At 52.5% G+C, this 121,896-nt stretch overlaps 1 protein-coding gene and 2 long non-coding RNA genes across 4 annotated transcripts; 2 read left to right on the forward strand and 1 right to left on the reverse strand.

Moving 5' to 3' along the window:
• Window positions 1-3,345: 3,345 nt before the first annotated feature.
• On the reverse strand, window positions 3,346-6,683 carry LOC132437104 (uncharacterized). Its single transcript, XR_009521963.1, has 5 exons — window positions 6,507-6,683; window positions 5,166-5,263; window positions 4,413-4,527; window positions 3,572-3,623; window positions 3,346-3,474 (listed from the first exon to the last, which is right to left on the reverse strand). It is a non-coding gene; the product is annotated as an uncharacterized lncRNA (long non-coding RNA).
• Window positions 6,684-28,013: 21,330 nt separating this feature from the next.
• Window positions 28,014-31,749, forward strand: LOC132437138 (uncharacterized). The gene is made up of 4 exons (XR_009521970.1): window positions 28,014-28,402; window positions 29,609-29,802; window positions 30,958-31,024; window positions 31,223-31,749. It is a non-coding gene; the product is annotated as an uncharacterized lncRNA (long non-coding RNA).
• Window positions 31,750-66,563: 34,814 nt separating this feature from the next.
• On the forward strand, window positions 66,564-107,051 carry H6PD (hexose-6-phosphate dehydrogenase/glucose 1-dehydrogenase). 2 transcript variants are annotated; one of them, XM_060013658.1, is made up of 5 exons: window positions 66,564-66,884; window positions 83,319-83,955; window positions 85,117-85,234; window positions 96,818-97,087; window positions 99,485-107,051. In XM_060013658.1, the coding sequence occupies exons 1-5, from the start codon at window positions 66,880-66,882 to the stop codon at window positions 100,846-100,848; spliced, it is 2,394 nt and encodes a 797-aa protein (XP_059869641.1). In that variant the 5' UTR covers window positions 66,564-66,879; the 3' UTR covers window positions 100,849-107,051. The 2 variants fall into 2 exon arrangements, with proteins under 2 accessions (XP_059869641.1, XP_059869637.1); XM_060013654.1 differs by lacking the exon at window positions 66,564-66,884 and adding an exon at window positions 76,682-78,694.
• Window positions 107,052-121,896: the final 14,845 nt, after the last annotated feature.

Raw genomic sequence — 121,896 nt, forward strand, 5'->3', positions numbered from 1 at the left:
CCTGACCCGGCTATTACTGCCGCCTCTCGCCACCAGGAGGCGCTGCTTCCCCCGTGTCAGATGAAGCCCGGGGCAGATACAGGGTTTCCTCCTTCGATCTTTGTCCTTACCGGGGCTGGTAACGGAACCTCCTGCAAGTTTTTTTCCTATTCTCATTCTCTCCTCCCCCAGGTCCCTCTCTTTCCCTCCCCCATCCACTCTCTCTTTAAAAACAAACAAACAAACAACAAAAAACTTTGTTATGGAAAATATCAAAATGTTCAAAAGTATACGAACCCCCAGGGAGCTATGAGCCAACTTCAACAGTCTTGTTTCACTTACATCCTACCTGGGGAACTTTCTAAGTGTGCAGATGCTCAGGCCCCACCCAAGATGGGGGAAACAGAGTCTCAGGGCTTACAAAGCTCCCAGGCCGTTTGGGAACCACTGTTACAAACCTGGCCCCGCCTCTGGGATGCTCTCCTACCTCCAGCCCAGTGTGGGTCTCACAACCTCCTCAGCCTCCGACCCCTCCCCCCCAACCCTAGGTCTTTTCCCATCTCTGACCCAAATCATCTAGCTCACATCATTCCTCTTCCTCAAGCCCTGCAGGACTCGGGCACAGCTGGCCCCTGTCCTCTGTGTCTATCTGGAAGCGAGGATTCAGTAACCAAGCCTCACGCCCTTGAGCAATCTCCCAGAGCCCCATTCTTCTGGCTCCCAGGTCTTTCGATGCCTCTTCCTGTGGGTAGAGAACAGACCCCAGGGTCGATCATTTCTCGGCTGGAAAGACATTAAGCTATTAAAACGATTTTGAAGTGTCCAGAAAAATCCCAGTGACAGGCTGAACAGTGTCACCCCCTCCTCCCCCCACAAATCCATACTTGAAGTCCTAACCCCCAGGACCTCAGAATGTGACTGAATTTGGAGATAGGGTCTTTAAAGAGGTAATTAGGTTAAAATGAGGTCATTAGGGTGGGTTCTAATCCAATATGACTGGTGTCCTTATAAAAAGGGGAAACGTGGACACAGACAGGCATAGAAGGCAGAGCATGTGAGGACACAGGGAAAGGACGGCCATCCACGAGCCAAGGAGAGAGGCCTCAGGAGGAATCAGCTCTGCTGACATCCTGATCTCAGACTTCCAGCCTCCAGAACTGTGAGAAAACAAATTTTCTGCAGTACTTTGTTAGGGCAGCCCTAGCAGACTTATACAATCCCCAAATGGATACAATTCACAAAACCAGCAAAACCCCTCTCTGACTTCTGATGAACCAGTTTCTGGCCAGCCCCAAGCACTGGATGCAGGTTCTCTATTTGTAGGTGTCCCCTGGGGGGCCCTGGGTTCAGCGGGAGGGAGGATTCTGGTCCCACCCAGCCCCACTTGCCCCGACCCTCTGGGTGGGTCGGTCCCCATCTTTTGCTGCAGCACCTGCTCTGTGCCAGGCCCTCTGGGGAAATGGGCACCAAGTCCTGATTCCGCACTGGGTTAGGAGTTCGAAGTGGGATGACCAGATCCTCATGACCTGCAGCCTGAAGGCCTGTGGAAGCTGTTAGGCAGAAGCGGCTCCCCAATTCATAGGCCTGGCGCAAAATGAAAATGCGGGCCCTTGTTCAAAAGTCGTTACTAATTTCAATTTGGCGACAGCCCAGAGGCAGGCTCTGCTGAGCGCAGGGTCCTGTGTGGCTGTGCAGGTTGTACTCCCACGAAACTGGCTCTGCTGTTAGGGAACAGCTAAGGGAAGAGCGAGGCCAGTGCCCAGGGCACAGTGATGTCACCGGGAGCCACTGACTTATCACAAGGGCTGCAAACCAGCTCCCTGCCCCTTGGATCTGAGGCTTGTGGAAGCTTCCAGACAATAACCTGAGGGAGACGGCTTCTACGCTGCTTCTGCATTAATAGTTACTAGTTTCATCTCTTCTCTCCTATCTGGGTTCCATCGTTTAGGAGTGACTTCAAATAGAAAGAGACAGTCTTCAAAGTTTGTCATTTAGAGATAGGATAATCTGTGATTGCCATGGCCTGATGCTTTGTTGTAGAATGGCGCCTCGAGGATCCTGGGGATGGGGAGAGGTGGGACCAGCCTGAACAATCACTACGGAAATACTTCCGGGGCACAGAGCACCTCTTGGCTAGAGTACAAGGGCCTTCGTGTTTGGTAGTTTACTTTAACGTTTCCAGTCCCACTGAAGAAGGATGGAGGCATTTGTCCAAAGTGGTCTCAGGTCATGTCCAGTGAGAGGCGCACAGGATGAAGAGTGAGGGTCCCCCGTTTCCTTCCTCCGGGTAGGCATATTGGTTAGAGTTTGTGAGTTTCAAACAATGACTGGGACTCTGGTGCACTCATATCTATTGGAAAATAAGGCAGCTCCTAGGATGGCAGGAATACTAAGGCCCAGGATGGGGCCAGGGAGCTTGGGGGACCCAGGGGGCCAGAGGGATGCCCCTTTGAAGGTGTGCAGTGGGACCAGTGAACTGCAAGCATGCCTCATCTGCACCCCAAGCTCACAAAGACTCACACTGGCCAGGGGAGCCCCCGGACTGCATCTAGTGGGATGAGCGGTTTTCCCAAGGACCGGGCAGTTGCTGCTAGAAGAGGATGCTGGGCAGCAAAAACCCCCAATGCCCACTAGTCCTTGGGCATCCCTGGTAGTACCCTGCCAAGTGGAGGGCATGGACTAGGCACTGAATTAATACTTTCATTTTGACTGGATTCCCCATCATACCCACCAATTTTAACCGTGGATCCTTCGGAGAGCCCCAGAAAAGAGTGACAAAGGTCATTTCGGTTTTTTCCCCCCTTAAATGTATAACAGCTACAGTTTATAGATTATTTTGTGCGTGTGCGAGCACAAGCTTGGAAAGCAGAAAAGAATTTGGTTTTAAATCTTCCAGGAAATCTCAATCTAAATTACATCAGTTCTCGTCCGTGCCTCAGTTTCTGATCCAGAAAGTGGGACTGTATTACAATGAACTCTCCCTAATGTGTGACTCAGACACGGGAGAATTCAGGGTTCCTACTGGGTTTTAAGAGCTCTGTAGGGTCCCTCTGGCCATACAGACAAATTAGGGAACAAAATGATCCTGCAGTTCGTTTGTTGAAAGGGCCCTTAATTATCAACTCATCTCAGAGGCACCATCTGATGCCTCGTCTAAAGAAAGTGTATTTTTAAAGGCACTAGTTGCGTAGATGTGTTTAAATATAAATGTAATACATATGTGTATATATATATACACATTTTTGTTTTTAATCAACTTTTTATTTTGGAATAATTTTAGATTTACAGAAAAGTTACAAAGGATAGCACAGAGAATTCCCTCATATCCTTTATCCAGTTTCTTTTAAATGTTAACGTTTTACACAACCATGGTACAGCTGTTAAAACTAAGAAATTAACATTGGCAAATGTTAAAGATCTTTCTTGGGTTTTCTAGTTTTTCTACTCATGTCCTTCTTCTGTTCCAGGATCCAATCCAGGGTACCACACAGCATTCTGTCAAATATATATGTTGTAACTTTTTATTTTGACATAATCATGGATGTACAGAAAATTGAAAAAAAAAAAAAGGGTACAGAGAGATCCTGTGTACCTTTCAGCCAGTTTCTCCCAGAAGTAACACCTTGTGTAACTATAGGACGATACTGAAACCAGGAAATTGATATTAGTATGATCCACAGAGCTTATTAAATATATATGCATATATATTTTTAATCAAATATATATTTTTAACCCTCACTTTGCCTCACAGTCAAGAAGATCAAATACTTTCCCCCAAAACATAAAATTTGCATCTAACTCCACCTGCCTCCAAACGCCAAGTCCAACTATGAAATTCTTGATCCCTCTCTCCGACCCACCAACTACAAACTAGAATCTGCCCATTCGTTCTCAAAAGCAGAAGTGCACTCTGCCCCGGGTCTGGATATCCTCAACTTACTGGACTTTGAACTCCCCAAATTCGGGGCCAGGGTGCATGCGTGCACACGAATGTGTGTGTGTGTGCGTGTGTGTGTGTGTGTGAGAGAGAGAGAGAGAGAGAAAGAAAGAGACAGAGACAGAGAGAGAGACAGAGAGAAGTAGCTCTCTTTGTCCCAATATATTCTAAACTCACAACATCATCCCTCCTGTCTCTGCAGGAGTGGAGATAAAGAGCTAGATGTATATCCCACTACATTTCTTCTATTACTATCAAATAGAAAGACGACGGAAATATTCTATCCATCTGCTCTAAAGACTGCATAAGTGAATTCAGTTGCCACAAAGACATCAGTTTTATCCAAGACCCGCAGGGAAGCAGAGACTGTCTGCTGTTTCTGTTTCCTGACTGATTATCCAGGAATGTCTACAGGTGACCTCTGCCTGTCAGAGAAGGATGATTTTTCTTGTTTCTAGCTAGGTAGGAAAAGAGGTTACTTTGCAAATAATTTTACCTGAACTCAAATTCATAGCCTAGTTAGATCATAATCCAAGGGTGTGGTCCCTTTGTCTTAGAAGTTCAAGGGTTGGTGGTTGGAAAAGGCAGGCATTCTTTACTTCAGCCTAAAACTGGGGAAAAATGTAAAGATTTCAGCTCATAAGCGATCCCAAATGCTGCCTCGGTCAAAACTCCCGTGAGGGATCGGGGCCCGCTCTGTCACTGCAGCCGGCATCCCAGGCATTCGGTGGCCCCGCTGCAGCCCACGCACTGCTGGGTGGGGGTGGGGGTGGGGCGTGGCGCAGCAGAGGGGGAGCTGTGGCCACATGGGCGTGGGCGTGGCCGGCGCAATAGGCATGACAAAGGGACCATCTCTGAAGCCAGCCCCTGGAGCAGAGGAGGAACAGAACAGTCCCCACAGGAATCCGCTTTGGCTGCTTGCTTTGCTCTCCAGCAGTAAGAGAAAGAGGACTGGCTTAGGCTGGAGGAGGGGCCTATCCGCCAGAGTGTGTCAGGACCAAGGGTCAATTCCAAATCCCAGAAAACCTCTCTAAGAGCCCTCTGGTTCTTATAAAGTGGTCAGAATGGAAATAGGCTCCTCTCTCCTCCAGCGTTTGGAAGCACTGAGAAAGGCAAGACAGAGCTAAGGGATGGGGTCCAGGTGGGTGGGCACGAGCAGGGGAGGTGCCCTGGGAGGGTAGCAGCAGGGGACATGCAGAGGCTGGGGGGGGTCACAGCAAGCGCTGTCCTTGGTCTGCATGAAAGTTACCCATCGCTTCCTGGACCTTGGAGGCTTTGTCTTAGTCATTGGGGTCAGAGGCGTCAGCCACTGGCACGTGGTTTCGCCTCAGGGACATGGGTGAATTCCTATAAGCACCAGATTGGAGAACAATGGAGAAAATCAGTGGGACAGAGAACCGGGGAACTCACAGCTCAGTGTCAATGAGCACGGACACCAAGGGCAGAAAGGCAAGGACCCAAGGCTGGTTTAGCAGACTCTGGGGGAGTGCAGGGCCCCTTGATGAGTTATCCCGGGCTCGTGGTCCAAGACCTGGAAGAGCCACCACTGTGTCTTGGTTCTCCATCTTCTGGTGGCTTGGGTCGAGTTCCTGTGGCCACACAGCTCACTGGACCCAAAGCTGGCATCGGTAGGTGGAGCTGGTGGGACCCAGAGAACTGAACTGTTGTCTCAGCTGAGCTCCCTTAGAGGAACCTTTCTCATTAGCCACCAGAGCAGAAAACACCACCAGCTTCTCATCCTTATCAACTTCCTGGGCCCGGTTTCAGCTGAAAAGAAAAACTCTCCCCAAGGCAGACACATCTCCTAATACCCACACAGGAACATTCTCCAAAGCGTATGACTGCATTTGAAATTTGCCTCATGCGGAGAGAGAGTGGAGGGTATTCACGTTCAAATCATTCGGCAAAGCGGGTCCGCAGGACAGTGACATCACCCTAGGCCCATCTCTAAGGACACGAGCCCGCGGTTAAGAGTAGAGTCTGGGGACTTCCCCGACAGTCCAGTGGTTAAGATTCCGCCTTCCAATGCAGGGGGTGCAGGTTCGATCCCTGGTCAGGGAACTAAGGTCCCACATGCCACAGAGTGCAGCCAAAAATTAAAAAAAAAAAGAGTACAGAGTCTGGAGCCAGACTTGGGCTCTTGGGCCCTCTTTCTATCAACTGCATCCTTTGTTACTTTAAAAAAAAAAAATCTATTATTATTATTTGGCCACACTGTGCGCCTTGTGGGATCTTAGTTCCCCAACCAGGGATCGAACCTGTGCTCCCTGTAGTGGAAGCGCGGAGTCCTAACCACTGGACCACCAGGGAATTCCCATCCTTTGTTACTTCTGCTCTTTGTACTTCTGTTTCTTCTCTGCAAGACAGGGATAACAACAGACTCTTACTCCTGAGATAATACACTTAGGATGCCTAGGACAGGGCTTCACACACAGAAAGTGCTCATAAACACTGGTGATCGTCATTCCTACGTGCAAGCTTCTCCCAGCCAGAAACCACCCATGGCCCAGGCTGTGCGCCTTTTTCCTTCAACACCCGTGAGCAGGCCGGCTCCGGGGGCCGGAGAGCTTGCTTCCCCGGCAGCCCTTACCAGCCGACACGGCGGGGCAGAACCTCCGACGTCCTGTCCCGGCGTCTCACGTGGCTCGAGTGTCTTGCCTGTTTCTTCCCTCTTGGGCACAACAACGTGCAGCACTTCTAGGGCAGTATACTTGCTGATTGCTTCCTTCATTATTACTCACAACAACCAGCTAAGACACTGCCAAAGAAACACTCACAGCTGGCCCCGCTGATGACGGCGTGCAGGCCTGTCCTGCCTCTCCCTAAGACCTGCGGATAAAGAAATGTGGGGAGGAAAGAGAGACTGGAGGAGAAAGCCGAGACCGGCAACACATTCCAGCAGGGCAGGCCCTCGGCCCACTGACCAGGAGAAAAAAACAAGTCAGCACTTCACTGGAAGAGAAGAAGTTTGAAAATGACGGTAGTTTAAAATCCGCATGTCTGGGCTTCCCTGGTGGCGCAGTGGTTGAGAACCCGCCCGCCAATGCAGGGGACACGGGTTCGTGCCCCGGTCCGGGAAGATCCCACATGCCGCGGAGCAACCAAGCTCATGCACCACAACTACTGAGCCTGCGCTCTAGAGCCCGCGAGCCACAAGTACTGAAGCCCGCGCATCTAGAGCCCGTGCTCCGCAACAAGAGAAGCCACCACAATGAGAAGCCCGCGCACCGCAACAAAGAGTAGCCCCCGCTCGCTGCAACTAGAGAAAGCCCGTGTGCAGCAACAGAGACCCAATGCAGCCAAAATAAACAAATTAATTAATTAAAAATAAAATAAAATAAAATAAAATCCACATGCCTACATGAAAAGGAACAGAATAAAGCGGCACTGGCTGCTCCCCGATCCCTGGCACTGGGTAGACTGGATCCGTCAGAGTTCTGGAAGAGGAGGCATGGATTAAGAGATTTATGTCAAGAAATGGGCGCATGTGATGGCAGGGGCTGGTAGGCCAGGCTGAAATCCACAGGCTGGAGACTCCTGGGCCGGAGCCGGCGCTGCTGTCCACACACGGAATTTCTTCTTTCTCGGGAGCCCCAGCTGTGCTCTTAAGGCTTTCATCTGATTGGATGAGGCCCACCCAGTTCTCTGGGATGACCTTCACTCAGAGTCAACTGATGGTGGATGGCAGCCTTCACAGCAGCACCTAGATTAGCGTTTGGTTGGGTTCCCGGGTCCTACAGCCTGGCCACCTGGATGCCTCGAACTGACCATCACAGAGAGGCAGCCTAAAGATCTCATGACTCACAGCTTTGGATGCAGACCACCCATGGGACAGTTCCTCTCCTGTGTAGGTGGGGGGACATGTAGGGGGTGTTCTCAGTGTGACCCCTACCCCAGCACAGGAGGTCCCAGAAACCTGCGTTCCAGGCAAGGGCATGCAGGTGAAGGCAGCTCCTGAGCCAGCGCCATCTCTCTGCCTGAGAGGAGAAAGCCCCTGGGAGGGCCTCCCACACACGCCGCAGGGGGAGGGTGCAGGCTTGTCCTTTCTTGGCTATGAAATGTCCAGTGGGGGCTGATGGGAGCGCCCTCTTACCTCAGTCCTCTGCCCCCAGACAGGTGAACGCATAATGCTATGTCCAAAAAGCAACCCAGGGAGGACCTTCCTGGCAGTCCAGTGGTTAAGACTCTGAGCTTCCATTGCGGGGGGGGTGCGGGTTCAAGCCCTGGCTGGGGAGCTAAGATCCCACGTGGCGCGCAGCGCAGCTTTTTAAAAATAAATTCATTTATTTATTTATTTTTGGCTGTGTTGGGTCTTCACTGCTGTGCGTGGGTTTTCTCTAGTTGCAGCGAGCGGGGGCTACTCTTCCTTGCAGTGCGTGGGCTTCTCATTGCGGTGTCTTCTCTTGTTGCAGAGCATGGGCTCTAGGCGCACAGGCTTCAGTAGTTGTGGCTCACGGGCTTAGTTGCTCCGCGGCATTTTGGGGCAGGGAAGCCCCCCAATTTTTTTTTTAATTAAAAAAATAAATAAAAAGCCAGGCGAGACCTTAATTGTTATCTTTCAGTGTGGAAAAAATGTCCCAATATGTCCAATTCTACCCCAAAGGTAAGTTCAGGCAGAGGACATTTATCGGGTTAAAGCACCGGTTCTCAGCTTTCCTATGCATGAGAGTCGCCTGGGGGCTTCCCTGCTGGCGCGGTGGTGAAGAATCTGGCTGCCAATGCAGGGGACACTGGTTCGAGCCCTGGTCCGGGAAGATCCCACATGCCGCGGAGCAGCTAATAAGCCCGTGCGCCACAACTACTGAGCCTGCGCTCTAGAGCCCGCGAGCCACAAGTAACGAAGCCCGCGCGCCTGGAGCCCGTGCTCCGCAGCAAGAGAAGCCACCGCAATAAGAAGCCCGCGCACCGCAACGAAGAGTAGCCCCACGCTCGCCACAACTAAAGAGAAGCCCGCGCATAGCAACGAAGACCCAACGCAGCCATAAATAAATAAATGAATAAATTAAAAAAAAGAAAAAAAAGAGTCGCCTGGGAGCTTGGGAAAGGGGCAGATTCCCAGCCCCACAGCGGAGCTTCCGATCCAGCAGGTCTGGGAAGGGGCCAAAGGCACTTTCTGCAGTGACCGTGTCCTCCGGTAAATACAGGGACAAGAGGAGTCCAAGTAAAGGTTCCCCCCACCCTGGACTCCCAGCCTAGGCCGGCCCAGGTGGAGGACCCTGGAAACTGGAAACAGAGGCAGGCTTCCCAAGGTAAAGACAGCTACGGGGAAGCAAAGGGGCTGTGGCACGCCTGGCTGGTGTGAGCTCTCCGGCTGCAGACCTGCACGTGGCACTGCTGCTCAGGTGGAAGGGCCAGTGAGTTTCCCTGGGGCGGGGCACATCCTGAACCCAGCAGCGAGCGGTCTGGAGCCGGCGTCACAGAGTGTGGCAAGATGGAGACAAGGGACCTGCCACGTCCTGGTCCAGCCCACCCTCAGGCTCAGAAACAGTCTTGAAAGGAAAGACGGCTCAGGGACTTCCCTGGCGGTCCAGCAGTTAGGACTCGGTGCTTTCACTGCCCGGACCCGGGTTCAATCCCTGGTCGGGGAACAAAGATCCTGCAGGCTTTGTGGAGTGGACAAAGAGCAAACAAAAAAACAGAACAGAACAAAATAACAACAACAAAAAACACCATGGCTCAGAAAAGCATGATGGGGAGCTGGAGGCCTCCAAGCCAAACCAGACGGACCTCCTACAGCTAAGCAGACCCTGCCCCCGATTTCCATGCAGAACCCCACTTTCTGAATCTAGGCAGTTACCTGGATGAAGGGGTCTGCCTAGGGAGGCTGCCTCCCCCCACCCCCCAGCCCAGGCACCAAGGGCTGATCAGCCAGGGCCCTCAGCTGGAAAGGACAATCTTTCAGCCAGAGAGAGGAGGCCGGGACCTCAGGAACAGTCTTCAGTCAGAGAGAGGAGGCTAGCGTGAATAATCAGTCAATGTCCCCAATTTCCTGTGTTCCGTGAAATACAAAACACACCAAGTCAGCAGTCTTTCACCAAATCAGACTTTCCTGGAAAGTCACAACCCAAGTGAACATACTTTTTCAATGTACTTTCCTTTCTACTGAAAGGCCTTTGGTCCAGTTACCAGGCGAGCTTCTGCTGCATTAACACAAGATGTTTAAAAGGCCCGGAGTTCAGTTCAGAGCTGTGATGTTAAACAGACTTCACTTCTCTTCTTACAGGGGCCCTTTGGAGCCCCAAGCCTAACACATCTTGCTGCAAAGCCACTGCTGCTGGGCCAGGGAACCAGGGGGCAGACAAGAAAACCAGAAGTCATCTTCACCAGGGGCGTTTTAAGTTCCTAGCACTTAAGTTCTAAGCATTAAAGAAAAAGTGGATTCTGGTAACAAGGCTCTTGGATGTTACGATGCCTGGGAAAGCAGGACCCCCTCTCCGTCCACGGAGATGTGGAAATTCACTCAGGAAGCCTTCCTAATTCCACAGCGCGTCTTTTGGAAAGCACGAATGTCCCCTTCATGCACCCACCCGTCACATACGGGCTTGTGAGCCTGTGATGTACCGGGTGCTGAGGACTCCATGAGGAGGATGTCCTGGGCCTTGGGGGATCCATGGAGAGAGAGAGACAGGCAGGAAATCACGACACGCAAGATCACAACCGTGAGCAGTTCTGAACCACAAGAACAAGTGCTTTGGAAGTGCCCGTCCCGGTGGAAGAAGCACGGTACTCAGAAAGACTCACAGTTTTGCATCGCACACACCTCCGCAAAGGCTTTGAAAGGAATCCGTGATGTTTAATACCAGCCCTAATGTCCTCTTGCGTTTCACAGTGATGTCAAAAGCTGGAAGAAATTTTTCTGTCCTTGCATTGATTTCATCCAGAAAACCTGACCCCGTGGCAGGAAGGTGATGGCAGGTCAGAGATCCTTCCAGATCTTCAGGTGATTTCAGTCCAGGTCAAAGTGGGGGCAGAGACAAACCTGCCTTAAGAGTGGGGTCTCAGGGTTGGGGCAAAAAAAAAAAAAAAAGACCTCAAAAATTACTGTCAGGTCCGTGTCCATCGGAACCAGCTTTCCCAGCGTTGCAGCCACCACCTCCATTTTCCCTGAGGTTTGGGAGCTACCTGTGCCTGCCCTGGAGAAAAAACTCCAGCGAGTTCCTGGGAGGTGATGCTGGTGCAGGCCCATCCCTGGCGGACCCCACAGTGTTGTGGGAAAATGGCAGATGGCTCTGGGGAGCTGCCAGCCAGAACCCTGTTGCTGCTGCCCTTTGCAGAGCTGGAGACGTGTTCACCTAACACCTCTGAATATTTAGAACTCCTACTGTTTCCTATTCCGGTTCTTAGGGACGGAGCCTCGAGCAGCAGTTTCATCGAGAAGGAGAACTCAAACTCTTAAAAACCACCGGCCCAGATGCTTAAGGAAGAGGGCCTCCTGGGAGGTGAAAGGCTAAGAGTGGACCCCACAATGATCTGAAACTGCCCTTGCATTAAGGATCGAATATAAAAAAATACACATATTTTAGGAGCAAGAGTCGTGGTGCTGCCCCCAAGTCAGTTACAAATCTGAATAAATGTAAATTTCCAGATAGCAGGTAGCGCCCCAAATCCACACCCTCTCTTCTGCTCACAGACCCTGATTTGGTTCAGGTAACCCACCCTCCTCTCCCTGATGGGCCTCACAAATTCCATCACAATAACCCCCTCCCTTGCCACTAATTGGCTGGGGCTGGACACGAGGCATAATTCTGGCCAATGAGATGTGTGGGCAAGTCAGCGGGGGAGGGCCTTGGGAAGGGCTTCCTCACTTATAATGAGAGACCCCAGGAAGAGCCAGGCAGGAGGGGAGCTGGTGGGAGACAAGTCAGTATGTGGAGGACGGCAGAGCAGAAACAGGGACAGAACCTAATTCCCCGACCTTGCTAAGCCCTGGATATAACCCATCACAAAGCTGCCCGACCTCTGCACTTATGATTTATAAAAATTTTAATGTTCTGATTGTCATTTTGAGTAGAGTTTTCTCCTACTTGCAGAGGAAAGAATCCTAATCAATATATCGCATGATCTAAGCAATTCAGGCACCACAAATTACCTTGGAATAAAAATTAAAAAAAAAGCAAACCGCTTAACAAAAAAGTCTCTGTCACAAAAGTTTCAACAGCAGAAACAGCTTTCCTGTCCTCTCCCTGTAAAGTGCAAGGGCAATTTGAGACCATCACAGCATCTGCTCTGAGCAGCCGGGTGATGTTCCGGGATGCTGGCAGATAGGGGAGGGGAAGAGAGGAAGAGAGGAAGCGGTACTTACGATTTAATGACGCCAAACAGGACAAAACCAGTCCCTGTTTGGGGTGGGTAGTCCTGGGTTTGTTCTTCAGGCCTGTGCTCTTTCCCTTCCTGCCCTCAGGCCAGAAATCCCCCCAAAGACTAAGGGAACAGCTCCCTGGCTAAATAAAATCTGGGTGAGAGTGCTGGAGACCGGCTTTCACAAGTCTAGTCTTCTGAACAGGAGAGGTGATTTGAAACTTCAAACAATTTCAAAATAAAACCCAGCCCAAGGGCTGTAATATAAATTTTGAGTTTTGGGAGAAGCCCAGCACTCCCCGTGCTTCTCTGAGTAGGGATTGAGGGCAAGGCAGCCCCCAGCCCGAATCCTCCTTATGGAAAAGGAAAACAGCCCACCTAACCACGACAAAGTCTTCCACGGGCTCTCCATTTGCAGTTACAAAAAAATCTCATCGTTTCTGGACCCTGCCTTCCTGATTTGCCATTCAGCATCCAGGCTCCATAAGAAATTTGCTTTTCAGAACCAAGGACCGGACAATTAGACCTGTTTTTCTAACGTCAAGGTCAAGTTTCCCACACACAGACAGAGCAAATCCTTTCCAAACATGCTCACGGTTTCCCCCGAAAATCCCAAAGGCCTTTTTCTCAAGTCATAAGTGTTGCCTGAAGTTGACAGCAAACTGAACCAGCAGAAAAGATAAGACGGTGGGTTACCTGGTTTGTGGGCTGGGGGAGGACCCGGGATGAGACCCTCAGCTGTGGCCCTACAGCCGCAGGGCTGGCTCCACCTGTCCGACCTGCCAGGCTCTCCGCCACACCTCCAGGCCTGGGCTCACTGCCAGTGCCCGGGCCCACCATAGGTGTGCGTTCACCTTCGGAGAACTGCCGGCACACGGGTCTCCCCCACTCTGCTCCCACCCTGTGACCTGCCCCCCCAGCCAATCAGGCACTGGAACATCTCTCCTGAGTCATCTGGATTCTAAATCTAAAGGGAAGAGGAAGGAGGGAGGGGAAGAGGGAAAACCCAGGCCCACGTCCGCCCAGCGCCTCAGTGATGGTCAAAGGTGAAAGCAGGTGGGACCAGTGAGCCTGGGCAGGGCCTTCACGGTGACGGTCAAGGTCAAATTCCAGGGCTGCTCTTTCCCTCTGGGTGGCTATTTTGGGAAAGCAGCTTTGCGCCAGCAGTCGACAGACTGGCTACTGCGGACGCTGGAATCCGGAAGACTCAGAGCTCTGCCAGCACCGGCACAGGTGAAGGCAGGGAGAACAGCCCCACAGAACAAAAGGCAAGTTCCGGGCGCCCCGGAAACTCCACTCTGAGCACCCACAGGCCCACCCATGCCTCATGGCTCCAACCCTTTAGTGAAGATCTCTGGGCACCTGGAGCAGGAACTGTCTGGTTTGTGAGAGGAGGTCCTGACTTGCTGTGTTAACCTGGGGCTGATGGGCATGGCCGGCGGGGCTGGTGGCATCTGGTCCAGCAGCATCGCTGGTTATCACCGTCCTGCCAATCCAGGATGAAGTGCACTTGGCGGCCAGATCTAGCTTCTGTTTGTTCCCTTCTGTTCCCTTGCACTGTTCTCTGGCCCGTCCAGCGTAAGTTGACAGCGAGCACGGAACTCTCGGCACTGGCCGAGTGTGAGGCCACAGGCGGTGCCGGGCGGGAGGGGGGCCGGGGGTGGGGTGTGGGCAGTGGGGATCGCGTGCTTCTGAGGCAGCCAATTAAGTCGAGCCTCTGGGCACACTGAGATCTTCCGATAACTAGAGTTTTCGAGTGCAAGGCAGGTTCTAAGATCTAAAGCCCCCACTAGGAAACCGGAACCCATTTCCCTAAGGAGTCGGTGAGGGACAGAGCTTAACTCCTTGACCTTGCTGAGCCCTGGATATAACCCACCACAAAGCTGTCCGACCTCTGCACTTACGCTTTATAAAAATTTATAAAACTTGAGGCAGGAAAAGGAGCCCAAGAGAGGACCAGTGGCGGAATTCAGACAGAACCCAGCCTCCTTCTTCCGGGTTACAGCCTCGATCACCAAACGTGGGTAGGAGAAGGCGTGGCCTCCGACCCCAGGGTTACGTCTACGCTGTGCTTTGTGAAGCCCCGTCTCAAAGCCAGCGGCTTTCTCTGGGGCCCCAAGAGAGGCCACAAACAGGCCAGGCGCCGCTCAAGGGTCCTGACGCACGGCAGCGAGGCGTGACTCTGGGTGGGTCCCCCGGGGACCTGACTGCCTCCCCATCCTCCCTCTCCAACAGCCAGTCCTCTGCCTTCTTCTCCCGCCAGTCCTGGGTCAGAGGTCTCAAGAAAATCCCCCAAGCACTGGCCAGCTTCAGACCGCCCTGACCCTTACATCATCTGCTAGTTACTGGGCTAAGACCTAAACGAATGGGAGAGGAATGCTTGGCGATTTCAGAAAACTGAACTGCAAGGGTGCTCACAATAAAATTGTCAGCAGGAGCCCTGCTTGCCCTTGAACGCTCTGCCTCCAATCTGGTAGACAGGAATCTTTCACATTTACGTACAAAGTCCCATGATAAGTCACTTGGGATCCCCCAAAGTAGGAAGGCTGCTTGTGGTTAGAGCTGGATGAGTCAACGAAACAAACAAATGAGCTCGATGAGGTCAGCTTCTTGGAAAAGGAACAAAGAAAACTGCACCCAAGCGAGAAGCAGCTTACGATGCCAAGGCAGTGGTCACTGAAAGCCCATTCTGAATCTTCGAGGCCGGTGGCTCTCAATGGGGGCGATTTTGCCCCCCGGGGGGAGATCTGGCAATGTCTGGAGACCTTATCCGTGGTCACGAGTGGAGGCGGGGATGCTCCTGGCAACCCGTGGGTACAGGCGTGCTGATAACATCTCACCGTGCACAGCACCGACCCACAGCAGAGAATGACCCGCCCCAAATGGCAAGAGTACTGCGATCGGGAAACGCCTCTAATACCACGAAAAAGATTTTCCTCTCTTCTTTAAAAGTCCTGGACAAATGGTCACCTTTAATCACCGGCCATATCCCTCAGACCAGAGGGCCACCTGCTACCTGCCGAGCCAGGCGATCACAGGTCAGTATCTTTGCAGGGGCCTCTAGGAACAGACCCCAGCTTGGGCGAGCTGCCAGCTGCCCCCAGCCAAGGGTCCCGATCCTCAGAACTGACACCCCCCGCCCCCCGCCACTGTTCAGCTGCGGAGACCTCCCAGTAAAGCCATGGAGAGTCCTCACCACCACAGCAGACGACCTCACCTGTGGCAGGTGCTTCCCGGGCGTCAACGACCTTTCACTTACTTTGTCTCGCCCCAATAAATAAGAGCCTTGCCCATTAAAGCCGTCTTTCTGCGTTCCTGACCTGCCAGGCCAGTGGGACACGCCGGAGCCACACGTCCAAGTGCACAGGGGGATGGGGCAGGGAGAGCCTGTGCCCACCTTCTCATCACATGAAGGCAGGGCACTGAGGGAAGCTGGGAGCTGACCAAGACCCCCGAGCTGAGTCCAGCCAGACTCCATCCCCTGCCTCCCCTGAGCGTGGGGGGCATCCGAGGAACAGGATTCGCAGAGTCACTCCTGCCGGGTGAGCCATCAGGGACCGGAGCTGGGCCGATGGCACAGCATCTGGGGGTCACCTGGCTCTTAACTGCAGACTCTGCAACCGAGGGTCTGGATGTGAGTCCCGCAGGGACGGGGGCTCTGGAAGGACACAGAGCCCATCACGCTCCCGGAGGGTTTTCTGCCATTAGGCTCAGCCAACAGTCAACAGAAACCACCGCAAGAGCTGGGCGGATGGGAAGGCCCCACGCCCAGGCCGACAGTGGCCGCCTCTGCGGAGCTGGGACTAAGGGGAGAGGCAGGTCGGAAGGGGCCCCACCCATTAACTTCATCTACCTCTGAACTGTGTGACTTTTTATGAGCACTGCTACTCATTTTATAACTTGAAAAGAACATTAACACAGCTGAAGAATGAGGGCAGAATATCTCGCGTCCACGCCTCCTTTCCTGGGAGCACGCTTTACCTGCCCGGGAGTCTCTGCACCGCTACCTTGATCGGGCTGCTGACCCCGGGCACCAGACCCCAGAAAGCTGCCCCAAGGACACTCTGCAAAGGCCAGAGAGAAAGGGATGAGACAACCTAACCCGGCGTTCCCGCTAACCTCAGGAAGAAGAGTCCAGGCCGGGAGGGAGGCTGCCGGCCCGACATCCCTGCATCTCCTGCCAACACTCCCTGAGCAGCTGGCTGTCACCATGATGGTGGAGGAAGGTCATGTACGGCTAAAACGTGTCTCCCCCTCACGCCTCCACCGCACCTTTAGGCTCAGCGCCTTCTCGCCAGCCGGTCTGCTCACGACTGGAACAAGGCCCAGCCTCCTTGAACTGCCACGCTGACCTTCGTGTACCTCGCTTCGGACCCGCGGAACCCGAGATCTGGTTTTCCACGTACAATCAGCTTCTGGCCTGGGACCCAGCATTGTCACCATGGCTCAACCACTCACTTCTCTCCACCCCTGGAGTTCTGGGCTCCCCTCTGCTGACTCTGTTACCCACAGCCTGGTTGAATAACTCACACACAGGTGTCCCCAAGACCATTTGCCTTCCCAGGTTCCCCTGTCCCGCATGGGGGGGACCCAGACACCCAGAGACAGGGCTGGAGCTGGGGGGACAGGGGTGACCCAGTAGGACAACTCACATGCTCTCACATTCTTCTGGGCGTCTACTTCACCACTAACATCAAAGGAAGATTAGAAATGCAATGTTTGGCCATAACAACACCACATTTTAACAGTATAGTACACATTGCAAAATGTAAAGAAAAAGGGATACGTTGATAAAAGAATATCCAAAATAAATGGTCTAAAGTTTGTGTGTGTGTGTGTGTGTGTGTGTGTGTGTGTGTGTGTCTTTAGCTTAAGGACATACAGGTACAGAGAAGAAAACACAGGCAGAACAGTCTTTGACCATAAATCAAAGCAATATTTTTTTGATCTGTCTCCTAAGACAAAGGAAACAAAAGCAGAAATAAACAAATGGGACCTAATTAAACTTGAAAACTTTTGCACAGCAAACCATTGACAAAATGAAAAGACAACCTACTGAATGAGAGAAAATATTTGCAACTGACATGACCAATAAAGGATTAATATCCAAACTATATAAACAGCTCATACAACTCAATATCAAAAAAACAACAACAACCCCCCCGAAAACCAAAAAGCCCGATTAAAAAATGGGCAGAAGACATGAATAGACATTTTTCCAAAGAAGACATACAGATGGCCAACAGGCACATGAAAAGACGCTCAACATCACTAATCATCAGGGAAATGCAAATCAAAATCACAATGAGATGTCATCTCACACCTGTCAGAATGGCTATTATCAAAAAGACCACAAATAAATGTTGGCAAGGATGTGGAGAAAAAGGAACTCTTGCACACTACACTGTTGGTGGGAATGTAAACTGGTGCAGCCACTATGGAACACAGTATGGAGTTTCCTCAAAAAAATAAAATAAAAATAGAACTACCATAGATCAAGCAATTCCACTCCTGGGTATATATCCCCCCTCCCCCCAAAAAACCCCCGAAAACTCTAATTCGAAAAGATACGTGCACCTCAGTGCTCACAGCAGCACTGTTTACGATTGCCAAGATATGGAAGCAACCTAAGTGTCCATCAACAAGTGAATGGATAAAGAAAACATGGTGTATATATATACACAATGAAATACTACTCAGCCATAAAAAAAAATGAAATTTTTGCCATTTGCGACAACATGGATGGACCTGCAAGGTATTATGCTAAGTGAAATAAGTCAGACTGAGAAAGACAAATACCATAAGTTATCACTTATATGTGGAATCTAAAAAATAAAACAAATGAATATAACAAAAAAGAAGCAGACTCACAGATTTAGAGGACAAACTAGCGGTTACCAGTGGGGAGAGAGAAGGGGGAAGGGGCAAGATAGGGGGAGGGGAATAAAGGTACAAGGTACTATGTAAAAAAAAAAAAAGCTACAAAGATATATTGTACAGCACAGGGAATATAGCCAATATTTTAAAGTAACTTTAGGTGGAGTATAAGGTGTAAACATTTTGAATCACCACATTGTCCACCAGAAACTAATATTATAAATCAACTATACCTCAATAAAACAATAATTTAAAAAAAGTAAAAAAAAAAGAATATGCAGGTACAAAGGCAAACAAAACCAGTATTCCCAGTGGGCTAGACGGAAAATGCTGCCCCTTGGATGCTACGGAGATGCTGCCCCTCTGGTTCCCGCGAGAAGGGAGCAGCTCCCTAAAGCCCCAGTCTGGGAACTGGACTCTGGAAGTTAACTGGGGTCTGGAATGCAGGGGTGGGAGAATGGAAGAGACACAGAAGCCAAGCAGACATGAACTCACTGCACGGAGCAGTACATTAACGGGGGAACCTACCCACGGCCCCACAGAGGGAGGCTCGAACATCTAGTCTAGTTTATGAGGCAGGGCAGGGCAGGAGGACCCGACGTCCCCATGTGATCAGACAGCTCAAGGCTGGCCTGCCAGGAATTATAAAGGAGGGATATCTGTGGACCCCAAGTGCCGTCCGCTCTGCTCCTGTCCCTACATACTGATGGCTCACTTTCCACCTACGCCCACAAGTATTCAGCGTCCTCAAACCCTGCCTGACCGCTGATCCACTGAGCAAAACCTGTCCTCAGAAGAACCGGACACCACAACCTGCAAACTGGCTGGCTTAGCAACAGCCTCGCCGGTTCAAGGGATTTTGCACCTGACTGTAGAGCGAATTTGCCTTCTGGCTTAAGCCAGAAGAATGAAGCTCTAATCTGTAAACTTGAGCCACAAGCCAGCTCACTGAAGGGGACTGGGCGGGGGTGGCAGCGGAAGGGAGATTTCCCCGAGATCGCAGCCCAGAACCTTCGGCTCACTCGGATGCCGGCTCTGCTGCCTCTGCACCTTGCGGGGCCGGCCTCTCTGTTTTGAGCGCCCACTTTCCAGCTTCAACCAACAACCCTTACTCGTCCCTCAAGTCTCGGTCAGCCCTCCTCTCCTGGGGGAGGCACGGTACATGCCCTGGCCGTGGGCTCCCACGCCCACCCCGAGCATCACCCATCAGTGCCCCGAGCTGCTGTCAGAGTCCGGAAGCCCTGGTTCACATCCTCTGCTCGCTAATGATGAGGCTGAGCTGCAGGCGTATCGTCTGTACGAGAGGACGCACAACACTGGTTGAGACAGCAGATGGGAACGTATTTCAGAAACCGTAAATGTAAGGAATTATGTCTACATGTTAGACCCTCTTGAGCACACGTGATTCCTAAGGTAACAGTGATTTGGACTCTTCAGAAGTTTGTTCGTTGGGTACCTGGAACCAGGAATGCCGCAGCCCAAAGGGACAACGGTGTCAGTGTGCAGGTGCGCTGACCCAGCTGGGGGGAGTCCACTTGACTGAGCGCCTGTGCTCGGAGCCGACCTCAGGCATCTGGAAACGCCTCTGCGACACTGAGAGAGGACATTTCTGTTGTTTTAAGCCACCCAGTCTGTGGTCATTTGTTACGGTCGCCACAAGACCCTCAAATACCCCTGGGGTCGTCAGGGAACTCACTGCAACAGGAAGAGGGAGGGGACAGGGGCTTGTGGGGGAGGAGTGAGAAGAGACCTCTGAGCAGCCTGAAACTCCTGCCCTTCCTCAGAATGTACTGTTACCCCCAATACTGTGCTCTGTTAATATCCTCACTTTCTGTTATCAGTACTCTCCTTGGATAAACCTAGTCACCCCAACTTTACAGTTAGATGAAAGTCAAAATCAAGTAAACGACGTGACTAATATTAAAAGCAACGCATCAAAGCTTTGTTTGCAAATGACACCCACTCCCTTATTCTGATGTTGGGGTGGGGCACGAGTGCCCTTGAGACCCACTGAGTAACTCGTACCTTACACACAGTGCTAACCTGCTGCAGGGATGGGGGTTTCTAGTCCCGCAGCAATTTAGAAGCAGCCACTCAGAAGGGAGGAACAGGTTTGCTGCAATCGGATTCACTGACAAGACCGAGGAGAGACAGGTGAGGGTTGCAGAGCCAGAGAAGAAATGCGAATGCTATAGAGCACACTTACTAACGCGTACAACAGCCCAGTGCCCTGAGGCCGTCGTCCCACACTGCACAGCACAGCCATGCACCTTCAGTGATGGTCTGGCTCAGCAGGAGAAGGTAAAACAGTGTTTATTCTGCTTTAAGAAGCATACTGTTCCCTTTGTCCGCCTGACCCCCGCCCACGGTCCTAGGCAGAGGGTGTCCCACCCTCTCCTCTTGTGAACTCTGCCCTGGATGCAGCGAGGGGACTGGCGCAGAGCTGGGACCACAGCCCAGAAGGGGCTCACCAAGCGTGCCAGCCGCGGGAACACATAAATGAATGGATAAAGGAACAATAAGAGATGGGTGAATTTAAAGTTTTGATTAAATGTCTGAATTCCTCACTGGGCTTGGCCTCTCTCTCTGCTGACTCTGCCTCAAGCTCCCGTGGCTCTGTTTCTCTTTCATAAAATTCCTGGGACCATTTAACCATGGAAACAGCCGTGACGATATTAACGAGGGCAGTCCTCAAAATCCAGGGGGATCAGGAAAAATTGTAAGAAATGCCGCCAGTGTCTCAACTTTTTAAAAAATTGTAAATTGCTGGCAGGACAAGAAACTACGAGGAACAAAAGGTCCACAATAGAGTTAGAAATGGTGGTGGACAGACCCTTCAGGCCCCGTGACTGTGGCCACCTAGTGCTCAGGCCCTTGTGCCATCCCCTCCCCTTGGGTGTGGATGGGACCCGGGACTTACTTCTGAACAAGAGAAGAGGGCTAAGGTGGCAGGATCGCGGATCTCAAAGTGCCTTCACACCATTCGGGTTCTAGGTGGCCCTGCAGTCTCCCGCACATCGTGCGTGAAGCAGCAGAATGACCACGACTGCAGACTCTGAGCCATGTTACCTGCATTCAAGCCCGGCCTCAGCCATAACCACACTTGTGCCCAGCAATGTAAACCCCCTACACCTCAGTTTCCCCATATGTAAAATGGGTACAATAGTAGCTTCCTCACAGCCTCGTTACGAGGATTAAATAAGGGAATATTTGAAAAGTGCTTAGCACAGCGTGCGGCACACAGTAAGCACTCAATAAGTGTTTGCTATTTATGCATTACTTATTCACCTTCTGTTGTCCTGACTGGACGGTAAAGTCCGTCTGGGCAGCGATGGTCTGTCCTGCCCACGGTTGCACAGAGCCTTGGACACGGGGTGGATCACAGAATACTTGTGAATGATGCGATCCTCTGTGAGGCAGGCAGGACGGGAATTTTTTATTCCGAGAAGATGGATTGAGAGATGTTAAATTCTTACCCAACAGCACAGAGGAAATGAGGGGTAAAACAAGGACCATCGCACTACCAAACAGTGTTCTTTCTATTTCTCCACTGCCTTTAACACGACTTCTAACAAAGTTAATCTGACACGTATTTAAGGATAACTGTTAGCCTTCAGTACGGTAATTAGACTTAAATGGAAACAATTCACATAACTGAACATAATTAGCACTATGTGTACACACTCAAGCTTGCATTTCTGGAAGCGTTCTAGAGAAGGTGTGATTCTCTGGTGAAGAGGAGGGAATGAGAGGCTGGGAAGGGTTTGCTTTTAAAAAAAAAATTCAGGGCTTCCCTGGTGGCACAGTGGTTAAGAATCGCCTGCTAACGCAGGGGACACGGGTTTGGGCCCTGGTCCGGGGAGATCCCACATGCCGCGGAGCAACTAAGCTCGTGCACCACAACTACTGAGCCTGTGCTCTGGAGCCCGTGAGCCACAACTGCTGAGCCCACGTGCCACAACTACTGAAGCCCGTGCGCCTAGAGCCCGTGCTCCGCAACAAGAGACCACACACCGCAACGAAGAGTAGCCCTCACTCACCGCAACTAGAGAAAGCCCGCGTGCAGCAACGAAGACCCAACACAGCCAAAAATAAATAAGAAAATAAAATAAATAAATTTATTTAAAAAAATTCGGTGTAGAATGATGTGGCTTAGGAGTGGCTCGCAGGGAAGGGAAGTTTTGAAGTACGTTGGGGTTAAACGGCTTTTGAGGGGATGGGACAGTCCTCAGTGGGTGCTGAGGTGGAAAGCTCTCGGGCCCCACGGTGCAGGCTTGGTCTGAAATATTACTCTGGGCCCGTCCTCCCTTCTCTCCTGCTAAAAGGCCACCACAGCTGCCTGCTCACCCCCGCAGGGTCTCTCTACATCCCAGCCAACATCCCTCCCCTGGCTCTGCCCCATCAGGGAGGTGGGCTTTCAGGGCAGGGAGATGGCTGGGTGGTACCCAGGGTAAGTAAATTCAACACAGGCCCCCAAGTAGCTGTTTCTCAGCAGATTATCCAGAACTGTTTCTCTGTAGCTCCAGGTTGGAGGCAAGGGATTTGAATTTGCTTTGGGTTTTGGGTAGATAATTCTGAGAACCACCACCTACCTTGCGGTGATCCTGGAGGAGGAACTGTATCCATCAGTGGCCGATGACATGGTCCAGGAATTTAAACTTGCTTTACCCCATCACTGGTGGTGAGTTTCATAATCAAAGGGGGTTATAACGGCAGTAGTCACCCACTTTCAAGTCTAGCTTAATTAATTTTGTTGTGAGATGATGTGACAGCTTCAGAATAAGTTTAACGCCAAGTTTAGTAATCAATTCAGCTCAAGTCACCTAACACCCCTCCCCCAGTATGGACACCCCTCCCCCACTACTGTCAGGCCGGCTCTTTCTCCTCTGGATGGAACGTCCCTTTCCTCCACCCACTTTCTTCATAGGGAGCCGTGATGCACCCAGCCCGCGGCTGATCTGCCAGGAGGAGGATGGGCCCACTCAGAGGAGGCGATGAGAATCAGGCAGGAGCTGCCCAGCCCGATGCTAAGTGAGGTGGGGAGGCTGGGAGCAGTGAGTCAGCACCCTTCTCAGGAAGGGACAAGACAAGCGTCAGATGACAGTGCAGTAAGAGGTCACTGTCAGATGACAGTGCAGTAAGAGGTCACTTGGTACCATGGAGGTCAGGGTGGGGCCTCAGGACTAGACTGGTCAACCACGGGCGCCATGCATGAGAGCTGCCCGGGGTTGGTTACCACCTGCCCACAGCCAGGGATATGGGAGCAGAGTATATTCTTTTTGCACCCACCCAAGGCATTTTGCTCCACTTCAACATCTGCAACACTAGTTAACAACAAAAATGAAAGCATCAATCTTTTTTTTTTGCGGTTCGTGGGCTCTCACTGCTGCGGCCTCTCCCGTTGTGGAGCACAGGCTCCGGACGCGCAGGCTCAGCGGCCATGGCTCACGGGCCCAGCGGCTCCGCGGCACGTGGGATCCTCCCAGACCGGGGCATGAACCCGTATCCCCTGCATCGGCAGGCGGACTCTCAACCACTGCACCACCAGGGAAGCCCGAAAGCATCAATCTTTAGGAAGGGGAAGAAAGGGATATTTGCAATGCAAAAATCCAACACACACAAAAAATTCCCAAACCTCACTACATTATATCAGTGTAAAGGAAGGTTCTTCTGATTTAGTGAAAGTATTAAATATCTGTGAAAGCAAAGCTCGCTATCACTGATGATACCTAATGGCCACCACAACGCCCTGCTGCATGGCTGATGTACATTATCTCATTTATTTTACACGGTGACGCTACGAAGTAGGCCCTAACATAAGCCCAATTTTACAGATGAGAAACTAAAATCCAGGAAGGTTAAGTCCTATTTCCAGATTCAAGCAGCCAGTGACAGAGATGGGCCTGGAAGACAAGCCCTTGACTTGAAGCCATGTGCTTCATGGACGTTGGGGAACTGAGATGCCTTTGAATGGAGAGAAAAGACCCATACCTGCTAATGGACCCCAGCATCCGGCAGCATCTGCATGGCATCTACAGCCAGACCCAGAATGGGAGGGGACGCCCAAGGTTGGCCACCAAATGCTTTCATTCCTAAGGACTCTTTCATTGAAATTGGGATTTAAAGTAGCCCCTGCCAGCCCCCCCCCCAGCTGACTAACACACACACAACAGCCCTTGTTGTCAGACAGATTAAAACAAAATGATGCCGATTCTTTGGGTGCTGGAGCCAGGACTCTCTTTCTCAAGATGGGGTACAAACATGAGACACAGGCAATCCCTTCAGCAATGGCCACCGGGGCAAACTCAGCAGGAACTGCTGGATGGCGAGTTTTGGGGGGAGCCTGCATCCACATCACTCCCTAGGGAGGTGAGTTCCAAGGTCTTCCTCACTTTTCAGCAATCAAAAATGAAGATCAAAATAGATAACCAACAAGGACCTACTGCATAACACAGGGAACTATACTTAATATTCTATAATAGGGCTTCCCTGATGGCGCAGTGGTTGAGAGTCCGCCTGCCGATGCAGGGGACGCGGGTTCGTGCCCCGGTCCGGGAAGATCCCACATGCCGCGGAGCGGCTGGGCCCGTGAGCCATGGCCGCTGGGCCTGCGCGTCCGGAGCCTGTGCTCCGCAACGGGAGAGGCCACAGCAGTGAGAGGCCCGCGTACTGCAAAAAAATAAAAATAAATAAAAAAATTCTATAATAAACTATAAGGGAAAAGAATCTGAAAAAATACATATATATGTATGTATAACTGAATCACTTTGCTGTACACCTGCAACTAACACAACATTGTAAATCACCTGTACTTCAGTGAAAACAAAACCAAAAAAATATTGCTAAGACCGATATCAAAATAAAACAAAACAAAACAAAACGAAGATCATACCCCCCACGCTCTCCCTGGCAAACAGAGACCTGAAGATGTCAGGTGCTCTGCCTAGGCCGGGCGGCAGAAGCGGGCCTGTTCACCCAATATTTGACAGGGTGTAGGCCTGGGAATGAAGACGGGGCCTGGGGATGGGCTGTCTGTCCTCCAGCCACCCCTGTGGGGGAGGGAACCTCAGCCATTCCACTCTACCAACTCCCCCTTTGTAAGAACCCTCCACCCAGTCTAACTCCACTACCTGTATCAGACTCCTAAATACGCCTCAGGCATCCCTAATTTTGCTAATGCCATTCCCTTCAATTTACCTTTCCCTTTTCTCCAACTGTCTCAGAATCCTGGCTGCTCTCCCAGGCTCAGATCAAATCCTTTCTACTTCCACAAACTACCATGACCTCTCCCCAGCCCTGTTGAGTCCCTGAAATCCCAGCCCATTTACTAACCCATTACATTCCCCACTGGGCCTATAGATACTCAGTACTGCACAGCAGTCCTCTGACATTTCACGTGTCCACCCATCCACCCGACAAATATTTATTAAGCACGTACCATATGCACTGTTCTGTCACTTCCCTTGTCCATTCTCTCCTCATTTCCCAAGGTGGCTCCTTCCCACCTTCTGTTCTGCCGCAAACCTCCCCCCCGCCCTCCCTCGGCAATCTCACCCGGTCTCACGGCGTCGGTACCATCTTAGTCACTGAGACCCCCTGCGCTGACCTCTCTCCAACACTCCGATGGCTAACAGGTGACCTACTGTAGCCAGATCAGAACTCCAGATCCCCCATAAACCCTGCAGCCTGCGCCTCCCAGTTTTCCCCACCTCGATAAATGATTCACCCATCTGTGCGAGCCACAGACTTCAGAGTCATCGTCGTCTCCTCTTTTTCTTTCTGCCCATCCCCCCATGTCCATCCAGCAGCAGACTCCTTCGGCTCTGCCTTCAAAACCTACTGCCTCTATCCTCTCCAGGATACAGCCCTAGCCCAGCCACTGTGGTTTCTAGCCAGACCAAGGAACAGCCTCCAGCAGGTCTCCCAGCTGCCACTCTTGTGTATTTTCTTTACACAGCAGCCAGTGATTGTTTTAAAACATAAGATCATGATGTTTGCAGCTCAAAACCCTCCAAAGGCTGCTGAACGTCACCCTTTGGATTTCATTCTAAGTCCTCAAGGCATACAAAGCCCCTGCCTGACTTAACCTGTTACCACGCACCTCCAGCCTCACTGGCTTCCTTGCAAATTTCTCAAATGCACCTTTGCACCTGCTGACCCTGAAAAGCCCTCCCCTCACCTCAGTGACTTAACAGCTCCCCCCGCACTCTTCATCCTCCAATCCCTTCACAGCATTTATCACGACCTAACATTATTTGAAATATTTATTTTGTTCATGTATCACCTCTTTTCTCCATCAGAAGATCAGCTGCTCCACAAAAGCAAGGATTTGCCTGCCTAGTTCACTGCTGTATTCTCAATGCTAAGTGATGCAGGCACACAGCAAGGACTCAGTAAGTATTTGCTGAGTGAATGCATGAACGGGTGCTGCCTAGTCATTTTCTCGTTGCATACGTCTGACCTCCTCTAACCCGAGGCTGAGCAGCCTCTAACCAGAGGCAGCATCTTGTACATCTTTTCATCTTCCTGTACCTCCTAGCCCAGTGGCCAGTTACAAGGGCAAGTTCAGGGCTGGGAAGACAATCAGGTTGCATGATCAGTGGAAGGTGCTGCCTGACGTGCTGTGACAAAAAGGACCCGGAGGCCGGTCTAGGTTTAGCATCATTGATTTGTGTGCCAGGGGTCCGGGGTGGCGTGTAAAAGTGTGGTCCTTGGGACTGCCCAGCCTGTTAACCAGGGGATTCTTGAGGCGGGGGAGAAAGCTGGATTGGCAGGCAGAGCAGGACGGTCCTGGCCAGTCCTAGGGTTTGGGAAGCTCAGGAAACAGGCCACTAACCCACAGGGCAGCTGATGCCAGTGGGCCCCAGGGTACCAGCTGATGCTGCCCCATCAGCCCTCTGCTCCTGGAAAGACCCTCAAGGGAAATGTCAGGGAGTACAGGAGCCCCGCCTCCTGCTCAGCCCACCCACCCCAGCCATGGCTACACAGAGGCTCAGGGGAGCGGCCATTTGTCCCAAAGCTCTCTTGGGCCTGGGGGCAGAGGCAGAAATGGGCCCACATAACTTACAGGGCACCACTTTGCCTTCCCGACAAGATTCCTGGCTACAGAGCTCCACAGGCACTTATCCAGGACGCCCAGCCACTTCCTGCTGCAGGAGACCAGCACGGATGTAACAGGAGGGCACGGGCCCTGGGTCTTTCTGCCCAGCCATGCTTTCCCTTTGCTCCCTGTGCCCCACCAGGCACAGAAACGGTGAAGGCACTGGAGCAGGTGCCCATCGGCGCTACCAGCCTCATTCACTTAAGCTGGGAGAAGGGGCGTCCATGCACTGCCGCCTGCTGCTCCCTGCCGGGAGGGTGGATTACCAGAAGCGCCCTCCCTCGAAGTCTTCGTCCTGACCTGCCGCTCCCAGGTTGGACGCTGTTCCCACCACTGGAGGGGGGGTAGAAGGCCGGCGTGGGCAGGAGAGGGAATGGGGGGAGGGTGGAAGACGGTCGGCGGGACTGCAAGTCTGAAACCCCTTTCTCCTGTTCCTCTCTTTGAAACGCGAGTTGGCGGACTCGACTTCTTATATAACACTACTTTCGCGACCAAAGCACTCTTCACATCTGAGACTTTTCACGACCACCTTGGGGGCAGTTTCAATGCCCCCACTTGCAGGAGGTCAAGGCATTTGCTCCGATAGCACTTGGCTGAGCAGCGGCAGGAAGACCAGAGTTCCCATTTCCACCCCCAGACCAGGGAGCCCTCCTGCACCCACGACGGAGAGTGAGGAAGAAAGAAATAACCAGCCATGCAAAACCCGAAAAAGGAATCCTTTCTCTCCAAAGATTATGAAATCGAAGAGCATTTTGTTGTTTCTTGGACATTCTTCTTTCGACTCGGAGGCCACACAATTCAACAGGCTTCCCATTATTATTATTGTTAAAGTACTTAGTTTAGCTCCTGCCTCCTTTACCAACTTTCACACTGACAGAGAACTCAAGCGTTTACCTGGGCTCAGCCTTGGACGGGGCGAGCAGGTCGCGCGGGCTTCCAGCCTTCTCCTCCCCGGGGCTTGGCTCCAAGGCTCCCGCAAAATCTCGAAATCGCCCCGGATCTGCGCGGCCACTGAGGGAAGCAGCCCGGCTCTGAACAAGCCCAGGCAAGTCCAGGCAGAGTCCGCTTCTTGGTCCTCCCTCCTGCGCGCACCACACGGCCCCGGGGCGAGAGACGCGTCTCTCCTGCCCCAGGAGGGGCAGGTGGAGTCGACTCGCTCCAGACAGGCCGGGCGCCTGCAGCTCCTCCAACTGAAAAGGAAAAGGGCCCAGGTAGGGCAAGGAGGGGCGGTTGGGGGCGGCGCCAGCCCAGCGGAGCAGGGCGGGAGCGCCGCAGGCGCCCGGGTCACGTCGGGGCAGGGTGGGGGGTGTACGCTTTGACAGAGGCCCGGGGCGCGGCGGCGGGGAGCGCTGCTGGGGGACCGGGCGCGCTCGGCCGTGGAGCGGGTCCCCCCGGGCACCGGGTCCCGGGCCCTCCACCGCAGCCGCCCGGCTGGGCTGGTGCTGCCCTGGTGACAGCGCGGACAGCGCAGCGCCCCTCGCCTCCGCCCGCCGCGGGATTCAGGGGCGGGATCCCGGGGCGCGCTCCCGGAGCCGACGACCGGACTCCACGGCCATCGCGACCCATCCGGGAGCTCCTCGCCCCTCCGCGGCGGGACCGAAGCCCGGGCGGGCCGAAGTGGGCCTGTAAGAAAGCAAACAGAAACCACGCGGCCGCCCGCCGCGATGCCCAGCCCGCGGGCCTCTCCCCGGGAAGAGGGAAAGAGAAACCCGCGTCCCGGGCGCGGGCGAGGGAGGTGCCCTGGGTCTGGATTTGCCGTGTCCGCGACATTGCCAGCCTGGAGAGCTAGGAAGCCCTACGCAGCCCCGATTCCAGGAGACGGGAAAGGACTTATAGGGCCAGAAACTGGCACCCCGCTGGGGCCACCGCCCGCCGGCCCGGCGCCCCACCCCCACTCACCTCGCCTCCAAGTTCCGGCGCTGCGGGCCGCTGGGTGTCTGGGCTCGCGCGTCCCGGGGCGCAGAGGCCGGCGGCGGGCATCGCCCAGGCGCGGCGCTCGAGAGTCGGGTGCTACGGGCGGGGACCGCGTGAGGCAGGGCTCGGCTGAGCCGAGGGGCCGGGCGCAGCCCCCAGCATCGGCCTTAAAGGTTCCCGGAGGCACCAACGCAGACTCTGGGAGGCGCCGCACAGCCCACGAAGTGCGCGCCTCCCTTTTCTCCCGTTTCCACGCTGCCCTGCGCGTGGCGCGGGACGCCCCCGGGGTAGATGGGGGCGCACGTGCAGCAGTGGCCCTGAAGACCCCTCTCTGCTGTGCGGAGGGGGCTCCCCAGCCCCTCTCCCTTCCCCAACCACCGTAGATCACACCCAGTCCGACCAGGTTTGGACCTGGGAGACGAACTGCCCCGCGGCCCGCGCGCCCAGGTATGAAGGAAAGAGGAGTTCCCGGGGCCTCCCCATGCGAGCGTTTCTGCCCTCAGGGTTGTTTCAGGACTGAAATCGCTTCCTCCGAAGCAAACCCTCCTCGCAGCCTCAGCGCTTGCGACCCGGCAGGCACCTGTCTCCTCCACAGACGCAAAGCTGACGGCGAAGGTCTTCTCGGCCCCGTGAGACTCATGAGGCTCGCACTGGGAGAAAATGGTCCTTGAGGGGGAAGCAGCCGCTGTCCAGACGGGTAATCCCATTTGGGCACACGGGGGGGGGGGGACAGGAGGAGGCCAGGTGTGAGCTGTCCCCATTGGACAGACGACCGTCCCGAGGCTCACAGGGATGAGTCTGCGTGGAGTTCATGTTCCCAGACTTCCCGGGGTTTCTAGAATAGTCCTAGAGAAGGAAAGAGCCAGTCAGCAGGTGAGAACGCCCAGGTGCATTGGATAGCTGCAGGTCAGGTCTACCTTTCCCCACACCAGCAGTCCAGGGGAGAGGACAATTCCCCGCCCACCCTCGCCCCAGGGTGGCCATCGCCGCGGAGTAGATGGGGTGGGGAAGGCTTTGAGGATCCTGAGCACAAGCTGATGGAAGGGAAAAGGGGGTTCTAATCCTGATTCAGTGTGTGACCTCTGGCAATAATAATAATAATAATAGGGACTTCCCTGTTGGTCCAGTGGGTAAGTCTCCGTGCTCCCAATGCAGGGGGGCCCAGGTTCGATCCCTGGTCAGGGAACTAGATCCCATGGGCATGCCGCAACTAAGACCTGGCACAGCCTAAAGAAATAAACAAATAAATATTTTAAAAAAAATAGTAAAGCTAAGTCACATTGAGTGTTCAGTGTGCCAGGCATCACCCTAAACCCACCCCAGATCATCTCTTTCAATCCTCAAAACAGTCCTATGAGATAGGTACTAGTACTGCCCCATTTTCAGGTGAGAAAATCGAGGACCAGAAGGTAAAACTCGGCCACCATCGCAAGGAGGAGAGTGCGGGGGTGGAACCGGGACCCACATCCATGCCTTTCTGACCCCCAAGCCTCACTCCTTAAGCACCTGCCATCCGGCCTCAATTTGGCGAGTTGCTTAGCCTCTCCAAGCCTTGGTGTCCTCATGTGTACGGACAGCGTGAGGCCCATGGTATGGATTCAATATATATTGGTGGAATGAATGAATGACCCCCCCCCCCCCAGCCCTCAGAGTAACTGTAAGGACTGCAGTAGTGGAGTTCCTGCACGTAGCAGGCACTCCCATGCATTCGTCAGCTCATCAAAGGAACCTCTATGGAGCCACAGGCCCAAGGAAGCAATAGTTTCCTGCTCCAGGTGTATAGACACTTGGGAGCATTTCCAGCTGAGACCTCCGCCCTCATTGGTTCTTTCTTCTCATTTTCTTTTCAAAGCCGCCAAAATGCCTTGCCCTGGGCCACTAACAGATGAATAAGTACACTTGGGAGACACCAGACCCTGGTAACTAGAGGACTGAAATAACCAGATTTGTATCCACTTTTCCATCCAGAGAAGCCAAACCGTATCTAGGCCTCATTTTTTTTGTCTTGAATCATTTTTGTGGAAGTGAGGACCGGCTGACAAAGGCCTCTCCATGTGCCAAAGTCTGTCTCACTACTTCCTACCCCAGGATGTTGAGCCCATTTGTATTTCCCCTAGAATCCATCCAGCACCCGGATGTACACACGCCCCTGACTAACAAGCAAAGGGGCTACGGAGAAAGGGGGCTACAGAAGGAACAAGGACAAGCTTCCATTTATGCCCCCCGCCCCAGACACAGCTTCGAAACAGTGCACCCGGGAGGCATTCATGTCTTAAATCTAACCACCGAGGCCCCAGGTGTGCTGTTCCCCAGTCGGCCTAATGATGATTGATCTTGTCCAAAAATGTGAATTAAAAAATAGGATAACGATGTCCTGGGATTAGATCATACTGACGGTTGCACAATTTTGTGAATCTAGTCATCCCTCCGTATCCAAGGGGGATTGGTTCCAGGACCCGCCTCAGATCCCAAAATTTGAGAATGCTCACCTTCCTTATATAAAATGAGGTAGTATTTGGATATAACCTAGGTACATCTTCCCGTATACATTATATCATCTCTAGATTACTTATAATACCTAGTACAATATAAACACAATGTAAATAATTGTAAATTTAATGTAAATGATGTGTAAATAGTTGCACCAGCAAATTAAAGTTTTACTTTTTTGGAACATCCTGGAAATGTTTCTTTTAATTTTTTTCAATCCACCGTTGGTTGAATTCACAGATACAGAACCTACGGATACAGAGGGCTGACTGTATACTAAAACGCACCAAACTGTATACTTTTAAATGGTGAAATTTATGGTATGTAAGTTATATCTCAGTAGGAAAAAAAGAAAAAAAAGGAGTCACTATTCTTCCTTACCGCCTGGAAATACATGGCATGAACCCAGCATGAAAGCCCCGGCACTCTTGATAAACAGTAACTCCCCTGACACAGAAGATCTAATCCCAGTGTGGGTAACACGAGGGGGTCAGTCATCCTATGGCTGCAGCCATTCTGCTGGGGCCCTGGTTGTGGCCATCTCAGGAACAAGCGGCCACAGGTCCAAGGCAGCCTGCCTTTTATGCCCTCGAATACAGAACTACGGGGAGACAGGGTCCTCCTAGACTGGACCCTGCAGAAGAAAGGGGGTTTGGGGGAGGACTTTCTTCTTTGCAACCCTGCATCTGTGAATGAAAAATGTTGCCTGCCATACAAGTAAGCAAAGGGTGTTGCGGCCACCAAGCCACCATATTACAGGTGTCCTGATGGTGAGCCCTGAGGGAACTCGGGATGGAAGCAGGGTGCCCCCCCCAGCTTCTAGCAGTCAACTACTGCAGTCACCCTGCAACCGTGCACCCTGAAGAACCTCAGGATGAGAAAGCACAGGACACCGGCCCCAGAGAGCTGAGGTGCATATCAAAGGAAAGATTTCAGTGAGCCCAGACTCTTGCCTCTTCCCATACATAGAGAAGTGCTAAAGTCCTGAACTTGAGATGTCTGGTTTTCTTTAACAGTCATCTTTTGATGTTCTGACTACCTGGTCTTTGTTGCAAAAACTCCTAGATCTCTTGGCTTCCCTCTTGCCTCTTTGGAGCAGCCCCTCAGAGCTGAGAGGCTGTGTCCTGGGCTTAAGTCCTCAGAATGTCTGCCGAATAAACTATAACTCTCATCTTTTAGGTTGTGCATGTTTTTTTCAGTCAGCACATCAGAGAGTCATTTGGTGGGGTGATGGTGGACAGGCCAGGGTGGGTACCTGTGTGTATCATGCGGGGGTGTTCCAGGGAGCCTACCTAGCACTTGCGAAGCCCTTGTGTCAGCAAGCACTCTTCAAAGCCCCACCTCTGAATAAGGAAGGGCAACTTGACTTGTTGGGTTGGTGAAGAAATCGCCACCGGATTAAAAAGAGCAAATAAATGTAAGAAGTCAAAATGCTGTACAAAGGGGAGAGTTACTTTTAAGCGTTTACTCATTGCTATGCTGACTGGGCATTTAAACTAAACATAGCTTTACGTTTCTTTTATTTTCCAGCTCCTAAAGTTGCCCTGTGGCTTATGCATCAAATTCACCTTTTTCCTAATTGAGGACAGAGAGAGGTCAACTTATTCTTAGGAGACATCCATCTTTGGAGCAATTGATTGATCGATAGATATTTGATACATACATTATTTAGCTACCATCGATCAAGTCCTTATTATATACGTTACGCACTGTTATGTGTGTTACAGACTTGATCTCATTTGATCCCCCAGCAGGTCTATGAAATCCCTACTATTATGCCCATTTAGCAGGTGATAAACTGAGCCTCAGAGAAGCCTCGGTCCCACGGCCTTATCTAAGATCATACAGCCTCTGAGCAACAGAGCTGGGGTTTGGACCTCTGCTGAATCCCAAAGGCAGTTAACCTCCAAACACAAGGGCACGATTTGACAAAGGCGGCAGGCACGAGGGCACCCCAGCCATTTTTGTTGCGATGAGTGAAAACTCCCCTACCTTGAGTCCAGAGAAGGGAGACTTTGCCCAGGTCTGTTTGCTGCCTGCAGCTTTCATTAAATACACATACCTGCTACCTCCCATGTCTCCCAGTTCAAAGAGGAAAATAGGGCCAGTTTCCTTTCAATGTCTAAACTGACAAGGGCCCCAAGCTCCCCTCCAGAGACCTGTGAGAAGCACAAGGACCCATCCCCCCAAAGAACCCTGGAGCCGCAGCTCACGCCAAGGCTGCCAGTCTCGACGGTTCTTCACTTTTTTTTGGGTCACGTAATCCTGTGAGAATCTGATGAAAGCTATTAACCTTTTCCAAGAAAAAACCCAACAACTCCCATCACACAAAATTTTACTTACAATTTCAGAGGACGCCTTGCCTGCATCCTCCCTATCTCCTCCTCGCATCAAATTTAAAAGGTTAAAAACGGCGTGATGCTGTCCGATAGAACTGTCTGTGATGGTGGAAAAGTGCTACGTCTTTGCGGTCCTATTCGGTAGCCACTAGCCACGTGTGACTGTTGTAATTAAGTAAAATGTAACATTCAGTTCCTCAGTGCATTAGAACACGTGGCTAGTGGCTACCGCATGGAACAACGCAGCTCTAAGTGTATCCGGAGTTAAGCCAGAGCATCAGAGAATTGCCAACCTGGGCCACATCACACGCTGGCTTGTGTTTTAGGGTCTTATGGGAAAGAGACCTAAGACAGGGTTCCCTACCCACTGTGCTTTACTCTAAGACACTGTTCATTACATGAAGCATAATGGGTATTGATAGGGGTCTCCATGACCATCCACTTTGGGGGGCTGGGATACCCAGATGCACCCTGGTAAGGAGACTTTTCTTTGATCACCAAATTGTCCTCTAACTTAGTTCAAGGCAGAAGGCTTTTCAGTATCAAGCCAACCGATGTGCTCTGACGATACTGCAGCCATCTGGATATGAACACGAGGGTGTTTGACAGGTAGTAGCGTGATCGAGTTTGGGCACAATATTTGGAAAGGTCTGATGGGTCACTTGTGCCGGCAGCTCCCAATCGGACCAGAACTAGATCTGGATGGCTCCGTAGACTAATGGCCCGGAGGCTGTCTCTCTGCAGCCACTGGAGACAAGAGGACAGGCCCCTTGGCCCTGCAGCTGCACCTGCTGAGACCTATGGCAGAAGGGAGGGGACTTGTCTGAGCCCATGAGGCTTTCAGGACCTGAAGGCTGCCGGGTCAGTGCCCGCCCGCTCTACTGCCATGGGCCCGGGTCTGGCAGATGCTCCTTCTTGCCCACTGGGTCTAGGAAGGCAACACTGAAGCTGGCTTTTGTTCTGCTCATCCCTCATCAAGGTCACCAATGACCTCCACGTTGCTAAACCCAATGATCAATTCCAAGCCCCCACTTTACATGACGCATCAGCATCGTTTAACAGAGCTGGTCCCTCCCTGATCGTTGAAACTCTTTTTCCTCTCTATTTGGATTTTGGGGTGCCACCGTCTCTTGGTTCTCACCTACTTTACCCACCACTCCTTCCTTCTCAGTCTCCTCTGCTGGTTCCTCCCCTACTGCCACCCTTTTTGTGTTCAAGGACCTCAGGGCTCGGGTCACCTACCCTCCCTCCCTGGGTGATCCCGTCCAGCCTCAAAGCTTATCAATCACATCTATACACTGACAACTCCCCAATTAACATCCGTAGCCACGACCTCCAGCCTCCAATGGCCAAATGCTAATCCAAAGCCTTGCGGGCGTGTAATAAGAATCCAAAAACACGGCACATTCCAAACTACAGTTCTGATTCCACCCTGACTCCCCAGACTCCCCCTCTGAAGCCTCCCCCATCTCCACACATGGCAACTCCTTCCTCCCAGAACTCTGCAGCTCATCCCTGACCTCTGTCTCTCTTCTCCTGCATCCAGTCCCTCAGCAGAGCCTGCTGGCTCCACCTTCAAAATACAGCAGAAATCCAGACCATTCTCTGCTTTTTCTCGTGACTTTCATTGTTTCCACTCTAAACCACCATCACTTTCTTGCCTGGACGACTGTCATAGCTTCCTAACTGGCTTCACTCGGCCCTTGCTCCCCAAGTCTGTCGTTGACCCAGCAACCAGGACGGATCTGTTTAGAATGAAATCCGATCGCGTCCCTCTGCTGCTCCAAACCCTCCAATGGTACCTCACCTTGCTCAGAGTCAAAGCCAGAAAAGCTCAACTGAATCAGCCCCCAACCGACTCTTGACCTCACTTCTTTTTACTGTCTCTCTTGCTGACTCTGTTCCACACTAGCCTCCTTGCTGGTCCTGGAACACACCAAGAAGTCCTCTTCCCCTCCCTGAGGCCAAAGGAACCAGACAGGGACACTGGAGGCCCAAATCCACCATCCTTGGTCACCACCATCATCGTTATCAATGGGCAGTGAGGACCGGAGGCTGAAACCATTAAGCCGGTTTCCATCCTGGCCTCCGGGAGGACATCGGAGGAAATAGCACCAGGGAGGCCCTTAGGCCCATGGTTACAATAGTCATTTCTTACAGTCAAAGGGCCATGGAGGGAAAAAGTGATAGTCCTCTTCTAATTCAGAAAATATTAACATAAGCGCTTTCTTTTTTTTACTTTTTTTATTTTTAACTTTTTTTTCCCTTTGGCCGCACCACGCAGCTTGAGGGATCTTAGTTCCCCAACCAGGGATCGAACCTGGGCCCCCTGCAGTGGAGGCACGGAGTCCTAACCACTGGCTGCCAGGGAATTCCCCAAAGCACTTTATTTCTGACATAGATAACTACGTTATTCTATTGATTAACTAGAAAGGAAAAAGAAAAAAAAGAAAAAGAAAGGAAAAGTCAACCGACGCCAGTAGGAAATGTGGATTGTTTTACAGAAGAGAGGGTTATCCTTGGGGGTTGAGTTGAACAGAATTCCACACTTGGGCTTTGAGGTTGTTGAGTGGCGCATACTCTAGAAATGCCGAGGACAGGTGGGGCCCCTGTGAAATGGGACAGATTCTAAAAAGACGCAGTAATTGGTGGAAGGGGCTGCTCACCTAAAGTAAGTCTACCCTAAAGGATAGCTGAGATCAACGAGAAAGCCAGAAAGGCTCCCAGATCCTAGACTACGTAAGCATCTCGAACACGAGGACCACAGGAATGATTCTCACCCATGATGCACCGGACCGTTGTCCTGAGTGGGACCCCTTCTCTGAGCGGCCGCAGCAACATCCTCAATCCCTTGGATGGATGCTGCCAAGTTACGTATTTACCGCCGTCGCTCCTTTCACTGTAGTTTGCTGCAGGTTAGCATCGCCCTGTCTTTCTATAAATAGGAAGAATGCTTAGCACAGCCCTCAGAAAACCATGTGTTGCAAGCATCTGGAAGAGACGAGCGGCACTCACGGGGCTTCTCTGCTGGAGCTGTGTCTCTCCCACTTGCCTGGTAGGAACGCCCCAGGAGAGCAGCCACTTTTGACCTCCGGGGACCTAGAGAAGCCAAGAAGCAAAGCAGTTGTGAAAAACAACCCAGTTCCAGCACCAGGTACGCAAGGAGGCGGCCTGCAGGTGCTGGCAGGTCTGTTCAAGTCTCCCTCACCAACCTTCTCTCCAGAGGGGGATTTTGCCAGGAGGAACCTCTGAAAATTTCTAGGTTGGAAGAGAGAGACGGGTCAGACGCCACAGAAACGTGGCGCTCAGGCAGCCAGGCTGAGCAGAGGCGCTGAGTGGAGGCTCCTTGGTGACCCGGGGTCCCTTTGAGCCTCCGGGGTAGCCTGGGAGGCCAGTGGGGTGAAGGCAGTAGGGGAACATCAAAGACAAGCTGGGCGCATTTCACATTTTTATCGTGAGCCAGCCCTATCTCACTCCTTCTGTTTTGAAGAGAAACCTAATTTGTACTTTTCTTTAAAAACCATTTATGTCCGGTCTAGCCCTTGTTGTCAAATAAGCACGTTTATTACACAGACGGAAGCCTGGTATCTCTGAGACCTTGAATGGACTATTTACAATATTGGGGCTGCAGGGCAAGGTGACCTTCAGACCACAAAGGGGCAGTGCCTTGCACGTGGCAGGGCCTTTCAGAGGACATGAGACATCCAGGCCATTGCCGTGTCTTAGGGGACCTGGGAGGTTACAGACTGAAGAAATGTCAAAACAGGATTAGAAAAATGCATTTTAAACATTTAAAATTTAATGCTTTAGAAGTAAGACAGAGAAAGGCAAACATCATATGATAGCCCTCGTATGTGGAATCTAATAAAAAATGATATAAATGAACTTATTTACAAAACAGAAACAGACTCACAGATTTCAAAAACAAACTTGTGGTTACCTAAGGAGAAACATGGGTGGGAGGGATAAATTGGGAGCTTGGGATTGACAATATACACGCTACTATATATAAAATAGATAACCAACAAGGACCCACTGTATAGCACAGGGAACTCTACTCAATATTCTATAATAAGCTAGGTGGGAAACGAATCTGAAAAAGAATGAATCTATGTACATGTATAGCTGAATCACTATGCTGTATACCTGAAACTAACACAACATTGTAAATCAACTGTACTCCAATAAAAATTTAAAAAAATAAAATAAAATTGAATGCTTTTAACACACGACTCAAATATGAGAGAATTGAGCTGTTTGCTAGAAATGATCTAAAAAATCTAAAAACCTTTTTGAACATGAAGCCCAGGCCAGAGGCCTCACTCCCAGCAGATAGATCCTGAAACAAGTTGCCCCCAGAAATCAAGTGACAGGTATTGACAGGTCACTGCAGTAGGAATGTGAGCCCCAGCATGGGACAGGTCAACTTCTAGCTGCGTTCCTAAATTCAAGAATGGCCAGCTCTCCCTGGGAATTCTGTGAAATTTCCTTGGACAACAGAGGCGCAAACGACCCATCAAGCCCATTCTGAGAACAGCGAACAAGGAAAGCGACAGCGCACCCCTTTGTATTGTGTTCCACAACCTTTCTACGAGGCCAAAATGAAGTGTGGGCAGACCTAGGAGATGACACAGATCCTGAATGGCAGGGAAATTTCTAGGTGAACTTTCTGTTTCATGCGTCAAAACACAATGCAGAAAAACTCTTCTGCCTGAATGCATGGGACCGAGTAAAACGCACACCCCCAATTCCGCAAACGCCCAGCCCCACAGTGAGAGGCTCGTTTCCTTCCTGCGTCCTCGGGCGCCCTCTGCTGGAGGGATCCTGAGTTACAGCACTAATAACCAGACTGGCAACCGCCAGACTCCAGGGGCCCCGATTTCCCGGAATTGCAAAGAGGAACAACTATAAACGAAGCCCCATGTTTTCTCCCCTGGACACTTTGCCCAGTGAGCCAGAGGTGCTGCAAACCTGCTCAAAGGTAGGGTTCAGTTCCCGGAGCAGCACTTCCTGACGTCCAGTAAGTTTTGCCCATGGCCTTTAGGACCTCAGGTCTGTGTCACCTCCAGGTCCCCCATCTCCTTACCTTGTCCTGTTTCACTGGAGTCGGGGCACTCGAGGGGTCCAGCGCTGACGACTTCATCCTCGTCTCACATGCTGGCCGAGACACAGCCCAGGGACGCGCAGGCCTGCCCTGAGCTTTCTGTCTCCTTGGGCAAGTCGGTTAATCTCTAGGCCTCCCGGTCCTTGCCTCTGAGCTCGGGGCTGGCATCAGATGATTTCAAAGTACCTTTCATTTGTGGGGCTAAAATTTGCACTCATAAGAGGAAAGACAGGTTCTGAACCTTAATCAGATCTGCAGAGGATGGGCACAGCAGAGAAACCGCTGACTCTGCATTGGGTGAAAAGCAAAAACGGTCAGTGGGGGAGTGCCATGGGTCAGGACCTGGCCCTGGGGCCCTAGGGTCCCAGCAGCACCTTGGAGCCTTTTCCCGCCACCCCAGCCTGCCTCCTGGCCCTCCCTGCCTGCGGGATTTGGGGTACTACTCCTTAACCAGGTGGGGGCACCTCCAATGTCCCATTTCCTGCTGAAATCCAGGCCCGCCATTTGCTCTCATGGCCCTTACCTTTGCCTTATACCTTAGTCCTTGCAGGAGCCCCAGGGACTTGGCTGGCCAGTTGGCTCTGCCTGGAGGGCGCAGGCAGTCCCCCGAGAGCTGCCTGTCCCCATGTCCTTGGCAGGAAGACTGGCAGCCTCAGCACTGCGCCTGTCCCAGGCTGAGCAGGGAGGCTCCTCGTGTCAGATCTGTGCAGGCCCCCAAACTGATGACATCAGCAGGGAGCAGGGTCTGCAGGCCCCATGACCCCTGACCCCTGCCATCTCCCCCTCCTCCTCCCCCTCTGCCATCTCCCTCCCCCTCCCAGCACAATGCAGGCTCCAAGGGCAGCCTCCAAGGTGGAGACTCAAGCCAGCGATGGGAGGAAGCAGCCACCAGCACCCAGGCTCTCCCCGCAGAAGTCCAGGGTCCCGGACAGTGAGAGGCACTGGTCTCCGAACTGTCTCACAGCTGCAAACAGCCCCGGAAGAGCAGGCTCGTGTGTGCAGTGTGACATCACTTCCCATCTTGCCAGGAGACAGGGCTTTTGCCAGGAACAGGCCCCAGGGGATGAGTCGGGCAGCATTTTCATGCCACTGGCATAAATGAAGACCTGCACCAGAGGCTGCTGTTCTGGGCAGAAGGTGCTGTCTGGGCTCCCTGGGGCTGCCTTCTCTATCCCCAGCCCCTGCCTCCTGCCACCTCAGCCCCTCACATCACCCAGGAGGGTCAGCAGCTACCAGACCCCACCCACATCTGCTGGCCCTGCTTCCCTCTGTAGGGGAAGCTGGACTTCTTCCACATCCAACTTTAACCTTCTGCAACTAACTCGACACTGGGAAAAACCCTTTCTGCCAGCGCCTTTGTGCCTCAGTCTGTCTCTGGAGGCTTTCCCAGACATCCTGAGTGATGCATTCAAGAATACGTCCCGAGAAGGTCCCTCTGCCCTCACCCAAGAGGATGCCTGGGCTGGGAATCCCTTCTTACCTCCCCCCCACCCCAATTGGGAAGACAGTCTCACTTTCCAGACCGGTGTTCACGATTCAGAGCTGGAGGTCCAAAGCCAGGGCCCAGTCACAGCATCCCTGGGCTCATCCCAAAGGCTTCATTAACCTCCCATCCCTTCCGAGGTGCCACACATCTTGTTCTTCTAGGGAGGTTTCGGCAAATCACGCCTCACTCTTGCTGGGTGCTCCATACAGAAGCGCCTGTGAAAATGGCCCATCCAAGGATGCGCGAAGCCGGTCTGTACAAGAGCCTCCGTTTGTCATCCTTCCCAACCGGGGAGGCTGCCTCCGGCCCCAGCCCTCAACTCCGATGAAGTAGAGTCGTGCAGAAAATGTTGTATAAATAAAGCCCGAGACTCACTCACTGCACCAATCAGGGACCGAGTCCTGTCTCGGCGCTGGCTGCGCGCAGCCGCCGGGAGGTGGCCGTCGGGACGCGAGCGTGGCAGTGGCGCGCCGCCCGCCAGCCCGGAGCAGTGGTGCAGGGCCTCTGCACCGCCCGCTGCTGCAGCCCCGCGGCAGCCAGCACTGCTGACTTGGCCCGGGCGGCGGGGAGGGCGGGGGAGGGCCTGCAGCAGCTTGGGTTCCAACCGCCCCTGCGCAAGGAGACCCGGAGAACCAGCAGCACGGGCTCCGCGGGCCAAGGCCGGGGCAGGTGACGGGCTGGGAGAGGAGAGCGCGCGGGAAGCACTGAGTCAGCACTGGTGCATTGCGAGCCGCCGCCGGGGAGCCTGGGACCGAGACGCACACCCGCTCCTGCCCCTCCAGGCACACCTCCCACCGAACTTAGGGACCAGCTCTAGTCTCACTGTTTCCCTGCCACAATCGCAGGGCTAGGATGCGCCTGCTCTAAGTGATCTGGGGGATGGAAAGAGAGAATTCTTTTTAAAGATCAACCCAGGCCCATGGCAGCCCCTAGGTCTGACCCGTGGGCCGGGTGGGGGAGAGTTTCTTCCTGCTCCCACCCTCCGGCAGCCCCTGGACTAGTGGGTCGGGCCTGGCGGAAATGGGGAAAGGGTAGTGGTCGTCATCAATTGCACTGGATTTTCTGCCTGAGGAAAACCTTGGGAAATGCTGGTCCCTTGCTGTCCAGCATGGGGCCAGCTCTCGCCATACCAGCTCCTCAGCAGCTGGCTTCCCCATTCTACTCCCTGAGAGATGAGGGCGTCCAGGGGCCTGCAGGGGCTAAGACCCACCTGTCCATCCCTGAGGCTCTTGCGCCCCTTTGCGCCACTTCTTCCCCGACCGCCTTGATGGGGTCCCTTTGGCCCCGACGGCACCTCAGAGGGAAGGAGAGCTCTCACAATGAGAAGCTTGTAGAAACCCCTTTTTTCATCTCATATTGGTAGTGCATGTCATTCATCTCACAAGCTCCAGTGATGTCTGAGGGCTGGGCTCTGGGGTCACCTGCTCCCCTTGGGGCACATTTGTGAAGTTCCTGTCTCACCTGACCTCCCCTTAGGGGACCAGAGACTAGTGGATGTGGGTGGGATGCTGGGGCCAACAGTGGCATTTGCTTTGCAGCCACGGACAAGAGTCCTTTCTCTTGGCTAATTCCAGATATAAAGGAAATAATTCCAGATGTAAAGGAGGCTCGTTTGTCATCCAGGCAGGGGAGGGAGGCACTGAATGGGAGAGGAGTTTGCCTGGGCATGCCAGCTCTAGCCTCTCGCTCCCCGGGGCAGAGAGCCTGCTGACACCTCCATCCCACTGATAAGGGAAAATTCGTCAAGGTTTGTCCAAACAGCACATCCTAGCAGCTTTCTGGGGGGAGGGGCAAGTTCTGCCTGTTGCACCAATGAGGCTCCATCATCAGCACCACACGATACTGACCACCAAAGACCCTAGTGTGCGGGACCCCAGTGATTCATCTGGGTACACCAGGCTCAAAGTGTTCCACATCCAAGGAGGTCAGTCTGGAAGAATTAAGTTGCTCTATGTCTCAGGAGGCTGTGCAAGCCCATGCCACAGATCTGTGAGCCGAGGTCAAAGATGGTGTTAAAGACACAGGGAATATATAGAAGCGGGTGGAGTGAGTCAGAGAGACAGGGATTTTGAAAGCAGAGAAGTATCAAGGTACTCCTAATTTGGGGGAGGTTTGTTTTCACCTGCAGAGGGCTTTTCCAATCTAGGCAATTATGTGGTCTAAGACCCTATAAAATATCTGTCTATGAGCCCGAATTTTCCCAAATGCCTGCAGAGGTTTCAATGGGACCACCTCCCATGCCCCAAGGAGCTTCAGCTGTTGCAGCCCCTGCCAGAGGGCAGGCAGGGTTTTCTAAAGATGAGCCTCCAAGTCTGGCTCCAGTCTACAGCAAGACCCAGAACACAGTGCAGAACCCACAGAGGTCATGGCACGCTGCCAGCCTTGGCCCAGTTGCTGTTTCAGGGACTCGCCTGGATAACTTATATCTGAGAGGTTTGCTGCACATCCTTAGAGCAGATTTAGTGAGAGACCTAAAGTTTTTTTTTTTTTGGTAAAAAGATACCGTTTTGCTTTGGGGAGAACTGCACAGGAGCTCAGCCCATCCAGTGCCCGGGACCACCTGGGCACATGCCACATGGCCCTGCGTGGTATCACCCCCAATGCAGACCTGGATCCAGGCACTGCACGTCCCGGAATGCCACGCCAGTGGTGCCAGCCTTGGCGCTCCTCCAGCCGGCACCTACTGAGGCAGCAACTGCCTCTGGGGCGGCCCTTTGGCCAGATGGGGAGGAGTCTGGTGCCGGAGACCAGAGTTCAGACACCCTGGGCTCCTTGTGCATTTCCCCCGGAAAGAGCCACTGCCCCAAGTGTGCTTTCTGCTGCTTCTGTGCGAACCCCATCCCCATCTAGATGGGCGTCTTCTGGAGCCCCCCCCCACAATGGCCTGGCACCCCGTGCATCATAATTCAACACCCACTACTAACACATCAGTGAATTCATCCGTTCTTAAATGCTACAGCCTCTGCCCCTGCGGTCGGAAATCATTGTTTCAAATTTCCCTCCAAAGCACATCTCAATAAACCCACAAGAAGAAAACCTCCACCACCACCCCGCCCCGTGAATAAGGCAGTGAAGGCTGCCTCTGTGTTCCCAGGGTTCAAGCCAGGCTAGAAAGATCAGAACAGAGATCAGACCAGAAATCTCCAGCCCGATTCCACACGGCTTAAAGAGCCAGTTAACCAGTCACAAACGAACGCACGCACGCACGCGCCGAGGCAAGGACTACGCTTAAACTCATCAGTGAGTCTGTGGGGTCTCCCCGTGCCCAAGCATGTGAACCAACCCGAAGTCAGGTCCTGAACGCACTTTGGATTTCGCCCAGGGCTCGGCGCTCCCCAGTCTGAGTTACCCAACGGGCTGACCCGAGAGTGGGTATCCCTTTCTCTCTCCTCCTCCCCCCGCTACTGAGGTTCTGCAGTCACTTGAAGGAGAAAGATTTCGCAGTACGGCATTCTTAAAGCTGCAGTGTCCAAATTCTCCTTCAAACCCCAAGTGTCACAGACATCAGCGCACTTACCGGGGTCCTTTGCAGAGGGTGGGTGGGCAAGGAGGTTGGGCATGGGAGGCTTGCTTGGAGAAGCCAGGCGGGTGGGAATCAGAGACTCAGGCTCTAGCGAGGGTAAAGAGGAGAGGCAGACTGCACCGTGATAGCCTCTGCAGTTAAACCAGGTTGCTGGGACTGCAGCACGACTGCAATGGAGTAGTTTTTTTTAAATCACAAAACCACCACCAGAATTGCCTCCACAAATTTATATTCATCGTAGCTGAATTAAAACACAAGGTGCAAACATAAAACCAACATGAGAAAGAAACCGAATTAAAAAATAATAATTCGAACAGCATTTAAAAATTATTTGGAAAATTTTACTCCTGTGAGCAACTGACTCAGCTTTCCTTGCACGGAAAGCCATGCGGGGAGGGACCTGGATGAACTTCATGGAGCCCGGAGTTGCTGTAAAGTGCAGGGAGAGGGCTTCAGCTTCTTAGAAAAGAAAGCTTTTTTAAAAACCCAAAGAAAAGGGAATCGTTCTGCCGGCTACCTAAGGAGCGGGTAAAATGAGCTGATGATCCAGCATCAAGAAACCCACACACCCCTCCCGGAAAGTTACCTCTCTCCTCTGCTCAGCGGCTGCCGGCTGCCGTCCTGCCCCGATGCCGGCAAGTTGCAGACTTCTGCTGGGAAGGCAGGACCCAAAATAAGAAGTGTCAGCTGGGTCCTTGCACCGAAATGATGCCAGGAGTCAACGCTGCAGGCGCGGGGATGGTCTCTCCCCTTCTCCCTCCCCCATCCTGGTTTAATTTAAACCCCTGACACTGCAAGATGCCCGCTCCTACAGAGGCGCATCTCCAAAAACCCTCCTTACCACCAGGTCCAAGGCTTTGCTCCACCTCCCACATTTGTTCACCTGAAGGTGCTTTTCCGGCAAAAGAAAAAAAACAACGAAAAGAAGACAGGGACTGCAGAATCCTTAATTCCTTCCTTCCTGGGACCACATTTTAGAGAAGGTGTGACTTGTTCAGAAGTTTGAGAACTGCAGCCTGATGCCCAGGAAGGAGCAGAAGCAACGAGTGACAAGTCTGCTTTGCTTCAGACAAAAGTCTATACCATCACTTTACCAAAAAAAGGACAGAGGTAGACACAGGGTAAGAAGAATAGGAAAATTCCTCTCTGTCTGCTGGCAAATTTTCAACAGTTTGGGAAAATCTCTATTTTTGCTTTCCCTTCAAGAAAATCCCGTTTTAAAAATTGGCAGGCACATGAAATGTACAAGATGGCCACAAAGTGTAAATTTTTGTTCTGATGTGTCTGTGATTCTTAAAGTTTCTGCTCCTACCTCTGTGAAAGTTAATATCTTTTAAGATTGAGATAGGGATTTAATTGGGAAAATTCTAGGAAAGAGCAGTACTTTAAATGCAGATACGGTTGAAATAGCACATCCTAATATAATCTACGAGAGATAAAGCAGACTAGATAAATTGAGATGGAGAGCAGGGTGAGGGGAGAAGAAGGGATTCCCAGATTTTGAACTTAATGCAGACTGAGAGTCTGAGAAAAGTCAATGAAGGAGAAAGGCAGGGAGAAAAACTAAGACTCCTAAACCAATTGCTCAGAAGGACCAACTGCATCAAGTTCATGTACATTTCATTACTGAAGTAAAACCTGCTGTGTGACTGGTTTCTAAACAGACCCAGGGGGAAGGCTGTGCTGCCGGCATCCTGCCTGGGGCACACAGGGCCACCCTGCTGCAGTGCGCCAGCGCTGAAGTGGGCACCGCATCCGCCGGCCACTCACCCACTTTCCTGGCTCTCAGGCTTTGGCAGACAGGTAAGGCTGTGCGGCATGGGCTATGCTGGCAGGCAGACCCAAGGACCAGCCACGGTCAGGCTGTTGGCACCCTCCGTGCTGCACCCCTTGTTGTGGCAGGGGTGGCCGCAGACTCACGGAGGGTCCCCGTGGAAGGGACCCCAGAGAGCACACAGCCCCATCCCCCCATTTCACAGACAGGTAGTCCTGACACCCAAGAAACGGCAGGGCCTCACGCAAGGTCACCTGGCCAGTGAGAGGCAGAACCTGGATTCGAATTTGGATCTCCAGATCCTTGGTCCTGTGAACTCCGCCCTGTATTTGCCATCCCCCTGCCCCTTAGGTGAGCCCACTTCCTCTCCCCTTCTTCATATGACCTTGAGGATCGCCTCTCTGTTCTGTGAGTCAATTTCCCCTCCCTAGATGGTATGCAGACTTAGGCCAAGGAGTTTCAGCTCTTTGAAAATGGGAAAAATACCAAGTCATTTTCTCGCCTTCAGAGGCAAGACCATACTTAAGGCTTAGGAACCAAAGCAAGTGTTTTTCAGTCTCCTCCGATTTTGAGGCCTACAGGGTCATCTGCACTGGGGCTCCTGGAGCAAATTGCCTCAAACGTGGTGGCTTAAAACAACAGAAGTTTATTGTCTCACCGTCTGGAGGCCAAAAGTCTGATATTAAGATGTCAGCAGGCTGGTTCCTTCTGGAGAATTCGGTCCATGCCTTTCTCCCGGCTTCTGCCGATTGATGGGAATTCTGGGCATTCCTTGCCTTGTAGATGCATTGCTCCAATCTCTGCCTCTCACTGGCCAGGTGACCTTGCGTGAGGCATGGTCTTCATGTGCGTGGCCTTCTCCTCTGTGTGATGTCTTCCCTTCTCATTTGTCTCTTCTCGTATAAGGACACTTGTCATTGGGTTTAGGGCCCATCCTAATCCAGCATGATCTTGTCTTGAGTCCCTTAATTATATCTTCAGAGACCCTTTTTCCACATAAGGTCATCACAGGTTCCACATCTGTTTTCTGTGGTGGGGGGCGTCCTTCAACCCACTGCGTTGTGCATTGAAAGTTTTCACATGAGCGGCACCGGCAATGGAATATCACGGTCTGATCCCATCCCAGTCTCTGGAGCTGCCGTAACACAGAGCCCTTTAATGCCATTTGCAGCAACATAGTTGGACCTAGAGATTATCATACTAAGTGAAGTAAGTCAGACAGAGAAAGACAACTATCATGTGATATCCCTTATATGCGGAATCTTAAAAAAATGATACAAGTGAACTTATTTACAAAACAGAAGCAGACTCACAGACTTTGAAAACAAACTTATGGTTACCAAAAGGGAAAGGTGCAGGGAGGGGGGGAATAAATTAGGAGTTTGGGATTAACATATACATACTACTATATATAAAATAGATAACCAACAAGGACCTACTGTATAGCACAGGGAACTCTACTCAATATTCTGTAATAACCTATATGGGAAAAGAATCTGAAAAAGAATGGATATATGTATATGTATAACTGAATCACTTTGCTGTACACCTGAAACTAACACAACATTGAAAATCGACTATACTCCGATATAAAATAAAAATTAAATTAAAAAAAAAGAGAAGTTTGGAAGTCCAGTGGTTAGGACTCTGCACTTTCACTGCCAAGGGCCCAGATTCGATCCCTGGTTGGGGAACTAAGATCCCACAAGCCTTGCGGTGAAGCCAAAAAAAAAAAAAAAAAAAAGGAGTTAAGAGCTACGTGTGCGTAATGCTTGGCCTCTAAGTGCTCTATTTGTGTCGACTTAGTTAATTCTGTCAACAACCCTCTGTGGTAAGTACTGTCATCATCAACCCCATTTTACAGTCAAGGAAACTGAGGCACAAAGAGGTTTAGGCCACACAGCTACTGAGGAGCAGGATGGAGGCCATCTGGCTCCAGAACCCGTGCCCTTAACCACACTTCTGCTCAGTCGTGCTGGGGTTGCAGATCCTTCTCTCTCTCTCAACTTGACACCATTGATTTTCTATCCAACCCACATCTCTGCTTTGTTTCGTTTACGGGTATTTACTGGGCATGTTTGAATGTGTGCTCTGTGCTGATCTAAATTCTGGGCATTGTCCTTTGCCGTCCCTACCAGGGATGCCTCTTCAGCCTTTAGACACACAGGAGGGACTCAGGAAAGTAAACCACGCAGATAAGCCCACGAGGTTACCTTAAGAACGGAGGGGACATGTCACTGCACATCTTTGTCCCTCATGATCAACAAGACACCCGTCAGGTCAGTAATTAACATGAAACAAAAACAAGCATCCGGGCTTCCCTGGTGGCGCAGTGGTTGAGAGTCCGCCTGCCGATGCAGGGGACACGGGTTCGTGCCCCGGTCCAGGAAGATCCCACATGCTGCGGAGCGGCTGGGCCCGTGAGCCATGGCCGCTGAGCCTGCGCGTCCGGAGCCTGTGCTCCGCAACGGGAGAGGCCACAGCAGTGAGAGGCCCGCGTACCAAAAAAAACAAAAACAAAAACAAGCAACCATTTTCAAAACAACAAGAAAGAAGAAGCCTGGGAACAACGGTGGTCTTTGGGAGATGCCGACATCGTGGTTCTTGCATCGGATCCTCTTTCCCAGGCTGGTTTAGCAAACCTGGTGAGTCTTTCACTTTCTTCAAGAACAAGTTCTAGGGGACTTCCCTGGTGACTCAATGGTTAAGAATCCACCTGCCAAGGCAGGGGACACGTGTTCGAGCCCTGGTCCGGGAAAATCCCACATGCGGCAGAGCAACTAAGCCCATGCGCCACAACTACTGAGCCCCCATGCCACAACTACTGAGCACGTGTGCCACAACTACTGAGCCCGCATGCCGCAACTACTGAAGCCCATGCGCCACAACTACTGAGCCCCCGTGCCACAACTACTGAGCACGTGTGCCACAACTACTGAGCCCGCATGCCGCAACTACTGAAGCCCATGCGCCTAGAGCCCGTGCTCCGCAACAAGAGAAGCCACGGCAATGAGAAGCCCGCACCACAACCAAGCGTAGCCCCCGCTCTCTGCAACTAGAGAAAGCCGCACGCAGCAACGAAGACCCAATGCAGCCAAATAAATAAATTTTAAAAAAGAAAGAACAAGTTCTAATCCGTGTTAGATTTCTTCTTAGGCCTTGAGAAATAACTTGAGCACTTCGCACACAAACTGCTGGGTGGAAGGCAGATACAGCCCCAGTTTTTTTCATTGGCTGCCGTATGCAGGGTTAATATGCAACAATACCACTGTCTCTTATATTATATGTTCAGTAGCAGTAGTAGAAAACTAGGTTCAACCTAGGGAAAGTGTCCTATCTGGAAGTTGTTCTAAAATATTACTCTAGATCAGGGTCTTTCCCTTTTAAGGACAAGGCAGAACCCTTGAAGGCCCAGGAGAAGTGCTGCCTGGAGATAAGCTCGAGATGGCCATCTGACTCAGGAGATTCCCTGCCTCTTACATCATAGAAAGTCCCTCGACCTTTACATAGCAAAGCATCTGGGTTGGGCCTGGAGAACATCAGTTGAATGCATCACAGTGGCTTTTCTTTACGGATGAGTAAAGCTTTCTGTGATGACTTCCATGTGCTTGGCCTCTTCTCTATCAACACAAAATCACCATCACTAGGGAGGGGTCCAAGAGGGTGGCTTTCATCGTCTTCAACAGAAGATAAAGGCTTTGCCCGCCTTGAATCTCCTACGTTGTTTGACAGCTGCGCTGAGCAGAGTGCTTTCTGCTCCGAGAAATGCCATGTGAGGGCACAAGGATGGCAGAGTCAAATGCATTTTATCATTAGTGAGAACTCTTCCACCCCAAACAATCACACTGCTTCTTCCTCCTACTTCTTCATGGTCAGCTGGGGGACAGCAATCTCCTACCCTCCTGATCTGTCTCGTAGTCTGTTTAAACACAAAAACCATAAATGCTCAAATATTAGATCTGCCAGCTTACATATGCACTTTGTGAGTTTTCTCAGTTGTTCATTTAAAAAGTGTTAATTGAGGGACTGCCCTGGAGGTCCAGTGGTTAAGACTCCGAGCTTCCACTGCAGGGGGCACGGGTTCGATCCCTGGTCGGGGAACTAGGATCCCGCATGCTGTGTGGCACGGCCAAAAAAAAAAAAAAAAAAAAAAAGTGTTGATTGAGCGCCTTCTATGTGCAGAGCAGTGGAGAGCCACACATTCCGTCCACACTGGGCTAGAGGTGAGCTTGCGCTCCATAGATTGTTAATGTATCTTTGCTGAGACATTGGAGGTTCACAGCTTAAGCTGAGATTCTTCCCCAGGATGTCTGTGTTAACTGCCAAGGGATGATGGGGGCATCTTCAGGCCCTGGCTGCCTGATGAAAAATATTTTCAGTGCAAGGAAGCCTTCTTGGGGTCCTCGGCCATAAGCATTTTTCACTGTGCCCATGGAACCTGCATCTCTTGGCCTGTGCCCAAATGTCCCCTTATCAGAGTCACTCTCTTCTTCAAAACAGCACACCAGGACCACCTCCTCACTCTACTCCTTGCCTTCTGAGCGGGTATATCAGCACCTGACATTGTACACTTATTTGTTTATTCGTTAGCATTTGTGTCCCTACACCGGGGTGCCGCCTGCCCCAAAGCAGAGAGGTTGGCCGTTGCACTCACTGCTGTGTTCGCAGCACTAGGACAGTGCCTAGGAGGCAGTAGAAGCGCCACACGTTTTTGTCAATGAATGACTGACTGAATGAATGAATGAACAAACATATTCCCTTTCACGTTTTTGTCAATGAATGACTGAATGAATGAATGAACAAACGTATTCCCTTTCTTTTTGATCTGTGCCAGTGGAATTCTTCATTTCCAGGCAAACCTATGATCTCCGCCACTTGGGGACTTCTAATTTTCCCCCATAAGTGAAAGCTGGCTTCCCACAAGCCCACATGACAACTCTGCAGATCACATCCCACGGAAAGTCACTGCTGTCCTTCCCCGACACGTGGGCCGGGGGGAAGGGCGGGCCGAGCAGGCCGTCCCTCTCCCATAGTGCACCCCTTTGGAGTTGCCCTTCATCTCTGAATAAAATGCAAACACCGTACCAAGGCCCAGGAGGCTGTGAGGCCCAGCCTTGACCCCTGCCTCCAGCCTCCCACCTCCTCTTGGCCGACCTCTCCCTCCTGCTCAGATTCAGCAGTTCCAGCAGCCCCTGGCCTCCTGCCGGTCTTCCTGAACAGCCCCTTCTCACCTTCAGGTGTCAGCCCGGCACCCTTCCTGGAAGAGCCTCTTTTGATGGGCTCCCTGGAGTGGCTCTTGGCTCCCTGCTCCTTCCCAATCAGTCCCCGCAGCCCGGCGTCTGTCACTGTCTGTGATTCTCTGGTTCACCTGTTCTCTCAGGAGAAGGACAGTGTTCATCCCTGGATACCCTGTGCAGGAGGAATACCTGGTATCAACGCCAGCCCCACCCCCCTCCAACATCAGCGAGAATGTCTGTTGGATCAAGGGCCGCATGACTGCTCCCGGGCAGCCTATGTCCGTGTCGCCACAGCCCTCTCTTTCGACACCTGTATTGACCTGTCGGGGCCACCGTAACAAAGCAGCACAGACTGGGCAGCTTACACGACAGAAATGTGTTCTCTCAGTGCTGGAGGCTGGAAGTCCAAGACCCGAGGTTTCAGCAGGGTTGGCTTCTCCGGAGGCCTCTCTCCTCGGTTTGCAGACGGCCGTCTTCTCACCGTGTCCTCACATGTTCTTCCCTCTGTGTGTGTCTGCGTCCTAATCTCTTCTTCGTATAAGGATGCCGGTCAGACTGGATCATGGCCCCCTAAGGACCTCATGTTAAGGTAATCACCTCTTTAGAGACCTCATCTCCAAATACAGTCACACTCTGAGGTACCGGGGGTGGGGTTTCAGCATACGAATCTGGCGGGGGGCACCTCATAACACACCTGCTATCCACTCACCCCCGCCATCACTGGCTGCCTTGCGTGAGCTCTCCCACTCTTCTCTGACTTTGGCCTTCGGCCCCCATTCTCCTTCCCACTCCTACTTATCTGAGTGTCCCCATTGCTCACGTTCTGCTTATAGAAGCTTTCTGCTCAGATCCTTGTTTCTCGGGCTTGGCCATCCGGTTGCTCAGCCCACTGCACAGCAATTACCCCGTCTGCTGAGCACTCACTAAGGGCTGGTGCTGCCCCCGCACTTCCCACATTTATACCTCACATAACCCAGGAGGGGGCTCTGACTGTCCCCATATTATGTAGGCAGGAACCAAGCTTGGACAGGTCGAATGACCTGCCCCAGGTCATAGAGTTGAAAGTGGGGGGACCTGGAGTGGAACCCAGACTTTCAGCTTCAGGGAATGTGCTCCAAACACCATGTTTGCCCACAGATTCCCAGGGCACATCATCGGTGGGGTGAGGGGCTAGGAAGGCAGGCTCACTTAGAGAGCAACAGACAGGGCAGTCGATAGATTGGCAACCAATGAAGAGATGGCAACATTAGAAAGAGCAGAATAGGAATAAAAAGCATGGCAACCTGGTCCATTTCCATAAGGGCTAAGAGTCCTCCAATCCTCTAAAGGTCCCCAAGGCATCACCATACACTGATCATAGAGAAGAGCAGGAAAAGAGCCTGTGCCGTGAGGACTGGCAGAGTCAGCAAAGACAAATACAGGACTCTCAGTTAAATTTGAATTTCAGATGAACAACAAATTATTTTTTAGTCTAAGTATGGCCCATATATTATTTGGGACATGCTTTTACTCCAAAACTATTTGTTGCTTATCTGAAATTCAAGTTGACTGGACATCCTGTATTTTATCTAGCAACCCTAGGTTCACTACATGTTTGATTTTAAAAAGGAAGAGAATGTGCAATGTATTCTAGAGAGAGTTCCTTCCAAAATGGGTAAAATAAAATGATGAGTGCTTAAGTGATCCTTTGTAACAGATGTAACAGATAAGAACTGTGTAAATGGGGGCTTCCCTGGTAGTCCAGTGGTTAAGAATCTCCCTGCCAATGCAGGGGACACAGGTTCAATCCCTGGTCTGGGAAGATCCTACATGCCTTACGGAGCAAGTAAGTCTGTGCGCCACAACTGTTGAGCCTGCGCTCTAGAGCCCACGAGTCTCAACTACTGAGCCCATGCACTGCAACTACTAAAGCCCGTGTGCTGCAACTACTGAAGCCCATGCACCTAGAGCCTGTGCCCCGCAACAAGAGAAGCCACCTCAATGAGAAGCCCACGCCCCGCAACGAAGAGTAGCCCCTGCTACTCTTCTCTTCAACGAGAAGCCCACGCCCCGCAACGAAGAGTAGCCCCTGCTACTCTTCTCTTCAACGAGAAGCCCATGCCCCGCAATGAAGAGTAGCCCCTGCTGCAACTAGAGAAAGCCCGCATGCAGCTACAAAGATCCAGCATGGCCAAAAAAAGAGAAGAACTGTGTAAATGACAGAAGCCATAAGTAGAGACTTAAACAAAATAGAGGTTTATTTCTCTTTCATATAAAAAAATTCCAGAGGTCAAAGGTCCACAGTGTCATCAGGGACCTGGGCTCCTCCTACCTTTTTCTTCTCTCATTCTTAGCCTGTGACTTCCAGACTCACTGTCACCTCATGAGCCAAGAGAGTTGCTGGAGCCCCAGCAATCACATCAGCATTCCAGGCAAGAAGCAAGGAGCAGGTGGAGGAAGAATATGAAAAAAGCACATGCCAGCTGTCTATCCCCCTTTTCATAAATTCTGTAATACTTGATAACTTCTGCTTACAACTCGCTGGCCAGAACTTTATCACGTGGCCCTATTTAGCGGCAAGAGAAGCTTGGAAATGTAGTGTTATAACTGTGTACATTGCCACACTGTAAAAAATCAAGGATTTGTTAGTAGAAGAAGGGGAGAATGGATATTAGGTAGGCAAGTAGACAATAAAACACTATGTCTTCTTTCCTTGCATATTAGAACACCTGGCCTTTCCGCAGGACGACTTTAAGGGCCCACTTTTGAAAAATATAGGCAATTTTAACACACCTGCTGTTTTGTTTTATAGACTTCACTTGTTACGACCCTAAGTCACCAAGGGTTACAGTTTAATATGACAGAAGAGTAATAAAATAAAGCAGCAGATTGATCTTTTTATATCTAAAATCTAATTTAAAAGAATTTTTTAAGAAGAGTAAACTCCTTGAAGAATAAATTTCAGGTCTCTGTGGCTCTCCCCTTAGATCGTAATTCAATTCAGGCTTTGCCCAGATCCTGCTATGTGCCCGACATGGTGTAGAAGCAGGGGATAAAAGGAGGGCTGCGTGGCGCCCACCCACGGGGTGCTTGCTCTCTGGGAGGTGATACATGGGTGTGAAATGGCCTGAGATAGTGCCTGCGTTCCTTCCTGATTAGGTTAGGTGAGGAAAGAGACTGGTTACGTTGGGTGGGGAAATCACTCATATTCCTGACAGAACTCATCCAGTGGAGGAGAATTCCGGTCCTATGATGCTCCACGCGGGCTGTAAAGACCTTCATTAGCAGCTGCAGCTCTTCTCAGTGACAGGTTTTGGGGCAATTTTCTGGGTCTCCTGAAATCACTCAGTGATTTGCATGGGTCTCTTGAATTCTGCTGAGAATATTTCACCTTTTAGATTTCGTACGAAGCAAAACTCTTAAAAGGTGGGAAAAAAAAAAAAGAAAGAAAGAAATCCTTGCTTTGCCCTCAATCTGGATCATTAAAAGCGTGTGTAATGAGATGTTCTAAAGGGACTCACCGGCTCCGTTTCAGTCATGGGTCCAGTCTTGGGAGGCCACCATTCCCAGCTCCACGGGGACAAACATGCGAAGGAGGGGTCAAGTGACTGCTTTGCATCCGTCAGCTCAATGACTACTCTGAGAGAGAAAAAGATGCATCACATTTGAGACGAGGGAAGAATGCTTTTCAGGGGTCATTGTCCCGCGAGTATCGCCCCCACGTGGAGGATCGGGGACTTGCTTCCCCTTACCACCAGCGGGCTGAAGGGATCTTTACGTAAAGAGCTCAAGAGGGCAACACAGGTGCCCCAGGGCCCCGTGCAACTCCCGCCTGAGAAATCGAAAGGTGGAGAAGGGACGCCTGGCTAAAGCACCCCCTGGCAGTGACATTCTTTCCCTGAGAGCCGGTTCAAGGTGGGAGCTTCTGGGGACCAGGTGTGCGCCTGGGAGAGTCTTTGATCTTCCCAATAGATCGCCTGGAGGGGAAAAGAGACCTCAGAGGAAGAGGTCTGATCTCCAGGGACTGGGGATAGAATTACAAATAACAAAAAGCCAGCCAGAGAAGGCATTTTCACAGGAGTCAAAAGAACAGCAGGTGTCAGCTCTTCCCTATTGAAATTTCCAAAGACCCTTCAAAGTGCCTGGTGTGATAAGCTTTGAATATCTGCTGAGCCCAGGTAAACCTCATCTGTCGCTTTCTCGTGTCTTCTTCCTGCAGTTCGAGAGCAGGCAGAGGCCACGGCTAGCAACCGGAGAGCAGCCCAGGTAGAAAAACTGTACCCTAGCCCCTCCCCTCCAGGAGCTGGGGGCAGGGAAAAGCTGTAACTCTGGGGTTCTGACTATTATATGGGACTAGACATTTTAAATCCTGGCTGGAGAGAGAGGCTGAGAAAGTCACGTCTCATCCAAGATTTCAGTTTCAGATTTCATCCAGAGGTGGAGTAAGCGTCCCAGCAGGTTTGAACCGGCGGTGGGGCGAGATGAAGTTTCGTCTTTTGCACCCAATGAGTCCCACTTGTTCAAGGCACCAGCTACATGTGAAAACTTTAAAAACATCTCAGGGTTAATCTCCCAGTTGCAGCAAAGCACAATAAGGCATTAATTAGGGCTCCATTTACACTTCTTGCTTCACCTCTAAGCACCTGTTTATGGGGAGCTGGTTCTTCTAATGGCTGCACTCATTCCTGTTCTATTTGTAATTCGGATTTCTTTAAGTACCTGGGAGCCATGCTCTAATATTAGCCAACTTTCTGGAACTTAATACAGATAAACTCATTCTAGGAGAACGTCATTAGCCTGTTACCCAATTGCATGGGTTCTAAGAATGAAGTATTTCAGAGACCCTGGCACATGTTGGAGTTTCATATGCCTTTTACTTTGTAGTGGGGACTCACGTACTCAACATTCTCCTACACTGGACTGGTGTTGATATCAAGGCAAAGTGTCTGATTTTAGCTAACGCATAATTACCTTTTACAATAAAATTGCAGCTGGGCAGTTGAGGAGGCGTTGAGAGGGATACAGAAGTAGAAGCGAGAACTGGGCCCTTGAAGAGGTTTTTGCTGTGTGGACATTGACTGCTGTCCCAGGTCTGAAAAGTGTCAGTCTTGGGGATAAACTTCTGTGTGTCTAGCACTCCCCATACAAAGGTCAAAGGATGACTGACTTGTTCTAATCCCAGGGCATAGGGGAGACAGGTGGGCAGGGTATCCTGGGCTAAATGATACTGCACAAGCCAGACACCTCTCAGATCCTCATCTACGGGATGCTGCCCCAATGTGACTTTCTTTTTTCTTTTCAGTATTTTCTTTTATTGTGATAAAGCACACACAACATAAAGTTCACCACTTTAATCATTTTAAGTGCACGGTTCAGTGGCATTAAGTATTCACAGTGCCGAGTAACCATCACCACCATCCATTGCCACAACTTTTTCATCTTCCCAAAGAGAAACTCTGTACCCAGTAAACACCGACTCCCATTTCTCCCCTCCCCCAGCCCCTGGCAACCACCATTCTACTTTCTGTTTCTATGAATGCGTCAGTTTTAGGCATCACAAATAAATGGAACCGTACAACGTTTGTCCTTTTGTGTCTGGCTTCTTTCACTTAGCATAATGTTTTCAAGGTTCATCCATGTTGTAGCATGTATCAGAATTTCGTTCCTTTTCGTGGCTGAATAATATCTCATGGTGTGGACGTACCACATTTTGTTTATCTGTTCATCTGTTCACTGATACTTGGGTTGTTTCCACCTTCTGACTATTGTGAATAATGCTTCTACGAATGTTGGTGAACAAGTATCTGGGTCCCAGCTTTCAGTTCTTTTGGGTATGTAACTAGGAATGGAATTGCTGGATCATAGAGTGATTCTGTGTCTAACTTTCTGAGGAACCTCTAACCTGTTTTCCCTATAAGCAGCTGCACCATTTTACATTCCGACAAGCAGTACATGAGCGTTCCGATTTCTTCACGTCCTCCCCAACACTTGTTATTTTCCCTTTTTCTGTTTGGTTAAGTACAGCCATCCTAGTGGGTGCGAAGTGGCGTCTCATCATGGTTTGACTCGCGTTTCTCTAATGACTAATGACGTTGAGCATCTTCTTATGTGCTTTTTGGTCATTCCCACATCTTCTTTAGAAAAATGTCTGTTCAAATCCGTTGCCCATTTTTGAATTGGGTTGTTTGGTTTCGTTTGTTGCTGAATTGTGGCGGTTCTTTATATATTCTAAACACTACAAATATTTTCTCCTATTTTGTGGGTTATCTTTTCACTCTCTAGGGTCCTTCGATGCACAATCAAATGGGGCTTTTTGCATACGTTGAAAAAAAAGTTGATTTGACAAAGATCTGCCAGCTGACAGCTATGTCATGTCAATTAATTCATCTATTTAACCCACAAGTGTGTATTAAGGAGATCCTCGTTCTGGGGTTTATGTTCACAAGATATAGTCGCCACTAGACAGCTCCCCTTCGAAGCATTTATAGTCTAGTTAACAAGTCACTTCCTGTAAAACAGAGAGGCTGAAAAACACCCACAGTTGATGTTGGCAACTGACATGCGATCATTTCAAATGTGTGAATTCCAATCGGATGTGACAGGAAGTGCCCCCGCACCAAAGGAGGTTGGTCGGGGAAGCCACACAACTCCGCATCACCTGCCCCAAACCGCACGATCACATTTACCACCAGCAATCAATATTGCCATCCTCACAGTATAGCATCTGGACCGTAGGCCATACGCTGTATGGCATCTAAGCTAGCAAGAACTTGAGAACATTAACTTTAGGTGTTACAGCATTCCCAGCTCAGTTGGTCCCTAACCAGGTCAAGATTATTATTTTCTGGGGAAAGAGCTCCTTTGTAGCTTTGAAACATATAAATACATCAGCAGTCCCACCTTTCATGGAGGCTACATCATCAAAACTACAGGAACAGGGCTTCCCTGGTGGCGCCATGGTTGAGAGTCCGCCTGCCGCTGCAGGGGACACGGGTTCGTGCCCCGGTCCGGGAAGATCCCACATGCTGTGGAGCGGCTGGGCCCGTGAGCCATGACCACTGAGCCTGCGCGTCCGGAGCCTGTGCTCTGCAACGGGAGAGGCCACAACAGTGAGAGGCCCGCGTACCGCAAAAAAAAAAAAATAATAATAAATAAATAAAAATTACAGGAACATTTTTTATTGAGCGCCTAATTTATGTCATGGGTGCTCTGTTTTCTTAATCTTGATCTTAAAATAATAATAATAATAAAAGTTATTTACTGTTATATATCATTGAGTTTAACAGAAGTAGATCTTACAAAACCAAAAAGTTAAAAGGCAGTCATTTATATAATCAAAGGAGTCTGTAGCTTTGAAAGCCTTCATCTTAAATTCTTATGAAGGGGTTTTCTGGCACAGATAAGATGGTTTTATAGAAGCATTAAATCTCTGGACAGGGCTTCCCTGGTGGCTCAGTGGTTGAAAATCTGCCTGCCAACGCAGGGGACACGGGTTCGAGCACCGGTCTGGGAAGATCCCACATGCCACGGAGCAACTAAGCCCGTGTGCCACAGCTACTGAGCCTGCGCGTCTGGAGCCTGTGCTCTGCAACAAGAGAGGCCACGATAGTGAGAGGCCCGCGCACCGCGATGAAGAGTGGCCCCCGCTCGCGCAACTAGAGAAAGCCCTCGCACAGAAACGAAGACCCAACACAGCCAAAATTAAAAATAAATTAATTAAAAAAAACATCTCTGGACAATATCAGCAGAGACCCTCATCACGAGTCCTGGGCCCTGGACAAGTGAAAGCCAATCAGAAATCATGGCTGCTGAAATGGCGATACAAGTGCATGAGGGAAATATTGCATCTGAATTACATGTTGTTTTCCAGCAACATTTTTGTTGCTTAAGGCAAGGTACACTCATATTCCAGGGAGCCTAATGGCACTGACTTAACTTGCCAACTCTCCCCACTTGAAACCTCGCTCCCCTATGAGAGTTTAAGCTCCTTGAGGGTAGCTGTGTCTCCTGGACCCTCAAAAACTTGCTTGAGAGGGACTTCCCTGGCGGTCCAGTAAGACTCCACACTTCCACTGCAGGGGGCACGGGTTCGATTCCTGGTCAGGGAACTGAGATCCCTCATGCCGTGCAGTGTGGCCAAAATAAATAAATAATAAAGTATTAAAAAAAAAAAAAAAAAAGACTTGCTTGAGAGTGGGGGGACCAATTACTTAAGCCAAAAGGCCAAGCAGCATCCTTGATTATTCCTCCTCCCTTGTCACCCACGTCTAACGCATCAGCAAATCCCATCAATTTCCTCTCCGGAAGCCTCTCTCCACAGAATACAGATGTCCCTTGTATGTCGACCATGTGTTTCTGATCCTTTGACATCCGGGCCTTGCTGACCCTGGAGGGACTGCCCCTCCCAGGGCTAGCCAATTCCTAGAAATAGTCTGTGATTCACTCTGGCGCAAAAAGTGCCTTTCATATGCAGACAAACCCGTCCGGAGCCCTAAGCTCCGACCTCCTTCTTTATCAGGCTCTCAGACTCAGGCCACTATCTACCTGTCCTACTCACCCGGGACCCGATACAGCCAACTAGGGGACAGCCCCTATGCCCCGGAGCCTGCTGAAACTCTTCAAACTGGCCAATCCTAAGCCTGCTGACCCTGCCTTGCCCATGCTTCCCTTGGAAACCACTATAAAGGCCCTTGTACACATTTTCCCTCACTCCCTCTGCCTCCTGGCTGACCCTGGTGCATCCCCACGTGGCCCTGCGTGGGCGGCAGGGCGTGCCCACTCTTCTTGGGAACTGGAACAAACTACCTTCTCAATGGCAGTCATCTCCTGATCTGTTGGCCTTGCCGTACCTGAATAGTAATAACATCTACATTTTAATACATCCTGGAGTTGTGCCCCTAGCCTGTCTGGACCCTACAATAACCCCCACCCACTCAATGTGCTTCTCCTCCAGGCCTGCAGCCCAGAAGCCCAGGGACTTTCCAAAATGAAAACGGATTGTGTCCTCTTCTTTAAAATTCCCTAGGGGCTTCCACTACAAATTAGAATGAAATCCACATTCCTTTCCGTAGCCTGGAAGGCACCACGTGTCCCAGCTTCTACAACCTGTTCTTAGGTCTCCCCTTGCTCAGTGCTCCAGCCACACTGGCCTCCTTTCAGCTCTGCAGAGATGCCGAACTATTTCCTGCCTTGGGGCCTTTGTACGTGCTGTTCTCTCTGCCCGGAACACTCTTTCCCTAGCTTTTGTGTGATTGGCCCTTTTCCCTCTAGTCTCAGTCAAATATCACCCCTGGAGAGGCCTTCCTTAACTGTACAGTCAGACACCCTGTTCCATTATTCTGTTTTATTTTCTTCATCACACTCGTCACTCTGTAATTATTCTTTTGCTGCTTTATGGTCCATCTCTCTACCACACACCCCGACATGGAGTAGAACATAAGCTCCTTGAGAACGGGAGCCTTGTTCATGGCTGTGTTCCCTAAGCCTAGACAGCCTGGCATGTCGTACTGGATGAATGAATGAGGGGTACCTTACCTGTGTTTCCAGGACTGGAGAGGGGAGTAGAAGGGGCTGAGGAGTAAGGAGTTGTCCCCTGCTGTGACCCTGCAGCCACTTGGAAGCTGCTGGCTCACCAGAGGCTCCCCAGCTCCTGGCCTCTTATCAGGCTACTGCAGTGTCAGGGCTGAGAGAGACAGACAGTGCCTGCTTCCTGGAGAAGCCAACGGGAAGCCAGCCTCTGTCTCGTGAGGTTCTGCTGACCAGCACATTTCCCCTGCAAGGGTGCCTTCTCCTTCCACAGACCCCAGGTTCATCTGTCCCCTGCTCCAGAAGCTTGGCTGTCCCCAGGCTGCGTCTCCACTTGGCCCAAAGGATATGATGCAGCTTTTGCCGGTGCAGAGATGTCTGGGGTGGCTGCCAGCGCTTTTATCTTTTCATTTCATCTGCCAGCCAAGAGCTTTCCCCTGCTTTTGCCTCTTGAAGCTTAAGGCAAGAAATGTTGACCTTGAGTACAGGTGCTTCTTCATTTGTTACTCAAGGTCCCCTGTCCTGTTTCACATCCAAGCCAGCAGCTCCCCAATCTTCTCTCTTCCTTTCCCTTGACCCACCATGTTCCCTGGCAGCCTCAAAAAAAAATTTGGGATTTCTTTTCCTGAGATCTGGTTCAGGCAGTAGGAGCGCTGCTAGTTTGCCCCTTTACTCAAGGGTACCAAGGCACCTCTTTAGACTGTGGCCAAGTGGCCGCTTGGAGGAAACATTTCCAGAGTCATGCACAGAATGAAGGGGACTCCAACCCCTGAACTTGGGGGCATTCATCTGACAAACATTTTTTGAGGATCTGCTGCTTGCCAGGCATTGGTCTGCTGGGGTCTGTCTTACTGCACCAGGGAGGGACTTTGGTCATGTCAGTGTTGCATAGAAATCCAAGCATATGTGTTTGGGGCACATTATGCGACAGTTCAACAAAGCATTCTGGGACAACTGGATAGTCACATGCAAAAGAATAAAGTTGGGGGACTTCCCTGGTGGCACAGTGGTTGGGAATTTGCCTGCCAGTGCAGGGGACACGGGTCCGAGCCCTGGTCCGGGAAGATCCCACATGCCATGGAGCAACTAGACCCGTGCGCCACAACTGCTGGGCCTGTGCTCTAGAGCCCGCGAGCCACAACTACTGAAGCCCATGCGCCTAGAGCCCGTGCTCTGCAACAAAGACAAGCCACCCCAGTGAGAAGCCCATGCACCACAACGAAGAGTAGTCCCTCCTTGCCCCAACTGGAGAAAGCCTGTGTGCAGCAACGAGGACCCAATGCAGCCAAAAATAAATAAATAAATTTTTTTTAAAAAAGAATAAAGTTGGACCTCTTACCTCTCACATCATACACAAAAATTAACCAAAAATGAATCAAAAGCCTAAACATACGAAGTAAAACAAACTCTTAGAAGAAAATGCAAGCATAAATTTTCATGATATTGGATTAGGCAAAGCCTTCTTAGATATGATTCCAAAAGCACAAGCAACAAAAGAAAAAATAGATAAACTGGACATCAGAATAAAAAATTCTTATGCTACAAAAGACACCATCAAGAAAGTGAAAAGACAACCCACAGAATGGGAGAAAATTTTTGCAAATCTGGTAAGGGGCCTGTATCTAGAATATATAAAGAATTCTGACAACTCAATAATAAAAAGATAACTCACTTGAAAAATGGGCAAATCATCTGACTAGATATTTCTCCAGAGAAGATATACAGTCAGCCAAGAAGCACCTGAAAAGATGCTCAATGCCATGAGCCATCAGGAAAATGCAAATCAAAAAAACACAATCAGATCTACTTCACACCCACAAGGATGGCTAGAATCAAAAAGTCAGATAATAACAAGTGTTGGCGAGGATGTGAGAAATAGGATCATCCATCGTTGGTGGGAATGCAGACTGGTGCAGCCACTGTGGAAAATAATCTGGCAGTTGCTCAAAAAGTTAAACACAGAGTTACCATATGACCCAGCAATTCCACTCCTAGGTATATACCCAAGAGAACGAAAACATTATGTCCACATAAAAACAGGTATACGTTCATAGCAGCATTATTCATCATAGCTCAAAAGTGAAAATAACCCAAATGTCCATGAACTGATGAATGGATAAACAAAATGTGGTATATCTGTACAATCAAATGCTACTTAGCAATAAAAAGGAATGAAGCACTGATATATACTACAACATGGATGAACCTTGAAAACATGATGTAGATACACATTATATATATGTGTCTATCTAACATACTATATATACACAAAAGGCCACATATTATAGGATTCCATTTATATGAAACATACAGCATAGGCAAATCCACAGAGACAGAAAGTAGATTAGTGGTTCCCTAGGACTGGAAGTGCTCAGGGAAAATAGGGAACAAGTGCTAATAGGTACATGGTTTCTTGTTGGGGTGATTAAAATGTTTTTTTCTTTTGCGGTACATGGAACTCTCACTGTTGTGGCCTCTCCCGTTGCGGAGCACAGGCTCCGGACGCGCAGGCTCAGCAGTCATGGCTCACGGGCCTAGTTGCTCCGCGGTATGTGGGATCTTCCCAGACCAGGGCATGAACCCATGTCCCCTGCATCGGCAGGCGGACTCTCAACCACTGCGCCACCAGGGAAGCCCAAATAAAATGTTTTTAATTGATTGTGGTGATGGTTGCACAACTCTGTGGCTATATTAAAAAACAATGAATTGTACACTTTAAATAGATGAACTGTGTATTATATCTCAGTAAAGCTATTACCAAAAAAATCATGTGATAAAGATCCTGGACAATCAAGAGAGTCTGAGAGTCTGGAAATTTATAATCTGTGGTAGGCAGAATAATGACTCCCTGAAGATGTCCAGGCCCTAATGTCTGGAACCTGTGAGTATGTCACCTTATATGGCAAAAGGGACTTTGTAGCTGTGATTAAACACATGGAGTCTGAGATGGGGAGATGATCCTCGTTTGCATAAGTGTGCCCAGTCTAATCACGAGTCCTTAAAAGCAGAGGTCCTTTCCCAGATGCATCAGAGAGATGAACCTAAAAATAATGACGAGAGATACAAAGCACTTGACCTGCCATTGCTGGCTATGAAGATTGAGGAAGGAGGCCACAAGCCAGGGAAGGTGCTAGCTTCTAGAAGCTGGGAATGGCCCTCAGCTGATAGCCAGCAAGGAAACAGGGATCTCAGTCCTAAAACCACAAGGATCTGAATTCTGCCAACACCCAGATGAGCAAGAAAAGGGCTCCCCTTGAGAGGAACACAGCAGCCCTGCCACCCCTTGGTTTTAGTTCGGTGAGACCCACATCAGACTTCTGACCTAAAGGGCTGTAAGATAATATATTTGCTTTGTTTGAGCCACTAAATGGTAGTCAACTGTTATGGCCACCATAGAAACCAATATGTCGCTACTTTATGTAGAATTTATGAAGCTAATTTTAAAAGAGAGAGAGAGAGAGAGAGAGAGAGAGGGAGAGAGAGAGAGTGTGCTGGGCTTTCTCATGCCTGGGGATGAAAAGATGTACTGGTGGTTGAAAATCCATGACACCTGTTCTTTCCTCCCCACCCTGTACAAAGAGCAGAGTGAAGAAGTAGAACTGACTTAGTGACTGCTTCCCCAAAATAGAAACTGCAACATGATTTTATTTCTAACTCCACTGCCCTCTCTTGTGAGTCATTCGTCTCTCCAGGTCTCACTTTCCACATCTGGGAAGCAGGCTCAATTAACCCTGACTTCTGCCTACCCCACAGTTTAGGAAGACAAAAAAAGTCAGCTTCAAACAGAGCTCCAGGGCGCTCCTTGCAGACACAGTTCAGGTCACGGGACACCCTCCATCACCACCACAGGGCATCACTCCTTTCTTCCGGCTTCCTTCAGAGGGTTTTGGGCATACCTGGTCCGATGGGATATGGAGTACCTTGTGATGTGGCATAACCTGTGATGTGGCGTATCTTGTGATGTGGCCTTGTAGCTGCTGTTAGCAAAGAAATGAGAAAAGCTTTAGGTATGCAAAGGCGCTAAAGCTCATCATAAAGCCCCGTGGACAAGCTTTGAGATTTTTGGTTTTAGGGGGCAACGCTCTCACACCTGGATGAAACCAAATTGTTTTCATGATGGAAAGAAAGCAAAGTAATGGTCCAGATCAGACTAGAAGGTACAGAGTCAGGAGGAGACTGAGATAAGGACTAAGAGTGAGAGAGGGTAGAGAAATGAAAACATCTCAGCTATGTGTGGGCATGGAAGTACTGGCAGGGAGAACAGCTGTGACACCCTAGGCTCATTTCATGTCACTCCCCAGTCCCCACCCCACTGACACCTAAGTGGACACATGCATGTTCTTAATAAGCTGGTTACTGCTGACTTGGCTTTGGGATGTTTTGAGAGGTGCCCTCGAGGTAACGGACGTTGGCTGTACAAGGATCTGGGAAACGTCCCCACCGCTCATATCAGTCTCTGAGCACTGCCTTCTCCCATCCCAACTGGGCCTCCTTTGGCCCCAGTTTACATGCTATGCGAGTGCACAGTGCACCCAGGGTTACGAACATGGGAAGGGCTCTTGGCCAAGTCCTGGCATCGTCCAGCATGGTTTGGCTGGCCGCTGCCCTAGACCCTCCCACCCACTTCCAGCTATGGAGGCAGCCGGGCAGGGACCCGGCTCCTTGACTCTCCTCTCAGGTCCCACCCAGTATGGCCAAATCCTTGCTGAGGCCCAGCAGCTCCGTGCAGGCCCCCAGATGGCCCCTAGCTTTGATGACAGTGGAGCCCAGCCCCCCTTGGCTCCCCAGCCTTCCTGGAACCCTCTTGCTTAATATCCTGTGTGGTAATCACGCCGGTTGGCCCTACTTAGTCTGCTGGCCACTGCCAAGTTCCTTCTGCTTGTTCCTGACATTCCTACCTCTAATGGAACCTTCATGGAATCAAAAGCTGCTAAAAGTCTTCTTTCTCTGGTCAGAATGCCCTCTGTTGGGTGGTCAAGCGCTCTGCAGCACAGGTGACCAGGCATTCTCCTGTCTCTGGGATGGGAGGAAGGTGGGTCTGAAGAAGGGAAAGAGCTAAGATGCTCAGGAGTAGGGATGAGACCATCCAAGAGGTGGTCCTGGGTGGTCTGGCTGGTCAAGGTAGCTGCAGCCCTGCCTTATTTAACTCAAGGTCACCCAGGGTCTGCTGAGAAGCAGGAAGGAGCAGCAGCTTCTCTGATGGCTGCGGCCCCACAGGGGGCACTGAACACGCTGTAGGGCTGGGAGGAAAGTGGGCATGAGGGTGAGAGTGAGGGTCAGGTACTGTGTGATAATGGTTAAGGGTGGGGCAGAGGACCGGCATACCACCCACTGAGTGCTCAGAGAGGTAGCTCACCCTGTCATCTCTTTATAACCTCACCATCACCCCGCAGAGGCCTTTTGCCCATCCACGATCTTGCTACTAAAGCCACACAGGTGCCCGCTACCACTTCCTGGGCACTTATCACAGGTTAGTGTCTTCAAGGTCACACGAGTGTAGTCAGAGAGCTGAAGCTGTCTGGTGGAGACACGGCCCACAGCCTGCTCTCCCAACCGTAAACCACTACTTCCGGATATTAAAAATGGGATGCGCCAAGCCGCTCGTTCCATAGATGGAGAAAAGCGAGGTCAAGTGACCTGTTCTAGGTCCCACAGCTTGTGCCAGATCGTGGGCAACCCGGCTCCTCGACACAACCACTTCCCTCGGCCCTCCTGTGGCCCAGAAGGCGGCCTCTACGATGCACAAGAGAACCCAAGGCGACAGAGAAGGGTCCGCTCACTTCGTTCTTAAGTCCAGCCCATCCACGGGAACCCGGGAATCACGTGGGAGGGCCCAGACCCCGACCCCTAACCGCGGCGACCGGAGCTAGGGGGCGTGGTCTCGCCTGCGCCTCTGCCGCCCGCCCCTGGTTCGGCCCCACTGCGCGCGCCCCTCGCCTGGTCCCACTGCGCGTGCGCGTCCCTGACCCGGCGGGGCCCCTTCTGCGCGCGCGCGCGCCGAGGCCGCAGGGGTCTAAGGCCGAGGTCCCGCGGCTGCAGCGCCCTCGCGGACAGTGACGAGTCTCGGGTTGGGCCGGGAAGGGTCGGTCGGGCCGGACCTGGCCTCGCGCCCTCCCCGTTCGCCGCCCCCGGCGTCGCTGGCGAAACCCGAGCGCGCGTCAGGCTCGGGGCCGCGTGACGCGCCCTTGTTAGGGTGGGCCCGGCGGGCGGAAGAGGATGCGTGGGGCCCCCACTTGGCCTGAGCTCGGCCCGCAGCACCGGGCGCCCTGCGCAGCCCCCGACGTTTCCCGGAGAAGCGGCCGGCTCTGACGGGCGAGATGAAGTAAGCTGCATCCCCCGCTTTCTCTCCGGCTCCTTTGGCCGCAGGAATTATTTACAGCCCGAGGGTGACCGCGTGCTCGCGCCCAGCCGAACCCGCAGGCCCGGGACGCCGGCCCCTCGTGGCTGTGAAATCCTTGGGCGTTCAATTGGGAAGAGTCACCCCAGCCACCACCCACCGGCATTCCCTTCTCTGCCTTCCTTCCGCGAAATAAATTATTGTTCGCTTCTGCCTCCGTATATCCCCTGACGCGGCAGTTGTGTTTGGTGGCGGGTGGGCAGGAGGCAGCCAGGCGCGGTCGAGGCTGGTCCGGAGGGGCCGGCGGCATCCCCTTTCCTAGGCTTTCTGCAGTTCAGTTCAGTGAGAGGAGGAACTTGCGGCTTCCCCACTCCCCCACCCCGGAATCTGCTTAATCTTTGGCATTAGCGCTCAGGTTTCGATCAGCGTTTCAAACACATCCATCCAGTGAATGGTTTTGCAGAAGTAAACCTATCTGGGTCTCTGAAAATCAGCTCACTCAAACTTGAATGTGTAGCTGGAAGTGAGAACTTCTGGAATAATCATAAGCCGAAATTGCTTGTCCCCCAACCCTCTGTCCCCTCCCCCCACCAGGCCCGTAGCTTGTGGAAGGTAGCCAATGAGGGAAACCTGGGTAGACTAGGTGTATTTTTTTTTCCATATATATATTTTTTATTTTTATAGATCTTTATTGGAGTATAATTGCTTCACAATACTGTGTTAGTTTCTGCAGTTTCTCCTGTACAACAAAGTGAATCAGCCATATGTATACGTATATCCCCATATCCCCTCCCTCTTGAGCCTCCCTCCCACCCTCCCTATCCCACCCCTCTAGGTCCTTGCAGAGCACAGAGCTGATCTCCCTGTCTATGCTGCTGCTTCCCACTAGCCATCTATTTTACATTTGTGTCAATGCCACTCTCACTTCACCCCAGCTTCCCCCCCCCCCACCCCGTGTCCTCAAGTCCACTCTCTATGTCTACGTCTTTATTCCTGCCCTACCACTAGGTTCATCAGTACCATTTTTTTCTTTTTTTAGATTCCATATATATGCGTTAACATACGGTATTTGTTTTTCCCTTTCTGACTTACTTCACTCTGTATGACAGACTCCAGGTCCATCCACCTCACTACAAATAACTCAATTTCGTTCCTTTTTATGGCTGGGTGATATTCCATTGTATATATGTGCCACATCTTCTTTATCCATTCATCTGTCAATGGACATTTAGGTTGCTTCCATGTCCTGGCTATTGTAAATAGAGCTGCAGTGAACATTGGGGTGCATGTGTCTTTTTTTTTTTTTTTTTTTTGCGGTACGCGGGCCTCTCACCGCTGCGGCCCCTCCCGCTGCGGAGCACAGGCTGCGGACGCGCAGGCCCAGTGGCCACGGCTCACGGGCCCAGCCGCTCCGCGGCACGCGGGATCCTCCCGGACCGGGGCACGAACCCGCAGCCCCTGCATCGGCAGGCGGACTCTCAACCACTGCGCCACCAGGGAAGCCCGCATGTGTCTTTTTGAATTATGGTTTTCTCAGGGTATATGCCCAGTAGTGGGATTGCTGGGTCATATGGTAGTTCTATTTTTAGTTTTTTAAGGAACCGCCATAATGTTCTCCATAGTGGCTGTATCAATTTACATTCCCACCAACAGTACAAGAGGGTTCCCTTTTCTCCACACCCTTTCCAGCATTTATTGTTTCTAGATTTTTTGATAATGGCCATTCTGACCGTTTTGAGGTGATACCTCATTGTGGTTTTGATTTGCATTTCTCTAATAATTAGTGACGTTGAGCATCTTTTCATGTGCCTCTTGACCATCTGTATGTCTTCTTTGGTGAAGTGTCTATTTAGGTCTCCGCACATTTTTTAATTGGACTGTTTGTTTTTTTGATATTGAGCTCCATGAGCTGTTTGTTTATTTTGGAGATTAATCCTTTGTCCGTTGTTTCATTTGCAAATATTTTCTCCCATTCTGAGGGTTGTCTTTTCGTCTTGTTTATGGTTTCCTTTGCTGTGCAATACCTTTTAAGTTTAATTAGGTCCCATTTGTTTATTTTTGTTTTTATTTTCATTACTCTAGGAGGCGGGCCAAAAAAGATCTTGCTGTGGTTTATGTCAAAGAGTGTTTTTCCTATGTTTTCCTATAAGAGTTTTTTTTTAAGTATATTTACTTATTTATTTTTGGCCGCATTGGGTCTTCGTTGCTGTGCATGGGCTTTCTCTAGTCATGGCGAGCGGGGGCTACTATTCGTTGCAGTGCGTGGGCTTGTCATTATGATGGCTTCTCTTGTTGCGGAGCACAGGCTCTAGGTGCGATGTCTTCAGTAGTTGTGGCACGCGGGCTCAGTAGTTGTGGCTCATGGGCTCTAGCATGCAGGCTCAGTAGTTGTGGCACAAGGGCTTAGTTGCTCCTCAGCATGTGGGATCTTCCCGGACCAGGGCTCGAACTGTGTCTCCTGCATTGGCAGGCAGGTTCTTAACCACTGTGCCACCAGGGAAGTCGTCTTCTAAGAGTTTTGTAGTGTCTGGTCTTACATTTAGGTCTTTAATCCATTTGGAGTTTATTTTTGTGTATGGTGTTAGGTAGTGTTCTAATTTCATTCTTTTACATGTAGCTGTCCAGTTTTCCCAGCACCACTTATTGAAGAGGCTGTCTTTTCTCCGTTGTATGTTCTTGCCTCTTTTGTTGTAAATTAGGTGACCATATGTGCGTGGGTCTATCTCTGGGCTTTCTATCTTGTACCATTGATCTATATTTCTGTTTTCGTGCCAGTACCATACTGTCTTGATTACTGTAGCTTTGTAGTATAGTTTGAAGTCGGGGCACCTGATTCCTCCCTCTCTGTTTTTCTTCCTCAAGATTGCTTTGGCTATTTGCGGACTTTTGTGTTTCCATATGAATTGTAAACTTTTTTGTTCTAATTCTGTGAAGAATGCCATTGGTAGTTTGATAGGGATTGCATTGAATCTGTAGATTGCTTGGGTAGTATAGTCATTTTCACAATATTGATTCTTCCAATCCAAGAATATGGTATATTTCTCCATCTGTTTATGTCATCTTTGATTTCTTTCATCAGTGTTTTATAGTTTTCTGAGTGCACATCTTTCGCCTTCTTAGATAGGTTTATTCCTAGGTATTTTATTCTTTCTGTTGTGATGGCAAATGGGATTGTTTCCTTAATTTCTCTTTCTGATTTTTCGTTGTTAGTGTATAGGAATGTCAGAGATTTCTGTGCATTAATTTTGTATCCTGCAACCTTACCAAATTCATTGATTAGTTCTAGTAGTTTTCTGGTGGCATCTTTAGGATTTTCTATGTATAGTATCATGTCATCTGCAAACAGTGACAGTTTTACTTCTTTTCCAGTTTCTATTCCTTTTATTTCTTTTTCTTCTCTGATTGCCATGGCTAGGACTTCCAAAACTATGTTGAATAAGAGTGGCAAGAGTGAAATCCTTGTCTTGTTCCTGATCATGTGGAAATGCTTTCAGTTTTTCACCATTGAGTATGATGTTTGCTGTGGGTTTGTCATATATGGCCTTTATTGTGTGGAGGTAGGTTCCCTTTATGCCTATTTTCTGGAGAGTTTTTATCATAAATGGGTGTTGAATTTTACCAAAAGCTTTTTCTGCATATATTGAGATGATCATTGATTTGTTAATGTGCTGTATCACATTGATTGATTTGTGTATATTGAAGAATCCTTGCATCCCTGGGATAAATGCCACTTGATCATGGTGTATGATCCTTTTAATATGTTGTTGGATTCTGTTTGCTAGTATTTTGTTCAGGATTTTTACATGTATGTTCATCAGTAATATTGGTGTATAATTTTCTTTTTTTGTGATATCTTCTTTTGGTTTTTGGTATCAGGGAGATGGTGGCTTCATAGAATGAATTAGGGAGTGTTCCTCCCTCTGCAATTTTTTGGAAGAGTTTGAGAAGGATGGGTGTTAGCTCTTCTCTAAATGGTTGGTAGAATTCGCCTGTGAAGCCATCTGGTCCTGGACTTTTGTTTCTTGGAAGATTTTTAGTTACAGTTTCAATTTCATTACTACTGATAGGTCTGTTTATATTTTCTAATTCTTCCTGGTTCAGTATTGGAAAATTGTCCCTTTCCAAGAATTTGTCCATTTCTTCGTGGTTGTGCATTTTATTGGCATATACTTGTTTGTAGTAGTCCCTTATAATCCTTTGTATTTCTGCAGTGTCAGTTGTGATTTCTCCTTTTTCATTTCTAATTTTATTGATTTGCGTCCTCTTCCTCTTTTTCTTGATGAGGCTGGCTAAGGGTTTATCAATTTTTGTTTGTCTTCTCAGAGAACCAGCTTTTAGTTTTATGATCTTTGCTATTGTTTTCTTCGTTTCTATTTCATTTGTTTCTGCTCTGATCTTTATGATTTCTTTCCTTCTACTAACTTTGGGTTTTCTTTGTTCTTCTTTCTCTAGTTGCTTTAGGTGTAGGGTTGGATTGTTTATTTGAGATTTTTCTTGTTTCTTGAGGTGAGATTGAATTGCTATAAACTTCTCTCTTAGAATTGTTTTTGCTGTGTCCCATAAGTTTTGGGTTTTCGTGTTTTTGTTGTCATTTGTTTCTATGTATTTTTTTATTTCTTCTTCAATTTCTTCAGTGATCTCTTGGTTATTTAGTAGTGCACTGTTTAGCCTCCATGTATTTATGTTTTTTTCAGTTTTTTTTTCTGTAATTGGTTTCCAATCTCATAGCGTTGTGGTGAAAAAAGATGCTTGATACGATTTCAATTTTCTTAAATTTTCCGAGGCTTGATTTGTGACCTAAGATGTGATCTATCCTGAAGAATGTTCCATGTGCACTTGAGAAGAAAGTGTATTTTGCCACTTTTGGATGGAATGTTCTATAAATATCAATTAAATCTGTCTGGTGTATTGTGTCATTTAAAGCTTGTGTTTCCTTATTTATTTTTTGTTTGGATGATCTGTCCATTTGTGTAAGTGGGGTGTTAAAGTCCCCTACTGTTACTGTGTTATTGTCGATTTCTCCTTTCATGGTTGTTAGCATTTGCCTTATGTATTGAGGTGCTCCTATGTTGGGTGCCTAAACATTTGTAATTGTTAATATCTTCTTTTTGGATTGATCCCTTGATCATTATGTAGTGTCCTTCCTTATCTATTGTAAGTGTTTTAAAGTCTATTTAATCTGATACAAGTATTGCTACTCCAGCTTTTTTCTGATTTCCATTTGCATGGAATATCTCCCCCCCCTCCCCCTTCACTTTCAGTCTGTATGTTTCCCTAGGTCTGAAGTTGGTCTCTTGTAGACAGCATATATATGGGTATTGTTTTTGTATCTATTCAGCCAGTCTGTATCTTTTGGTTGGGGCATTTAATCCATTTACATTCAAGGTTATTATTGATATGTATGTTCCTATTACCATTTTCTTAATTGTTTTTGGATTGTTTTTGTGGGTCTTTTTCTTCTCTTGTGCTTCCCGCCTAGAGAAGTTCCTTTAGCATTTGTTGTAAAGCTGGTTTGGTGGTGCTGAATTCTCTGAGCTTTTGCTTATATGAAAAGCTTTTGATTCCTCCGTTGAATCTGAATGAGATCCTTGCTGGGTAGAGTAATCTTGGTTTTAGGTTTTTCTCTTTCATCACTTTAAGTATATCCTGCCACTCCCTTCTGGCCTGCAGAGTTTCCACTGAAAAATCAGCCGATAACCTTATGGGATTCCTTTGTATGTTATTTTGTGTTTTTCCCTTGCTGCTTTTAATATTTTTTCTTTGACGTTAATTTTCGTTAGTTTGATTAATGTGTCTTGGTGTGTTTCTCCTAGGGATTATCCTGTATGGGACTCTCTGTGCTTCCTGGACTTGGATGACTATTTCCTTTCCCATGTTAGGGAACTTTTCCATTATAATCTCTTCAAATATTTTCTCAGACCCTTTCTTTTTCTCTTCTTCTTCTGGGACCCCTGTAATTCGAATGTTGGTGTGTTTAGTGTTGTCCCAGAGGTCTCTGAGATTGTCTTCAATTCTTTTCATTCTTTTTTCTTTATTCTGCTCCTCAGCAGTTATTTCTGCCATTTTGTCTTCCAGCTCACTTGTTCGTTCTTCTCCCGCTGTTATTCTGTTATGGATTCCTTCTAGGGTATTTTTCATTTCAGTTATTGTGTTGTTCATCTCTGTTTGTTTGTTCTTTAGTTCTTCTAGGTCTTTGTTAAACATTTCTTGTATTTTCTCAATCTGTGCCTCCATTCTGTTTCTGAGATTCTGGATCATCTTTACTATCATTACTCTGAATTCTTTTTCAGGTAGATTGCCTATTTCCTTTTCATTTATTTGATCTTGTAGGATTTTACCTTGCTCCTTCATCTGGGACATATTTTTTTGCCATCTCATTTCTTTTTTTTTATGAGTTGGATTGTGTTGTGTTCCTGTCGTACTGGTTGTTTGGCCTGAGGCTTCCAACACTGGAGCCTGTAGGCTGTTGTGTAGAGCTGGTCTTTGTGCTGAGATGAGGACCTCCGGGAGACCTCACTCTTATGAATATTCCCTGGGGTCTGAGGTTCTCTGTTTGTCCAGTGGTTCATATTTGGAGCTCCCATTTCAGGAGCTTTGGCCCAACACCCGGCTCGTGAACCAAGGTCCGGCACTCTGTGTCGGGTGGCAAAAAGAAAAAAAAAAGAGAGAACAATAACAAAGTAAAAAAAATTAGACTAGGAAATGAACAGACATGTTAGAAAGAATATAAAAATAAAAATATAGATGAAACAACAACCGGAAGGTAAAACAGAACCGCAGTAGTAAAAAAGAGGAGGAAAAAAAAAAAAGGTGGAAAAGACCTTGGCTGTGGAGGGCAGGGCCTAAGCAGGGGCGGGGTTTGGGTGGTGGGCGGGGCCTATGCTTAGGCCCACAAGGCTGGAAAAGGCCCCGGGAGGTGTGGGGGGTGGGGCTTAGGCTCAGTGGAACAGAAGGGACCCAGGCGTGCCTCCCGCCTCTAGTCTCAGGGGGCGGGGGAACCCCACCTGGGAGCCCAGAATGCTTCCCAGGGTCGAGTGGGTGGAGCCAACACCCTCTGCTCCTCTCCCTCTCCCGCTCCTCTGGTCATGGAGGGCCCCTTCCGCCTGCCTTTCCTGTTCTCCCCCACCCCCACCCCCGCCCCGGCCTCCCTCCTACGCCCCCAGGACAAACGGGGCCCTGAGGGGGCCTCTGAGGGCGGGCGTAGGACCCAGCCCAATAACTGGGCGGGCTTCCCCAGCCGACTGGGCAGAGGAAATGCTGGGCGTACTCCCCCCCCCCCCCCGATCCGAGCCCCCAAGGGTCCCTCCAGGCGTGGGGACCCCTCCCCCCTCTCAGCCACCCCCCCCAGGGGTGCCCTCCAGCCTCCAATTCTCCTCCCCGCTCAGTCCCCCCACGTCCTACCGGTTCGTTTGGGGGTTCCTCCTGTCTCCTTGGGCGTCGAGGTCCCCCACCAGCATCCAGCAGGCTGGGTGTATTTTAAGTTATGTTGTGCATTTTCTACAGTGATCAGCTTATGAGGCTAATCTTCTGGCGAGTTTTAGGGGCCCCTGAGATAAAAAGGCTCAGTGCTTGGCACGCACAGAGCTCATTTTTAGTATTTCGTGTACATGTTTCTTTGAGGTACATAACTGCTCAGCAAATAACCACTGCAGGCAAACATTCAAAGTTATTTTTATCCAAAGACTAGAATTTACTAAGTGACTCTTATTGTCAGATGGTTTTAGGCTGTTTAAAAGGGAAACAGTCAAATCTGTGGGCACAGGGAAACCAGGAGGCACCTTTGGTCATCTGTGGCCCACCCACTTCTCACTTTATTGATGGAACGAGGCAGAATGTCACTGCTTCTTGCCAGATTCCACCATGGACTCTGCCAGGCCCTAACCCCCGGACAGAGCAGGATGTCTGGTTTTGCTTTTTGTTGCCCTGAGCTGGGAGCTGGGTGGCCCTCTGTCTAGGAGACCTCTTACCACCATTACCTCTCAAAGTATTTTCACCATCATGATACGGGGGGTTTTCCCCCAGACATTAAAATGAGGTGGACGATCCCCATTTTCCACCTGGAGAAAAGGCCCTGAGTAGTTAAGTGAAAGGCCCAGGGCTGCAGAGTTAGAGGTTTACTCTACTCCTGTATTCTTTGGGCCAGATTATAAACCCCTCATGGGCTGGGGTGGGGACTTTTTTTTAACCATCTCAGCATTATATCCCTTTGATTTTTCATCGGTATGACTGGAAGGGCACAAAGTTGTCGATGTGCTGTTCCTTGGCACTTTTTTCTGTTGTGGGAAGTTAACTGGTTCTGCAGCAGTTCCAGGAGACGAGCGGGAGAAGTCGCCTTACTCATGATGTTCTTGGTTTAATAGTGACAGAGGCTAACATTTCTCGGGTGCTTACGGCGTGCCGAGCACCGTGCCAAGTGCTTTATATGGACCGTCTCCTTTCGTGCTTCTCATCGACTTGTTTTCCCACTCTGTGGTCAAGGTTGGGAGAGGTTTAATAACTTGTGTAAGCTCACACGGCTACTAAGTAGCTAAGGAGTGCAGAAACGAGCCCTTCCCTGACAAAGGGCCTTCCAGGTTTAAAGAAAGCAGCTCAGGCTTAAATACACTGTTTTCGTGACGTTAGAACGAAGGTGAGCGAATCACTGTTGGAGTGGACATGGGAGGCCACGGCCATTCACAGCAGGGAAGCAGAGCTGCCGACCAGCTTGGGTCGCTTATGTGAGTGTTTAGACCACTGTCATTCCAGTCTTGGAGGGGAGCAGAATCAGTGTCCATACTAAAACAGTGGGGTTTTTTTTTGTGATTTACGTACTTATTTTTGGCTGCATTGGGTCTTCACTGCTGTGCGCGGGCTTTCTCTAGTTGCGGCGAGCGGGGGCTACTCTTCATTGCGGTGCGCAGGCTTCTCACTGCGGTGGCTTCTGTTGTTGCAGAGCATGGGCTCTAGGCGCACGGGCTTCAGTAGTTGTGGCGTGTGGGATTCAGTAGTTGTGGCTCAAGGGCTCTAGAGTGCAGGCTCTGTAGTTGTGGCGCACGGGCCTAGTTGCTCCGTGGCATGTGGGCTCTTCCCGGAGCATGCAGGGCTCGAACCCGTGTCCCCTGCATTGGCAGGCGGATTTTCAACCACTGCCCCACCAGGAACGCCCCTAAAACAGTGTTTTAAATTTGCTATTTGGGGTTGTAGTCACACGTTTTACAGGTAGGTGGGAAGTAAGTGCTGGAACCAGGCTGCCTGTATTCAAATCCTCTCACCTCTGAGCTGCCTGACCTTCAGTAAGTTATTTTATCTTTCTGCACCTTAGTTTTCTCTCTACTCATTCTAAAAATGGGGACAATAATAGTACCTGTCTCATAAGCTGTGGCAAGAATTAAATGGCATGGTGCCTGTGAAGCTCTTAGCCCAGTATTTGGCATTTAGTTAAATGCTCTATATTCTCTTTTATTGTTCATAGTATCATTTCAGGTAGTGAGCTGCTGCCATTGTGTGCTGTGTCACAGTGCGTGAAGTCACCATTAGAGATTTATTCCTTCATGCCATCATTCACACGCAGGTGCTCATACACAGGTGATGGTGGTCTTGGGCAATGGGAATTCTTTTGTTCATTCAGCACATATTTACAGTGTACCTTCTGTGTGCCAGGCCCTGTTTTGCCAGGCCCTGGAGGTGGGCAGTGAACAAAACACAAAAACCCTTGTCCTCATTGGCACTTATGTTTTTGAGGGGGGGGGGTGACAGACAATAAACAAAATAAATATACTTATCACATACAGATATGTACTGCGGGGAGAAATAAAGCAGGGGATGAGATGAGGGTTGGAGGTTTACGATTTTACTCAGAGTCGGCTGAGAAAGCCTCCCTGAGAAGGTGACATTTCAGCAAAGAATTGCAGTTAGTGAGGGCGTGGGCCACGTGGACACCTGCAGGGAAAAGTAGGTCAGGCAGCGGGAACAGCAAGTACAAAGGCCCTGAGGCAGGAGGATGGGTGGCTGGAGCCCAGAGAGGGGCAGATCAAAGAGGTAATAGATGGGGGGCCAGAATGTGTAGACCCCGCAGGCCACCGAACAGAAGAATGACACGATCTGACTGATGCTATAAACAGATCACTCTGCTGGGTTTGGGCGAAGATAGAAACGGGAGGCCAGTGAGCTGGTTCCTACAGTGGTCCAGACAGAGGTGTTGGAGGCTGGGACCAGAGTGCAGAGGTGGAAGGAGGTGAGAATGGTGGGAAGTAGTTGTATGCTAGATAAGTGTTGGTCGCAGAAACTATAGGACTTGCTGACAGATCGGATGACCCCAAGGTTTCTGGCCTGACACCTGGAAGGTTTGAGGTGCCATTTGCCAGGGATGGGGAAGATCTGCATTTGGAGCATTTGGGGGATAAGGCAGTTCAGCTTTGAACGTGGTTAAGTCTTGCGGGCACCCAGCTGTTGATGTCAGAGTAGTAGTTGATTGTACGAGAAGGGAGTTTAGGGGGAGAAAGTCCAGACTGGAAATAACCACTTGGTGTATGGGCATTTGTGTGCTGGTGAATGTTTAACAACCTCTGAAAGGGTGGCGGTTGGTGGTGGGGAGGCAGGTTGATGGCATTTGCCGACAGACACCTGCTGTGTAAATGTTCCCACGCTGGCCAGCCTCCAGCACACGTTACAGAGTATCTGTCTTCACCTTACGGACACAATAGGTTAAATAATGTCAAGAGCATAGATAATAGTAAAATGAAGTAAATCAATTAGGGAGTGTTGAGTTTTGAGTATTTAATACCTTTGTTTGTTTTGTTTTAAGAGTTTTATTTATTTATTTTTTTCTTTGGCTGTGCCACACTGGCTTGTGGGATCTTAGTTCCCTGACCAGGGATTGAACCCGGGCCCTTGGCAGTGAAAGCTTGGAGTCCTAACCACTGGACCACCAGAGAATTCCCCTAATCCCTTTGTTTTTAGTATAACTTCTTTGGTTATAAATTTGTGTAATTCGGTTTTCAATAATGGCTGTGTTTAACAACTGACTTGACAAATGCCTGAAGATTTAGCCGTGGCATCTTGTGTGCAGGTATGCAGTGGCTCCAGCACGCCATTTGGGCCACAGGGACCCAGGATTGATACCTAACGAGGTGATGGGAATAAGGATTCTCTGAGATTAGGGAGGAAAAAGCCTCAGAGCTGATCTTATGGATTCTGTCCCCTGTCCAGCCTCGAGGGGGACGCATGCAGGTCACAGTTCATCGTGAAGGGTCCGGCTGGCATCTGCTTGGGGATGTACGGAGGACCCAGAACGCAAAGGAGAGAGTGCAGGAAACACATTGGAGTTGGCGAGTGTAGAAGGGACGGGGACTTCCCCTTGTACTTTAGCTAAAAGTCACCTTCACTTTGAACTCTTGTTTTACTCCCATGCATTCTTCTAAACATTCCGAGCTCCTGAGCTGTGATTTGAAGGAAATCCCCCTTCCTCCTGCTGGGCAAACAGAAGGTAGAGGTCAAAGGTGTCCACGTGGCATTGGGAAAGGGATCAAAGCGGCAGCAGACACTGGCGTTCACCTCCCAGCTCCTTTCTCCTGCCGCTTGTCTGCTGGGACCAGAGGATCAGAGGTGCTTCGTCCTGTGGCTTCCCAGAAACGGCTCTGCCGCTGGAGCACCCGCTCAGGCCGGGGCTGTGCCGGGACTGGTCCTGGGTGCACCCCACATCTGCCTCTTTCACTTTGGGCAGAACAGACGGGAACCCCGCTTCTGGTCCATACCCTCGGGCTGGCCACGTCAGTGCTCACAGCTTTGGGGATGTTAGCAGAGCCGCACTTTACAAGGTGAGTCTCCCAGGTTGCCCGGTAGGAACCCCTCAGCCTGGAGCTGGGGGCAGCGAGAGGTGCCCTGGACTCTGGACGTGGGCCCGGTCAGTCCCGACTCTGGGATGAGCTTTGTCACCCCCAGAGGATGCCTCCGCGGCACCGCACTTGGTAGCGTAGTGTGTTTCTGGCAAGTATCTTGAATAATAATTGTTGTAAATGAAATCGCATCCTCCACACACTGAAGTTATAGCTTCGAAGAGTTTGGCCTTAACTTCTGGGTGACACTCAGTTATCAGCTCCATACCTCCTATTTCAGTCCTTTATTTCCCGGCCTAAGGCTGTAGGCGCTAAAATGCCCTTACAGAAAGGCTGTGGCCGTCTCCCTGATAATAGAGATGTTATCTCCTTTCCTTGGAAAACAGAGTTTAGGAGCAGGAAAGTGCTGTAGAGGTCCTTTAGCTCCATCTCTTCACAGATGGGGAAACTGAGGCCCACCAGGGTACATGCATGTTCAAGGTTACGTGGTGTTTAGATTCTTCTGGGGAAGGATCATCATGTGTTCCAATCCACAGTCTAATACACTGTCCTCCTGTCCTGGAGCGGCTCAAACTCTGCACTAATAGTTTTCTTATTTATTAATTAAAAATAGAAGCGATGCATAGCAGGATCAGCCGTTGGAATGCCACTTCCGTGTCTTTTCTAAGTTCACGTATGTAATCTTAGTAGGGGTTGTATTTCACAGCCCGTTCCTCTCAGAGCAGGCAAGGAGGCCGGAGGAAGTGCTTCAGAAAATCCTGCAAAAGCAGAGCCTTGCAGCCCAAGAGCAGTTTAGGCCACAGGTGGGTGTAGAGCCGTCTGGTTCCCTGTTACCTCCCCTCTGCTCCAGGGTGGGCACCCTGACCTCGACTTTGACGTAATTGGGCTTCTCTGAGCCTGTGTATTCTGTGTCGGGGCAGCAGGGAGGACACCTGCGCACCCGTCTTCCTCCTCTCCGGGTGTAAGGACCAGCAGATGCTGGGGTGTGTCCTGTGCTGCCTGCAGGGCGGGGCTCTGTAGACCCTGAGAGGAGGAAGTGGCAAGGCTTTCACCGTCTCAGCTCATCTGTGCAAGCCTCCATTGGTTTGGGGGTGTTAGCCCACTTGTCAGGTGAGGACTGCCTGGGTGACTTAATTGGGTTACACAGCTCAGAGGTGGCCTTGAGCCCATCCTCTTACCCAAAGGCCCCCTTCCTCCACTCGACTAAGGGAGCTGTTTAACATAGTGACTGGGGCCTCAGGCTCTGGGACTCAACAGCTGACTTCACCTACTGTTTCCTCATCCGTAAAATGGGCATCCTTGCAGAACTCCTTCCCAACAGTGTTTTTTTTATTTTTTTATTATTTTTTTTTGCGGTACGCGGGCCTCTCACTGCTGTGGCCTCTCCCGTTGCGGAGCACAGGCTCCGGACGTGCAGGCTCGGCGGCCATGGCTCACGGGCCCAGCTGCTCCGCGGCATGTGGGCTCTTCCGGGACCGGGGGCACGAACCCGTGTCCCCTGCATCGGCAGGCGGACTCTCAACCACTGCGCCACCAGGGATGCCCCCCAACAGTGTTTTGAGGGAAGGTTGAGATAGTGCATTTAGGTCGTCTGGCACACGCTGACTGCTTGGTAAATGTCAGGTGTTAGGCTCGAGGTCGTTAGCAACCAGGTTTTGCAGGGGGATGGGCAAGTCTCAGCCGTTGGAGGCTGCTTTGAAATACCCGTGCTTGCACCTGCCCTGGGCCTGCTGGATCAGAGGTTCATTGCCTTGGTGAAGGGAGTAGGAGGCAGGTTGAAAACCTTCCAGGTCGTCTGATGCTCCGCTGACAACAGCCCTGGCTCTGGGCTTCACCGCTCAGTGTCCCAGAGCCCTTCTCCTCGCAGTGGGCTCTGTGGACCAGCTTTCAGCACCTTGGGCCCCATCCCCGGATCCTTTGCATCAGAATCTGCATTTTAAAAAGCTCCGCAAGAGATTCATAAGCACATAGAAGTTTGAGAAACACTGTTAAGGTTAAAAAACATGGTGATAAGAAAACCAAACACACAGAGCCACACCCCCTGACTTGTTTAGGAAAAGGTGGTTCCCTGGTTGTTGTTTAGCAACCACAGAGTAAGCAACCATGTTGCAGTAACTGATATTTCTGATCTGTGTTTGTTTAAAGGAGTCCAGGGGGACGTAAGCAGGAGATAAGGGCGGCTAACCTGGGAACTGGGAGCCGGGACAGGGCTGGGCAGGGAAGACTGCAGCCGACTTCAGAGTCAGAACAGGGTTAAATAGAGGCCCGGGGGTCGGCTCAGGCCGAGTGGCCAAGCGTCACGGCTTTCTGCACTTTTCTGGGCTGGGGTAGACGTGCTGGCCCTCGGGGCTCCCTCGCCTGCCCATCCAGGCGCATCCAGACCTCTGGCTACCAGTATCCGGGCAGGAGCTCTGAGACGCGGCTGCCAGCTGGCCGCTCCTCCTTCTCCAGGCTGTTCTCTGGGCTTCAGATTTCTCGCTGCCTCTTTCCTGCACTGACCTTGCAGCTTTCCCTTCCCTCCAGACAGGGGCGGCTGCCAGGTGAGAAAGAAATGCTTGCAAGGCCAAGGACAGGACAGCAGGAGGAGAAAGCGGAATGGTTCTCCGGGCCGTCTGTGGATTTGGGCGTGAGCGCACATAAAGGGACAGCGGAAGAGGAAGCTGAGGGCTGCTCATGTGGTCCCTTGGTCCTTCAGTTAAAGTTCCAATGATGGGAATGTCTGGTGTCCTATAGAACTGGTGCAGACACTGTTGCTGGAACCTCATCTTGGTTTGGCCACTAACCAGGGCCATCTTGGAGATGGATCTCAAGAGAGATGGGGAAGGGGCAAAGGGCAAAGTGAGAGGAGGGGGTCGATGTCAGAGTCAGGGGCAGGTCTGGCCCCTTGATATAGGGGATGGTAAAGGGATGTGGGAAGGTCTGCAGGGCCTTTGCAGAAGCCCTCCTGTTTCTTTAAACCTCAGTGTCCCTATCTGTATAACTAGACTGTAGCCTCATTGTTGAGGATTTTGTTAATCCTTTATCGGTAGAATACTTGCTATATAATAAGTGCCGTATAATAATTATTACTGTTCCTTCGTCAGTCTTCCCACACCCCAGACTGGGCCCCGGTCCCCCCACCTATGTCTGAGAACCCGTGTTGCTTTCCTCCCGCTTCCTCTGCCTTTCCTTCAAAGCATTGGCCTTGGCAGGAAACTGGAGAATGGGAGAGCCATGGAGTAGGAGTCGAGCGTATCAAGCCCTACAGCCTTGGTCAGAGCAGAAGGCCAGAGAAATTAAACCCTCTGGTGCATTTGTGACAGGTCCAAGGCCTCTCGCCTTTCCTGCATGTCAGCTGCTTCAAATTTGAGGCTGAAACCTAGCCAAGAAGTTAGGCTAACCTTGGCGAGGCTGCGGTGTGTAATTGCTACCCGTCAGCCCTGGAGCCAGGGAGCCTGGTGCCTGCCCGGCTCCCCGCTTTCCCACCACGGGACCTTCACCTTCCTGAGCCTCAGCTTGTCTATCTGCAAAATGAGGGGGGGTGCTATGATAGTACCCCCTCCACTGGTTCTTTTCAGGGCTCTTGTCCGGATTCAGTGAGAGCCAATGCACAGAAGCGCTTAGCTCCGTGCTGGGCACCTGCTAGCATTCAGCGTTTGCTGCTATTAGCAATATTCCATAAGGATAGCTGCACTTATGTAGTGCATTATAGGAGATAGGCATTTTCCTAAACATGTTTTCAATGTTAACTCATTTTATCCTTTTAACAGCCCTATGATGTAGGTACCACTAATACCCCCATTTCCGATGAGGAAACTGAGGTACAGAGAGGTTAAATAATTTTTTTTGAAAATGTTTGTTTATTTATTTTATTTTGGCTGCACTGGGTTTTAGTTGCGGCACACGGGATCTTTCAGTTGTGGCATGCCTGCGGCATCTAGTTCCCTGACCGGGGATCACACCCAGGCCCCCTGCATTGGGAGCATGGAGTCTTACCCACTGGACCTCCAGGGAAGTCCCAGAGAGGTTAAATCATTGTTCAGAGTAAGGGTTGAGCTGGGATTCAAACTCAGCCAGTTGGTTCCAGAGTCCGTGTTTTTGATCACTGTGCTGTAGCAGTGATTAGTGATCATTTTGTGCTTGGAGCCCAGTTGACAAGGGAAGAGCAGAGGAAGAAGTGAGGGGGCAGTGATGTCTCCTCCCAAAGTTCCAGCCATCATGCAAGACCAAGGCCTGCTGCTCCGATGGTCCCGGCCACCCGTGCTTTGTGGACGAGACTGGCCTCCGTCATAGAGTGGGCAGCTCCAAGCGCACGGCTGCACTGGGACCTCCCTGGGGGCTGGTGCCACCTTGCCCTGCTCCTGCAGCAGAATGGCCCACCTCTAGCAAGTGGCGTCGTCCTTGCGTACGGGGCAGGCTCCTGACCCACTGAAGCAGAAAAGCCAAGCTGCTCAGGAGGGAGAGGGAAGCTGCGCGACTGTAACATTTTCCTGAGAACAAGGTGGCTGTTTCTTGCCAGGCAGGAAGCGTTTGATAACCTAGAAGTGTGTTTCCCTCCTGCATCGCAGCCGCCTGAGCCGTGTCTGATCCTTCCTTGTTCCTTGTCTGTCTTCCCCATGTGCCCCAGGCACGCAGGCGCTTGGAATATGCTCACGGCGGCTGTGTGCATGGCCCTGCTGGGCTGCCTGCAGGCCCAGGAGCTCCAGGGACACGTCTCCGTAATCCTGCTGGGAGCCACCGGGGACCTGGCCAGAAAGTACCTATGGCAGGGGCTGTTCCAGCTGTACCTGGAGGAGGCGGGGAAGGGCCACAGTTTTCGCTTCCACGGGACTGCTCTGACGAGCACCAAGCAGGGCCAGGAGGTCATAGCCAAGGTCCTGGAGTCCCTCTCCTGCCCCAGGGACACAGCTCCCGGTCGCTGCGCTGAACTCAAGGCTCAGTTCCAGCAGCTGAGCGAGTACCGCCGCCTGAAGACACCTGAGGACTATCTGGCCCTGAGCGAGGACATTGAGGCCCGGGTCCAGCACGAAGGCCTCCGGGAGGCCGGCAGGATTTTCTACTTCTCGGTGCCCCCCTTCGCCTACGCGGAGATTGCCCGCAGCATCAGCGGCAGCTGCCGCCCAGGCCCAGGTGCCTGGCTGCGCGTTGTCCTTGAGAAGCCCTTCGGCCACGACCACCGCTCAGCCCAGCAGCTGGCCGCAGAACTTGGGAGCTTTTTCCAAGAGGAGGAGATGTACCGGGTGGACCATTACCTGGGCAAGCAGGTGAGCCTGCAGCTAGGAGCCTGCTGGGGTGGAGGGAGCTGGTGCAGGTACACCCCGTCCACAGGGCCACACCGATGGCGGAATTGGTCCTGAAGGCGTCGTGAAATCTGGGCTCCCATGGTCATCTTGACTGTGGGCAGGAGGTAAGAGGCCGGAGGAAAGGCGGTGAGTGGCAAGGGCAGGACTGCTTGGCCCATGTCCACTTGTCCAGCCACCTGTTCTTTAGTGTATCCTGTCCTCTTTGTTTCCCAGCCAGGGTTCGGGCTCTGACGTCTCCGCGTTGCCCTGCGTTCTCTGCAGAGGGGGCCCTGAGACTCTGGGGTGTGGACCTGGCTTCCAGCTGGGCGTGCTGCGGGAATTAGAAGTAACCACCTTACTCCACACCCATCGGCTCTTTCTCAGTACCTTTTTCTTCCTGAGTTCTGTTTTGAACCAGAAGGCTGGTAACGAGATCTTAAAATGTAATAGGGACCCTAAGTCCATGCTTCTCATCCAGGCCCTGTGGTGGAGCGAGGGGCTGGCCTCCTGGGTGATGCTAGTCAGCTGGCCAGTTCTCTCTGAACATACCTTCAGGGCCCCTTCGGGACGCCTCTTCCCGGAAACCGCAGCAGAGAATACACGAGCACCTGTGTTCTCTGGTGCCGACCAGGACGTGGGCCCAGGGCCACGGGGGCGGGGGGGGGGGCGTGCATCACGTAGTCATCTGGGGCAGAGGCATCGCCTCCGTCCAGCCCTATTTGGAGTTGCAGTATTCCAAAGACAGGTCCTCAGGCCACTTGCCCATCCTGGTAGGTTTTTTCACTTGTTTATGGGAAAAATTAGAAAAACAAAACCAAAAACTGGATGGTATTCAATTTGAAGCTTTTCTTGCTCCATTTTTAGTGTTAAAATATCTCTTTTATTAAAAATTGATGATAATAGAAGATAGAGAATCCTTAAATATTTTCTTTCTTTGCAAACTAAAAAGCTGGTAACCCTGTATAGTGACTGAGAGGCTTCTGGAGTCCTTACTGGGCTGTGAAGCCCTGGCGTCCAGGGACCGCTGCTCCCGAGAGCGTCTCTTCTGAGCAGGGGGCAGAGAGGCTGGGGGCCCTTCCTTGGGTCAGGATTCCCTCTTTGTCCTGAGAGGAGCCACAGCACCACAGTCTCCTTCCCTGGCAGGTGGTGGCCCAGATCCTGCCTTTCCGAGACCAGAACCGCAAGGCCCTGGACGGCCTCTGGAACCGGCACCACGTGGAGCGGGTGGAGATCATCATGAAGGAGACCGTGGACGCAGAAGGTGCGTGAGTGGTCGCCGCCCTGCGTCTGCTGTGAGGCGTCGGCCCGCAGGACTGGAGGGTCTGCCAGGCCCCCGCGCCTTGGCCAGTGCTCAGAGGGGAGCTTTTGCCGGTGTGTGGTCTCCCTCCAGGGCCTGCCGTGTGCCCAGGTCTGGGTCATGCTATACCCCGGGGTGCCTGCAGGCAAAGCCCACATGGTCATCGCTGCCCTTAGGGAGCGTGCAGTCCTGTTAAGCAGCCTTGGCCCAGGTGCTGAAACACTGGCCGGCAGTGAACCCTGGGAGGTAAGCTGGCTTTCCTGTGAGTGTGGTGGAGACCGGCAGCTTGCACGAGGGCTCCCGGGCTCGTACGCAGTGCTTGTACCAGCGGCCCCCTCTGCCTTCTCCTCCCCCCTGCTCGCCTCCTGTCCCTCCTGTGCATTCGCTCTCAGCTCACTGGTCACTCGGTTGGGGAGCCCTCTGCTGACCGTCCCGACAAGGTCCGCTTCTGCCGCACACTCAGAGCGCACGTGCCTCCCTTCCCTGCCCCTCTGCGCTCTTGGCCTCGTCTCATCCCCGCCCCATCTGTCTTTCCCAGCTCCTCGCTGGTACCTGGCACACACCTGGGAAGTGCTGACCAAACACCACAGGAATGAGCGGTGTTGACCTGGGAGTAGGGACACCTGAGTGTCAGGCCTGTCTCTGCATCCGAGTGACCTCAGCACGCCCATTCCTGTCCCTCATCTGTGAGGCCAGTGGCTTGTGTCAACAACAGCAGCTGAGGCCCCTTTGAGCTCCAGCGTTCCGTGATTCCATCACGTCTTGTGAGCATTGACTGTGTGTGTTCAAAGCATCGGTTCTAACCCCAAATCATTAAAGCTAATTCTTACTGTTTGCTGATGCCCCCAGTAGCCATATGAGATGGGCACTGTTATTAGCTTCCACCTACAGACGAAGTTTGGTGACGAGCCCAAGGTCACGGCCGGAAGTGGTGGAGCCGGGTCCTGGTCCAGGCAGTCTGGCCCCGGCACCAGGCTCTGCACCACTGCAGTCAGCTCGTCCCCACCACTGTGTTCCGCAGCCTGGGCGGCAGTGCTGGAGGCCACCGTCCCCACCCCACAGTGTGTGCCTGGGTGGAGGGGAGGGCCCCTCGGGCCTGGATGGGGGACCAGGAGGTCAGTCTCTTTCTCTTTCCCTTGGTGACTCTCTTCAGCTTTCTCCCCTTTGTCTTTGAACGTGTGTTTAGTGCTATAGAAGCGCTCCGGGGGCTGCAGTGATAGAGAGGTGTGAAACCCAGCCGCAGTCCCCTGCTACCTCAGGGGTTCACTGGGGGAGGGAATATATCAGGACAGGCTCCACAGTGATGATGCAGGTGGTGCTTTGGGGCCGGGGCGCTGGGCTGGGGTGTCAGGCAGGAGGCAGCCCTCGAAGGGCTTTGCTGTCCTTTAGGGGAGCTGGGCTTCTCCATCTGGAACCCATATGAGAAAAGAGGTGCTCTCCCCACTGCCGTGAGCCTTCGTGGGTCTCGGGGATCCTTCCCAAGCCTCCCACGTTTCCCCTCCTGTCCTCAGCAAGGGCTCAGGCCGTGGGTTTCCTCCTTGTGCCTGTGTGTGTTGGGTGTCCTGGCAGGACTGAGGGCTGGGCTGTGCCCTGGCTTCATCTGCAGAGAGATGAGCTATAGATCCGGCACTGAGAGTGTGGGGCAGGACGGGAGGAGGCCTCTGTCACCCCAGCTGTGGGCCAGGGGCAGGGGCCAGCACCTCTCTGCCTGGGCTTGACACGGGGTCTTCTCTCCTAGCCCATTTCTGGCAGCTCCTTCCCGGGCCCACCCTGGGTTGGGGAAGAGCCATGATGTCTGGAGTTACCAGTTGGCGCTGTTGCCTCTTATTTCTTCCAACCCTGCCACCCCATCCTTCTTGCTATCTGATGTCATTTGCAGGATCCCTGCGGAGCCAGGGGCTAGGCAAACTGCAGGCCTGCTTATCCTTGCGAAGGTACCTTTGGATGTTGGAGAAAGGAAAACAGAAGGCAAAACAGAAAGGCAGGGAGAGGCCTGGGCAGGTCTGTTTGCCACGGCAGGCCTACGGCAGGGAGAGTCTCGGGTTTGAAGGCAATGTAACAGCTGAGGTCCAGGAAGGAGGGTGACGCCGCGCCTCTGCCTTCAGGGCTGCTGTGTGTGACCGAAGCTCAGGCCCTGTCGCCTTCGGGGTGTGGGCTCCGACAGTGGATCTCACGGCTGCTAACCCCAGAGCACGTGCTGCTCCACTTGGCCCAGAGGCAGAGAGAGACAGAGCAGGGCAGGCGGCGGGGACCCACCAGCCCTGAGGGGCTTGCAGCCAGAGGGGGATAGTTCAGCCCACTGTCCTTGTCAGAGGTGGCCAGCAGGACTGCAGCTGTCCTGGGTGCTGGGTCTCCCTGGTTGGCCCATTTATCTGCTGGTTGGATACACAGGCATTGGTAGTGATGGTGGGATGACTTCCTGCCTCTGTGCTCATCCCCGCAGGGTGGCGCTGTGGACCTGGGTCCTCGGTAACAGTGAGAACAGAGGGTCTCTTCTCCTCTGTGTCTGTGTCTGTCTCTTTCCCTCCCTGCCCCCCACCTTCTGTCTGCCTGTCTCTCTTTCCCCTGGGGCTCGGGGACCTGGAATGACAGGCTTCTCTGCGTCCCGAGGAGGCAGCCTGGTACAGCCCTGTGGCCCCAGCACGGATACTTGCTCTCCCCTCTGCGTCCTGTTTTGGAGCCCATCCCCCAGGGAGGCCCTACAGGAGCTGGGGACCCTGCAGCCGCCCCACCATGGCCAGTAGGCCCCGTCCCAGCACATCAGGGCCTCGGCTGTGCCTCCTCGTGGGGTTGGGGGCGGGAGGCTGCAGGAGGAGAGACTGCCCTCCCCGCCAGAGGTCACAGTGTCTTGATGTCATTTGATGAGCTCAGCAGGCCAGCTGCCGCAGCAGGACTGAGCATGGCCAGCAAGCGTCCAGGCAGGATTCCGAGCCGCGTGGTCTGGCCGTTAAGCAGAAGGACAGAGTGTGGCGGCACTCCCCCTCCCCCGTCCCCCTCGCTGACTCCTGCGCCAGGAGGCCCGGGATGGCCCAGCTCCTGGTGGCAGCCTAGACTGCGGCCTGAGTGCTCAAAGGGAGGGGCTGTGGGCGCTGGCACGGGGGCTTCTGAGCTGCACGGTGGTTTGGATGTCTCCCCGGCCCCCAGCCCCACCATCCAGGCCCCCGGCTCCCCGGCTCCGTGGCCGTGGGAGAGGGTTTTCCTCCTTTTCTGCCGTAGCCCCTGGCCCAGAGGAGTTTGCTGCAGTCAAGGCTGCTGCATAGGCAGGAGGCGGAGAGAGCAAAGGGGAGGCGGGAGGAGAAGTGGTCCTTCTGCAGCCCCAGCGCTCAGCCTCATCTGGGGTACCCCTCTGGGGAGTCCCCGTCCAGTGAGCCCCTGAGCGTCACAGAAACCCTGGGTACCTGCCGGGGTCTCCTGAAGCAGCACTCCGGGCCGTCCAAAGCGTGACCTTATCTGGGCCACTAGCCTGTGTGTGGAGGTGACCCCTGCCGGCCCTCATCGCGGCCACTGGGAAGGGCTCTGCTGAAAGGGGGGCTGGTCGCTCATGGACTGAGGTGCAGCTGTGCAGACCAGGCTGCCCTTTCTTCCGGGGGTGCTGGGATGTGGTCCCAGGTCGGTGGCCCCTCAGAACCCAAGCTCCTAACCACTGCGCCTGCAGCCCCTCTGTCCAGGCCGTCGGCAGTTGGCCTTCCTGCCAGGGTGTGCTCGGGCTGTCTCTCTGCTGCCCTAGATTCCCCTCTGGCTGGAAGGCTCTGTTTTTTTTGCAGGGGAAAGGAGGGAGACTTCTTGAGGACAGTGTAGCTGTCACTGCTTTGGGAGGGTCCCTGTTCTGACATTGGCATGATGCCCGTTGACCTCTGAGGGTTGGAATGATCATTCCGTACCCCTCACTGAGGGACCAAGGCAGCCAGCATCCTCCCAGGTACGGACCAGCTGTCTTGCCTCCCAGCCTGGTGTGTGAGGAGGGGCTGAGAGGTCGCTCAGCTCCCCTACCCGCCGTCTGTAGGGCTGTCTGCAAGGTGAGCCCAGGGCAGCTGCCGGGCCTCCAGCCCGTGGACCCTCACTCTCCTTGGCCCTCCACCTTTTTATTTTTAGCCGTCCCAGAAGCTACTGGTAGAGATGGCAGCTGGCTTTTAGTTTGTTTTTTTTGTTTTGCTGGGAAAATCCGGATCTCCCACAGTGTGGAGGCAATGAGGAGGGGGTTTCTGGTCCCAGATCTGAAGGCTGCATCTTCAGCACAATCTCTATGTAATGATGGTAACCCCTGTTACCTCTCTCTTGGGATTGTTTTAAGGATTAAAGCAGATAATGTGCATGGAAATACTCTACAAAAGGAGATGCTGTTCTCCTTCCAGGTTGGCAGGGAGGGGAAGCAGCAGTGTTCTCCGTCTCTCTGGGCTCCACGTGGCTTGTAGGTGACTTGTGTTGGGTTATATAAAGACCTGTAATGGATCTGCAATTCTCTCTTATTCCCAATTTTTTTTTTTTTTTTTTTTTTTTTTGCGGTGCGCGGGCCTCTCACCGTTGTGGCCTCTCCCGTTGCGGAGCACAGGCTCCGGACGCGCAGGCTCAGCGGCCATGGCTCACGGACCCAGCCACTCCGTGGCATGTGGGATCTCCCCGGACCGGGGCACGAACCCGTGTCCCCTGCATCGGCAGGCGGACTCTCAACCACTGCGCCACCAGGGAAGCCCTCTTATGTCCATTTTTCACATAATATTATCCCCTCTCTCACTTACATATGTATTTAAATTTCCATGTATTGACAATTTGCATAATATATACCTTTCAGTAGCTCTGTGTTTCTGTTCAATTCTGTTTATATCACAGAATATGAATTATTCTATTATTAGGCATCTCAGTTTCCACTTTTTGCTATTTTAAATAGTACTTTGCACGCTTAAAAAAAATTAAGATACGATTGACACACCATAAAATTTACCCTTTTTTAAAGCGTACAATTCAGTAGTTTTTAATATATTCACACAGTCACGCAGCCATTATCTAATTCTAGAACATTTATGAGTGTTCTAAAAAGTATTTCTTCTTAAAGTATACTTCTGAAGTGGAATGACTAGGCCTGAAGGGTGAAAATGACTTCATGGCGGTCATTACCTTATCGGACTGTTTTCCAGAAAATTCTCAACAGCAGTGTCCATCACTAGTGGTATTCCTACAGCTTTGCCCGCATCGGGCGCCCCCGTCTCCCCTGTTCCTGCCGGTTTGGTAGGTTTGCAGCAGCTCTTCTCAGGCGTGTGGGACACAGCTGCTTCTGCCTCACGTGGGGTGCTGCCCCGTGAGGTTTCGGAGGGCAGCACGACCAAGGAGCAAAGTGACGGGTCTCCTGTGCTTGTGATCCTGTGACTTGGACGAGCTCTGGGTTTCAACAGTTTGGGAGCCAAGTTCATAGGGGTCTTTGTTCCTGTCGTCCCACCTGGTCATGCTTTATTCTGTCCTTGTTCACGTATTGATGGGTTTTTACCCCTCAGCTTTCAACCTAGGAAGGATGCTAGGAGTCATTATGGATCATTTTCAGGAAAAATCAGTCCACGGTAACTGGTGGTAACCAGAAGAAATCACATTGTTGGGTGCCGTCAGGAGGACCAGCCCCTACCTTCCTCTCCCTGCCTGTCCCCTCCGCCATGAGGTGCGAGCGCTGGGCCTCATCACTCCACGTTAACTGGAAGTACAGCTAAGCAGGAAGGGATCAAAGTCCACAAACGTATGGGCCGTGCTAAACACAGGCGCGCCTCCACCCCATCCCGAAGCTTGAGATTAAGGAATGAAGGAAGCCCTCTTTTACACAGCGGGTAGTAAACCTATGAATGCGATCTCCCCAGGAGTGAGAGAGGATAAAAATAGGAAGGGGGCCGCTTAGGGATTTGCTGAACTAATGACTAGTAAGCAGATGACAGGGCTTTTTAAGACTCTGCTGTATTCTCTCCATAAAGCATTCGTCTGTTCTCAAAGCTTTAATTATCCTCTTTACACTCTTTAATCTCCTGTATTTCATTGATTCTAAGACACACATTTTTACATATTTGAACCTCTCTAAAGCTGGGTTTACCATTGATGGGGTGATATCGTTGAATTGGCAGCCTGTTTCTTAGTGGTGACAAAATAATGATGCTTTCACCATCATTGGCATCTTTGATGTGATGAGATTTAGTCTATCTCCAGCATTCATTGCCTTCCCAAGCCCTAGTATCATACCTCCAGCTGCCCTTGAGATATTTTCACCGGGTGTGTATCACCACGTCAGACCCAGCAGATTTAGAACTTAAACCATCATTGCATTTTTCTCATGAGATACCGTCTGCTTTTTCTAACTTCTTTATTTTCAAATGGTGAGCATTCTCTGAGTTGCCCAGCTGGTAGCCTTTCTCTCACAGCCCCTGTAATAATAACGCTGGCCAATGTTCATTAGTGTTCCCTGCGTGCCAGGCACTGTTCCAAGCCCCATTAATCCTCACAGCAGCCCTACAAGGCAGGTACTGTGACCAGTCCTCTTTCATATGTGACATGGAGCCACTCGCCCGGGGTCACAGGGCTGAAAGGTGGCAGAGTGGGTCCTCGAACCCGAGCAGCCTGGTTCCAGAGACTCCAGATCACGACTCCTGCACTGCCTTTCATGGATCCAGCCCGTGACCGTGCGGTCTTCACTCACGCACTGAATAATGTCTCTGTGTTTCACTGTTTGCTCTGGCCCCTGTTGCTTCCTTTGATTGCAGCAAAAGCTGCCCCGTTGATTTCGTTTCCACCAGTCCCCTCTCTGTTCATCTTGCCAATCAGAGATGGCTTAATCTTCCCACAGCGCCTCCTTCAGGGGTCCACTTCCCTACTCTTCACACCGTTTTTTAAAAAGTTTTATTGATATACAACCCACATATCATACAGTTCACTTATTTAAAGTTTACAATTCAGTGGGTTTCGGTGTATTCACAGAGCTGGGCATCCGTCACCACGATCAATTTTAGAACATTTTCATCACCCCGCAAAAGAAGCTCCGTACCTCTGATTTCCCCCTGCCCCCAGCCCCTGGCAACTGTGAACTTACTCTCTGTCTCTGTGGATTTGCCTATTCTGGACATTTCATGTAAATAGAACGTACAGTATGTGACTTTCTGTGTCTGGCTTCTCTCACTAAGCGTAATGTTTTCAAGGTTCTCTGTGTCAGTGCTTCATTTCTTTTTCTTGCTGAATAACATTGTCATGTGGATGGATGTACCACATCTTATCCGTTTATCAGTTGGTGGACATTTGGGTTGTTTCTACTTTTTGGCTATTGTGAAGGGAACTTTATTTTTATTTATTTATTTATTTATGGCTGCGTTGGGTCTTTGTTGCTGCGCGCGGGGTTTCTCTAGTTGCGGCGAGCGGGGGCTACTTTTCGTTGCGGTGAGCAGGCTTCTCACTGCAGTGGCTTCTCTTGTTGCGGAGCACGGGCTGTAGGCGTGCGGGCTTCAGTAGTTGTGGCTCGCGGGCTCTAGAGCACAGGCTCAGTAGTTGTGGCGCATGGGCTTAGTTGCTCTGTGGCATGTGGGATCTTCCCGGGCCGGGGCTCCAACCCGTGTCCCCTGCATTGGCAGGCGGATTCTTAACCACTGCGCCACCAGGGAAGCCCTTGGCTATTGTGAATAACGCTGCTCTGAACATTCATGTACAAGTTTTTCCGTGGACATATGTTTTCATTTCTCTTGGGTGTGCACCGAGGAGTGGAATTGCTACAGTAACTGTTTGACTGGTGAGGTCAAGAACTTTTAATAGCTCCTCAAAGCCCTCCGTCTAGTTTCCAAAGCCCTTTCCATCTGCTCTTGGTATCTGCTATTCCGAGTCACAGCCTGGCCGCTTCTGCCAGACCAGGCTCACCCTCGCTGTCGGACCCGCGTGTCGGGGCCTCAGATCTGCGGCTCATGCTTCTCGCCCCAACTAGGACATGGTCCAGGGGCAGAGTCAGCCCACACATGTATTTCTTTGAGACACACAACGGCTTAAAAAATCGGAATTATTTGTGCAAGTGAGACGATACTTAATGATCCAGATTTTCATGTTCTCTAAAAATTGCAAGATTTGGTCACCGTGGGCCCACGTACCTGTGAGGCACCCCCCGCCTGACTGCAGCGGAGGGACACAGCCCTACCTTGTCCTTCTCACACCTTTCCTGGCCTGCTGGGTGCTGGGGTCCCTGACCTCTGACCTAGACCCATCCCTCCAAGGCCCAGCTCGGCTTGCTGCCCATCGCGCTCCACTTCCGAAAGCCGCTGGAGCTCACGCGGCTCAGCTCCACACAGGAGGCTGTTCAGACGGGAGTGCTGGGTGGCTACAGGGGGGCTGTGACAGCACGAAGAACTGCAGGCTCTGGGGCCAGCTGCCTGGGTGCAGATCTCATGTTTACCCCCTTCTACCAGCTGTGTGACCTTGGGCCAGTTACCTGACTTCTCTGAACCTCAGTTTCCTTACAGTTTAAAATGGGGGTAGCAGTAGGACCCCTTTATCTGTTGTTACTGTGCGGGGTAAATGGACTGATATACATCTGTTATTATCAATATTATCGTTACCGTCTTTGTCCTGATGTCTTCTCAGTGATAGTGTGCGAACTTTGGAGACCAGACCGCGCCGGGGCTGGGAGCTCAGCCATGGCTTCTCAGCGGCGGGCACGCCGGGCTGGTTGTCCTGTGCGTCTGGGGTTCTGCCTCCTCGGCCAGAGCTGCAGCCTCACGCTCCACCCCGGAGGACGAGGGCACCTTCCCACGAGCCGGCTGTGGGCCTCACTTCCTGCCCCGCAGCGCTGGCGCCGCCACCAGGCCCGGCCTGTGGGGCTGAACTCAGGGCAGGTGGTCCCTGCTCCCCGTCCAGCTGGCTCGAGAGAGATGGCGAGCTGGGTCAGGGCAGGTGGGCCGGGCAGGTCTGAACCGGGAGCCACTTCTTTTTGTTTGAATTAAATATTGACCAGATAAAAAAGAATGCTTACACAATCTAGGGAAGATACGCAGAACTGTGTGTGACGAATGCCAGGGTACCTGCCAACCTTGTGTCCCTCCCCCAGTCCCTGTCCTTTGCGTTCCAAGTTCCAGGTGGACTTTCCCCTTGCTTCTCTTTATCGTTCCTATGTGTGTCCGGTTCCCTAAACAACGTGCCGTTTCATTTCGAAGAGCCGTCACGCTGTGTGTGTGTGAGAGTTGAGTCTTTCTGTCCCTTCAACCTGCATTCACCATAATCTCTCCAGACCTGTCTTCTAATAACTGACTTTATTTCCAGCTGTCCCTAATCCATAAAACCCATCCATGGGATTTCTGATTCCCCTTGTATTTTCCATTGATTGAAATTCTGTTTATTCTGGTCATTTTATGTCATAGTTAATTTTTAGCAAAGCAGTCAGGTTTCTTTCCTCGGCGCTGTGCCTTTGAGGTGGATTCCTGACGACGCGTGTGTGTTCGCTTTCTCGGCCGTACAGCGTTCTGCGATGTGGCTGCAGCCGCGCATCTGGTGCTCGGGGTGCAGCAGGGAGCAGACAGATGCAGTCCTACTCTGACAGAGCTTCAAGGGTTCCAGGGAAGACAGATAAACAGGCACCCAGTTAGTCAGGTGAACTGGCCAAAGACAGGACCCCCAGGAGGGGAGGCCCGGAGGTTGGTAAACGTCTCCTAGAAGCTGAGACCCGAAGGAAGAGTAGGAGTTGCTGGGTGGGAGAGCGGGTCCCATCTTACAGGTGGCGCCCGTGAACGCCGGGTAAAGACTGCTCTTCCTACTGTGATGGTACCTTTTCTGTACGTAAGGCTGTGATTGGCCCAGATTTTGGCAAGTCAGCTGAATGTGAACATGTCGTCTGAGCTGCTGTGCCTTTGAACCCTAAGCCTTTAGACCACCGCGTTGTATGTACTTGAGACACTGATAATCAGAGTTCATGCCAAGGTCTGGAGGAGGGAGAGTAACGTGTGTGGTTAACCAGCTCCTGACTCTGCTTGTCCTAGCCCTGGGCCTCTGATTCTTTCCTCTCGCGTAGAGCCAGGACAGTCATGGTACCCTCTGCGCAGGATCTCATGGGTGTGACGGGGACAGTCATGGTACCCAGTGTGCAGGATCTCTTGGGTGTGACGGGGACAGTCACGGTACCCACTGTGCAGGATCTTGTGGGTGTGACGGGGACAGTCGTGGTACCCTCCAGGATCTCGTGGGTGTGACAGGGAAAGTCGTGGTACCCGCCGTGCAGGATCTCGTGGGTGTGACGGGGACAGTCGTGGTACCCGCCGTGCAGGATCTCGTGGGTGTGACCGGGGGGCGGGTGCCTAGCATCTCCGCACTGTCCCAGGCACAGCAGGCGTCAGTGTTGTCACTGCCGGGCTCTGTGATCAGTGTTCTGTGTGTCACCCTCTTTTAGCCTCTCAGTAACTGTCCACCGGGCAACTTGCCGTCTCTACCTGTATGTCTAAAGCTTAAAACGAGCTCCTGGTTTCCCCTCTACCAGACCATCCCTCTCCTAGTCTCCTCAGCTCAGTAGATGCCGCCGCTGCCCGTCTTTGCTCAGGCCCGAGTCCTAGGAGTTGTCTCTGGTCCCTCCCTTGCTCGTGCTTCCCCGCATCGGTCAGCGGGCCCAGTCAGTTCTGACCCCAGAAAGGATCGTCCGCTCCGTCCAGCTGCCCTTTCGATGCCGCTTTAGCCCAGGCCCCACCGTCTCCCGCTGGGCAACCGCACAGCCTCCTCCTCCGTCTCCTCTTTCTGTAGCCACTCTCCCCGCAGCAGGCCGGGCGTCCGTGAATGTACGGAAGAGCTTGTTGTGTGCTGCTTCCGACCCTCCAGTGGCTTCCCCTGAGCTTCGAAACAAGTCCAGCCTCGTCTCCAGGTGCTCCGAGCCCTGCCCTCCTGCCTGCTCTCTCCCGCTCACCTCCTTCTGGGCGCCTGGCGGCCGAGCTTGTTCCTGCCTCAAGGCTTTTCCTCTCGAAGCTCCCCTCCATCCGGAATGTTCTCCCCAGCTTCTTGCAGGGCTGCCTCTTCAGGTCTCAGAGGGGCCCGCCCGTTCCCCTCTGTCATGAGCTCTGTCTGTAATGTCTTTGTTGGCTTTTCTCCCTCCCATCTTCCCTCCCTCTCTCCCTCCCTCCCACTCACTGTAAGCTGCCGGCAAGGACCTGTCTGTTGCCCGGCGACTCCTGCGCGTGGTAGGGGGCGGCAGTGAGCCCCATTTGATGGCAGGATGCAGAGCAGAGACTCAGAAGTCAGGTAACTCGTCAGGGTCACGTGCTAGCAGGCCGCCCAGGCCCTCGCTGTAACGCGCAGGGCCAGACCTGATGGCCAGGGCCCAGGATCCGCGCATGCAGTCTGGCCTCAGCGGGGACCAGAGCCTTCCCCAGGCAGGTGCCCGGAGACGCCCAAGGGGCCTGACACCTCCTGGCGGAACGGTTCTCGTTGAAGGGAGGTGGCTCAGAGACGCCCGCGCTCCTTCCTCCCCCTGTGCTGCCCTGTGGCCCACTCTCCGCACTGGGGACCCGAAGCACAGGTGGGGCTCCTGGCGCTCGTCGGGGAGCTGCTTACGACCTTCGCCCTCCTCCCGTTCAGGTCGCACCAGCTTCTACGAGGAGTACGGCGTCATCGGTGATGTCTTGCAGAACCACTTGACCGAGATCCTCATGCTGGTGGCCATGGAGCTGCCCCTCAACCTCAGCAGCTCGGAGGCGGTGCTGGAGCACAAGCTCCAGGCCTTCCGGGCCCTGCGGGGCCTGCAGAGGGGCAGTGCTGTCGTGGGCCAGTACCAGGCTTACCGCGGGCAGGTGCGCAGAGAGCTGCAGAAGCCAGACAGCTTCCACAGCCTGACGCCGACCTTTGCAGGTGGGCTCTGGGGCTGGGCACGGGCTGCGGGCCGCCCCCACCCCTATCCCCCAGACGGAAGCACTGCTCCCAACCCGGACGCCCTTCAGGTTGGGTTGGAAGGGACTTGAAGTGGGGTTTTCACAAGGGTGCTCCGTGGCGAGTAAGAAGTACCCCTGCCTCTCTGACCTCCCGCCAGCTCAGAGCCGCGGGTCACCTGCTGGCTCCCTCTGGGCGGAGGACACCTCAGTGGCGGTCTCCATTCAGTCCACGTCCATGGATCCTGCCCGGGCTCGCCAGTCTGGGCTCAGACCTCGCTTTGCCCTCGTGGAGCTTACATCAGCCCCCAGAGAGGCTGCAGGCCTGCCCGCTGCAGCCGGGGGCACCCCCAGTGGGCAGGTGCCCAGCGGGGCCGTCCTCTGGACGCTTCCACAGGCTCAGAGCTTTCTGGGGTAGCAGCCGCCACAGCCAGAGCAGCAGCTGCCTGTCGGGCACTGACCACGTGCCGGACTTTATGTACATTATCTCATTTAATCCTCACTGACCACGTGCTGGGCTTTATGTACATTATCTCATTTAATCCTCACGTGGACAGACGCATCAGGCAGGTGTGATCATCACGCCGCGCTAGAGGTGAGGGACCATGAGGCTCAGTCAAGTTGCCAAACCTTGCCCAAGGTCACGCAGAGCTAGTACGTGGGAACTTGAGTCTGGAGGGCGCTCGGCGTCCGGCTCTTACCGCCGTGGTCCCCGCTGCAGGCCTCCTCACCTGCACGGCAGTTCCCCACTGGCCTGTGGCTGCGAGCCCTGTCCACCCTCCCCTTCTCCCTGTATGTGACGGCCTCAGCACGTCCTGCGTGCTCTGCAAACAGGAAGGAAGTTCGTGTCCCTAGGAACCCACAGCCCCTCAGTCAGGATCGCTGCTGCCTTGCCCACCCTCCTTGAGACTCCTCTCAGAGCCTCTGGGTTGGAGCCTCTCAGTCCAGTTCCCCTTTGCTTGGGGACGATGACTCTGAGAGGTGCCTCAGGGAGCTGGGTGTCCGAGGTGGCCCCAGAGGCTGCTTTTCAGCACCGACTGGGCAGAGATGGTAACAGAAGAGGTGAAAGATGGGGGTGAGGCCAGCGAGGCCAGGGGTGCCCAGAGGAGGGCTTGCAGAGGGGAAGGCTTGCTGGCAGGAAGGAAAGGAGAGGAAGGCAGGTGGGCCGAGAGGACCTGGTTCTTATGCTGGAGCATCACCTCCACTGCCCCCCGTCGCCCCAGGCGTCCTCGTGCACATCACCTCCACTGTCCCCTGTCACCCCAGGCGTCCTCGTGCACATCACCTCCACTGCCCCCCGTCACCCCAGGCGTCCTCGTGCACATCACCTCCACTGCCCCCCGTCACCCCAGGCGTCCTCGTGCACATCACCTCCACTGCCCCCCGTCACCCCAGGCGTCCTCGTGCACATCACCTCCACTGCCCCCCGTCACCCCAGGCGTCCTCGTGCACATCACCTCCACTGCCCCCCGTCACCCCAGGCGTCCTCGTGCACATCACCTCCACTGCCCCCCGTCACCCCAGGCGTCCTCGTGCACATCACCTCCACTGCCCCCCGTCACCCCAGGCGTCCTCGTGCACATCACCTCCACTGCCCCCCGTCACCCCAGGCGTCCTCGTGCACATCACCTCCACTGCCCCCCGTCACCCCAGGCGTCCTCGTGCACATCACCTCCACTGCCCCCCGTCACCCCAGGCGTCCTCGTGCACATCACCTCCACTGCCCCCCGTCACCCCAGGCGTCCTCGTGCACATCACCTCCACTGCCCCCCGTCACCCCAGGCGTCCTCGTGCACATCACCTCCACTGCCCCCCGTCACCCCAGGCGTCCTCGTGCACATCACCTCCACTGCCCCCCGTCGCCCCAGGCGTCCTCGTGCACATCACCTCCACTGCCCCCCGTCGCCCCAGGCGTCCTCGTGCACATCACCTCCACTGCCCCCCGTCACCCCAGGCGTCCTCGTGCACATCACCTCCACTGCCCCCCGTCACCCCAGGCGTCCTCGTGCACATCACCTCCACTGCCCCCCGTCACCCCAGGCGTCCTCGTGCACATCACCTCCACTGTCCCCCGTCACCCCAGGTGTCCTTGTACACATCACCTCCATTGTCCCCTGTCACCCCAGGCGTCCTCGTGCACATCACCTCCACTGCCCTGTCACCCAGGTGTCCTCGTACACATCACCTCCACTGTCCCCTGTTGCCCCAGGCATCCCCGTGCACATCACCTCCACTGTCCCTGTCACCCCAGGCATCCTTGTGCACATCACCTCCACTGTCCCCTGTCGCCCCAGGCATCCCCGTGCACATCACCTCCACTGTCCCCTGTTGCCCCAGGCATCCCCGTGCACATCACCTCCACTGTCCCCTGTCACCCCAGGCGTCCTCGTGCACATAGACAACCTTCGCTGGGAGGGTGTCCCTTTCATCCTGATGTCTGGCAAAGCCTTGGATGAGAGAGTGGGCTACGTTCGGATCTTGTTCAAGGACCAGGCGTACTGTGCCCAGAGCGAGAAGCGCTGGGTCCCGGCCCAGAGCCACTGCCTTCCTCAGCAGATCATCTTCTACATTGGCCATGGTGAGCTGGGCGGCCCAGCCGTGCTGGTCAGCAGAAACCTGTTCAGGCCCTCCCTGCCCTCCGCCAGCTGGAAGGAAGTGGAGGGCCAGCCTGGGCTTCGCCTCTTTGGCCGCCCTCTGTCTGATTACTACGCCTACAGCCCTGTGAGGGAGCAGGATGCCTACTCCATCCTCATCTCTCGTATCTTCCACCGCCGGAAGGGCTCCTTCATCACCATGGAGAACTTGCTGGCTTCCTGGGTCTTCTGGACGCCCTTGCTGGACAGCCTGGCCCACGAGGTCCCACGCCTCTACCCAGGAGGAGCAGAGAATGGACACCTGTTGGACTTTGAGTTCAGTGGCAGCCACTTGTCCTTCTCCCAGCCACCACTGGAGCAGCTGGTGCTGGGGCCGGATTCCGCTCCGATGCCCAGCGACTTCCAGGTTCTCAGGGCCAAGTACCGAGGCAGCCCGCTGATATCGGCCTGGCCGGAGGAGCTGATCGCCAGGCTGGCCGGCGACATCGAGGCTGCAGCTGTGCAGGCTGTGAAGCGCTTTGGCAAGTTCCACCTGGCACTCTCAGGTGGCTCGAGCCCCGTGGCCCTGTTCCAGCAGCTGGCCATGGGGCACTATGGCTTCCCCTGGGCCCACACACACCTATGGCTGGTGGACGAGCGCTGCGTCCCGCTCTGGGACCCTGAGTCCAACTTCCAGGGCCTGCAGGCTCACCTGCTGCAGCACGTGCGTGTCCCCTACTACAACGTCCACCCCATGCCCGTGCACCGGCGCCAGCGGCTCTGCGCCGAGGAGGACCAGGGCGCCCAGGCCTATGCCGAGGAGATCTCCACCCTGGTGACCAACAGCAGCTTCGACCTGGTGTTGCTGGGCATGGGCACCGACGGGCACACGGCCTCCCTCTTCCCTCAGTCCCCCGTCGGCCTGGATGGCAAGCAGCTGGTGGTGCTGACCACGAGCCCCTCCAGCCCGCACCGGCGCATGAGCCTCAGCCTGCCCATCATCAACCGCGCCCACAAGGTGGCGGTGCTGGTCATGGGCCGGATGAAGCGTGAGATCGCCATGCTGGTGAGCCGCGTGGGCCGCGAGCCCCGGAAGTGGCCCATCTCGGGTGTCCTGCCTGACTCTGGGCAGCTGATGTGGTACATGGACTATGACGCGTTTCTGGGGTGACGGTTGCCTCTGCCCTTCGCTCACCCCCGCGCCTTCCTTCACCCGCCCTCTCTCTGCCCTCTCAGTCCTGCCCCAGCCCGCGTGCCCTGCTGTCTGGAATCTGATGCCTCGTGGTCAGGCTCCCGGAGACGAAGGACAAAGGCCTTCCCCAGCCCCCGTGACCGTCCCTGCCTAGGGTACACACCGGAACAAGGAAGAAATGCAATCTCTGCCCTTGAGAAGCTTCAAATCCAAGTCAGGAGAGAAATGTCCACCCTAAGAAAAGACCTGCAGCAGCTACATGCGAACACCAACCAGCGCAAAATAGGACGGTCTGAAAGCTCCCCGCGTGAGCAGGAATGTGGTGGGCCGAGGTTAATGGGGGGTTTCCTGCGGGCCGGGCCCCTTCGACCAGCTCTGGTGGAAAAGCAGAACGTGGACGGTAGAGAGCAGGAGCCCAGGCGCCAGTGGCCCTGTGCCCCCCACACAGCAGGCTGCCGGGAGCCCTCAGCTCTGCTCCATCCCCTTCCTCCTGAGCCTCTGACTCAGCTGCTGTCCTGTCTCCTCCGGGGCCACCTCCACCTGCTCTGCATCTCGGGTCTCTTTCTTCTCAGTCCCGACCATGGAGATCTTCCCACCCCCTCTCTGTTTCTTTGCTGTCCCTCAGACGCCCCATTTATGGACAGATGATGATGACAGTAACACGGTGACAAACAAGGTGTTAAAATGGATCCAGAAATCGTGTGACTGGTTTGCAGCTCCTTTCCTCAGTAGATGGATTTCTCTGATGGCAGGAGGCTCTGGTTCCCCAGCTCTGTCGGGGAAGACCACTGCCCCCATGCTTGCGCTCCTGTCCCCAGCCAACTCTGCGTGAAACACACTGGAGATAGACGATCAGGCCATTCCAGGGATCCCACGTTTAGGAGGGTCCTTTGTGTCTCAGGGGACTTCCCAGTGAGTGTTTCCACTCACGGTGTCCCCTCTTGTTTTACCTGGGAAGATCCAGTTGAATCTTTCTCTGACGGTGACATCTCATTTGGGGGGAGAGCTGTGACATCAGGTGATCGCGACCATCCAGGTGCTCTGATCTGACCAGGCTGAGCCAGGCCTCCCTGGTGGGGCCCTGCAGCTCATGTCAGCACTGGCTGCCCACGACCGTCTCAGGGACTTGACTGATGGTCAGTGCCGAGGGCGGCTGCCGCCTGCCCTTCTCATACTACCTCGTGGCGGCATCGGCCTCCTGTCTGCCGGTCCCTCCTGCCAGCGCTCACCTCACCACTAACGCGTTGCTGAAGATCTGGGGGACACCAGCAAGCTTCTCGTTAAGAGCAGGTGGGTAGTCCGCTCCTGAGAAGCCATGGGTCAGTAATACCTGTTTTTCTGAAACCCCCAAGGCAGGGGCGTCTCCAAAATTCTTTTTTAAAAATCAAGCTTCTCAGGACACTTCTTCTTTTTCTTTTTTTTTTTTGGCTGCGTTGGGTCTTCATTGCTGCTCGGGCTTTCTCTAGTTGGGGCGAATGGGGACTACTCTTCGTTGTGGTGCACTGGCTTCTCTTGTTGCGGAGCAGGGGCTCTAGGCGCACGGGCTTCAGTAGTTGCAGCACGTGGGCTCAGTAGTTGCAGCACGTGGGCTCAGTAGTTGTGGCTCACAGGCTCTAGAGCGCAGGCTCAGTAGTTGTGGCACACGGGCTTCATTGCTCTGCGGCATGTGGGATCTTCCCGGACCAGGACTTGAACCTGTGTCCCCTGCATTGGCAGGCGGATTCTTAACCACTGCAGCACCAGGGAAGCCCTCTCAGGACACATTTAATTTTTATTTCAATTTCCCACATAGCCATGTCCCCAAGATATGTCAATAAAGGATAAGACAGGTGTTTCGGTGTAACTGTTTCCCCATCTTACAGTCACATTTTGTATCAGGCAGATACATCTGATCAGGCAGATACAAAGTGTCAAGGTCACAACAAGGGCTTTCCTGGGTGAGGAGGAGCATCATGAAATCTGTTTCTCTACATTTGATTGTTTACACTTTCTTCAAGGCAATTTACACTTCTTCAAGGATTTAAAAGAGTTCTTGCTGTGATTTGAGATGTGTGCCTGTGAGGTGGGCGCTGGCAGGGGGCCCTGCACCTGTTGATATTTGGCTTCCCCTGGTCTCCAACGACCCGGTCCAGACAGGACATCTCTCTTTAGGCCAAGAGAGCTCACCTTGGCCAAAAAGAGCACAGTGCCGGGGTCAGGAAGTCTCCTCCCTTTCTGAAGAGTCAACATTTTTTTTTTTTGCTTGCGGTACGCGGGCCTCTCACTGTTGTGGCCTTTCCCGTTGTGGAGCACAGGCTCTGGACGCGCAGGCTCAGCGGCCATGGCTCACGGGCCCAGCCGCTCCGCGGCATGTGGGATCTTCCCGGACTTTAGCTTTGATGCACCTGGTGGGCCGGCCTGCAGGAGCGGACACGTGGTTGTCGCCCGAGTGCCGCCTCTGGCCACGTGGGGGCGCCCTCGCACCATCCCTGCTGTCTGGAGCGCGGGGGCGTTTCCCCTACGCGCAGGTTCCTGCGCTTCCCGGGCCCCTTAGCTCTGAGCAACGCCCCCACCCCCACTCCCCACGCCCCCCGCCCCCGCCCCCGCCGTCGTTCTTTAGGAACTTCCTCTGCGAGAAGGAAGGGGACCTCCACATACCTGAGTGTTACTGCAAGACCATTTCTGAATAATAGTGAGTCACTGCGAGCCTGAGCCTGGCACGTCCTATTTTCAGAGGAGCGTGTTGCCTCAAAATGTACTTTCATCTGTGGAGAGCGCCTCTAGGGGCAGGGGCAGGTTTCCTTTCCGGAATCAAGTCACACCAGAAAGATCCACTGGGAGACACTGTCGTATTCCTGCTTCCACCTGCTCCCTTTCCCCTTTCCCTCCCTTGCCCCGCGATGGTGGTTTTCAAACTGTTTGGATCATGACGCACAGCAGAAAACACACTTTAGGGCATGAGCGAGGGCTCACGTTCATGCATGAATCTACGTCTCAGGCAAAAGTTTCATCAAGGAATTCTCACTCTGAGAATTCAGGATACCTTCTCTAATTTTTACTTTTAAAAATGCTGCTTGTAATTTGCTAAAATGAGTTGATCTATAGTTTGAAAAGTGCTGCTCTAATCTGACTTTACCCTGTGGTATAAGCCGAGGCCCCAGGGTTTGGAAGGGAGCACATGAGTCCAGCTCACACAGGGAATGCTCATGACTGCACTGGGACTGGTACCCACGCCTCGGACCAGTCCCAGGGGATGCTGCGCCAGCCTCTGTGGTGGGATGCTTGCTTCCTCCATCACGAGGGAGGGGAGGAGTAGGTGTTGAAGGCAAGGTGACCAGAACCCTGGGGCTTGTGGGAGCGATGATGATGTGCCTTTTACAGAAGGGTGATACGTTCCAGGCTCAGTACTAAACGCTTTGCACTGTGTGGCCTCATTTAATCTTTACAACAATCCTGTGAGGAGGTGGAGGAATCCTGATTTACCAATGATTTTGAAATTGAAACTGGAGTTGTCTAATGACAACAGGCCGGTTGTTCTAAGCCAGACGTGGACCCCAAGCCTTCAGGGTTCTAGACGTGCGCTGCCACCACCTCCCCAGGGAGCTCGGTGCAGCCGCGGTTCCCAGAACCCAGGCTCTCGGAGCAGACCCCACGTCAGAGGCCGTGTGGGCCTGTGAAAGGCAGCAGGGCCCCTCCTCCCGGAAGCCGGGTCAAATCCCCATCTCTAGAGCAGGCGTTACTACCATTAGCTGTAGGGAAAGAATTTGGGACTTTCCGGGTTGCTGTAAGCTAGATTCTGATTTTGCTCCGGGAGCAAAGTTTTCTGTTAACCACAAGTTTGAACAGTCCTGTTGACCTGCCCGGCTTCTCATTCCTCTGCAGACAGTGCTTTCTTCCCAGTCCTGGGCCTCCCGCGGAGCAGCACAACCCAAGCTGTCTGCCAGCGGGCGCTGTTTCACAATGCTCCCTGGAGGGCCGCTGTTCCGGAACACAGGGCTTGGTCTCCCCGGTCTGGGGGCTTTCTCCTCCCCATTTGTACAGAGAGCTGGGGACGGTGTGACTGAGAAAGGGAGGGAGACGCCTCTGCAGAACCTCAAGGGGCAGTTTCCTACAAGTTAGTTTTCAGAAACGAGTTTTTTTTCCCTCCACAGAAATACGTGCCACCTGCAGGAGCAGCTTCTGCGTCAGCTTTACCAGCTCTGTTCTTATCCTTAGGAGACGGGCCCTGCGGACCTCAGCCCATTGGTAGAGAAGTTGCCGGGCAGCGTGTCCGTGTCAGAGAATGAGCAGGTCACAGGAAAGGCCAGTGGTGACACGAGGGGGAGCTGGCCGTGGCGGCAGGCCCACGTGATCAGCGCCTGCCTGCCCCGCAGACATAGACTCCGGGGAGTGGGGAGGCCCTGGGAGGCTGCCCGTGTGGCCCACGTGGCCCACCAGGGGCCGTGCCTGCTGAGCGGAAGAGCAGCCCCATGCCCTCAGCCCTCCCACGGCGCTGCTCTGGGCACCGCAGACCTCGGGGCTGCAGCTGAGCACGTGGCGCTCGAGGCGCTCACTTTGTTCAGGGCGATTTCCACGAGGAGTAGGGTGGTTCCTCCAGCCTCCTCCACATTTGGTAGCTGCTCAGAGCCTGGGACGAAGAGCTCTCGGAGGCCCCGAGCATCTTGGTCGCAGTCATGGATTCGATCCTCTAATAACCCACCCCTCTGCCCCCGTGGACTGGCCAGTGTCGGCCCAGGTGCCAGCCTGCCGTCCGAGGTCCATCTTCCGTTGGTCACTTGAAGTTTCAGGTTGGGCGCCAGTGTGTGCTTTGTGGTTCTTTGCTAGGTAGTGTCCACATGAGATGAAAATCCCACTTCCCACCCTTCCTGCTCTAGAGCAGGCTGCTGCCTCCTGTGTAGATCAGCCTTCGCCGGAGGAAGCCAGCCACACACAGGCCAGCCTGTGTTCCCGGAGGACATGCGTCTTCCAGGACATCCCGGGACCCTCTTCTAGGGGCGCGCACTCCCGGCCTCGCACCGTCAGCAGCTCGAGGTGGGGCCGGAGTGAGAAACTCCCAGGATTCCGAGGCTCATTGCGAAGCAAGGCGCAGACTTAACTGAAGCTGTTGTCAGCACCAGAGAGGAGTAGCCAGAGATTTGAGGAGGTGCTTCTGATAGCACAGCCAGCCAGGGAAAATGATCCCTTTGATGAAACTTCCTCTCCAGCCAACTTTCGGGAGAGCCCATCTGTTTGCAAAGCGGGTCCCCAGCGCTGTGTGTGTGTGTGTGTGTGTGTGTGACCCACAGAAGGGGAAGGGCGGGGATCTAGATGAAGTACACTGCTTTTATTCTTGATTCCCAGGATGGTCTTTGTTTAAAACTCTTACCTTCCTCTCAGGTGTTTTAAAAGCAGTCTCTGCATCTTTTCTGTCCCTCCAGCGTGGGAAGGGATAAACACGTTTTCAGTCACTGAAAGCTGCATGGGGTATGTTTGAACGGCGAGTAGCTTTGAAAGTGGAAGTGTAAACAGAACTACATATATTTGTCAGTTTGGGTCTTTAGCTGTACCCCCACAGAAGTCTAGACTTGAGTACAAGAGGAAAGGACCCTGGAGGAGCTGGTAGTCAAGGGCCCAGTTGCATCCACTTCTCCGAGATGTGGCCTGTACACTCTGCCCCTCCTGGCCCTTCATGTGGGAGAACGGGCTGAGAACAGACACCGTGGGCCCTCTGCTGGGTCCAAGAGCCGTCGCTGCCCATGGCTGAGTGAAGGGCCTCGTCTCCAGCACGTTGGCGCCGTGCTTAGCAGCAAGTGCCAGAATGAGACCTAGATTAGGGCGGGGGGTGGGCGTGTGGGCACTGAAATCAGGGCATGTTGCAATCTGGGTCGTGTCCGTGCGTGCTGTCCCGAGCTGGGAGAGCCAGCACAGCGCGAACTTTTGCCGGGAGAGAAGAGAGACAGGAAGACTCTTTTCTCAGAGGGCCTGTCTGTTCCCTCGTGTGCTGGGAGACCGTGGACGTGAACACCTCCACCCCCGCCTGCCGCCAGTGGCAAGAACATGCCATGCCTTTCTGCAGAGACAGAAACCGCCCCTGGTTTTTATGGAAATACTGCACACTTTTAACGATGCCTCTGACAATGAGACATATTCAGAACAGAGTTTTTAAAATGCCTTTTTGTATGTCAAATGTACCATGTATTCTTTTAAACAATGAAATCGTTTTGCCAAAATTCATGCTTTCATTTTCTCTGGGAGATGGAGTGTGACGGCTGTGTGTGTGCTTGGAGCGGGGGGGGGGGAGGGGGAGACCCAGTTACCCCCGTGCCCATCACAGGTGGGACGTCTGAGCAGCCAGCTGGTCTCCACTTGCTTGAGGGCCCCTGGGCTCCTGGGAGAGACAGTGGGAGGGCAAGACGACTGGGTCTCATAGGTTCCCAAGCAGTCTGAGGAAAGCTGTCCCCCTACCCCCCGTCAGCCTAGCTGGCAGCCCACCAGCAGAGGGCGCTCGCCCGGAGGGCGCTCGCTGTGCTGTCTGACGGGGAGGTCGGGACGGAGCACCTTCGGAAGCGGCAGCGCCTGATGCCATCATTGTCTTCTCTTGCGTTCTCTGCCATCACTCCAGCCTGTGTCATGATCCCAGGAACACAGGGTCCCGGGGGAGTCGAGTGAAGCTGCAGGACCACTGGGGGTGCACAAGCCGGGGATTTGCTGGTTGTCGTCCGTGGTGTGCAGGACCCGAGCGGGCCTGGAGGCCTCATAAGGCGGGGACGGGAGCAGCGTGCACGTCCAGAGGGGGTGGGATCCCGAGGGACCGAGAGGCACAGATGACAGACACACCCAGAGCCCCGCCCCCACCCCCTCGCCCCCGGGAAGAAGGGAAGGCCCGTGGGCAGTAGTGAAGGCTGCAGTCACATCCTTGATGGAGCCTTGGCCTGGGAACACACGGAGCACGCATGCCCTCGGGGAGGGCACCCAGAGCTGGGGAGCGTGCCCGGGTCTCTGCTGGTGGCCTCTGGCTGTGCCAGCCGGTGTCAGCCTGCCTGCCCCAGCTCCCGACACAAGGGGACAGCGCGGCTCCGGCTCCCCCCACTCCACACTGTCCACCCCTCACCTGTCCGGCTGAGGACCAAGCCTGCAGACTCCAGCGTCTCTTGCATTTCGGGTACTTAGTGCCCTGCGGTAAATGTGTGAGTGAATGAAGGGCAGTCATGAAAGCAGGAGAGGAAGCATCAGCTGCAGCTGGCAGAGCTCTTGGATGGCCCAGGTGTCGTGATCCAGGCCGCCTGGACACTTGCTGTGGCCCCTTCTCCTGAAGGAGACGCTGAGCAGGACCGTCTGCCTGGAAACGCACAGAGGTGGCCCCAGCGGCCAGGGCTTGGGACCGGGGCTGAGTCACCAAGAGAGGCTCAGGAGGGTCCACCAGCAGGACGCAAGATGGGTGTGCAGGCCCCAGGCCCGCTGTCTGTGGCTAAGGAGAGGAGAATGGGAGCCGGCACCTTGGACAGGAGCTTCTCAGCCGGGGCGGCCAGCGGAGAGGCGGGACAGGACGGGCGGAGGATGAGGCAGGGGTGGCAGCCAGAGGGGGAACCCGGCCTTGGGTGGTCATCTCTAGAGGAGACTGGACCTCTTGCCTTCACAGGGGGCTGAGGCAGAGGGGGCAATGAAAGGTGGTCCATCCATGTCGGGGACCAGCGCTTGTCGGCACTAGAGGGATGGGGTGGGAGGCATGACAAAAGCAAGGCAAGCTCTGAGCCCCACGCGTGGCGATTTTCCCACTTGCTGCAGGTGGAGAGCAGGGCTGGGAGATCGGGGCCAGCTGCCAGGCACTGGAGGTGAGGGCCTCGAAGCCCCGGCTCTGCTCGTCCGTCCGCTGCCCTGCCTCACCCTCTGCTCTGCCGTCCTCTTTCCTGTCCCTGGCTTGTGGGAACCCATCATCACATTATTTGCTTGAAGAAGCATTCTTGGAAATAAAAACCGTAAAACTAAGTTCAGTGCCCCCTGCCCACACACACCTGTTCCATAAACCTTTACTTTTCAATTACAGAAAAAAAAAAGGAAAAATACGGAAAAAAGCGCAAAGGCACAACTACGAATCCATGCAGATTACTTCCACTCAGCATTAAACACTGTAAGATCTTTGCCTGCTGTCTTTTTTTAAGGAAAAACATCACAAATATTTTGGTAAAATAAGGCTTACTTATTATAAGTGAATTCATAGAGTGCCAAAAAGTACACAAATGAATGTTCAAAAAAAAAAAAAATCACTGCAGCCCAGTCCCCTCCACTGCAGAAATGAGCAATATTAGCAAAAGGTGAACCAAAGCTCGTGTCCTCCTGGAGCCTCTCCTCCTCGTTCTCTCGATCCCTCCATCTGCCCTTTATTTTGGGTGGTCCGTCCGTCCGTCCACCCCTCTTCGAGTTCCTCTTTCTCCTCCGCGCCCTCTTCACCAGCAGATGGCTCAGTGACCTCCTCAGCGGCGGCCGACGCAGTCCAAGCGAGAGACCTCGTTTCGCTGATGGTCATCAAGAGGTGACCGTCGTCAAGACCTGCCGGCTGACACTGAATCTGGGGGACCAGGTCAGTGTCCGCCGACCCTGAGAGTGAAGCCCTGGCGGGGGTTGGGGGACTGCTGCTTTCACTGCTGTCTTGTCCTCTTCCTTGATTGCCTTTGTGAATTTCATTACGTGGCCCCCAAAGCTGAGGTCTGTCCCCCTTCTCACTTCCAATCAAGAGGGGAGGCAGTTTGGGAAAGGTGAATTGTCTCCCGTTTGGATTTCTATTTACGTATAAAAAAGACACCACTAAAAACATGAAATAGAGGAGAGTTGTTCACAGCGCCTGCCACCCTGCCTAGTAATCGTTGTCGTGTCCAGCCACCTCCCTCGCCCACGAGACTCTCATCTCAGCGGTCTCTGTCGTCACACTTTTGTGTCCTGCTTCATTTCATGTTTATCTCATCGTGAGCATTCTCCACGCGTCCTCATGGCCTTCATACTTTGTTTCCACGCAAGCATGAGATCCATCAGCTGATAGCATCCTGTTAACAGGTCCTGTCCTCTGTGGTGGAACGCGTAGATTATGTCTAGCTTTTACCTGTTGGAAGACAGTGCTGCAGCAAAGCGTACTTAGAAGGCAAAAACCCTTTTTATTCTTTTAAAATTACGGAAATGTGAGGTTTAAAAGGACCCGGTACACGTGAACGACTTTGTAGTCGAGAAACAAACCCTGATATGACAGTAATTATAGCCACAAGAATAATCAGTGGCCTAGGAAGGAAAGGAGGGGAGAATCTGAAGACACAGGAGGAGGCTGGAAACCTCTAGGTCAGAAGAGAGAGGAGGGAACCATGGGGCTGGCACAGTCACAGGCTGTGTCGGGAGCACGACCCCTGAAAAGAGAAGTGAGAAGAGGCTGCAGGCCAGGGCGCCAGGCCCAGAAATCCTCCTTCAAGAGTTCTTGAGCCCCTGGTGCTACACTTCGGGTTTCCAAGCCCCTGGATCCCCAGGCCACTTGCTACTTTATTGCTGAATGGTGGCCATCACTTGCTACTTTAACCCAGACTCCTTCGGTCGCAAATGACAGAAACCCATCTCAAACTAGATCTGAAAGAAGAAGGAAGTGGCCGGCTCCTCTTCTTGGAAGGCCCAGGGTGGGAGCAGCTTCAGCCGGGCTGGGCTCAGGGAAGTCAGCCAGTGTCACCAGGAAGCTGTTAGGCTCTCCTTTCATTAGGGCTGCCAGATTTAGCAAATAAATCTACAGGACGCCCAGTTAAGGTTGAGTTTCAGGTAAAGAACAAATACGATTTTAGTAGCGGTATGTCCGAGGCAACATACGGGACAGACTTAGACTGAAACATTATTTGTTGTTCATTCGAAATGCAAATTTACCGGGGTGGCCTGTGTTTAATCTGGCGATCCTACTGTGCACGCTGGCTTCACTCCTGCCTCATGTACCTGGCCTTCCCTGGGAGGGATGGTGGTTGCCGGCAGCTCACAGCATCTCGATGGCCCCGGGACGCCCAAGGGAGAGAGGGCCTCGGGCTCACGGCTCTGCCTGGGACACCCTGGGGAGGACTTGGTTGGGTCCAGCAAGGGTCACTGTGGTGGCGGCACCGGGAGGTGCCTGGAGAGCCCTCTCGCTTCCCTCCCCACCCCATCAGAGCACCCCGAAAATTCTTGGATATGAACAGTTGAGGTTTTCTCAATGTTTGTCAAGTTCTGGGCAATCAGTGCAGCCCGAAGGCAAGTACTGGGCTCCCCTTTTTGATCAGATTCCTGCCCCAAAGCCCCTCCTCGTGGGAATTCGGGTGGCACCCATCTCTGAATTGATCACTGGATGGGGATGGGAGACAGTTGCCCATCTCTGGGGTGTTGCGATCAACGGGTGGGTGGCTCCCAAAGGAGAAGCAGATGCGCCCAGACCCACGTGGACCCACCACGCAGGCTGAACGCACGCTGGAGAGCTTCAAACTTTTCACTCGGTGCCTTCCGGTCCTTAGAAATCAGGGCCGTCCTGTGAACAGAAGTGACCACTTCAGCAGCTGTTGCTCCGTGTTCCGGAGAACGGAACATCCACCCAAAAGTTTTCTAGTCATAAAGCTGTTTCAGAAGCAAGTCATCCTCCAAGAAGCCCAAGCTGAGAATCGTGTTTACAACCAGTTTTCAGGTCATCTGCTCCGACGCCCACCCGTGTCCGGGAGCAAAGTGAGAAGGGGAGGCGGGAGGGAGTGTCCACAGGGGTCCCCGTGCTCCTCAAGGTCAGCACAACCATGGTACTTTCCGTGCCTTCTCCTCAGCAAACGCTAAAATTACTCCCAGTGCCTCAAAAAGTCCAGGGCAACAACGACCTCTCCCATTGCAGCCGTGGTTTGATTCTTTGCAAATATTATGACTTCTTGTGCTTCTGTGGCGGGTTGTCACAAAATCATAAAAGGCGGGGTAGACGGCCAGGGACGGCAGAGGCTCAGGTGCCCGTATCTTGAATTTGAGCGACGTTCCAAGCTGGTTGAACCCAACAGACGGGCTGCGAGGGGCTGCAGGTGCTGTGCACAGGCCATCTGAGGTGGGAAGGTCCCTGGGCTGGACCTCAGGTGACTCGGAAGCAGTTTGGGGCCGGGGTCCTGCTGCAGCCTCCCCTGTGAGGGTTGTGTCTATGTGTCCCCAACCTGGGGCGGCCACCCTGGCGACTCCATCACAAACAGGCTCGGTTTTTCCTAGAAAGGGACTCTCGTAGCCCGTGCCTCTCTCCTTGCTCTCCAGGTCTCCCTCTCCCCACACCCCAGCGCCCCAGAATCCACCCAGCAGCTCTGCTCAGGGATGCCTGCTGTACCCGCTCAGCCTGGCCCAGCAGGGAGGCCGCCCCTCTGGGCCTCTTCCCAGGCCTGATCTTGAGATCGCCCGGCCTGCCCGCACGCCCTGGAGAAGCCATTTGCGTGGTGTGAGCGTGGCAGGGAAGGAGCCCAAAGCCCGTCTTCCCGCTGTCCCTGCAGCGTGAACCCCAGGCTGGAACCAAAGGCCTTGCTCACTGCCCAGGAGGCGGCTGAACACGTCTGTGCCCAGCAGCCCCTGAGCACCAGGCTTGGGGACAGCCTCTTTCATGTTTCAACATTTATTGATTGGTGTTGAGCCCCGGAGAGAGGAGGAGGTCCATCCCAGGCCCTGACCCCTGGGGCCCGGTGTGCTGCGTGGGTGTCAAGACTGTGGGGTTCACCTTCCCACACGCTTCCCTCCCTCTGCCCGCCCCCCGCCCCCCCGAGGAGGGCTCCCTCCCCGGCCGCAGAGAGGTCCACGGAGAGAGGGTGATGCACAGGTGTCTTCCGTGTGCCCCACTCTGCCTCCTGCCACCCCTCACCCCCGTCTGGGTCCCAGCAGGTTGGTCTGCATGGGCTACATCTCAGGCTCCCTTGGCCCCCGGTTCCAGTCGGATCCATCGATGGGACAAGAGTGAGGAGGGTAATTTATTACCCCAGCTGTGAAGGGTCCCCTGGGCTGGCCATGTCCTTGAAGGAAGGTCACAGCGCTGTGCAGCCAGACCCCCCGTGTGTCTCTCCCTTGGGGTCCCAGTGCTTGTTCCCTCGCACGGGCCCTTCAGACCTGGGGGTGGGAATAGCCCTCCCACCCCATCCCGAGGGCTGTGCTGTCCCCCTGGGTTCCCTAATGGGCCCAGGCCTCTGTAAAGAGTCCCCTTTGCAGCTCTCCTCAAATTAGCCTAATTTGTGTGAGCCAGCAGGCTGGGGTCCGGACTGATACAGCTTCCCTGGAATTTTCTACCTGGAACTGGTGGAAAAGAGTGTTTTTCCTGTGACTCAGACCTGTCTATGTGTTTGCCTGGGGAGCAGGCAGCCAGACCTCCTGTCCCAGAGAAAGAAGCCACTTAGACAAGAGGCACAGAGGGTTCCAACCATCCCCGTGGCTCCCAGGTGTGCCCCGCCCACGCCATCCCAGTTTTGTGAATCAATCCATCCCACCTCTTTTTCCAACTTCAAATAATTTGGATTAGATTTTTGTCATCTGCTGGATTTTACAGTGGACAGATGTGGAGCACTATTCTAACACTACATTGGAAGTGTGATCAACAAGGGGGTGATGGAGGACACGGCAGAGCACTGAGCCCCACCTGGGGGCCAGGAGGGCTTCCTGGAGGAGACGGTGCTGAGTCAAGTCCTGAAGGGTGAGTAGACATCAGCCAGAAGAGGAGGGTGGGGGCCTGAAGCAGCCTGTGTTGGTTGAGGGGGGCCACACACAGTCCTGTGCTGCTGGGGGGAACAGTCCAAGGGGCCGTTGTGGGCAGCAGAGGCGACAAGAGGCCAGACCTCAGGGCCTTGAAGGCCAGCCAAGGAGTGTGGACATTAACCCAGGTCGGTCCCAGCTTCTCAAACTTCTCAAAAACTTCACTACACAGAGCTGGGGGGACTTGAAGCCACAGGACAAGCAAAGCACCACATCCTAGGACAAAGTCTGTGCCCCAGGAGTTGAAGGCAAACATTTTTATGCTGAAACAAAGCTGGAGCAGAAAGTAAAATTCTATCCCTTTCCAATATAAAACACAAGATGCCAAAGATACTCCCACTTGTGTTGGGTTAGGATGGTTGGTAGGGAAAGCTGGAGCGTCACTTCCTGGGATGGTGGGGTTGTCAAGGGGGCTGCTAACTGGGGAGGGGTCCAGCCAGGTCTGGCTGTGGTGTGAGGGCTCAGCAAGACAGGGATCAGTGAAACTGTCCATCCTGGAGTCGTCCGTCCGTCCATGCATGCATCCATCCATCCGTTCCACAAATAACTCACCACTGTGGCAAGTGCTGGGGACACAGCCGTGAACAAGGCAGGCAGGGTCCCCCCTTCCATAGCAGCCTGTGATGTGTCTGGTGACATACCCTCCCCACTAGCCCGGCCGACGGCTCGTCTCTGGGGCCCGCTGTCTGGTACACACTCGGCACGCAGTTACTGCTCATCGATGGAGTCAGCGACGGCTTCAGGACCAGCTCGTCAGGTTGTGCGGCCGTGTGTTTTGGATCCGCAGAGAGGCCGCGCCTGCTGCCTCCACGAGGTCCCCGCTCCGGCTCTGTCCACACAGTGGCCCCCACTCCAGAAGCGCTCCTGCCAAGAGCGATTTCCTGTCGGGCCTGAGGCCTGTCCAAAGAGCGAGGGTGCTCGACTAGCCTGTGGCACAGTTTCCGCCCCTCGGTAGGATGTTGGGAGCAAGGATGCGGGTCCTGCCATCCTGGGCCTCCCCAGGATCCCTGGGAGAAGACAGCGTTCTGTGGGGTTAAGAGTCCGGCCCTGGAGTCAGTCATATCTGGCTTCAGATCCTGGCCCTGCTGCTTAGTTGCAGAGTGATGGCCCAGTTTCACCACTATGAACTTTGGTCTCCTCCTCTGCTAACTGGGAAGATGAACCTGGCTTTGTGGGAAGGAGGCACAGAGCCAGGGGTTCAGCATGGCCCTCGTCAGGAGAGGCCCACAGCCCGGAGGCACGGGCCCCAGCGACAGCAGGTCGTGTGTCCTCCGCCATGCCCACTTTTCCGACAGTTGGGGTCTCTTGGGTGCCAGGGCCTCTGTCTTACACCAGAGCAGGCTCTCAGGTGCTGAACTCGGCCTGGAGCAGCAAGGCTCTGGGAAAGATGGCAGTTCTGGGGTTCCGGGGAGCAGGCCAGGGAGTCAGGAAACAGCTCCACAAGTTGGGGTCACAAATTACGTCTTCAGGAAATGCCGACAACTGGTGTCACAGTCACCCACTCACATTTGTTGAGCACCTACTGTGTGCCAGGCACTGTGCGTGGTGTTGGCTAAACGGGGCACAGGGCGAGGCAGACCCTCCCCAGGACTCCCTGTCTGGTGGGGGAGAGAGACAAGGCCCAGGCGACAGCAGCCTGGCTGGGAACTGTGGGAGCGCATGGCAGGGGCGCTTACCCACCCCAGGGGGGTCTCACAGGCACTGGGAGTCAGGAGAGGAAAGGCTGCTGTGGGACGCAGGCTCAGCCTCTTGCTGTCTCTGGGCCTCGGTTTCATGATCCACAAGCCAAGGGTGTTGGAGCTGCCAGAACCCCAGAGAGTGGTTCTCTCTCGGGTCCTGGCAGCCCTGTTGGGATGTAACTCCCAGGCCTCCCCAGGGTCCTGGGGGACCTACTCCTACTTATGACCTGGAAGCCCTTGGAAAGCACAGGGCCTTCACAGGGTGTGGCTATGGAGGCCGATTTACCAGCAAAGCTGTCCATCCAGCAGCCCAGCCCTGGTTGGTGGGGGGGCACCCAGCCCCGCCTCAGCAGTTGCCTTGCCCATATGCCCAGGCCTTCACCTCCCCGGGGGCACCCAGAGGCCGGAAGCCCCTAAGGGAACACTGATCTTCTCTCTTGGGCCTTGGCTGTAGCCCCTGTGTCCTTCCCAGCCACCCCGGGGGACAGAGGAGACCCCCACATGTGCACAAGCTACCGTCACTGGAGAGCCTTCTTGCAACGCCCTGCTGGGCGCAGAGAAATGCAGGTTGACAGTCCCGCAGATGGCCCTGGCTTCAGGCGTCCGCAGCAGAGTGTCTCCCAGATGTGGCTTCCAGACAGCTCAGCTCACTCTTGGTACGTGCCAGCCGCCTGGGTGGTCTGGTATCAGAATGAAATCCAGAGGCCAGAAGGAGCCTGGGTTCAAATTGCCACTAATTTCCTGAAAGTTCCTTCTGGAGCTCCAGACAAACCCACTGGCTGAGTGGGGAAAAAATGAGACCCTTCACTTAAAGCCAGATGTGAGCATGTGTCCTGAACCAGCCCAGGAAGCCGGACACCACCCTGCCTTCCTCTGCCCGTCCCAGCTCTGCAGGCTGGGTGAGCCACCTCCCCGCCACACGGCAGACGAAGACCCTGTTCAGAGGAAGCAGCTTCTTAGCTGGCACCTAAAAATATTGACTTGGGTTTTTTTCTTTAAATAGAAAGGAAACAACTCACTCCACCCCAGTCCTCCTCTTGGGTAGTGAGTGGGCACCCTGGGGACCTCACCCAGACTCAGCTTCCCCAACACTGAGCGGTCGGGGGATGGAACAAGGACAGGTGGGGGACACGGAGGGGCCCACCCGCTCCTGAGGGCAGACTCCTGGGGCAGGGCGGACCCAATGTCCCAGAGTGCCATCTGTCCTGAGAGGCACTGGGCGTCTCTGTGGCACCTAGAAATCAGAGGACAAAGGCAACCAGATGACCCATAAAATGCAAAGTCTGATGCCCTGGGCCACCTGGCTTACTGACCTCACCTCCCCCAGATCCTCCATGGGCCTGGAGGCCGGGCAGGAGCTCTCCCTCTGTGTCAGATGCCGGGGCTCCGAGCTCTGCCTGGACCTGACAGCCCTGCTCTCATTTCTGGGTGGCTGCCTTCATGGGGACCCTCAGGCACATGGGGAAGAGCTCTCCAGGGACCCCCTCCAGCCGGGACACCTGTCTTGATTGCGGGCCACAGTGGAACACAATGGAGAGATGCAAGTGCCTGGACTGGACCGTCTCCGAGAGAGAAGCAAAGGGAGAGAGCCGTGTGTGGTACACAGCCCACAGGTTAGAGCACAGACGGGTCTGGATGACACAGAGGAAGCTGGCCAGAGGGTTGCCTTGGGGGACGAGACTGGGGATCCCTTTTGTACTGTTTGAAGCTCCTTTTTTGGACTTGATTTCTATTTTAATCAAAATAATGCATGCAAATAGTTTTTAAAATATCGGAGTAAAGTAAAACAAGTAAAACAAAAAAACCCCAGCAATTTCCTGTCCCGCCCCTCCCCAGGCCCAGTTGCTACACCCAAGAGGTGGCTACTTGCAATTATTTTTAGCTGTTTCTTCTGATGTTTAGAGCTGTATTTCTCAACAGCTTGCTAATACTATTGTTTCATTTCTTTTTTCACTTATAACATCATCCAAATGTCTAAAATCTAAGAAACTACATAGAATAATGGTTAAGATGCTGACTTTTGAGCCAGATTACCTGGGTTCAAATCCAGGCTCTGCACTTACTAGTAGAACAACCATGAACAAGTTATTTACCTCATCGTGCCTCAGTTTCCTTATCTATAATGTGGGATACTAGTGCCTACCCCATGGGGCTCATGCGAGGAGGAAATGGACCAACACCTGTACTTTGGACCTGGCACGTAAGAGTCTCTCAATATAAGTGTTGACTATCAACATCGTGATCATTTTTACTGTTATTATTATCTTCCATCTATGAGAGATGAGAATCCGCATTCTTTTCCTTCCAACTTCATCACTTAGTTATATCACCATTTGATTAAATAAACATTTATTGTATCTATTGTAATGAGTATCCAAATATCATATACAGCTGAGCCACATCATATACTATAATTAAATTTCCTTTCTGGTATGTATTTTGTTACGTTTTTCCTGTAGTTAATTATTGCCTTGTCTTTTAATTTCCTATCACTAATTCTTCCCTTCAAATTCCTGAGAAAACTGTGACTCTCCTCTCAATACGGTCATCCATCAGCTCCACTTCTGGAGCCTTCCAGCCTCCTGCTCCAAGCCAGCATGGTTGCTCCCTGAGCAGGGGTCCAGCATGGGCAAGGGCCCGTGAGAATGAACACCCAGATCAGGGTTCTAAATATCCCTCTCCTGCAAAAGGAATCAGGGCTCCTTGGAGAAATGGCTGGTTGCAGGGTAAGCATGAAATGAGCCTGGAACATCTAGCCGCGTAGGAATGGAAATGTTCAGAGTATGGTGGAGATCTGTCAAAAGGACATTACAGAAGACAGCTTGATGGGGGTCCCACTGGCCAAAAAGGCACAATTTGAGCATTAAAATAAATCATGATAGGGCTTCCCTGGTGGCGCAGTGGTTGAGAGTCCGCCTGCCCATGCAGGGGACATGGGTTCGTGCCCCGGTCCGGGAAGATCCTGCGTGCCGCGGAGCGGCTGGGCCCGTGAGCCATGGCCGCTGAGCCTGTGCCCCCGGAGCCTGTGCTCCGCAACGGGAGAGGCCACAACAGTGAGAGCCCCGCATACCGCAAAAAAAAAAAAAAAAAAAAAAAAAATCATGATAGTAATGGATTGTAATCCTTTGAAGTAGGAATCCATGAGTTCATACCAATATAAACAGAGAAATAAAATGAAAGTTTGACCAGGAATGTAATCTTTACATTGCCTCAAAGCACCTACCCACAAAATAGGTGTTAATTCCAAAGGGGAAAAGAGTAACTTTACAATAGAAAACTCTGGCAGACACTACCTTCATTACATGGTCAAAGTTAGTGTCACCAGTAATGGGACAAATACAAATCAAGCGTCACCTGACGGGAGGCCGTGAGAGGAAGCCAGCATCATCTCTGTGATCTTCCTGAAAAGAGGCCCAACTTGAATTTAGCTGTGAGGAAACTGACAAACCCAGATGGAGGGACATCCGCAAAATAACTGGCCTGTCATCTTCCAAAGGGGCCAGGTCATGAGACTCAAGGAGATATAGAAGGGAGGCAAACAGGTGCAACCGCTAAAGGTGACACGTAATTGTGAACTGGGTTTCTGCTCTGAAGGCCATTACTGGGACAACTGGCAGAACTCGTAGGGTCTGAGGATTAGATGTGCTCACATCCCAAAGTGAGGTTCCTGATTTGGAAGGATGTCTTTTTTTTTTTTGCGGCACGCGGGCCTCTCACTGCTGTGGCCTCTCCCGCTGTGGAGCACAGGCTCCGGACGCGCAGGCTCAGCGGCCATGGCTCACGGGCCCAGCCGCTCCGCAGCATGTGGGATCTTCCCGGACTGGGGCACGAACCCGTGTCCCCTGCATCGGCAGGCGGACTCTCAACCACTGCGCCACCAGGGAAGCCCTGGATGGATGTCTTGTGGTTAGGCAGGGGAGAAGCCTTGTTTTGGGAGTGATGAGGCATCATGCTAGAACTCTCAAGTGGTTCAAGAAAAAAAATCCTTTACACTGTTCCTGCAACTTTTCTGTAAGTTTCAGGTCATTGAAAAACAACAACCAAAATTATTGATAAGGATAGAGAGTCATTATGGAAGTGATGGCACCTTCTCTTTGCTACAGCAGCCCACAGATGATGGAGGCCCCGCCGGTCTGGGTCCCTTAGTGAGGGCAACATGGAGCAGAGCTTCCCTACAGTGAGATGAACAGGGAGTGTGGATGAGAAATCAGTGCTCTGAGCTGTGGGGAGCTGGGTACCATCATAACCTCACCTCTCCTGACCGACTCAGAGACTCTGCTCAGATGTCTGTCATCCTGGGCTCCCCTTCCTGTTTGAAAGTGAGGCTTAGACAGCTGATGGAAACTCAGTGTCTGTGTGGGTGGGGGGATGGGATTGTGGAGGTGGTACTCATCGACCGTGGAGTGCCCTTGTTTGTCGAGGACCCTCAAATGTGAGCATCTGCAGGTCTTTGCTCTTGGACAGTTTAGTTTCCCCAAAAAAGCTCCCTCTCGTCTCTTGTCTGTGGGGAAAAACCTTGGTCACCAGTGCCCTGGGAGCTGGTGAAGGGGGCAGGGGTCCCACTGTTACCAAACCAAACCTGGCTTCACTCGCCTGCCTGCTCGCAGTAAAGTCTGCCTACTGACACCAGGTTGTGGTGAAGGAAAGCACAACGTTTATTGCAGGCGTCAAGCAAGGAGTCCAGGCAGCTGGTGCTTAAAAGGCCTGAACTCCCTGAAAGCTTTCAGGGAAAGGTTTTTAAAGACAGGGTGAGGGAGGGGGGTTGTGGGGTGTGTGATCAGCTTGTGGACATTCTTCTGATTGGCTGGTGGTGAGGTAATCAGGAGTCAGAATCATCAACCTTCTGATTCCAACTGGTCTGGGGTCTACGTGCTTGTGGGCAGCATGCACTTAATTTCTTCCACCTGGTGGGGGCGTCACTACCTGCAAAACAGCTCAAAGGACATGGCTCAGAATATTATGTATAGTCCTTGAGGAGCAACTAAAGATCCTTGACTTTGTTTAATGGCTAAACTATTATTATTTTGTCTTGCTTGACTTTTTTCCTCCCCATCTGATTCCCACTCAGCAGTGGAAGTGATATTTGCAAAATGTGTATCAGAATTCTTAATGTGCCCACAAGGCTCTAGGCAGTCTGCCTTCTGCCTGTCCCTTCAGCCTGCATGGACCACCCCCTCCCCCCCCACCACCACACCTCTCCTGGCTCCTTCCTTCTACAGCTCCTCCAAGTGCCATTCTCCCTTCCCTCCCTCCTTGGGGCCATGAAGTGTTGCCCCAAGGCCTCTCTGCCTGGATTTCCCTTCCTTGCCTTCTTCTCATAGTCATCCCCTGCTTCTCCTCCAGCTCCCAGCTCCCATCCTATCCGGCTTGATCCTATTTTCCCATTGCACACTATCCCATGTACCCCTTCCTCTGTACACTTGTCGCAGGAGTTAGTTTCACTCTTACTTATCTCAGAACTTGGTACACCATAGGCTCTTGTATTAGTCAGCTGTTGCTGCATAACAAACCACCCCAAAACACAGTGGCTTCAAGTTACAACCATTTCTTCTCACTCACATGTCTGCAAGGTGGCTGGGGGCCAGCTGGTCCCACCAGACTTGACTGGGTGGCTCTGCTTTGGGCTCTAGGGCTCCCTGATGTGGCTCACAGCTGTGTTCTATGCACTCATCCCAGGGAAGAAGGGGAAGCGGAACCCCCTGGGAAGCTCTTCTCCTGGTTGTCACAGAGGTGCCAAGAAGGAAAGCCCAATCGTGCAAGCTCATTTCAGTGTCTGTTTGAGTTGCACATCTGCTCACTTCCCATTGGCCACACCAAGTCTGAGCTCCACGTCACAGGGTGGGGAAGGGCTGTCTCCAGTGGCTGGGGTGGAGGACAATAAATATTTCCCTCCTGCAGTTTTCAATCAATATTTGCTTGAGCAAGATTAGTCATGGGGAAATAAAGGGATGCAGAATTCCAGGAGGGTCCTGAATGTTTTGCAAGTTTGACATACCCAGTGCTGACCTTCAGGAGAGTGTTTCTGGGAGACCCTGCAAAGGTCAGCGTTAAGATACTGTGGAAGAACATAGAGATGCCGGTCCAACTCCATCACGGGGTGGCCACAGAGGGAGACCCTGGGGGTGGACTCGCTCTTCTCTTTCCTCACTGCTCCGGTGGTCTCTCCCCTCATTACACTGGCCCCGCTGATGCCTCACAGCCCACAGCTGGCCGACAGTCAGCCCTAGATGCACTTCTTCAGAGAACATGCTGCCCTGCCGGCCACACCCAGCAGTGCCCTGCTCTCCCCTGCCTCCTTGTGATGGCATGTTCCCGTGTCTGGGAGTTACCTCGCAGACCCCGTCCCCAGAGGCAGGCAGGAGGCCAACTGATGCTTCCCTGCTCAGCCTGGAACTTCGGCTGGGCAGACTTCCACTCTCAGAATCCTCGTCTGTGATCATGCTATAGGTTTGGATGCCTTAATTCTTTCTTCTTCCAACCTGATCCCTCCTGGAGAGAAAAATTCAGGACATCCCCAATGAGGAAGTAGTCCAGCCAGAACGAGCATCACCAATTCCCAGCTGGAAAGTGCCAGGCTTTGTGCAGAAGGGTAGTAGGCCTGATGCTTTAAGCTCTTGGAGGTATTTTCCAGGAGTGAGGCAGAATGGGAGCTGATTCATCT

This window comes from Delphinus delphis, chromosome 1 (assembly GCF_949987515.2).
Source record: "Delphinus delphis chromosome 1, mDelDel1.2, whole genome shotgun sequence".
NCBI lineage: Eukaryota > Metazoa > Chordata > Mammalia > Artiodactyla > Delphinidae > Delphinus > Delphinus delphis.

Excerpts from the sequence above, each read along its gene's own strand:
- H6PD (XM_060013654.1), top strand. The coding sequence starts at position 78,285 with ATGCATTCTTCTAAACATTCCGAGCTCCTGAGCTGTGATTTGAAGGAA. Across the intron at positions 78,695-83,318 it reads GCAGAGCCGCACTTTACAAG|GCACGCAGGCGCTTGGAATA; the intron begins GTGAGTCTCCCA and ends CATGTGCCCCAG. Across the intron at positions 85,235-96,817 it reads GGAGACCGTGGACGCAGAAG|GTCGCACCAGCTTCTACGAG; the intron begins GTGCGTGAGTGG and ends CCTCCCGTTCAG.